Here is a 144179-nt window from a genome sequence, read left to right as displayed (position 1 = left end):
GGAGGTCCTGCTGTAACCTTAAGACCCAACTTTGCTTTTGTTGTTGCAGATTTTACTGCAGTTTTTTGAGCCAAATTCAGGAGTAGATTGAGCTGTAGGTAGAAGTAGAGGAGCTTCTTATGTATTCCCCATTCCTTTTGAGATCATTCTTGGCTTTGGGTCAAAAAAACAGAAAAATTTGCAACTAAAAAAAGTTGTATTTCTGCAATTTGGGCCTTAGTCTAAAAAGTGCTATTGACACACAAGGTACACTATTTACACAAATGGTTTACCAGCAACAGCACTAGGCCATTGTCCACTGTGGGTTTGAGACACAGAGTTGGATGGGGCCAATGCTGTTGCAGTATCTCATTGGACTCTGCTTTTTCTGTGCCACTGGTTGGACATATGTTATTTTGCATGTATTTACCCCTGTATGGTCTGTTTGCAGCTTCACATTTGTGTTATCCCCATCATATCACCCACACGGTACAGCCCTGGCCAATGAGCTGGGGTTGGAGACTCTAAGTCTCCAGAGGACCATTGGAGAGTCAGTGTTCCGGCATTGAGACTTGGACCTCTGAGTGTGTTCTCGACAGCCCCTGAGGTAGAGGTGGTTGCTAAAACCCATTATCTACCAAAGACCACCCTGAGACAGGGAAGATATTGCTGTCAACCCTATAGAGATCACTAGTGTGCCTGACAGGAGAAAAGGAGTCGTGTTATTAGCCAGTACCCAATGGCATCCAGATAACTGGAGTCCTGGGACTTACTCAGCCCCCATACCCTATACTGGGAGAGGCAGAGCATTATGCATTAACTGGAGTGGAGTAAAGGCACCCAGGTGGAAAATACTACCCTTATTGGAAGCTGCATGGGTTGCTCCACAATCCACTGTCTCCTGAGTCATTCCTGATCTCACCATCAGGGCCCTTCAAACACCACCACACAGTTCAGGGTGAGAGAGGATCCTAATCCAACTGGAAGCTCCCCCGTGGGGACAATTACCATCCAGTAGCATACAGGCCCCCCTCGTCAGTGTCCAGCCTGGGAGGTGGGCAGGGTCTCTACTATTCTCAGCCAAGTCAGTGTATTTGGCCGATTTACGGGTCTAAACAGAGAGGGACTATAGAGTGGAGAAGCGCAATAAATAACTCCAAGAAACTCACCGTGTACCAGTCACTGCAAGGGACTACACCATGGCCACCTACCTGGAAAGAATACCCCAAACACAGACAGACCCTGAGCCGGTACAGACTGAGCGCCCACAACCTGTAGATGGAGACGGGGCGACACAAGCCGAAGTACAAGCCACGGGAGAACAGACTGTGCCAGCACTGTGACCAGGGGGCCCTAGAAGACGAGGCCCATTTCCTGCTACACTGCACCAAATACTCAGCTGTGAGGGCCGTCTACTACCAAAGACTCTCTGCCCACATCCCAGACTTCATATCTGCAGACGAGAAGAGGAAACTCTACATCCTACTGGGAGAAGAAGAGGCCACTGTGGAGATTGCTGCCCAATACGTGTTCAGCTGTCACCAAACAAGAGGAAGATGAGACTCCACGGACTGTTATACCCCAAATCACCCGCCCCACCCCACCTCCCCATATAGCGGTCGCCAACTAAGAGGAAGATGAGACTCCATGGACTGTTATACCCCAAATCACCCGCCCCACCCCACCTCCCCATATAGCGATCACCAACTAAGAGGAAGATGAGACTCCACGGACTGTTATACCCCAAATCAGCCACCCCCCACCCCCGCATACTCTCCCCCTTGACTCCAACTCCCCCCCACCCACCCACTTTATTAGCTTTGGCAATGCCAAATATCCATTCGGACGTGCCAATAAAGCCTATTTGATTTGATTTGAGTGGGAACTATACTAGTAGTACAGTAATCTATGATGCCAAGAGTCCATATCTCTCAGTCACATAATGATTATAGTATGGGACAGTATGTCTCTGGGAGGCAGGGACTCCTAGCAGTATAGATAACTGTATTGGTAAGAGTCCCTCTCCTGGCATACTGTTCAGACTGGTAAATCTGACTAACTAACACGTGGACCAGGTTTGTTGGGTGAAACTTACAATCACTTTGTTACCAGTGAATTGCAACTACATGAGATACATTGGAATATTGTGATTGCTAAAGCACTTTTAACACTGCAGTGCCCTTCACGGTAGGCATGAAAAATGGATTAATGTGTTTTGCATCTGCTTTGCCCCCGTCCCATGTCCTTTTGTCCATTTATGACCGCTGAGTGTTGTCCATTTTGCATTTGGATAGCTTTAACTGGTCATTGACCGAACACACTCAACCATTTTTAACCAACGTAACTTGCACATTAATCCATTGTAACGTTAAAACCAGGCCTATTGATTTCTATTGGGTGCATGCCCAATTGAGGAGGGATGTTTGCACTGACTGTGTAGTATTACATGTTGCAAATGCTCCCATAAGGTATCAGTTATATGTAGTGCACCATGATGGCTTTATGTCTCATATGTACTGTTAGCACTGGTGTGTAGGGCAATGCATAAGCTTTTTAAACAAACCTTTCATGTGCTTCACTGATATGGACTATGAGGATAGGAGGTGGGAGGAAAGGGGACAGAGGCTGCAAGGATGTGATGGAGGGTGCCAGGGGACAGGGTGACAGGTCACACCACAGACGGCAGGTAAACTAATCAGGTCTTTCTTTGACTTTATTATCTGGTTATCAAGGAAGAACTCTACTATATGGGGACCATAAGGGACCATTATAAATGGGGGCATGAGGGCCATTATATAGAAGCAAAAGGGAGCTTTTGTACTGTATGGAGGCATAAAGGGGCAATTATAGGTGGGCATTATACTGTATGGGGACACAAAGATACATTATATGGGAAATAAGAGTGCTATTGTACTGTATGGCAGCACAAAGGGACATTATAGGGTGACATTGTACTGTATGGGAATATAAAGAGCCATTATATTGGGGGTCCTTTGTACTTTATGAGGGCATAATGGACTACTGTACTGTATGGGGGAAAAAAGAGGACATTATACTGTATGGAGGCATAAAGAGCCCATAATACTGTTTTGGAGGCATACGGATCCATTATACCGTATGAGAAGGGGCCATTATACTCTGCGGGGCATAAACAGAGGACCACTATATGTGTCAGGGCATGCCAATTACAGATATTGATCTCACCCATAGTTGTTAATCTTTGCAATTATGTAATTCCACCAGGTCTGCCACAGGAAAGCGGAGGCTTTTAGAGAAAAACACTGCCATCGCAAGAGTTGTGCTGCAAAGGGAACCTCTGAGGTTCTGTCACCCGGATTCTGTAGTTAGCCCTAACAGCTAAGACCTGCATATGGACAAGTCTGGTAATAGATTCCCTTTAAAAGGGGTTTCCACACAAACATAACCAGATAGGAATTCGAAGACAACTAAAGGATAAACATTTTTGCAAATTTATAAAATTTTGCAGAGTTCTAACGATTTTCTCTATCCAATCTTTTGCAAGGAGTTTGTATGTTCTCCCTGTGTTTGCCATTGTGCGGTAAGGCTTACTCAGTGTAACAATGGCCAAGTGATGGCTCTTTTTTAACATCTGTCAATGGGTCCGGGTTTATCGCTTGTAAAAACGTATTGATGTCTAAGGGGGCGTTCACACTACCGTCGGTGTCCGCTCAAAATCTGTCACGAACACTAGGAGCGGACACTAGATGTGTCCGTGACACCTGTCATTCACTTGAATGGGCATCGGGTGCGTTCTTTTGCACTCCGTGCCCGTCCTTCCCTGTCCGCAAGTGCATGCAGGGTTCCTCTGTCCGCTTGAGAAGTCGGACATCTTCTCTTGCGGACAGGGAAGGACGGGCACGGAGTGCAAAAGAACGCACCCGATGCCCATTCAAGTGAATGACAGGTGTCACGGACACATCTAGTGTCCGCTCCTAGTGTTCGTGACAGATTTTGAGCGGACACTAGGAGCGGACACTACATGTCGGACACCGACAGTAGTGTGAACGCTACCTAAGTTACTATCTATTAAAAACAGATCATTTGGTTGGGGACAAAAAAAGAGACCAATAGGATTCATCCATTATTTAATAGCTTCTTAATAATAGATGCAAAAAGGAGGACGCTCGGCCATGAAAAATGGACAAGCATACAGTGAATGGATGCAAAATGGGTGTTACAGCGGATTGTTTTGTCTGTTTTCCACGCGTGAGAAATAGGCATGTACATGGCCTAACTGTAACGTCTCAGCCTGTTCCGGTCTCTGCGCCGCCCTCCGCTCACACATTGCAGCGCAGGAGGTGTGTTCAGTTTGATTCCCTGCTTAGTTGCTCTGTGTGAACACTGCTCTATTACCTATCTCTGTAATTGAATTTCCACCACACCCATCTCCTGCACCTTGTTTCCCTCTGTTCATCAAATAGTTAATCTTAGCCTTGCCTGTGTGATTGACAGCCTGTCTACCAATCAAGTCTGGGGCAGGTCCTGGGCTTTCTATATACAGGTCATCAGCCCACACAGGTTTGCTGGCTATTATGACTCTGTCCTGTGACTTTGTCCTCACCAGCTTCCCACTTCTCTTACTATTGCATTACTGAACTCTGACCTTTGGCTTCCCTTGTGACTACTTTTGGATTACGATTTGGTACTGCTTTGTCTCTCTGGCTTTGACCCTTGGCTTGCTGACTCCTCTTCTGTGTTGTTTGTATTGTCTTGTTGTATGTACATTTATAAAGTGAAGGGACTGTCGCCCAGTTGTCATCTGTCGCCTAGGGCAGGTCTGACAAGTAGATAGAGACAGGGGCTAATTCAAGTTTAGGACTCACTCTCTCTGTCTTCCTTTCTTCCTGGTTCCAACAGCAGCTCTAGGGAATTGCACAACTAACAATTCCCTTACACTAACCTTAAAATACAGTGGGGGAGATGTACCAATCCCTCTACACCATTTTTCTGACCTAGAGGGATAATATTATGGTGCACATTTGGCAGAAAGCCCTTTCTTGCACCAAAACTCGCGTTTTTCAGGTGTGAATGTGACGTGAGTTAGGACGTGAGTTAGGTGACCATTCTGGTATAGAGACGTGCACCTGATTCTTATAAATCACTCATTCAGGGCCCTTATTAACACAGTTGTATGATACCCCAGTCTCAATAAATCTGCCCCAGCTTTGCTATCCTACAGTCTCGAACAGATAATGCTGTAAATCCGAACACGGATACAAATACCTTAATCTTATTCAGGTTGGGGGTCTAGCGCTATATTTAGGTATGGATATGTGTACTTATATTCGTCCTCCTTATATATGCATTGGGTTGTTAATAGACTGTCTGTGCTACCAGAAATACACGTGAGCCTATATGGAACGATTTCATTGTGCTTGTTTTCTAACTCTCGGCGCTCTTCAATGTAGTAATCAGTGTATTCTACAATGTCAATTTCTTTGCAAATGTGATTCTCTCCAGACATGAATATCTCAGCATAAAATCATCTTTGTCAGTGTAACTCAATCAAACGTAGGGTACAATCTGTTTCTCTATTTTTATAGGGTAAGAACATGACAGAGAGGACTCCATGAAATGCCATTTTCAAGATACGCTTAGGAAATTATATTTAATGTATTTCCTCAAGGGATTTTGCATGGTATGCGAGAGCTAACAGTGATAAGTACTTCTGGATAATCCCGTGTATAAATTTCAATCAACTTCACTCCTTTGATTCTCTTTCCTATTTACCATTTTACATTAACGTACATTCCGCTCTCGTGATTATAAAAAATACACATTTTTCTTTCTTTGAATGCGGTGTTCCGGTTTCCACCTACAGGGGATCATTCTTCTTCCCTCAAGCATGTCAGCTCTGATATTATGTCTGAATGCAAAACCCACTTCTCCTGGAACTTGTGCTGGCAAAGAGATTTTTAATTCTTCATTATGTTTTGTAGGAAGCTAGGATTCCCACAGGATGAAAAGAAATGAAACATAATGCATTGACTTACTGTTTATTTTATATACCTTATGTTAAAGTGTTGGTGGTTGAAACATTTTATATTATTAATGTACTGATACAGCAGAGATGAGGTTGATAGATGTTGCGGAACCACAGTTTTGATCTAGATTATAGAATGTCTATCACGTTACATTATGTTGCCAGTGACTATGTTTTACAAAATATAGGATCCATTTGGACTTTGTTCTTAAAGGGTTATTCCTAGAGATGAGCGAGTAGTATTCGATGGAGTAGGTATTTGATCGAATACTATGGTATTCGAAATATTCGTACTCGATCGAATACTACTAGCTATTCGCAGTAAATATTCGATTCAGAACCAGCGTTGATTGGCCAAATGCTATACAGTGTATAACGCTAGTTCTGCAGCAGGCTCGTCCTTGCTAGGAGCAGTCAGCTCCCTCGTAACAGCAAGCTGCTAGCTCTCCCAACTAGCAAAGACGAGCCTGTGGCAAATCAACGCTGGTTCTGCAGCAGGCTCGTCCTTGCTAGTCAGGAGAGCTGGCAGCTTGCTGTTACGAGGGAGCTTACTTTTTCTCATAGGAATGAATTGACCAGCGTTGATTGTCCAGTGTACAGCATTCGGCCAATCAACACTGGTTCTGCTGGAGGCTTGTCTATGAGGAGGTGGAGTCTAAGCTTGGACCACAATGGAGACTGTTGTGGTCCAATCTTAGACTCCGACTCCACACAGATGAGCCTCCGGCAGAATTGATTGGCCGAATGCTGAACACTGGCCAATCAACGCTGGTCAATGCATTCCTATGAGATAAAGTAAGCTCCCTCATAACAGCAAGCTGCCTGCTCTCCCGACTAGCAATGAGTAGCCTGCTGCAGAACCAGTGTTGATTTGCCGCAGGCTCGTCTTTGCTAGTCAGGAGAGCTAGCAGCTTGCTGTTACGAGGGACCTTACTTTTTATCAGCGCAACTGCAAGTGCTGTGCAGTTAAAGAGCACGGACCCCATAGACTATAATGGTATCCATGCGCTTTAACTGCACAGCGCTCCTCCTAAACACTCTCCTCCTGCTATTCGTGGACTTGGTGACTCTCCTTTAGTCGAATAGTGGTTTCCCCTGAAACAAGCATTTTTTCCCATAGCCTGTAATGGTGTTCGATATTCGAATGAGTAGTTGAATATTGAAGCTCTACTCGAAACGAATATTGAATCTTGAATATTTCACTGTTCGCTCATCTCTAGTTATTCCCATCTTGAAAAATTCTTTCTGAGGTGGGAATAATTGGCCGCAAAGCACAAACTTCCAACTGATGTGGTTGGAAAATCTACAGTAAGTGAATTTACGCATGCCTGGGATAAACACTCATCTATCTAGGTAATAATATAAGGGCAGATTAGGTGACCATCTGGTCTTTTTCTACTGTCAATTTCTTTTTTGTTAGGCTGGGTTCACATCTGCTTCCAATCTCCACTTTATGGGTTTCCATCTTCTGCCGACAGGAGACGGAAACCCAGCAGTCAGTGTCCACCCATGGGTGCCTGTGCGCGTCTTCTGCTCTCTGTGGCAAAACCGTTTTTTTTTTTTAACCGGACATAAAGTCTTGCATGTCCGACTTTGCGTCCGGTTAAAAAAAAAAAAACAGTTTTGCCGCAGAGAGCAGAAGACGCGCACAAGCGGACACTTTGCAAACCCATTCCAAGGAATAGGTTTGAAAACTGGAAGACTGTGGAGGAAGCGCATCATGTTTTTTTCACAGATGTAAATGAGAGAGCTATGGAAACAGCCTAGCGATGAGGCTTCAGTAATTGCATTATATACATTACTAGCAGGAGGACGCGGCTTCGCACGGGTATATTACATTTTATGTTTGTGTAGTGGCCCCATAAGAATTGTCCAATTTTGCACTGGTGTATTTTGTATGCGGTTTGTGTGTATGCCCATAAGCGTCATGTGATTATGTGTATCTCATTTTGGATATCAGTGAAAAACCTGTGATCAGTTGTTATGGATACCTGTAAAGCTGTATCTAATCCTTCCCCATGTAGTACTGTGTTTAGACGCAAGTATCTAATCCTTGTTGGTGTGGTACTGTGTGCAGATGCACATATCTAATCCTCCAAAGTGTGGTACTGTGTGCAGATGTGTGTATCTAATCCTCCCCCATGTTGTATTATGTGAAGAGGCACGTATCTAATTCTCTGGCTTGTGGTACTGTGTGCAGAGACATGTATCTAATCCTCCAAAGTGTGGTACTATGCAAGTGAAACTGTGTGCAGACATGTGTATCTAATCTTACGGCATGTGGTACTGTGTGCACATGTGTGTATCTAATCCTCTGGCGTGTGGTACTGTCTGCAGACACGCGTATCTAATCTTCCCCATGTGGTACTGTGTGCTGAGATGCGTATCTAATTCTCTGGCTTGTGGTACTGTGTGCAGAGACATGTATCTAATCCTCCAAAGTGTGGTACTGTGTGCAGACACACGTATCTAATCCTCCCCTGTGTGGTATTGTGTGAAGAGGCGCGTATATAATCCTACGGTGTGTGGAACTGTGTGTAGACGCGCGTATCTAATCCTACGGCATGTGGTACTGTGTGCACATGTGTGTATCTAATCCTATGGCTTGTACAACTGTGTGCAGACGCACGTATTTAATCCTCTGGAGTGTGGAACTGTGTGTAGACGCGTGTATCTAATCCTACAACATGTGGTGCTGTGTGCAGACGTGCTTATCTTATGCTCTGGTGTGTGGAACTGTGTGCAGATGTGTGTATCCAATCCTTTGGCATGTGGTACTGTGTGGAGATGCGTGTATCTAATCCTTCGGCATGTGGAACTGTGTGCAGACATACGTATCTAATCCTTCAGTGTTTGGAACTGTGTGCAGAAGCGTGTATCTAATCCTCTGGCGCGCGATACTGTGTGCTGATCTGTGTATCTAATCCCCTGATGCGTGTATCTCAGTTTGGATATCAGTGTTGTATTGTGCATGTGGAGTGACCGTGTGTATTGCAGTTGGAATATGAGTGAAAGACTTGCAGGTTTGTATTGGCTAGGGGGGGGGGGGGCATTGTGTTTGGAATGCTGTATCTCAGCAACGGTACGTCTGAGCGAGTTGGAGTCTTGTCTTAAACCTTCCCGGATACCTGAAGTATCTCTGTACCAAATTTGGTGAAGATCGGTAAAGTCGTTTGGTTTGCATTAGAGAACAGACAGACAGGAATTCATTTTTATAATATAGAGAGGAACAGATACTCGTTAAGGGGGAAACCCAAATCCGTGTCTGGAGGGTCACCAAGTCCACTATGACACCCCAGGAAATGATGCCAACACCTCTGGAATGACACTGGGACAGCAGGGGAAGCATGTCTGGGGGCATCTAACACACCAAAGACCCTCTATTACCCCAACATCACTGCCTAACAACTACACACTTTCCACTTTAAAAAAAACCTCTATCAAAGTGGGAAAACACCTGGAAACCTTCTTTACTCCCCAAATGGATGGACACAAACCCCAATTTAAGCTCAACAAACAGTAACAACCACCCTTTTAAATCACGTTCCCCATGACAACCACAAATGGAATAGGCAATGGGAATTCCAAAAGCCCTCACCCTTAACTGTCATTTTGAGTGTGTGTGTGTGTGTGTGAGAGAGAGATGTGGTAAGACCTTCCAAAATTCACTTTTCTAGCCCTTAACATGAGCCCTTCCAAATAAAGTTACAGGACCTTAAGCTGAGCTACCAGCAGAGATTGAGGCCCTTGGCATGAGTAGAGCCTTGCACCAGCAGTGTTTTTGGCACTTAGGGTGAGTTGAGCCTTGTACCAGCGTGTGTCCCTTAACATCAGGCGGGCCCTAAGTTCTGCGCTTTGCACAAAAGTTCCACATTAACTAGGCTGAATGGTACAAAGATTAGTAGGCCCGAGAACCAGGAACAGGTCTTGCAATGGCTGTCGGATAACGCTTAAAGCACATTGTCCACCAGCCAGTCAGCCTCTACCTCCTCTTACCCAACAGTCTTGTCCTCCTTCCACCCAAAATTCCCAATCTTCCCAGAACAATAACCCCAACTGTCCCTGCTCCCCAGAGCTGTTCTCCCTTCCTTTGACTGTACCGCAACCTGCCCCTCCATTTCGCGATTCCACGGACCTAACAGACGAGTATCTGTGTCCAGATGCTCAAACACTAGAGTCTCCTCCATCTCCGGTCGATTTGGTGGCGGATGACCAGCAACCCACCCTCATCGACGACGATGAGACGCAGTTGCTGTCAGGGCAGCCAGTTGACATGCGCATTGTGCAGGAGGAGGAGGCGAGACAGGAGTTGGAAGAGGAGGTGGTGGACGACGAGGACACCGACCCCACCTGGACAAGGCGGATGTCAAGCTGGGAAAGTAGTGTGGATGTTGAGGCAGGTGCAGCACCAAAAAGGGTAGCTAGAGGCAGAGATATGTCCAGAGGCAGAGGTCAGCTGCTTTGCCGAAGCCAGGCCAGACCCAGAATGTCCGAAGATGTTCCCTTTTGTACCCAGCCCAGAAAAACTCCCCCATCGAGGGCACGTTTCTTGAAGGTGTAGAGTTTTTTCAAGGAATGCGCCGAGGACAAATATAGTGTCGTCTACACAATTTGCCTCTCAAAATCGAGTAGGGGCCCTGAGAAGAGCAACCTGTCCACCACTTCAATGCACCGTCATTTGGAATCCAAGCAATGGAATCAGTGGCAGGCAGCAACGGCAGGACAAACGTCGCCCGCCGTTCATGCCACTGCCTCTGCTCACAGTGCTGGCGATGCACTCCAGAGGACGAGCCAGGACATCACTTCATCTGCCTCCGCCACTTTGTTGACTTCTCCCTCATCCTCCCCTGTTTCTGTCTTATCTCCTTCTCCTGCACCATCAAAGGCACCATCAGGCGCTTCTTTACAACAACCCACCATCTCTCAGACATTGGAGCGCCGGCAGAAATACACCGCTAACCACCCACCCACGCAAGCCTAGAACGCCAACATCGCTAAACTGCTGGCCCAGGAGAGGTTGGCGTTCCGGCTTGTTGAAACTCCCGCCTTCCCGGACTTGATGGCAACTGTGGCACCTCACTATGCCGTCCCTAGCCGTCTCAACTTCTCCCGGTGTGGCGTCCCCGCCTTGCACCAGCACGTGTCACTCAACATCAGGTGGGCCCTTAGTTCCGCGCTTTGCTGCAAGGTCCACTTGACCACCGACACTTGGACAAGTGCCTGTGGTCAGGGATGCTGCTTATCTTTAAGGACAGGCAGGGTGAATAAGGTGGAGTCTGGTCCCGGGGTGCAAACTGAGGTACCCTATCTCCTCTCCCAGGCCAAAATTCATGGCAGGAGTAGACTGAAACCCTACGACGCTGCAACCTCCACCACAGCTACTAGCGGCAAACACTAAAACACTGGTGTGGGGAGACGTCAGCAGGAAGTGCTGAAGCTCATCAGCTTGGGGGACAGACAGCACAGTGCCTCCGAGGTCAGGGTTGCCATCCTGGCTGAGATGGCATTTTTTTTTCCCTGCTACACCTGGGGCCTGGCATTTTTACGCCTGTGATAATGGCTGGAACCTGGTAGCGGCTCTGGAGCTTGCCAGCCTCCAACACGTTCCATGTTTGGCCCACGTCTAACCTAGTGGTGCAAAGTTTTTTTAAAACATACCCAAATGTACCGAAGCTACTGTTGAAAATGCGGCGCTTGTGCGCCCACTTTTGCAAGTGCACAGGAGTCGCTGCTAGCCTAAAAACACTCTAGCAAGGCCTACATCTGTCCAAACACAGGCTGTTGTCCGTCATTCACACACGCTGAAACCCTACAATACCATATCTTGAGCAGGGTGTGTGAGCTGCACAGACCTTTGATGGAGTTCCATCTACAAAACCCAAGGGTTCCTCAAAGTCAGCTCCCAAAGTTTCTGCACCATGAGTTTCCAGGGGTGGCAGAGTTATGGCTAGGGGCAGAGGCATGGATAGGGATGATGTCTAGGGGCAAAAGCAGTGTGGATGTGGAGGCAAGCAAAGCAGGGAAAATGGTGGCTAGAGGCAAAGGGATGTCCATAGGCAGCAAGGGCAAAGATGCAAAACTCTCCCCTGTTTCAAGAATTTTCCTGACTTGTCTCCCCACAAAACATTCCTGGGAGGAGGGCTGAAACACCACCCTCCTCCTCCTCCGCTGTTAGATTGACCCCAGCTACGAGCTGAAAACGCTGCAACACTGGTGTGGGGAGACGTCAGCAGGCTGGGCTGAAGCTCATCAGCTTGGGAGACGGACAGCACACTGCCTCTGAGGTCAGGGATGCCATCCTGGATGAGATGGCAATTTGTTTATCCCCGTTGCCCCTGGGGCCAGGCTTTTTTGTCTTGTTGGAGGGCTCTGGAGCTTGCCAGCCTCCAACACGTTCCATGCCTGGCCCACGTGTTCAATGTAGTGGTGCAATGATTTTTAAAAACATACCCCAAATTAGCTGAGCTAAGGGTGAAAGTGCGGCACTTGGACACCCACTTTCCCAAGTCTACAGTACCTGGAGCTAGCCGCAATACACTCCAGCAAGGCCTACATCTGCCTGAAGCACCTACTGTTGTGCGAGGTCACCACACGCTCTAACCCTAGATACCGTATGTTCAGCAGGGTGTGTGAGCAGCAGAGACCTTTGATGGAGTACCAGCTACAAAACCCAAGGGTTCCTCAGAGTCAGCTCCCTCACTTTCTGCATCATGAGTTTCCATGGGTGGCAGACTTATGGCTAGAGGCACAGGCATGGATAGGGGTGATGTGTAGGGGCAAAAGCAGTGTGGATGTGGAGGCAAGCTAAGCAGCAAAAACTGGGGGTACAAGCAGCCGGTGGCATCATCACTGACAAGCACAGCTGTCTGTCAGCTGACAGGCTGACTTTCACCAAAATGAACAGACAATGGATAGACTCATCATATACATGTCAGTTACATGACAAATTTAGTGCAATTTGCAAGTCCAAGATGGTTTGGAGATCTGCGGAGAGGAATCTCACCACCTCTTGCGGGTGCCATCATTTGGAAGGCAAGCCCTGGGCTCAGTGGGTGAGAGCAAGCGCAGGATAATCGTTGTTTGGCCTGGCGGCCACTGCCTCTCCCACTGTTGACAGGGCTGGCGCTGCAGTCCAGACCAGCAGCCAGGACACCTCCACATCTGCCTCTGACACTTTGGGGAATTCACCCTTATCCTCACCTTTTCCTGCCATTTCTCCTTTTGCCCGCGCCATCATGCGCCTCTTCCCAGCAACTCCCCATCTCCCAAGCCTTTCATTTCATGCTAAAGTACAGCGCAACCCACCCACATGCCCAAGGCTTCAACGGCCTCATCTCAAGAAATCTGGCCCAGGAGATGTTGGAATCCCGGCTGGGGGACACTCTGCCCTTTTTGGGCAGAGTGTCTACTGCGCCACCGCACTGTGCCGTCCACACCAGCACTTTCCCCCAAACATGAGGCGGTCCCTAAATTCAGCGCTTAGCCCTAAAGTTCCATGTGACCAGTTACGAATGGACAAGTGCATGCGGACAGGGACGCTACCTTTCAATTTGGGCACAGTGGTTGAATGTAGTTGAGGCGTGGACTGGGTCGCAAAATGTGGTGGCCTGACTTGTCTCCCCACACAACATTCCTGGGACGAGGGCTGAAACACCACCCTCCTCCGCTGTTAAATTGACCCCAGCTACGAGCTGGAAACGCTGCAACACTGGTGTGGGGAGACGTCAGCGGGCCGTGCTGAAGCTCATCAGCTTGGGGGCCAGACAGCACACTGCCTACAAAGTGAGTCATGCCATCCTCGATGAGACGGCAATGTGGTTTTTGCCACTGCACCTGGGCCCAGGTATGTTGTCATGTGTGATAATGGCCGTAACCTGGGATTGGCTCTGTAGCTTGGCAGCCTGCAACATATTCCATGCCTGGGCCACGTTTTTAACTCATTGCTGCTAATCTTTTGAAAAAGGTACCCCAATGTTCCTGAGCTACTGGTGAAAGTGTGGCGCTTGTGCGGATAGTTTTTAAAGTCTATAGTTGCCGCTGCTAGCCTCTATGCACTCCTACAACGCCTGTACCTGCTGGAACAACGGCTGTTGTGCGACGTCTCCACACTGCTGGCACTAAACATATCATGTGTTGAGCAGAGTGTGTGAGCAGCACAGACCTTTGATGTAGTTCCAACTCCAAAACCCTCGGGTTCGTCAAAGTCAACTCCCTCAGTTGCTCAACCATGAGTGGCCATGGGTGGCAGGCTTATGTGAAATCCCATCCCATCCATTGCACTGGACACGAAACATTAGCATGCACTCAGCACAACTTCGGATATGGCAGCTGCGTTAAGCAGGGTGCAGGGTACAACACAGACAAGGCCCGAGCACCAGGAACAGGTGTTAGAAATACTGCAGCATCCGCCATTTCCTTCCAATTTTGGGGTTTTGGACCCGCCACCGACTTGTCTGGACCTAAGTGGGGATCATGAGACACAGTTGCCATCAGGGCAAGCTGTGGTCATGTGCGGTTTGCAGTAAGGGGCCAGTGCGCAATTGGAAGAGGAGTTGGTGGATGACGAGGCCACCGACCCCACATGGACAGGGGTGATGTCTAGGGGCTAAAGCAGTGTAGATGTAGAGGGAAGCTAAATCAACAAAAAACCTGGGTAGAAGCAAAGGCATAAACTGGGGTGATGTTTAGGGGCTAAAGCAGTGTAGATGTGGAGGGAAGCTAATTCAACAAAAAAAACAGGGTAGAAGCAAAGGCATAAACTGGGGTGATGTTTAGGGGCTAAAGCAGTGTAGATGTGGAGGGAAGCTAATTCAACAAAAAAAACAGGGTAGAAACAAAGGCATAAACTGGGGTGATGTTTAGGGGTGAAAGCAGTGTAGATGTGGAGGGAAGCTAAGCAGCAAAAACAGTGGGTAGAAGCAAAGGCATGCAAAACTCTACCCAGTTGGAAGACTTATTCCTAGGTCTGGAACACGTTAATGGCCCCCCTGGACAAATTACTGCCACTCAGGGGCCTAGTGTCACCAGGAGGGACAAGTATAGGCGCATGTTGTGGGAATACCTGGCCGACACCAGCTCTGTCCTCTCCGATCCCTCTGTGCTCTACAGCCTACACTTATTTTCTCATCTTTTTTTCTGCACTGCACATCTCTTGCCTGCTTCCTTTGGGATCTTACAAGTGGTGGTCCACTTCCACAGATGGTAACTTCAATAGACAGTGTAACGGGAGTAGCTGAGGGATCGCTGTCTTAACCACTTTTTGGCACAAAATTAACTTCCAAAGCCAAATATGGTGCAAGTATATGATGCAAGGACACCTACACACCTATCTCTGACACATTGGGGAGTTCACCCTCATGCGCCCTTTTGGCCTGCACCATCATGCGCCTCTTCCCAGCCACTCCACATTTCCCAAGCTTTTCATTGCAGGCAGAAGTACAACACAACCCACCCCCATGCCCAAGCCTGTAACAGCCTCATCGATAAACTGCTGGCCCTGGAGATGTTGGTGTTTGTTTATGCTTCTGGAGACCCAGGCCTTCCGTCAGCAGATGGCAGCTGGGGCACCTCCCTATGCTGGGCCTAGCCGTTACTACTTCTCTTGGTGTGCTGTCCCTGCCTTGCGCGTGCATGTGTCCCATAACATCAGTCGGGCCCAGAGCTCTGCGCTTTGCTGCAAGGTCCACTTGACCACCGACACATGGACAAGCGCCTGTGGTCAGGGATGCTGCAGTGCTTATCTTTAATGACAGGCAGGGTGAATGTGGTGGAGTCTGTTGCCCGGGTGCAAACTGGGGTGGCCTATCTCCTCTCCCAGGCCAAAATTCATGGCAGGAGTAGACTGAAACCCTACGATGCTGCAACCCCCACCCCAGCTACTAGCGGAAAACACTGTAACACTGGCATGGGGAGATGTCAGCAGGCCGTGCTGAAACTGATCAGCTTGGGGGACAGACAGCACAGTGCCTCCGAGGTCAGGGATGCCATCCTGGCTGAGATGGCATTTTTTTTTCCCTGCTACACCTGGGGCCTGGCATTTTTGCGCCTGTGATAATGGCTGGAACCTGGTAGCAGATCTGGAGCTTGCCAGACTCAAACACGGTCCACGTTTTCCAACTTGTTGGTGCCATGTTTCTTTGAAACCTACACCATTGTGCCTGATATACAGGTCAAAGTGGGGCCATTTTCGTAAGTGAGAACTAGCCTCTGCTAGGCAGAAAACATTCAGAGCACACTCCTCTCATCTTCGCACCATTGGCTGGCGGAGGAAGACGAGGGGGTTGGAGTGGCATCTGATGTCCCTGTCCCACACGAGGCTAGAGGGTGCACTTCAGTGCATCCCATTGCTTCACCACAAATGGTGTGAAGGGGAGTGGAAAATGGAGGAAATGGAGAGTGACCCTTACAGTTGGGGCCAGCAAAGGCATGCCAAGTAACACACTGGCACACATGGCTGACTTCATCTTGGGTTGCTTTTCAACACATATTTCACATCATGAAGAACAAATAATACTGGATTTTTACAAGCCTCGAACCCCGGTCTAGGTCTAATGTCTGTTCCTTTCTTATATTAGGGGAGAGGGGAAAACAATTACTTCAGTGATACGTTTAGCGTACATAGACTGACTATTAATGTGTATCCCACTTAGTGTTGTTAGGGTTACACACCGTCACAACCTGGCTAAAGCTTCTATAGCTGTTAATAAAGTCAACATAACTTTACGGTATCCAAAAAGACAGCTGGTACCGACAGAGAGCAAGACAAATGTCAACCAAAGCTGTGAGCTCTGAACACCCACAGTGACTTTGGCGTCATCATCATTATAAGGGAGCGGGTGGTAATAAATAACTTGGCAGTGCCTAAAACCCAAAAAGCTTATACAACTATATTTACATTAAGATACACAAATGACACTTTTCAGTAGCATGTCATGAGACAAGCTGATAAGCTCTTCCTTTGTGCAGTGCTATTTGAAAGTTAAACGCTGCCTTTATTTTAATTCTGGAGAAGGTGCAGACATTAGATTTAGAACATGTTGTCTTCATTGTCCAAATCCTCTATATAGGTAACGTGTTTTTCGGGCCGAGCTGTCTGGGAACGAGCTGGTGCAGCACTGACAACCTGGGTGAATATGGCAAGAGCCTGAGATGTAGGGTGAATGAATCCTCAAATTATTTGTGGAATGCCCAGTGAGACAATGGCACTATCTACCAGTAGCAAAAATTGTGGGTGCACGTAACCCCAATATATTCTTTGAATTCCCATTGAGACAATGGCACTGTATAGCAGTAGCAAAAATTGTGGGTGCACGTAACCCCCATATATTCTTTGAATTCCCAGTGAGACAATGGCACTATATACCAGTAGCAAAAATTGTGGGTGCACGTAACCCCAATATATTCTTTGAATTCCCAGTGAGACAATGGCACTGTATAGCAGTAGCAAAAATTGTGGGTGCACGTAACCCCCATATATTCTTTGAATTCCCAGTGAGACAATGGCACTATATAGCAGTAGCAAAAATTGTGGGTGCACGTAACCCCCATATATTCTTTGAATTCCCAGTCAGACAATGGCACTATATACCAGTAGCAAAAATTGTGGGTGCACATAACCCCAATATATTCTTTGAATTCCCAGTCAGACAATGGCACTATATACCAGTAGCAAGAAATGAGGGTATTTGTAACCCCAATATATTCTTTGAATTCCCAGTCAGACAATGGCACTGTATAGCAGTAGCAAAAATTGTGGGTGCACGTAACCCCCATATATTCTTTGAATTCCTAGTGAGACAATGGCACTATATACCATAGCAAAAATTGTGGGTGCACGTAACCCCAATATATTCTTTGAATTCCCAGTCAGACAATGGCACTATATACCAGTAGCAAAAATTGTGGGTGCACGTAACCCCAATATATTCTTTGAATTCCCAGTCAGACAATGGCACTATATACCAGTAGCAAAAATAGTGGGTGTATATAGCCCCAATTCTATTGCTAGGGGACTTGCAGGGTATTTCTGAGGTGAAGGTGGGGGGGCACACCGTTGGAACGGGGATTTGGGGTGTATATATGGGGTATACGGGAATACACTGTCAGTGTGTTCCATTCAGGATCCTGGGAAAGCTGGGTTGCGGCGATTGAGCCCGTCAGTGCCACGTTACACGGACAAGCTTCTCCCTGGAATTGAAGTGATATGTAAGCCCAATATATTCTTTGAATTCCCAGTGAGACAATGGCACTATATGGCAGTAGCAAAAATAGTGGGTGTATATAGCCCCAATCCTATTGCTAGGGGACTTGTAGGGTATTTCTGGGGTGAAGGTGGGGGGGCACACCGTTGGAACGGGTATCGGGGGTATATATCGGGTATACGGGAATACACTGTCAGTGTATTCCATTCAGGATCCGCGGAAAGCTGGGTTGCGGCGATTGAGCCCGTCAGTGCCACGTTACACTGACAAGCTTCTCCCTGGAATTTAGCTCTTATAAGAGCTGTTGGTTGTCTTCTCCTTCCTATCCTAGCCTGTCCCTGCCTACCCAGAATCTAAGCCCTAGCTAACCGGACGGAAACCTCCGTCCCCGGTGAATTGCAAGCTCAGAATGACGCGAAGCTGGGCGTCGCTGTTCTTTTAAATTAGAGGTCACATGTTTTCGGCAGCCAATGGGTTTTGCCTACTTTTTTCAACGTCACCGGTGTCGTAGTTCCTGTCCCACCTACCCTGCGCTGTTATTGGAGCAAAAAATGCGCCAGGGAAGGTGGGAGGGGAATCGAGTAATGGCGCACTTTACCACGCGGTGTTCGATTCGATTCGAACATGCCGAACAGCCTAATATCCGATCGAACATGAGTTCGATAGAACACTGTTCGCTCATCTCTATTTATATTATGTTTGATCAGATCTGCAGAGACCCCCAGAGTATAATAGTGGTTTGTGGGTGGCAAACCTCAAAAATTTGGGTTTTGGCTGAACCATAGATTTTTGCAAAATTTGTATCGAACCTGGATCATGGATGAACCAGTTCGCTCATCTATAATAGTGATCCTAATGTTATACAGTGAAACAGCAAGATTTCACAACGTGTTCTAGACCTGTAGAATAACTTATACTGTATTAAATTCGTTATTAAATAATGTATAGACAGTACAATCCTTTGGCAAATCCAATTTTACACAAAATTTCTATGGCATACTTTATAAATCTGTTTCAAGTGACATTTTCTCGGTTTAACAATATGTACCCCAATGTGTTATTACAGACTGTGATTGAGTTACATTAGTGATGCCCACTCCCAAACATCTAGAATGGAGGCAGCGAATTGTAGGCAACAAGAACAGGGCTCGATCCTACTACCTATGTAAAGTGCTAAATATATGTATAATTGAGCATAATTATAACTAGCTGTTTATCCAGAGATGTGACTGTCACATATGCAGAAAATAAAGACATTACATCGAAATGTAATTAATGCATGTCAAGGTCTACAGCGTGCCAGTCACGTACCTAAACACAGAACATAAAGGACACCTCTGCATGACTGAATACATTATAATAAAATATATTCCATACTATTAAGATGACATACTGAGTCTTCTGACATATTCAAAAACCTATCCAGGGGCGGCGGCACGATGACTCACTTCTTCTCTTGCAGCTTTGGGGTCCTATTTTAAATCCAACTAAAGACATACAAAAAAATTTTTTTCAAGCCCTGTATGTCCATCTCTTAACATATAAAAAACTAGCTGTTACCCGCGACTTCATCTGCGGTGCTTGTAGCAGTGGGTATATACAGGCGCGGGTAAGGTTTTCGTACTGTGTATAAGGTATGGGATATGAATAGAGATGAGCGAACAGTGTTCTATCGAACACATGTTCGATCGGATATCAGGGTGTTCGCTATGTTCGAATCGAATCGAACACCGCGTGGTAAAGTGCGCCAAAATTCGATTCCCCTCCCACCTTCCCTGGCGCCTTTTTTGCACCAATAACAGCGCAGGGGAGGTGGGACAGGAACTACGACACCGGGGGCATTGAAAAAAATTGGAAAAAGTCATTGGCTGCCGAAATCAGGGGACCTCCATTTTAGACGAATAGTGGATTTCAAATCCGGGTCATATGAGAATGTGAACTTTGTGACTATGAGACAGGGATAGCTGTACAGGCAGGGATAGCTAGGGATAACCTTTATTTAGGGGGGAATGTTATTAAAAATAACTTTTTGGGGCTCTATCGGGTGTGTAATTGTGATTTTTGTGAGATAAACTTTTTCCCATAGGGATGCATTGGCCAGCGCTGATTGGCCGAATTCCGTACTCTGGCCAATCAGTGCTGGCCAATGCATTCTATTAGCTTGATGAAGCAGAGTGTGCACAAGGGTTCAAGCGCACCCTCGGCTCTGATGTAGCAGAGCCGAGGCTGCACAAGGGTTCAAGCGCACCCTCGGCTCTGATGTAGGAGAGCCGAGGGTGCAGTTGAACCCTTGTGCACCCTCAGCTCTGCTACATCAGAGCCGAGGGTGCGCTTGAACCCTTGTGCACACTCTGCTTCATCAAGCTAATAGAATGCATTGGCCAGCGCTGATTGGCCAATGTATTCTATTAGCCTGATGAAGTAGAGCTGAATGTGTGTGCTAAGCACACACATTCAGCTCTACTTCATCGGGCTAATAGAATGCATTGGCCAGTGCTGATTGGCCAGAGTACGGAACTCGACCAATCAGCGCTGGCTCTGCTGGAGGAGGCGGAGTCTAAGATCGCTCCACACCAGTCTCCATTCAGGTCCGACCTTAGACTCCGCCTCCTCCGGCAGAGCCAGCGCTGATTGGCCGAAGGCTGGCCAATGCATTCCTATGCGAATGCAGAGACTTAGCAGTGCTGAGTCAGTTTTGCTCAACTACACATCTGATGCACACTCGGCACTGCTACATCAGATGTAGCAATCTGATGTAGCAGAGCCGAGGGTGCACTAGAACCCCTGTGCAAACTCAGTTCACGCTAATAGAATGCATTGGCCAGCGCTGATTGGCCAATGCATTCTATTAGCCCGATGAAGTAGAGCTGAATGTGTGTGCTAAGCACACTCATTCAGCACTGCTTCATCACGCCAATACAATGCATTAGCCAGTGCTGATTGGCCAGAGTACGGAATTCGGCCAATCAGCGCTGGCCAATGCATTCTATTAGCCCGATGAAGTAGAGCTGAATGTGTGTGCTAAGCACACACATTCAGCACTGCTTCATCACGCCAATACAATGCATTAGCCAGTGCTGATTGGCCAGAGTACGGAATTCGGCCAATCAGCACTGGCTCTGCTGGAGGAGGCGGAGTCTAAGGTCGGACCTGAATGGAGACTGGTGTGGAGCGATCTTAGACTCCGCCTCCTCCAGCAGAGCCAGCGCTGATTGGCCGAATTCCGTACTCTGGCCAATCAGCACTGGCTAATGCATTGTATTGGCGTGATGAAGCAGTGCTGAATATGTGTGCTTAGCACACACATTCAGCTCTGCTTCATCGGGCTAATAGAATGCATTGGCCAGCGCTGATTGGCCGAATTCCGTACTCTGGCCAATCAGCACTGGCTAATGCATTGTATTGGCGTGATGAAGCAGTGCTGAATGTGTGTGCTTAGCACACACATTCAGCTCTACTTCATCGGGCTAATAGAATGCATTGGCCAGCGCTGATTGGCCGAATTCCGTACTCTGGCCAATCAGCACTGGCTAATGCATTGTATTGGCGTGATGAAGCAGTGCTGAATGTGTGTGCTTAGCACACACATTCAGCTCTACTTCATCGGGCTAATAGCGCTGGCCAATGCATTCTATTAGCGTGAACTGAGTTTGCACAGGGGTTCTAGTGCACCCTCGGCTCTGCTACATCAGATTGCTACATCTGATGTAGCAGTGCCGAGTGTGCATCAGATGTGTAGTTGAGCAAAACTGACTCAGCACTGCTAAGTCTCTGCATTCGCATAGGAATGCATTGGCCAGCCTTCGGCCAATCAGCGCTGGCTCTGCCGGAGGAGGCGGAGTCTAAGGTCGGACCTGAATGGAGACTGGTGTGGAGCGATCTTAGACTCCGCCTCCTCCAGCAGAGCCAGCGCTGATTGGTCGAGTTCCGTACTCTGGCCAATCAGCACTGGCCAATGCATTTCTATGGGGAAAAGTTAGCTTGCGAAAATCGCAAACTGACAGGGATTTCCATGAAATAAAGTGACTTTTATGCCCCCAGACATGCTTCCCCTGCTGTCCCAGTGTCATTCCAGGGTGTTGGTATCATTTCCTGGGGTGTCATAGTGGACTTGGTGACCCTCCAGACACGAATTTGGGTTTCCCCCTTAACGAGTTTATGTTCCCCATAGACTATAATGGGGTTCGAAACCCATTCGAACACTCGAACAGTGAGCGGCTGTTCGAATCGAATTTCGAACCTCAAACATTTTAGTGTTCGCTCATCTCTAGATATGAAATGTAAGTAACTTTGTATCTTGTTGCTGTAATTCAGAGAATACGTGAGACTTTTGTGTTGAAGGTAATTTGTGTCTGAGCCGCTATACGGTGTTGGTATAAACTTTACATAGTGTCTTTGGGACAGAAGTATTTGAAGTTAACCCTTTCCCGCCGATGGCATTTTTTGATTTTTGTTTTTGACTCCCCTCCTTCTAAACCCCATAACTTTTTTATTTCTCCGCTCCCAGAGCCATATGAGGTCTTAATTTTTCCTGAGACAAATTTTTCTTCATGATGCCACCATTATTTATTCTATATAATGTACTGAGAAGCAGAGAAAAAATTCAGAATGGGGTGGATTTGAAGAAAAAATGCAGTTCTGCGACTTTTTTACGGGCTTTGGTTTTACGGCGTTCACTGTGCAACCAAAATGACATGTCCCCTGTATTCTGTGTTTCGTTACGACTCCGGGGATCCCAAATTTATAAGGTTTTATTTACATTTTGACCCCTTAAAAAAATCCCAAACCTGCGTTAAAAAATTATTTTTTGAAAAGTCGCCATATTCTGACAGCCGTAACTTTTTTATACGTGTGTGTACGGGGATGTATGGGGCGTCTTTTTTTGCGGGGTTGGGTGTACTTTTTAGTTCTACCATTTTCGGGAAATGTTATTGCTTTGATCACTTTTTATTCATTTTTTTATCAGAATCAAAACAGTGAAAAAATGGCGGTTTGGCACTTTTGACCATTTTTACCGCTACGGCGTTTACCGAACAGGAAAAATATTTGTATAGCTTTGTAGAACAGGCGATTTCGAACGTGGGGATACCTAACATGTATGTGTTTCACAGTATTTAACTACTTTTATATGTGTTCTAGGGAAAGGGGGGTAATTTGAATTTTTAATCCTTTTTATTTATTTTTTTTATATTTTTTTTACTTTTTGTAAACTTTTTTTTTGCATTTATTAGACCGCCTAGGGGTATTGACATGGGTGGGCGGTGTCGCGGATTGTCAGAGCGGTGGGGGTCGGCAAACATGGCTGCTCCGGAGCGTTAAAGAGGTAGCCTCCTGGAGTATCGGTAAGGTGAGGGGCAAAGTGGTAAAGTCTATGTATATGTGATTGTGTGGGGTTAGGGGCGAGGCTGTAGAGGGCAATATGAATTTTGTGGCTTGCTGTGGTCCAAAGTGTGTGAGATTGCAGAGATGGTGGTGTGAATTTGGGTTTTGTGGGGGTCCTGGCACAAACGTATGTGCGCTGTTGTGATGAAAAGTAGCCTATTGCGCAATCGGGTGTATTAACTATGTTTGTGGAAAATTTCAGCCAAATCGGTGGAGCGGTTTTTCCGTGATTGAGGAACAAACATCCGAACATCCAAACTCACAAACCCACAAACTTTCACATTTATAATATTAATAGGATTGCAACTTAGGTTTTGTGGCTTTTGCCCAAAAATTTGGAACCTTTTACATTTTTCCATCATTCAAGCCACTTTTGAAAAACCCAAGCTCAACGGATTTGTTATAATTTACATAAGAAATTTGTCAAAAATTATAATCGAAATCCAAAAACCCAACTAGATTTGTAAGGAATTTTCCAAAATTTTCAGGTTTAACCCATTGGGGGAAATTTATCAAGCAAAATGCGCAATAATTCTGGGATAATTTGTGGCAAAAAAAAATGTAGTATGCTACGCACTACATTTATCAAGTGGCTGAGGCCCAATGTTAAAGAAGCACAGCTGTTTTTGTTGCAGATTTTTCAAGGCAAGGTCAAGGAATGTGAAATGTTTAAGAAGCTCTGATACATCCACCTTCTGCTCAACACACTCCTGGCTTTGGCTCCAAAAATGCAGCAAAATCTGCAACAAAAAAAAGCTGTGTTCCGGAACGTGGGGCCTTAGTCTAAGACAATTTATAGATGTTCACACAGAGTTTTTTGGTCGGGTTTTTTGAGGCCGGGAGCCGCTCATTCTTCAGGCCGAGTCGCCACGTGATTCGGCCTGAAGACACACCCTCCTTCGGACTAGGCCCATTAATTGGGCCTAATTCAGAGCAGAGTGCACGGCTGGTGCTGGTACAGTGCACTGGCTTTCAGCTATGGCTACCCGGCTTTTGGATCAGAACCTGATGCGGCCTCCGCCTCAGGTTCCAATCCAAAAAACCCGGTGTGAACTTACCCTTACAACTTTGCGGAAAGGGGTGTGGCATCATGATATAGGGCATAGTCTAACTCACAAGGCTATGGTGCAATAATGCATCAAAATTTTGGTACATTTCTCTGGTGTAAGCTAAGGGTGTATTCACGCGGCGGAAAATGGATTCCACGTGTGAACATAATACGCAGCTAGCCACAACGGAATGCCGATGCAATGCACTGGCATCCTGTCCGCTCCGGATTAGGCCTGAATGAATGGGCCTTATCAGGAGAGAGTTTTGCGCCGCGGACGCCGCAGCTGTGTGAACTGTGGGGCCCATGGCAAGAAGGCTCATCTTGCTTCTTTTTTCCACTGCTAGCTAGAAGAAAAAAGAACGAGCCGCTCCCACTGAAGTCAATGGGATCCGTTTTTGACAGTGGATTTTGAGGCGGATTCCGCGTCCAAATCTGCTGCCAAAAAACTCCACATGAACAGACCCTATGACAACTAATAGGAGGTATAAAGTTGCACTGTCTAAGAATACAACAGCATCGAACACTTTGATAAATCTGGTCCAATTTAAGTCTGTCTTGTCTAAGTTTGTATCTAACTTTCAGACAGTACTGATTAATCTGCCCCATTATAGCCATTCACCCTGAATATGGCAAATGTTCTTCATCTACTTGAAAAAAAAAGGTAATTTTAGGAGACACGCTTTTTTTTGCTTTAAATCATGGCGATCCAGATGAAAAGTGACAGTAAAGTCTCTGCTGAAATTAACTTATGAAGGAATCATGAGACTTCAGAAAAATATCTGCGATGACTTCTGGATTCGCTACACGGGGACTTGTCTGCAAAACACCTGATAGAGTTCCTTTTAGGATTTCTCAATATACGGTAGGATTCATTATTACCGCAGAGGGATGTCAGAAGATGCTGAATGCTATTACCTTGTAATCTCTACATTTCACCATTAATCCACGTTACTTATCGGAGGGTCTGTGTCAGATAGGCTGAAAACATAATTCCCTTTCTCTATGAGATTTATAAAATGGGTTTGACAGGAATTGAAAATAATTAAGCTAATGGCAGGAAATGGGATAAATCCCCAGCTGTTCCTGTTCCGACCTTCCAATGGTCTCTGAAGGTCTTGTTTGACTCGTCTTGTAGTAATGATGTGCTGTGCATGTGTACGTGAAAAGAGATAGACAAAGATTTGTTTTGTTTTAGGTCTGGGTGGCTTGGACTAACGTTGGACTAGTTTTGGGTCATACAAGGTCTGTACGAAGCAGTGTATGGCACTGCAAGGGCTTCTTGGACTCTACCTTGCCAACTTCTAGCTCTCTAAGGCAAACGCAACCGAAATTGTGTCAAAGTGAAGGTGATGTTCATGGATAAACAGAGCGGTGGTTACAAAGTCAAAGTTTAACCCTACACTGCCTGACATTTGCTTTTACACATTTATCAATTTAAATGCTCCAAAAATTACCCTTTTTTATGTTTTTTATGTCAAATAGAAAATGGAGCACTTGCTTTTGATCATGAAGTGATAATAAGAAGACGTCTGTCCCCTAGCATGAGTGTCACAGAGGGCTTATCGTTCTGTCTGTCACATCAACACTGTAGGGTAATTCACACTTTTTTTGGAGTGCATTTTAACGTGGAATGCGCCTCAAAAAACGTTTCCCATTGACTTCAATGGAAGCCACTCGCTTCTTTTTTCCACTAGCTAGTAGCGGAAAAAAGAAGCGAGCTGCCCTGTGTTGCCACGGATTCCACGGCTGATTCAGCCGCAGCGTCTGCGGCACAAGGCTCCCTCCCAATTCTTGGGCCTAATCCGGAACCGAATGCTCCAGCGGGATGCGGGTGCGTCTAGCCATGTGGAAGTAGTCTAGCGTCTAGCTGCGTGGAAGTAGTCTAGCGTCTAGCCATGTGGAAGTAGTCTAGCGTCTAGCTGCGTGGAAGTAGTCTAGCGTCTAGCCGTGTGGAAGTAGTCTAGCATCTAGCTGTGTGGAAGTAGTCTATGTCTCTCATTATTGGCTGAGATACTGTCAGGTCATGTCAAGTAATACCAGAACGTCACACACACGTTTCCTCTGTATTTTCAGAGCACAGTACATATTGTAGCAGCCATTTTAGTTCACTGAGACAAGTTGCAGGGTTGGTTTCATTAAAAAACTGAACACTTTGGAATACTGGGATTGAATCTGGCTCAGAATGAATTGGTTTGCCCATCTCTACATATGACTCGCTGATCTAAACACGGATGGCTGTGGGTATGGCACAAGTCTGCTGAGGCCAGTGATTGACTGCCGGGATCACGTAAACATGTACATCATGTGGGTGACATCACTGGATATTTACCAGGTGGTTATTTCATTACATTATCTTCCATTATCCTATTTTTTTTTAATTATTGGATAATCCTTTTATTCTGTCACTTCATAAGATTACTTCCATTTTTTTAGTATATGAAGTGTATGTGTGACAAATGTGATGCATTCATAACATAAAAAGCGCAACATTATACTAAATAATATTGTATTGTAAATGTCTTTAAATTCTTTGGAGATGTAGAACACCATGTAAGAATCAAAGTAACAAAATGTCATATCTCCATGACATATAAACTACACAGTGCCCTTAGCTCTTTATTTGCAATATTTTTGTGGTATCTCCCCTTCATATCTCTTATAGACCTCTTTTTCTAGTTTAGTCATCAATAGTATGGATGTGTGAACTGTTTTTTAACATGCCAGGGTCGATATGAATTTTCCAAAAGTTTGGGGTTTGACCAAACCCAATATTTTATGGGTTCGCCAACCTCCAAACCAGTGCTCTAATTCTGTAAAGAGAATCTAAGAAATGGCTCAGTGGAGGTGTATAAACATAACAAATTCATATTCAGTTATACTCACCTCTCCTGAGTTCTGTTGCAATCCCCTGCCTTCTTTTGGCATCTTTCAGCCTCCTAAATGACGTCAGCAACCTCGAGGGATCACTAAGGACTATGGTAACATCTAAGCGTCATGATGTTGCTGTGCCCCATGTGGCTACTGACATTCAGGTGGCCAGAAAAGGTCTGTAGAGGATAGGGATCTGCATTGGATGCCCCGATGAAACCAAGAAGAGGTAAGAATGATTATTTGTTATGTTTATACACCTCTCCTTAACACCAGAGTATAATAATAGCAGTTCCGGTTCAGGTTAAGCAAGTTCACTGTGAAACAAATGCTATGTTAAGTTGAGTCAACTTTTTTTTATACAGAAATGTACAGGTGGGGCTTAAATTTTAAGACATAATTTTAGTTTAGAGGGTAGGACATTTCTAGTATTTAGGTATAAGATACATGTACACTTGACAATAGTGTGATATCTTATCACAGAGTAGAACATAAGCCAACATTTTGTGCCACAGTGTAGTTAATGTGTTATGTGTAAGGTTGAGTGATCGTGTTTGGAAAATATTGGATTCCGATCGGCGATCGAGAAAATTTCATGATCACGATCAGAATTCCGAACACGATCTTTTTAGGTGGGATCGAGATTGGTGATTATTTCCCACAATGCTTTGCTACTGACCAAGCATTATGGGAAAAGCTAACAATGTTAGCCTTCACACTGAGTATACGCTCCTCTCATTCTGAGCGGAGTGTATACTCAGTGTGAAGGCTCCGCTGCGGTTCCATAGGAATAAATGGAAGCAGCTGGCACACAGCCTTAACCCCCTGCGCGCCGGCTGCGTCCATTCAGTCTAATGGGAGACTAGCTAACATCTCTAGTAGCTACTTACCTGCAGAGATGACTGGTCCAGTGCCCGCTGTTCTCGTTCTTCTTCGCCTCGCTGCTCCCGCCTCCCAGGTTAGTGTTAAAGAGCTAGGAAGAAGGCAGGGCTTGTGGCTTAGGAGAGTGTGGGCGGGTACTGGGAGGGGACGTGATGTCTCCCCTCCCAGTACCTGCCCACACTCTCCTAACCTGGGAGGCAGGGGGTAGTGAGGCGAAGAAGAACGAAAACACTGGACCAGCCATCTCTGGCTACTTAGTAATTTAAAAAAAAAAAAATCACTACACAGTGTGGATTCTAACAAAGCATTCAATTGTTAGATTCCATGCTGTGTAGTGAATAGGATAGTTTTTCAAATCCGATCTCCGATTAGTAAAAAAAATCCCATTGACTTGCATTGGGATCGGAATTGGGATTGAGATCGGGTTCGAATGAAAAATGATTGGAAATCAGATTTCAAAATCGATCCTGAAAAGTCAAAATTGGCTCAACCCCAGTGATGTGCCAAGTTAAAGTTTGCTAAATTTGTCATTCATTAAATAAGTTATTTTCTGTGAATTTTTAGTAACAATGCCACTCATGTCCATGGGCCATATCTCATACTGCAGATCAGTCCTAATCACATAAAGCCTATGAGCAGAATTTTAGTTCCCTATGTGACATACTATCAATATCAACTAAATGTTAAAAGGAAATATATTTCTTAGAATTCTTGGTAAGCTTCCATTCCACAACACACGCTGTGTTATGTAGGTTTATAGCTTTATGAAAATACTAAGTACTGTGTTCTAATATATATATTTACTAGTAGAATACCCGCGGCTTCACTTGCGAAAAATATGTTAAATTATTGGTTATGCTTAGAGATGAGCGAGTAGTATTTGTTCGAGTAGGTATTCGATGGAATACTACGGTATTTGAAATACTCGTCCTCGATCGAATACCACGCGGTAAATGCAGTAAAATATCACACTCTGAATATACACTATATACATTTTTTTTCAATGCCTACGTTATCCTAGTTCCTGTCCCACCTTCTCCACACAGTTATTGGTGTAAAAAAAAGTGCCAGGGAAGGTGGAAGGGGAATCGATTTTTTTACGCGTGATATTCGACCGAGTACGAATATTTCGAATACCGAAGTATTCGATCAAATACCTACCCGATCGAATACTACTCGCTCATCTCTAGTTATGCTAGCTAAAGTAAAATTTTCAGTGTCACACTGAAATTGACATTTTGAGAGCTACAGTAAATCTTTTTTTCCACTTAAAATTTTTGTTATTTTGGCATTTTACTCATTTGTCGTAACATTGATTTGAATAACTTTTTTTTATTTTCAACATTTTTATTGATTTTATATATTCAATACATATTTTGTAGTATAAACTATTACAACTATTTTTTTTACTATGTTTTTTTATCAAAAATTAAAATGTATGCAACTTACACAAACATATAAAACATTTACACCAGGGGTGTAACTACTGGGGTAGCAGCGGTAGCGGCTGCCACAGGGCCCGGGACATTAGGGGGCCCAGTGATAGCCACTACCGCTGCGTTTTTTTAATAGGCCGTTACAGGCCCTATTTACTTACCGATCTTGGCAGCAGCCGGGATCGGCAAGTGACACAGCGGGCCCCACAAACAGTATTATTATACTCGAGGGTCAGAAAAGACCCCCGAGTATAATGACTGGACGTCCAGGAGAGGTAAGGGAACATAAAAAACTGTGTTACTTACCACTCCAGGTAGGCTTCGGGCCTACTTGTGTGACATCCCTGACTTCACATAACCGGGGCCTGCGTCCTTTGCGTTGCGACGTCACGTGACGTCCTGGACGTCATTGAAGATGGCTGTCATCAGCGGAAAGTACAGCGAAGCCAGGGATAGGTAAGTACAGTGTTTATTTTTTTTTATAAATGTAGATTGTAAGCCCCATATAGGGAACACAATGTACTTTTTTTTTCTATCAGTATGTTTTTGTAGAATGGGCGGAAATCCACACAAACACGGGGATTACATACAAACTCCTTGCAGATGTTGTTCCTGACAGGATTCAACCCCAGGGCTCCAGCGCTGCAAGGCTGCAGTGCTAACCACTGAGCCACCGTGTTGCCCCCTTTGTTTTTTTTATGTTTGTATCCCTCCTGGGTCTCCAATTATTATGCTATGGATTCTGAAAATCCCCCAGAGTATAATAATTGTCGACAGTGGGGCATAATGCTGGATGAAGGGGTCACAATGAGGTATAATGCTGAGTGCAGAGGCCACTATGGGGTATAATACTGTGTGCAGGGCCACTATGGGGTATAATACTGTGTGCAGGGCCACTATGGGGGATGATACTGTGTGCAGGGCCACTATGGGGTATAATACTGTGTGCAGGGGCCACTATGGGGTATAATACTGTGTGCAGGGCCACTATGGGGTATAATACTGTGTGCAGGGGCCACTATGGGGTATAATACTGTGTGCAGGGGCCACTATGGGGTATAATACTGTGTGCAGGGGCCACTATGGGACATAATACTGTGTGCAGGGCCACTATGGGGTATAATACTGTGTGCAGGGGCCACTATGGGACATAATACTGTGTGCAGGGCCACTATGGGGTATAATACTGTGTGCAGGGGCCACTATGGGGGATAATACTGTGAGCAGGGGCCACTATGGGGGATAATACTGTGTGCAGGGGCCACTATGGGGTATAATACTGTGTGCAGGGGCCACTATGGGGGATAATACTGTGTGCAGGGGCCACTATGGGGTATAATACTGTGTGCAGGGGCCACTATTAGGCATAATAGTGTGCGCAGGAATGCAGGCGGGCGGCAGGCAGGTCGGTCGGGGTCTTCAGCGTCGGGGGGGGGGGGGGGCATGTCAAAAGTTCGCCACATGGGTCCCATCATTCCTAGTTATGCCACTGATTTACACCAAATTAACAACATAGTGCAACCCTTCCCCCCTCCCTCCAGTGTAATATATAAGTAGTTCATGGACAAAAGAGTAAAATTGGTTTCCAGTTACACAACTATCTATTGTAGGGCGTCAGTGATGAAAGCTCCCTGTATAGTAAGCAATAATGACAATCTTACTATCAGGCAGTTTTTGCCTGACCAATATTGCTGCTCAGTAAGGCTGCTTGCACACTACAGTAACACTACAGCCTCCAGGCCATGGGTTCTACATCTCCATAGCCTTCTATGGAGCCTGCAAAATTCACAGCTTTGTGCTCAAAGAAGTCTATGGAACCGCCAAATCCATGGCCAGGAAGTCCGTGAAAAATACTGCAGTGTGCAAGCAGCCAATAAGGAGACCAGACGTGTTTTGTCAGGACATGCGTGCGTGTACATGTGTGTGATCCATGTGTATGTATGCGTGTGTGTATGCACGTGTGTGTGCTCCGTGTATATGTATGCGTGTGTGTGCACGTGTGTGTATACATGTGTGATCCACGTGTATGTATGCGTGTGTACATGCATGTGTGTGGTCCGTGTATATGTATGCATGTACTGTATGTGCGCGTGTGATCCATGTGTTTCTGTGTGCACAGAGCAAGTGTCCATGCGTGTGGTAGTTGTGTCCCTGTGTGTCTTTGCGTGCGTGTGTGGTCCGTGCGTGTGTGGTATTTGTGGGGTGGTGTTTGTGTTGTGTGTGTCTACAGTGTTCTGTTGTGACATTTGTGTGGTGTTGTGCTTGTGGGTTGGTGTATGTGTGCTGTCTGTGTGATGTTTATATGATGTTTGTGAAATGTTTGTGTGTTATGTGTGGTGGTGTGGCCCCTTTAGCAGCGACTCTTTGGCACCGTCGCTGTAATCCGTCCCTGTCAGTCACAACTGTTGTTTTCCCCTCAGCACTTTCCCTTTTCCCCATTATATGTATAGGGCCTAAATTTAGGGGCCCCAATCTCATGACAAGAATAAAAAACAAAAGAGACACCGAGCACACTATATAGTGTAGAATGTCTGATAAATTTTAGTGGAAATAACCAGAAGATTTAAAAGGACCAAATGGCCTCTCACCTGATGAGGTTGTGACAATCGCTCACAACTACGTTTGGGGTTTACCGTCAGGTGGAGGAGGCAGCACATCTGATGGACACCGGCCAAGGCCAGGGAAGATAGAGTTTTCAATGAAATGGAAAGACGGCGCTCTCAGGTCGCAACAGGATTTTATTCAAAAAGACAATGATGCACAACGCTAAAAAATCGCCGCGTTTCGAGCACACCTGCCCTTTCTCAAGTGCGTAACTAATTAGAAAATAGATAAAACAAGTATTCACTTCAATGTTTTTTTGGCCAGAGAAGCACTTAGGCCTAAGTTAAAATATACAATGAATTCAAAAAATAATAATACATGATTTATAAAACAATAGTAAAACAAATCTCATATACCAACCTTATCATTTAAAATATAAAAAAATCTATATATACATAATAACAAGTAATAACAAGTTTATAAATCATGTATTATTATTTTTGAATTCATTGTATATTTTAACTTAGGCCTAAGTGCTTCTCTGGCCAAAAAAACATTGAAGTGAATACTTGTTTTATCTATTTTCTAATTAGTTACGCACTTGAGAAAGGGCAGGTGTGCCCGAAACGCGGCGATTTTTTAGCGTTGTGCATCATTGTCTTTTTGAATAAAATCCTGTTGTGACCTGAGAGCGCCGTCTTTCCATTTCATTGAAATCTCATGACAAGGGGATGCTAGCAAAATGTAACGTGTGCAGTATTCTACTCCTGTGGGTGGAGAGGGGCCGTGCCAAATTTCACCCAAATTGGGCAAGAACTGTGGATTTGTATAGAGCAGACTACTACAGAATTTGACTTTTATATATATAGATTATATAAGTAACCAGTAAAAGATATATCATAGTTACTATATGTGGTGTGAATGAGTGTGCCATATTTTAGTGTAACATGTCCATGAGGCTGTCTGTTACAGTATATAGGGAGACTGGAGACATATATCATGAAACAGTTCACACTCCTAATGTACTTGCAATCCTCAATGAAGACAAGAACAGCAGGTTCCAAACAGGATGATATATAGGCAAATACCTGTAATTATAAATAATGTGTCCGAACAGGAGATCTATATTTTCCTCTGCAGAGATGGCATGAAATAAGCCGTATAATCTGTACAGCAGGCTTTTTGACATGATCTGCACTGATTTTTTTTTCTGCTGCATGTGGATGGGATTACTTAGACTCCAAACCCATATTATTATTATTACATTGTACTGATATATAATACAACAGAACCCATTGAAAAAACAAAAACAAATGAAAAGGAGCCTGCCAGCAATAAATTGGTTATAACTAGAGATGAGCGAGTACTGTTCGGATCAGCCGCTCTGAACAGCACGCTCCATAGAAATGAATGGACGTAGCCGGCACGCGGGGGGTTAAGCGGCCGGCCGACATCAAAGCGGAAGTACCAGGTGCTTACATTCATTTCTATGGTGCGTGCTGTTTGGATCGGCTGATCCGAACAGTACTCGCTCATCTCTAGTTATAACCTAATTCCAGTACCATGTAGAGGTGATTCCACAGCAGGGGTCAGCAACCTTCACCACTCCCAACATGCTCCATTAATTTCTATGGGAGTTCCAAGAGCAACAGAGCAAGTATGCATGCTGGGAGTTGTAGTTTTACAACACTTGGGGTGCCGAAGGTTGCCTACCCCCGTTCTATTGTTTACAAATATGCCTCTGTTTATTCAGCTTTGGAGCCTCATTTTCATGTAAACCCCCCTCATTTCCATAGGAATGAAACACAATTTATATGAACATTGGGGACCAAAGCTGAATAGCAGACACATATATTGAAACTGTAGCGTCATCTCTATCACCAATGCACTGCTGATAGACTCCCTTTAAAGAGTACTTCAGTCTTTAACTTGTTAATTGTAATGTTTAACTTCTCTATTTTGTGGGCTCCGGTGCAATGTTTTGTCCAGGGCCCCTACCTCTTGATAATTCTTGATAGTGATGGTTACAGGGGCTAAGGAGTTTAATCCACCTTAGTGTGGTTAGGGTAATCTGTGGGTCTCCTTGGCTTATGGGCCAGATGGAAGCTGCAATCTCTATACTGATACCAGTGCTTATGGGCCCCCTAAGCCTCCTGGGTCCTGGTGCGACTGCACCCTCTGCACCCCCTCAAGTTATGCCCCTGCCTATACATGTCACTATAGTGTACATATAACAAGAACAAGTGTAGATATAACAAGAACGGCACAGGTTTTTAGCCCTTTCCATAACTAAAACAAACAAAAAAATCTATATTCTATTAAAACAATATTGTAACACTTTGCATTATTTAAAAACTGAACCTCATTCTCCTTTTTTAGATATAAAAAATGTAAAAACAAAGGTGACATAAAAACAAAGATGGGAATAACCTGGTCAAAAAAATGTTACAATCTTTACAATCATACCTGAAAATGTGTCCGAGCACGAGCAATGACCTGGTCATGAATTGAGTAAACACTATGTACTATGCAGGCATAATTCTAATTCCCTTGCTGTACTGTTTGTTCCTTCCAGTCCCAAATAAAGCAGGACATGAACATACAGAATATACTATAAATGAAAAAAGCAATATCAAAAAACACGTAATACTAAAAGCAATATAGGTATGAGCATTATGCTATAGGTATGTCCTTGTATATATAGAACACGTAAGGAAGAGCTGGTGTAAAATGAACATGCTCCTTTAAAAAGACAGATGTGGGAAAAGTTTCCTGAAGCCCAGCCTGCAGTCGGAGTGACGTCAGCTCAGTTCCCTAGAAGCTCTCGGTGCAGTGTATTATGTGCTTCTGTCCGTGCTGCTGATGGTTGCTCTGCTGCAAGGCTGTATACGCTGTATACTCTGTATGTGCTGCTGATCTCTGCTCTGGATCTCCATTGACTATTATGCGCTGCTGTCCGTGGTGCTGATCACTGCTCTTCTGTTGGGCTACATAGACTATTATGTGCCACTGTCCATGGTGCTGAAAGCCGCCGACTAGAAGTCTCTAAGCCTTAGCTGAGTGTTCTGGGTGTGGATTTAAGTCACAGCTATTGACTGGACACTGTCTACTGAAGTTCATCACTTTCTGCATGTTGATGTGGAGATATGGCTCTGAAAGATACAATCCTCCCTATCAGCGAAATGTCTTATCCTTTTCCGGATGTGGTAGAGCTGAATGTAGGTGGCCAAGTTTATGTTACAAAGTACTCGACACTTACCAGCGTGCCGGACAGCACTCTGTACAGTATGTTCTCTAGGAACAACGTCAAGGAGCTTCCCAGAGATAACAGGTCTCGCTTCTTCATAGACAGGGACGGCTTCCTCTTCAGGTATGTACTTGACTATCTAAGGGACAAGCAGCTCTCACTCCCAGATCACTTCCCGGAGAAAGAAAGACTTTTACGAGAGGCTGAATATTTCCAGCTCAGCGACCTGGTGAAGCTACTGACGCCTAAAGTAACGAAGCAGAGCTCGCTGAATGATGAAGGCTGTCAAAGTGACCTAGAAGAGAACTCACAGAGCAGCGACCTGATCAGAACTGCAGCCCTAGACAAAAAATCGGGTTTTATCACTATAGGCTACAGAGGTTCCTACACCATGGTGAGAGATAACCAGGCTGATGCCAAGTTCAGAAGAGTGGCCAGGATTATGGTATGTGGTAGAATAGCTCTGGCTAAAGAAGTTTTTGGAGAAACTTTGAATGAGAGTAGAGACCCCGATCGCCCCCCAGAAAAGTACACGTCTAGGTTCTACCTAAAATTCACTTACTTGGAGCAAGCTTTTGACAGGCTTTCTGAAGCTGGCTTTCACATGGTAGCCTGCAATTCAACTGGAACAGCAGCCTTCGTAAACCAGTATAGGGACGACAAAATCTGGAGCAGTTATACCGAGTACATCTTTTACAGTAAGTCACTTTACGTCTTAGACATTTACATTGATTTTATATATACTGTCTATTGAGCTGTGCTATAGTTACCGTTGTATAAAGCTTTCACGTACCCTTGTAAGCGTAGACATACAGAAATGCAATAGTCAATAGAATAGGCTCAGAACACTTAGCACCAAATCAATGATGAAGAGGTTGTGTCACCATAAGTCATGTGGAGGATGTTAGATAATATATCCCGATCTCATAAAGGTTCAACCACTTGACACTAAAATGAGGTGGCCACATCCACTTTGAGACTGAATGGAGAGGTGATGTATCTGTGGGTTATTCTAAAAATGGCAACATATATTTTTACGGCATAGGAGAATGTAGCAGACCACGTGGTGCATATTATTTGTATTACGGCCACTGGATGGGAAATGTATACCTGCAATCCGCACATGTGAACGTAACACCTTGTTACTGGGTGTAAAAAATATTCATGCAGAATAGAGTGTATTGTTTTTGTAAATAGTGGAGGATTCCATCTTAAAATAATCGCCAAATACACTCGGAAGCAGAGACCAAAAGAGCCTGCTGAAAAAGTAAGAATCCTGCTTGATCCCGTTACGGATTCTTTGACTGATACACTATGGAAGTTTGGTCTGAAACAAAATTCCCATTGAAACTTATGGATCAGAACCCTGTTCGTAAGACACTCTGATGATCACGCCCATTCATCAGCAAGAGAAAGTGGAGAGGAATTGGAGGCAGAAGTCCACTTTAAATTCCTCTTGACTTTCCACACCCTTAGGGTAAGTTCACACGGAGGAAAGTGGAGCGCAATCTGGCATGTATACACGCAGATGACGCGCTCAAAATGCTTCCATTCATTTCAAGGGGAGTTAGGAGCCTATACGCTGCAAGATCACGGCCGCAAAATAACACGGCGTATACGATCCAGGCTTCCATTGAAATGAATGGGAGCATGTTGAGCGCGTCATCTGCCGGCACGTGTATACGTGCCAGATTGCGCTCCGCTTTCCTCCGTGTGAACTCCCCCTTACATTTTTTATGGTATTAACTCTAGACATTGCTTTAGCAGCAAATCAATGGTAAGGGAGGATGGGTTTCTTCTGTACACCATGAGTTAAGTCACCTGCAGTCCCATGGAGAATCTTACATAACATACCCTGATATAACAAAACTTGAGCCACGTGACGAACTCATCTCTGTAACATCTGTACGTTAGTCTTCATCAAACAGAACCGCATCTGATAGGGACAAAGATGGAATTTTGCCCTAAAAGGGATGTTTGGACACCTGTAATAAGAAAAAAGCTGCTCAGCATTATCCAATGGTTCATGTTGTGTTTTCATTCCTGTGGTTGGGCTTTGATTTATTGCCCACATTTGTTTTGGCACAAAGGATTAGACCATGTCTGCAATTCCTCTCATTCTCATTAACTAGAAAGTCAACACTTTCCATCTGGAGGAAGCAGAAGATGGGTAAAAAGCAGATCAATGGTGTGGGAGAGACAGAAAGCAGGAGGCAAATAATCTTGTTACTAGCATAAGGCTATATACAGTATATATAACACTCCTATTGAAATGGACTTCCTAAATATTTGATGTCAGTGAGGTGAATGTGATCTATGTCATGCTACATTCCTAGTATCCTTTTACTTCTCCCACCTGACATACCAGCATCTTCCTACATTTGCGTCTAACCCAAACCTTTTAACTGTATCCTAAGTGTATACTAAAGGACACAAGTCCCGAGTAATGAGGTTTAATGGTAAGTCATCTACAAGACAAACAGGAAAATACTTCAGAGAATTTTTCCGTCAAGAGTCAGGAGCCGCCGACAAACAGTATAATGGGATTCTTAGCTTGCTTTAAAGGCTTAGAGTGAAATAATCGCATTGGTGGGTACTTGGCTATTCTCTGATATTGCTGTGTTAACAGTTTATGGAAGGGATGGGAATTGCACAAACCATCAAATTTAGTTCAGTACCTAAAGTAGCAATTGGCAAATATAATGTCTTAAGACATAAAAAGGCAATGCATTGGCAATAAAGTGGTTAAAACTGAGAGAACTGGCATGGGTGTGAATGGGTACGTAGCTGACCAGGGGCCAACTACAGGCAGAAGATGGAACTACAGATGGGGGAAGGTAGGATCTCGAAGGTGTGGGATAGCCTTAAGGTAATATCCAGACATAAACAAAAGGCTGGCCCGCAGATAGAAGGTGACAGGAAGTGGCTTAACAAGCTTAGTTTATTCTTCAATAGACTTGACTCCAAGCCAACACTCCCTTCACCAGCATGTCAGTCAACCCCCTCCCCTCACACACCAAGACCCAACCCCCACCGATTTGCAATAAACTGCAATCTGACTATCTGATCCTCAAGAAGTCCCAAGTGTGTAGGGAAATCAAGAGGATTAGAGCAGACAAGGACGGAGGACCCGATGGGATAAGCGCAAGAGTTCTTAAAATGTGCAGTGACTAGCTGTGTGGTATTATTACGCACATGTACAATATGAGTCTAAAGCTGGGAGTGGTACCTCAACTGTGGAAAACATCTTGCGTGGTACCAGTACCAAAGAAACCCAACCCAATGGGCTACAATGACTACCGACCTGTAGCACTGACATCTCACCTGATGAAGGTCCTAGAGAGACTGGTCCTGACACACCTACGCCCCCTAGTGAGCTCCGCTCTGGACCCCCTCCAGTTTGCCTATTGGCCGGGCATTGGGGTAGATGACGCCATCATCCACCTTCTTCACAGAGCTCTCTCTCACCTGGAGAAACTCGGGAACACTGTGAGAATAATGTTCTTTGATTTCTCCAGTGCGTTCAACACCATTCAGCCAGGGTTACTGAGGGAAAAGCTGAACCTTGGCGGAGTGGACCATCACCTGTCCTACTGGATCCTAGACTACCTGACAAACCGCCCTCAGTATGTGAGAGCGCGGGACGGTGTCTGACACTGTGATCTGTAGTACGGGGGCACCACAAGGTACAGCTCTTGCCCCATTTCTCTTCATTCTGTACACTGCTGACTTTAGGCACAACTCATCCAGCTGTTACTTACAGAAGTCCTCCGATGACTCTGCTATAGTAGGCCTTATCACTGATGGCGACGATAGGGAATACAGAGACTTAAATCGGGATTTTGTTGAATGGTGCCAGCAGAACCAGCTCAGGATTAATGCTGGGAAGACCAAGGAGATGGTGGTGGACTTTAGTAAACGGAGAAGTGCTCCGACCCCGGTGGAGATCCAAGGGACATGCATTGAGATAGTCAGGACCTATAAGTATCTGGGTGTGCTCCTCAATAATAAACTAGAGTGGGCTGATCACCTGGAGGCGCTGCACAGAAAGTGCCACAGCAGACTCTACCTGCTCAGGAGGCTGAGGGCCTTCGGAGTCCAGGGGCCACGTCTTAGGGCCTTTTTCAACTCTGTGGTTGCTTCAGCCATCTTTTTCGGTGTGACCTGCTGGGGGAGCAGTATATCAACCAGGGACAGAAATAGACTTGACAGGATGATCAGGTGACAGAAGGATACTGTCTGTAGTGACCCATGTATGCCCACCCTATGTGTGGGACCTTGATGACACTTGGCAGCACTATAAGTGACCGTCTGCTTCACCCCAAGTGTGAGAAGGAGCTATCGCAAGTCCTTCCTTCCAACCGCGATCAGGCTGTATAATCTACATCAGACCAAGCAAAGATCACTCCACACAGAGAACTAATGATTATGATTATGAAGTCTTCCTTCTTTCTTCTCCTGTTCCTTAGCTGCTATGGACTCCTAGTATATCTTCTCTTCTCAGCATATGTGTGTGTACATCTGTAATATATTACTGTGTATTATCCTGTATCTGTATTACTATGCTGCTGTAACATACTGAAATTTCCCCACTGTGGGACTATTAAAGGATTATCTTATCTTATCTTAAACCTTATTAAACTTGTCCACTGGCTGCGGCTCATATCACAGCTGCAATACCAGACGCTACCTATAGCCAACAGTGGCGCTGTTCCTTGACAAAATTATAATTCATAAATCGTAATCGCTTATAATCTCTTCAAACAACATGATGCAAATATTTATACAGATGCAACACAGTCATTGTAGTATACCTATGTGTTATGTGTTGCTCATTGCAGGTACACCCACTATATTATTTAAAGGGAACCTGTCGCATTGTGCATGCAATCCTATCATTGGGCAGCATGTTGTAGAGCAGGAGGAGCTCAATAAATTTCTATGTATAGTTTTGTGGGAAAAAATTCCATATAATTTGTAGCTTATTATATAAAAATCACAGTTTTTTCTATTTCTAGGAGTCCACTGGGTGGTTCTACTTATTAAGGTATGAGAGCACCGCCCACTGGAATCATAAACATAAAAAGAGCAGCTACTCAAATTCATATAATATAAGTTATACTGAATCTGTTCGCACACAGCTATATTTCAGTCTTTTTTTACTGATGAATACTGCTAATCCATCAGCAATAGGAAATCGGAAATTCTTTTTGATCCTGAATATGTTTTTTTCTGAATTTCCTGGTTATGTTATCTGTTTTTATGTCTGATCGGTAGGATTTCCCATGTGACCCCTCACCTACAGTACTGTATCAGCAGTGACTGACCACCATACTATAGAACGTGGTGGCCACATTCAGATTGAGACTGAATACAGTGGAGGTATATCAGTGCATTGTTCTAAAAATGCCTAAAATAGGGGGAGTATAGTAATTGGCTAGACCATGTTTCATTGTGCAAAGACATGTGAACGACATTGTTATTGGTTGTACATACCTTATTTCCCCTCTTACATTGTTCGGGTCTGTGTTTATCCTATTAAAACCAAATATTCAAAATCTACATAGAGATGCAAATCCACCTTAAAAACAAACAAATGGTTACACAACATATAACATGCTCCAGGGCCACACGGTGGCTCAGTGGTTAGCACTGCAGCCTTGCAGCGCTGGAGTCCTGGTGTTCAAATCCCACCAAGGGCAAAAAAACATCTGCAAGGAGTTTGTATATCCTCCCCGTGTTTGCATGGATTTCCATCCCATATTCCAAAAAGACATACTGATAGGGGAAAAATGTACATTGTGAGCTCTATGTGGGGCTCACAATCTGCATTTAAACAAAAAAAAAAAAAAAAAGTATACCATGCTCCATCGTCTCCCCCCCCCCCCCCCTCACCCTGAGCATGCACAAAGAAGAATGAAGAGAAAACAACAGATTGCTAAATGGACACAAATGGATTACTATCCGTAGATGGAAGCCTTCCATAGATCTCAATGTTTTTTTTTTAAAAAAAAACATCTATTGCCGTCTATCGTGTATCTTTTCTTTTTGGATGGAGCAAAAGTGGTTTAAGTCTGACTGTTGTCTCTGTCCAAAAGGGAAGATACATGGTGATAACTTTCCAGATGTTGCTTGCAGATAGTTTTAAAAACCCATTGAAATCAGTTTTTATGATCTTTTGACGGATCACAGAAACTGACTACTTGCGGAGACACCAACACAGATGTGAGGCAGCCGTACTGGCTATTTGCTATTGTATAAAAACCAAAAACAAGAACCCAAGAATGCAAAACAACCTGGTCTCAAAACAAATACAAATATACCTTTCAAACAACTAGAGACACAGAATATAAAAATTACATAACTTTATTAATAAATATCACATAAAACAGTACATCAACAAACAAGGGAGACACACATAGGGAAAAAGATAAATTTCCCCATAGAGTAGCGGAAGAATACCAAAAACCCTCCCACCAGTCAAAGGCTGAGTCCGACCCCAAACATGATATATAAAAGTGCAAGAACAAGAATCACAAAAAGAGGAATATAATCCCCAATTAGATACTTAATATTACACACCGATCATAGACTAGGGGACTAAAATACACATGTCCTCACAAGAAAAGAGGTACCCCAAATAGGGTCACCTTAGTACATACCCATAGGCTTCGTCGAAGTGAGTGAAGGCAAAACGCGCGTCAGGCGTTTCCCATGGTCCTACCAGTCTCTGACTGAGTCCCCTGTGTTATTTTCTCCATTTATATAGTGGTACCTACAGAGAATATGTCTACACCTATGGGTATGTACTAAGGTGACCCTATTTGGGGTACCTCTTTTCTTGTGAGGACATGTGTATTTTAGTCCCCTAGTCTATGATCGGTGTGTAATATTAAGTATCTAATTGGGGATTATATTCCTCTTTTTGTGATTCTTGTTCTTGCACTTTTATATATCATGTTTGGGGTCGGACTCAGCCTTTGACTGGTGGGAGGGTTTTTGGTATTCTTCTGCTACTCTATGGGGAAATTTATCTTTTTCCCTATGTGTGTCTCCCTTGTTTGTTGATGTACTGTTTTATGTGATATTTATTAATAAAGTTATGTAATTTTTATATTCTGTGTCTCTAGTTGTTTGAAAGGTATATTTGCTATTGTATGCAAGTTCTCTCATGTTCTTGTGGCTGTTAGTAATGGATGGGAGGTTTATTTTACCATGTGACTTATGTTTTGCTCTCATATCTTATCTCACTCAGGATTTCTGCTGACACGGCTATACATATAGTTTAGTATATGATATATGTGACTATATACTGTATGTATGGTTGTGTACAGATGTGTCCACCCTTAACTTAGCTCAGTTTTATTTAGAGGGAGTCTATCATCTCCCCCAAGCATATTCATCTGTCACCACCATACTTCATTGAGCACATTATAGTGATAAACAGCATACTTCTGTTTCATGTCCCTCTTGTAGATTAGGAGAAAAATAACTTTTTTGGTGCACTGGGGGCGGGCCTTTACCCGTGGGAGGACTGGTATTGCTGCTTATGTAGGATGGGTGATGTCATAACAAAGATGAACTTTCAGAGCACCTAGTGGCCCAGGCAGGAGATGGTGGGAGTCTGAGTGGCATTGCTCCAGAGAACTAAAGGCCCGCCCCCAGTGCACTAATTGCCTCATTTGCATAAGACTTCCAAGTTGTTGTTACTCAAATCCCCAAAGTGAAATACATAGGTAATACAAAGGTATGTTGTTTATCACGGCAATGTGCTCTGTAACGTGGTGACGGTTGGATAGGTTTGGGGGAGGCAGTAGACTCCCAACTAAACCAACTGAACTGACTAAGCCATTGAACATCTGCAATCCACAAACCATCATAGACAAACATAGGAAATCACATTGTGACACAATACTGCAAAACAAACCCTGATAAACTAATCTTTATGAGCCGCACATATCTGGACAGTAGGGAAGATTAGGAAGGACAGGTTGGTATATATAAAAATGTGACAAACATGGCTGCGTTTATACATAAACAGTGCTAAACCTATCCACAGGTTGTGAAAGGTATTGCAACTCTGCTCCATTCAGTTTAAAGGGAGTCTGTCACCAAGGTTAAGCATATTATACCAACGACACAGTTATATAGGCCAAGCTCACTTGAATGTAACACCATTATCCCCATGAAAATTCAAGGCTATCTTGCAGAGAGATTAATTTACTTCTCAATATGCAAATACGCAGTCTGGAGCACTGAGGGCGGCTCCATTACTCTAAATGTGCCAGCATGAAGGTGAGAGCACAGAGCAAGGGGAGATTTCAGCAAAGCTTCCTGGCCTTGTGACTGCAAGAAAGGAGAAGGGGAAGCAGGTTGTATTAGAACAGCGCTGGTTGTAGCAATTGGGAGCAACAGAGCCACCAATTAGAGCTTCAGACTGCTCATTTGCATATTGAGAAATAAATGAATTGATCTCTGCGTCAGAGGCACAAGTTTTCATAGGGGAAAAAATGTTAGATGAGGCTCAACTGAATGTAGTAACTGTGTTACAGGTTTAATACACTTCACTTTGGTGACAGACTCCCTTTAATAAACAATGCAGATACAACCTATGGACAGATGGGGCGCTGTTTCTGAAAAATCAGCCATGTTCATTTCAGTCGTGTACAATCCTTTACAGCACAATCTGCCTGATAATGTGGAGACAGTACAAGGACATTAGCACCATAACAGTGACTAGCAAAGAACATTGTGTAGTGTAGAATAGCATAGTATAGTATACAGTGGTGTAACTAGGAATGACGGGGCCCAATGGCAAACTTTTGGCATGGGGCCCCCCAGCCTTCCTGACCGACACCGAAGACCCTGACCGACCAACCCACCCCCACCCCCCGCCGCATTCCTGCACGCTCTATTATGCCCCATAGTGGCCCCAGTACACAGTATTATGCCCCATTGTGGCCCCTGCACACAGTATAATAATTGGAGACCCAGAGTGATACAAACATAAAAAAAAAAAGTTACTTAATTACTTCGGTGGTGTCGGCCATCTTTAATGATGTATGGACGTGCCATGATGTTTCATGCATACCTCCCAACTTTTGAACAACAGAAAGAGGGACAAAATGTGTGGTGTGTAAAATTTAGCTCCGCCTACTTTATGTTGACTCCGCCCATTCTCATTCGTTTTCCATGTGCCCCCACACAGTATAATGCTCCTACAGTCACCCATACATTATATGTCTCCAAATTATAATGTTCCCTTCCAACTGCCCCACAGTATTGTCCCTCTCCTGGTGCCCCAGTTTAAACATGGAACTGTTGCAGCTGGAGTGGGACATTAGCAGTGCGGGTAGTTGAAGGGGGACAATAAATTAATGGCAGATGTAGTGGGACATTATACAGGGGGCAACTAGAGGGGGACATTAAACTCAGGCAGCTAGAAGCAGACATTAAGCCATAGGTATAGCTGGAGGGGGACATTAAACTGGCGGCAACTAGAGGTGGACAGGTCCCCCTCCAGCTACTCCCACGGTTTTATGCTCCCCTCCAGTTGTCCCCAGTTTAATGTCCCCCAGTTAAAGTGCCCCCCTTCATTTACCCCATTTCATGTCCCCTCCTCCATCTCTGCCCCCAGTTTCATCTCCCCCTCTCCATTTCTCCATCAGTTTCTTATCCCCTTTCATTTGCCCCCAACTTCATGTCCCACTCATCTCTGCCCACAGTTTCATGTCTCCCCTCCATCTCAGCCCCCAGTATAATAACAAACACACACAGAAACATACACAAACAGACACACACAGACAAAAACACACACACTCACACTCTCTCAACACTGCATCTCACAGCTCCCCTCCCTTCTCAGTACCTTACACGCATCTCTTCACTGCACAGGACACTGACACGCCCACCTAGTCACGTGACCGTGTGATGTCACACAAAGTCCTTGAACCATAGTGAAACGGCCGGTTAAAAAAAAACAAAAAAAAAAACAACCTGCAGGGGTAGCGGCTGTCGTCGAGCCCCTGACGTCCCCGGACCTGTGGCAGCCGCTACCCCTGCTACCCCGGTAGTTACGCCACTGATAGTATAGTATATTCTAGTATAGCATAGCATAGTATAGTGTAGTATAGTATAGCATAGCATAGCATAGAATATTCTACTAGCTTAGAGATATTGGCATATAATATAACTACTTGTTAGGATTTCTGCAGGAGCTACAAATGTCACGGTCACCGCATGTTAGTTTGTAAGACTTTCTCCTAGCAGCACATACAGGACATGTACAGAGGTAGTAAAGTTCACTGATAACCTGCTGCGTTGTAATATCTATTCATGGAGGATAAGAAAAACCATTAAAATGTACTGAAATAGCCAAGTTCACCCCGCACATTTAATGTTCTATTTCTAAAGTTAAAGGAGACCTGTCAGGGCGATCTGGAACACTTAAAAAACCTACAGATCTCTGTTGGCCAGGGGTTTAGTGTCCCAAACTACTCTGTTGTAAAGTCCTCCGTGTCCACACTCTACTCCTTGTGCCAGCGCAGTTCTTCAGTGCACGTGTCAGACCTCGGTACCCGCACAAGGCACATGCTACCCAGAACTGATGCCATATACTCTGTGCAAGCTGTTGCATGATGCTGAGACCTGTAGTGAATTATGAATGACAGCAAGCAGAGATCTAGAAAACTGTAAGTGATACAGAATGTATATCGAGAAATCATATATCTTTTCACTATACAAACAGTAATCTATTTCTGAAACTGGACAACCCCTTTAAGAGACCTGCCCCCACTTCTGATTACTATTTTAGTACTTGTATTTCCTATGAAATGACGACTTTTCACATGAAGAGATTCAAGGAGCAAGGGTCTGCAAATACTCCGGAGCCTTTAAAAGTTCACTGCTTTATTCCATTCCAATTAAAAAAACGATAGTAAACAAAAGTGAAGTCAGTCCGAAAAAACACATAGTGATTTAAAATGTTTTTCACATACCTCTGCTTTATGTTTTGCCTCTGTTATTCCTCATGAATATTTTTGTATAAATTACTACTGTAGGTGTTACAACTTGGGGGGGAGGTGTCCAAACCCAGACCCATACCTCGTGTCACTCGTGTGCGGCCCATGCTTTCAAATCATGGCAGACCGGTTGTAGCACAGTCATCTGCAGTCTGCCTAATTCATATATTTTTCAGAGGAATAACACAAAGCAGAATTATTTTTGAAGAATATAGACATTTACTAAAAATATACCATATATACTCGAGTATAAGCCGACCCAAATATAAGCCGAGGCTCCTAATTTTACTACAAAAAACTGGGAAAACTTATTGACTCGAGTATAAGCCGAGGGGGGGAAATGCAGCAGCTACTGGGAAATTTCAAAAATTAAAATGGTCACAGTTTTTGGGTGCAGTAGTTACTGGTGTTGGGGAAGGGGAGGGGGTGTTTTGGTTGTCTGTCTGCCCCTTCCCTGAGCTTGAGGACTGGGTTTTTTTCCCCCCACTTGGAATTCAGTCTGGCTGAATATAGGGGATCTGCAGTGCTCCTATTAACCCCTTCCCGACGGAACAAGAGCGCTATAGATCCCCTATATTCAGTAGACACAGGGATACCTAATGTGTTTGTGTTTCATAGTAATTTTCTACTTTTGTATGTATTCTAGGGAAAGGAGGGATTGACAACTTTTTTAAAAAAAAATTTTTTAAAGCTTCTTCTGTTCCCCCAATATTTTATGGGAGATTCTATACATTGATATTGCGGCTTCCTCCTAAAAAAAATATATATATATTTTTTTTGCTGACTCGAGTATAAGCAGAGGGGGGGCTTTTTCAGCACAAAAACTGTGCTCAAGAATCTGGCCTATACTCGTGTATATACGGTACATCAGGATAGCTTACATGTCCTTGATAAACTGAGAATAAATCTAACTCTACGTTTCTGCTATACAATGTTTTTTTTTATTTATTTTAGTTTTTTTTTATTGTACTTCTTATTGCACAGATTTGTCACTTTCTTTAGGTTAGATCTATGGATTTTCCAATGCTTCCCGTTATGTGATGCTGATTGTACAGTATATGTATATGTGTCAGATGCCAGCACTTTTGTAGTCACCCTTACGGTTTGCTTTACTGTAGGTCAGCAGATACATGACATAATGAAAACTGGAAAAACACGATCAGCATTTACCTATAAGTATAAATACACCGCTATCATCTGAGAAGGTTATTTTACACTAGAAAGCCAAAAAGCTTCCAATAAATGCAATCCGATATGTTTAGCGCACTATATAGTAACCCAGGCGTGATGCACAAAAACAATGGGGCCAATTTATCATGAGACGTTTTATGCCAATTTTCTGACTTCAAGTAGAAATGTGCTTGCTCAAAAATTTTGTGACTTTTTAAAAAGTGACGCCATTTTTAAAAGTCAAGTCAAGTAAACCATGGTCACATTACAAGTCACTTTTAGGCCGGGGTCCCACAGGACAGAAACGCTGTGATCTGCCCGTGGTGGAAACATCGCAGCATTTTACAGTAAGTTTCTAGTAAATCCCATGCCCACTTTGCGGTAAAAACTGCAGTGCGGACACACCATGATTTCCAAAACCAGCGCGTTTTTGGAAATCGCTGCATGTAAATTATATCTAACGCCGGTAGTTTCCCGATAGATATAATTGCAAGAGAAAGTCCTCAGAGGAATACCCTGCAAACTTTCTGTTTAAAGCTCTGCGGGAAGAACCACAATGTGTTGCCGCCGCATTTTTTCCTGCAAAGCTTTATTGCTGCGGGACGTCCCGTGGGGCCTTAGCCTAAACCGGCCCCAATGTCTTTTGGTAGTAGTTACATTACTATGGCAGGGCTGGGAGTCTTCAAAAGGCTCCCGGCTGCTATGGTAACGAGATGCCTCCCGCGACTGCGCCGCTTGGGGGCCTTCCTGATTAACCGATAATAAAATAGAAAGTGAAAGTAACCACTCAAATGCCGTGGTCACATTTGACCACGGCATCTGAATGGTTAAATACCCATGATCAGTGTCATCTCTGATCACGGATAGAGATGAGCAAGTAGTGTTCGATCGAGTAGGTGTTCGATCGAATACTACGGTATTCGAAATACTCGTACTCGATCGAACACTACTAGCTGTTCGAAGTTTAAGGTTCGATGCAGAACCAGCGTTGATTGGCAGAATGCTATACATTCTGCCAATCAACGCTGGTTTTTCTCTTACCTTTAGAAGTCTTCTCCTGGCGCAGGGTCCCCGCGTCTTCTTCCGGGTGGAATTCACTCTGCCTAGGCATCCGGCCTGGGCAGAGCCGACTGCGCATGCGCGTGTATGCGCGTGCATGCCAGAGCATGCACAGTCAGCTCTGCCTAGGCCGGATGCCTAGGCAGAGTGAATTCCACCCGTAAGAAGACGCGGGGACCCTGCGCCGGGAGAAGACTTCAAGCAGAATCCAGCCCGATCGTCACTTGTGGACTTGGTAAGTATGATTTTATCGAATTTTGCGTATCCCTGAAACGAGCATTTCCCCCCATAGACTATAATGGGGTTTGAAAACCGTTCAAACAGTCGAACAGTGTGCGGCTGTTCGAATCGGATTTCGAACCTCAGACATTTTAGTGTTCGCTCATCTCTGATCACGGACAATTCGGCTGGGTCCCTGCCATATGAAACAGCTTAGTCCTGGCAGCTAGTCCTGTTTCAGACAGGCCGCCATGTTTATTCACACACCTGAACATAACTGTAGGTCCTGATGCGCCTAAGGGTTAATAAAGAGAATGCTAACACCAAGATGTCAATTTATTCCTACATGTCCAGGAGGAATAACAGAGGAACTGCACAATGCAGAGGTGAAAAGAAAAGCGGCTCATGAATTGTTATTTCATTTGGAAGTTAAGTATTTACTCCAGACACGTCTGGAGAGATGACAGCTCCTCTTTAAAGTTAATGCATATTATAGTTCTTTATTTGTCAAGTGTATATTTTGCGATTTTAATTATTTATTCCAGTTGGTTTCTTGGCAAACTATATCACTGTAATTGTGTTTCTAGTATGCAATTTTCTCTGTGTGAATAGGGTGCACCTGCACCTGTCAGCCTCTCCGGGTAATGCCGAGCGGCGCAGATGCAGAGCCCATGATCAGAGCTACTAAATAAATAATGCAGACGCCGCCAGACACTTTATACACATTTCTATGGAATGACTTTCAACATTCGTTTCTTCTCAAAATATTCATTATGGGAATAATCAGAGTGGTGAACAGTAAGAAGTATTGTAGTCAGGACCGGACATCTAGGTAAAAATATTAGATACAAGAATAAGCCATCTGTATGAAACTAGTCGGTCACTCACATACAGCAATACACCAACATACTCCTAAATATTGATGTGTGACTATACTATATACTTTAAAGCGAAAGCCTTTCAAACTTTAATATTAGTCCACTTGGGCACTCCCTGAATGGAATACCGAACGCAGATGTGAACCCGGCCTTACTTTTTGCATGTTAGTCAGTGGTGTAACTACCGGGGTAGCAGTGGTAACGGCTGCCACAGGGCCCGGGACATTAGGGGGCCCAGCGACAGCCGCTACCGCTGCGTTTTTTTCTTAATAGGCCATTACTGGCTGGAGTTACTATTTACTTACCGATCCTGGCTGGGCCGGGATCGGTAAGTGACCCCGCCAGCCCCACAAAGACTATGATTATACTCGGGGGTCTTTGCAAATCCCCGAGTATAATGATCGGACGCCGGAGAGAGGTAAGAAACATAAAAAACACTGTTAGGGGGCATTCATACTACGTATACGGCAGCTTATTATGCGGAGGAGGGTGACGGTCAAGGTCTTTGGTGTCGGTGGGGGGGGGGGGGCATGTCAAATGTTCGCCACGGAGCCCTGTCATTCCTAGTTACGCCCAACCAAAGACATCAAGGCAATATTATGCTGTGGATAATAACTTATTTTTATCCAAATCATGTGGCCATTGACCACTGCAGGTGGGTGAGGTCTCCTATGCATGCGGTAGTCACACTGCCACAAAGTATGCCATCATCCTAAGAGTTCTGTAGATGCCATATGGCAGCACCCATAGTTGTAGCATTTCTAAAATAAACCACAGTGAATACGTCATTGTTGTATTCTGCCTATACTGTATTCATAGTGTGACAACTCATTCACATTACATTAGAGCATCAATGTTACTTAATGTGCGTAGGAAGAACACTTATTTGGGTCAGCCAATGTTTGCTTGGCCGCCTACTACATCTATGCATGTTTTATAAGGCCATCATCAGACTAAAGTACTCTGCCTCCAGATGGCTATGTTGTTACAACTGCCCCCGGATATATCAGTAATAGGGATTAATGGGTTATTTATGCAGTAAGCCACAACATAACACTATTAGTAAATCACATTGTCATTTCAGTCCCTGACCCATAAGAGCATCTTGTAATGGGCCAGACCAACCCTCTACGTGACTGTGGTTGGTTCTACTGGGACTGAGTGATGGACAAATATCCATCCAGTGGTTAGTGCAGGCTTAAAAGGAACGTATTTCCAATCTCTACACATCTTTATTACCTAGTAGAATTTTTGGTTCTATTTTAGGGGTTAATAGGAGCACTGCAGATCCCCTATAGTCAGCCAGACTAAATACCAAGTGGGGGGAAAAATCCCAGTCCTCAAGCTCAGGGAAGGGGCAGACAGACAACCAAAACACCCCCTCCCCTTCCCCAGCATCTACTGCACCCAAAAACTCCAACCATTTTAATTTTTGAAATTTTCCAGTAGCTGCTGCATTTCCCCCCCTCGGCTTATACTCGAGTCAATACGTTCCCAGTTTTTTGTGGTAAAATTAGGGGCCTCGGCTTATATTCGGGTCGGCTTATACTCAAGTATATACGGTAATTATATGGCTGCCATCTTGCCTCCCGGTCACTTCTGCTACGATAACAGCATTTTGTGATATGTTTTAGAGCATTGCAATCATGACTATAGGCAGCAATAGCCTGGAGCTGACTCACTGAGGTCTATGGGAAATATTTTTAGACATGCTCCGTGCTGGGAGTAGACAAGCGATGACATCATCTGTTGTCAGTAGTGAATACAATGATGGGTCAGTGGTGTTGTCCATGGAAGTGTTATCTTCTATTGTAATCCTGTGTGTGATGTAAATGAGGTGACTGCTGCAAAGAAAACCCTACACAATTGGAAAGTGTTAGTCTGAGTGAAAATTGCAGGATTTAGTACTTTTTTAAAAAATATAATGGACCTGGAAAATTAAAAATTAAATTTAAAAAAAACTGTAAAAAAAAAATGTGTTTAGCATAAAAATTTAGGTTGCAAAATGGGCTGTTATTTATGACACATTCCCTTTAAACATTTTAAGCATGTCTGCTGGGAGGTGCGGAGGTAGAGGCTGTACCCAGACACTGGTGCTTGATGGACCCCAAATACATTTTTTTTTTTTTTTAAGTTCTCTTCAAGCAAAGCCCCCCATAGAGCTCACAATGTACATTTTTCCCTATCAGTATGTATCTTTTTGGAATATGGGATGGAAATCCATCCCAACACGGGGAAAACATACAAACTCTTGCAGATGGTTTTTTGCCCTTGGTGGGATTTGAGTACCAGGACCCAGTGCTGCAAGGCTGCAGTGCTAACCACTGAGCCACCGTGTGCCCCCCTCCCCCCCCCCCAATACAATTCTGCCACATTGGACACCGGTTATACATATACAGGTAAGATGAACCAGATAAACCCAAACACCCAATGACTTGCATGGATCAATCAGACAGGAAGACATCCTTACTTACTAGCCTTGTATTGGCAGTCGGGCAGATACCAGATAAATATCGTTTATACCAGTAACCTTGTATATTGTGTTTCTCAAGTAAAATGTCTGGGACTTTCTTAAATCTCTGAACGTTTTCTCCTGAGTTTGGACATATTTGATCATTTTACAATTTGGATCAATAATTCATGTTTTTATATCGTGAGATTATCTCTAACCAAATCGTTTTTCCCATAACTTCAGCAGGCCCAGAAATGAATTGGAAGATGGCAAAATAAAACTAATACATAGTTTTCTAATACATCATAAATCTCATTGGCCTTAGATGCAGCCGTGGACAGAACTACAAGGGTGGCAGGAGAGCAGCTTCTATGGGGCACAATTATTACCCCTGAGACTGACTTAGGGTGTAATTAGTGATAACTATGGATGATGGAAGGGGATGTGGAGAATGAACAGCCATTACTTTACTGGCAGCATATGACATCATTATAATTACTTTATTCATAGCCTGTGATGTCACAATGCACACAATGATCTGTTTGTGTGTGCAATATCCCTGTGCTATGTTGTCATAGTGTACATTATCTCTGTGCTGTGACATCACCGTGTTTATTAATTTTTTTACTATATCATCACTTTATGCATTACCTTGGTACTGTGACATCACTGTGTGTATTATCTCTGTACTGTGACATCACTGTGTGTATTATCCTGTACTGTGACATCACTGTGTGTATTATCTCTGTACTGTGACATCACTGTGTGTATTATCCTGTACTGTGACATCACTGTGTGTATTATCCTGTACTGTGACATCACTGTGTGTATTATCTTGTACTGTGACATCACTGTGTACATTATCTCTGTACTGTGACATCACTGTGTACATTATCTCTGTACTGTGACATCACTGTGTGTATTATCCCTGTACTGTGACATCACTGTGTGTATTATCTCTGTACTGTGACATCACTGTGTGTATTATCCCTGTACTGTGACATCACTGTGTGTATTATCTCTGTACTGTGACATCACTGTGTGTATTATCCCTGTACTGTGACATCACTGTGTGTATTATCCCTGTACTGTGACATCACTGTGTGTATTATCTCTGTACTGTGACATCACTGTGTGTATTATCTTGTACTGTGACATCACTGTGTGTATTATCTCTGTACTGTGACATCACTGTGTGTATTATCCCTGTACTGTGACATCACTGTGTGTATTATCCCTGTACTGTGACATCACTGTTTGTATTATCCCTGTACTGTGACATCACTGTGTGTATTACCTCTGTACTGTGACATCACTGTGTGTATTATTCCTGTACTGTGACATCACTGTGTGTATTATCCCTGTACTGTGACATCACTGTGTGTATTATCTCTGTACTGTGACATCACTGTGTGTATTATCTCTGTACTGTGACATCACGGTGTGTATTATCCCTGTACTGTGACATCACCGTGTGTATTATCCCTGTACTGTGACATCACTGTGTGTATTATCCCTGTACTGTGACATCACTGTGTGTATTATCTCTGTACTGTGACATCACTGTGTGTATTATCTCTGTACTGTGACATCACGGTGTGTATTATCCCTGTACTGTGACATCACTGTGTGTATTATCTCTGTACTGTGACATCACTGTGTGTATTATCCCTGTACTGTGACATCACTGTGTGTATTATCTCTGTACTGTGACATCACTGTGTGTATTATCCTGTACTGTGACATCACTGTGTGCATTACCTCTGTACTGTGACATCACTGTGTGTATTATCTCTGTACTGTGACATCACTGTGTGTATTATCCTTGTACTGTGACATCACTGTGTGTATTATCCCTGTACTGTGACATCACTGTGTACATTTTCTGTAGTCTAAAATCACTATGTGTGTTGTTCCTGTAAGTAAACAAGATCAAGTTCTGAACTTGCTGCTTAAGGTGAACACAGTAATGGACCCAGTAGCATGGGGGCCCCATTACAAATTTTCCTATATGGCCCTATGGTTACTTGGCATTGTGGTAAAACTGAGCTTCCGCCTAATCTTTCTCCTCTGTAAACTCGGCAGCGATGCATTGAGCGTATATATGTCATGTATATAGCGGCTTCATTCTTTGATTAATATGTACTTATTATGTAACGCATGATCATTATGTCACTGAATATTTCCCCTATTATGTCTTTTCCAGAGGATATTGAATGATGTATTAAAATTAGTTTGGATGTAAGCATTTATGACGCCTTCAATCAAAGCAAATCACCAGTTCCAGATGTTGTTCTAAATCTCCTCACCAAGCTTGGCTGATGGTTGGAGTTATCATTTGTAGGGCCTTATACTGTTACTGCAGAATATATACTGTATACTGCCATCTTTTGTTCTTGAAAATCTCGAAGTTAGGCTTTATTCACGCATCTGTGGCCCCTTTGCAGATGCAAACACAGGCAATTTTGCATCTGCAAACATCATGTTTTCTATAGCCATGATTCATGGATGTGTGACTTTGCCCATTGAATCATAGTCTGGCATATCCAATTCCAGTCGTCTTAGTTTTTTTGGGGAAAAACAATAATAACATAAAGGGAAAGCAATGTATTGTTAGCAAATTGGTTGGGGCTGGTGCCAGCATGCAGCAAATACCAGAAAAATGTCCGACTCGGCTTCTGCAATTGCATTGCATCGGTAAGGGGAGTGAGCTGTGAGTACAGAATAAGGAATCACTCACCGCTCTTAGGGTAAGTTCACACGGCAGAAATCTTTTTCCTGCTAGCTGCAATAGGATGCGACATCCTGCTCCTGATTAGGTCCGGATGAATGAGCCTATCAGGAGTGAGTCAAAAGCCACGGACGCCGCGCCACGGAATCCACAGGAAGATAAGGCATGTTGTTTTTTCCCGCTAGCTGAAAAAAATCACTGCTGGAGACTCCCACTGAAATGAATGGGAGGAGGTTTTGCAGGTGGATTTTGAGGTGGATTCCGCGTCAAAATCTGCCTTCAAAAAACTCCATGTGAACATACCCTTACCTCCCTGAATACTATGCCCCTTGCTTGTTCTGGCATGGACAGGGTTATATGTGCCAGAAGAGAAAAGGGGCGTATCATCTGGGGAGATGAGAGTGGTGAGTAATGATGTAATCTATACTCACTGCTTGCTCCCTGGTACCATGCAAAACATTATCATTTCGTGGGGCTGGTGGCAGGTATAAGGGACCACTGTATGGGGCCATTATACTATGTTGGGGCATAATTAGAGGGCCATATACTGTGTGGTGGCATAAGAGAGACAGTAAACTGTGTGGGGGCATAATACAGGGACTTTTTAAGGGCAGGTCAATTATTGCTGTGGGTCTCGCCCACAGTTTGCAACCTCTGCAATGCCATGCAAAGGTTGAAAATTAAGCAAGGCCTACAGGGATTCCACCAGCTGTGAGCAAAAACTATCCCCTTACTATGGCTGCCACAGGAGTTGTACTGCCCACACAAACTTGCAGCTGACCCTGAAAAACAAGACCCCAACCCTTGGATCCAGGTTAGGGATCTGTGGAGTACGATGGCTTCCCACTGTTAGTGGGGTCCTTACCTGTCTCCCATGGGTCATAAATTAAGCTACCAATCTATATTGTGGAGATACAGATGGGTGTGTGATTGGCGATTTGTGGCTGACATACAATAACGGATATTGGAGAGAAGGGTATTTTTTAGATTCCTTGACCTTGTAGATGACCCTCCACCATCTCATCATGGACAGAAGTTATTGGAGATGTATGGCCTTACAGAAACAGGGTTCAGATCTCTGAGAGTCATTGCTATGGGAGCTTGTTATCTAGGATACACTCAGTCTGTTACAATATATTTCAACAAAGCCGTGTTCAGCCAGTTTCTCATGTGTGAAATATGTCTCTGGCCCATGAGAAGTCTCCAATGGGAATTCTGTCATTGCTATTTCCTAATATCATATCATATCTCATATCTACTATTGCTCCTTCTTGCACGTCTAAGAAATCCTGGGCTAAAACAATGATAGCAGAGCTTGTATGGATTTCATTGCTTTCTCAGCAGGACAAACTATTCAATATACATAATTCCCCAAACATTACATTAGGAACATAAAATGCTAATGATTTCTTTAGTGGGTTATAGCAAAATCATTACCCTAATTATCTATTTACATACACAACGACTTTAGGGCTGTGGCTTTTAATTGTCAATTTGGGTGATTTCCGCCTGTTTCCTGCCACATACTGTGTGATTAATGAGACTGTCTCTTTCTGCATTGTGGATAATAGACATCTTCATTTGTTTCTGTGCGTCATAAACTATTTTCTGGCTGCTCAAAATGTGATAGTATGCCATATTAGATAAATGCATTGGGGCAGGGGGGTTGTATACTAGCCAAAATAAATGCTCCAACTGGTGCAGGGTATGATTAATATATGAAGTCAGGTGTCCCATGACATTTGAGTGGTGAGTTAGGTCCAGAACGGGGGTTGTAGTATACATTTGGCACAAGAATGGGCCTTGCACCAAATGTGTGCCACAATATCACCCCTATGTGCTAGAATCGATAAATTCCCCCCTAGACCGGGCAAAAAAAAAAAGAACAATCTCTCCTGTCCCCGGCACATTGGTGTCCCTCACATACATCGCTCACATACGTCACTGGCATCCCTTGTAACCACTGAGGCCACTGGTTGGCCTCAGCGGCCACATACATTGAGGACTTCTGGTCCGGTGAAGCCCCAAGTTATTGCCAGACCAGACAGCGACGGGGGATAATGGAGAACCGGGGACAGCTGAGTATGTTTTGGGGGGGTTTGGGGCTTTTTTCACCTTCCTCAGCCTCCTGGCAGAGATATATAATTTATGGACAACTCCTTTAAGTGCCATTGACCATTTAGTATGGCTTCATGCATCCCATTTTGCCTTTGGCCATGATGATCTTTTGCAAAAAGCTGTCATTTAACTATCACATTCACATTCACATGCTATGCCAGGGCCCCGGGAGGGCTTACCTAAGCCAGTCCAGGACAAGATGTCCTGGACTGGCTTAGCGTCACCGAGCGGTGGATTGGGGAGGCCCTGTGGACGCAGCGCTGCTCCAGCGGCCTCCCCTCACGCTCAGGCAGAGAGCACGTCCTCTCTCTGCCTGCTAACGCCGCTTGCCCCCTTCGCTCCGCCCTGCCCCCTCCTCCCGGGGGGGGGGGGGAGCAGCTTTCTGTCGTCCGCCTTGGGCGGCAAACTAGGTAGGTTCACCCCTGCTACTAACTTATTCTGTGCAAATCACATTGTATTTGAGAAATGAATCAGGAGTAACTCCATGCCTGCCACAGCAACACCATGTAAATGGAACCTGTACAACAGTACACAGAGGTCTTACAATCTTCAAGTGCTGCCATATAGGCTCAGAAGTTTGATGTGACATATGCACACTAGAGATGAGCGAACACCAAAATGTTCGAGGTTCGAAATCCGATTCGAACAGCCGCTCACTGTTCGAGTGTTCGAAAGGGTTTCAAACCCCATTGGGGAACATATACTCATTAAGGGGGAATCCCAAATCCGTCTCAGGAGGGTCACCAAGTCCATTATGACACCCCAGGAAATGATGCCAACCAGGGTCGGACTGGGGTGTCTAGGGCCCACCAGTGGAATTGTTTCTAGGGGCCCACCCCCAGGACCCTGCAGATCAGCGGTACCAAAACACGACGTCTAAAGGTAATAACATGTCGGGAGCCATGCTGCTCACCCACTATACCATGTGCACTACCTAAATGTATTGCTACACCTTGTATGGCAAGTGAACAGCGCGGCTCCTAGAAATGCTACTATTCCCTGTAGCTGCTTGGTCCTGGAAAAGGCTGATCTGCAGAGGTCCTGGCTGTTGTATCATCGTAGATGTAATATTGATGGCTTATCCTGAGGACAGACCATCAATATTAGAAAGATGAATAAATCCTTTAGAGCTAGTTCACACAGAGATACATGAACTCTGCGTGTGAACATTCTGTCGCAGATGCCAGGCATCCCGTCGTGGCATTCCGCTCCGGATTAGACCCAAATGAATGGGCAGGAGCCTCGTGCCGCAGATGCTGAGATTGATTCAGCCGCGGAATCTGCGGCAAGATAGGGCAGCTCGCTTCTTTTTTCCGCTACTAGCTAGCGGAAAAAAGAAGCGAGCAGCTCCCATTGAAGTCATTGGGAGTCATTTTTGGCAGCAGATTTTGAGGCGGATTCCAGCTCAAAATCCGCTGCCAACTTTCCCGTGTGAACTAGCCCTTAAAGTGGTTGTCCAGGAATTGGAGCAACTCATGTCCCGGGTGGGAAGTGTAAAATAAAAAACAAATAAATAAAAAAGCATACTCATCTGTCCCCGTTACTCCGTTGTGCGCTGCCAGTGTCCATTCAGTCTCGTACTGGCGCCTCCTTGCTGGGAGTCCTGCACCTCATGTGATCGCTGAGACTAGTCAGGTAAAGAATTTCCAGAAATGAGGCCGTGAGACCGAACAGACACAGGCGGGGACAACGGGGTGCTGTGGACAGGTGAGTATACTTTTTTTTTTTTTTTTTTTTTTTACACCTCTACTGCATGTATTTTTCTGCAATGTGTGGATGGGATTGCACACACTATATACCTACACACTCAGGCCTGGTTCACATCTGCGTTCAGTAATCCATTTGGGGAGTCCGCATGGTGGCCCCCGAACAGACTACTGAACGCATTAGCAAGCGGTGTGCAGTGAAAGCATCTGGACCCCATAGATTATAATGGAGTCCGTGTGCTTTCCGTGCGGTGTCCACACGGAACATGCGGACAGAAAAGTACTTCATGATCTACTTTCCTGTCCACATGTTCCGTACAGAGACCGCGCGGAAATCTAATCTATGGGGGCACACAGTATTTTCCCCTATAATGGCCCCTGCACACAGTATTATGACCCTTAGTGGCCCCTGCACACAGTATTATGACCCTTAGTGGCCCCTGCACACAGTATTATGACCCTTAGTGGCCCCTGCACACAGTATTATACCCCATAGTGGCCCCTGCACACAGTATTATCCCCCATAGTGGCCCCTGCACACAGTATTATGTCCCTTACTGGCCCCTGCACACAGTATTATGTCCCATAGTGGCCCCTGCACACAGTATTATCCCCCATAGTGGCCCCTGCACACAGTATTATGTCCCTTACTGGCCCCTGCACACAGTATCATCCCCCATAGTGGCCCCTGCACACAGTATTATGTCCCATAGTGGCCCCTGCACACAGTATTATGTCCCTCACTGGCCCCTGCACACAGTATTATGTCCCTTACTGGCCCCAGCACACAGTATTATGCCTCATAGTGGCCCCTGCACACAGTATTATGCCTCATAGTGGCCCCTGCACACAGTATTATCCCCCATAGTGGCCCCTGTACAAAGTATCATCCCCCATAGTGGCCCCTGCACACAGTATTATGCCCCATAGTGGCCCCTGCACACAGTATTATGCCCCATAGTGGCCCCTGCACACAGTATTATGTCCCATAGTGGCCCCTGCACACAGTATTATGTCCCATAGTGGCCCCTGCACACAGTATTATGTCCCTTACTGGCCCCTGCACACAGTATTATGTCCCTTACTGGCCCCAGCACACAGTATCATCCCCCATAGTGGCCCCTGTACACAGTATTATGTCCCATAGTGGCCCCTGCACACAGTATTATGTCCCTTACTGGCCCCTGCACACAGTATTATGTCCCTTACTGGCCCCTGCACACAGTATTATGTCCCTTACTGGCCCCTGCACACAGTATTATGTCCCTTACTGGCCCCTGCACACAGTATTATGTCCCTTACTGGCCCCTGCACACAGTATTATGTCCCATAGTGGCCCCTGCACACAGTATTATGTCCCATAGTGGCCCCTGTACACAGTATTATGTCCCACTGTGGACACCCATAAACAGTTATTATACTCTGGGGTCTTTTCAGACCCCAGAGTATAATAATCGGAGACCCGGGGGAATAAAAACATAAAAAATTACTGTTTCTCACCTGTCCCCGACTCCAACGCTGTCTTCTCCGCTGCCGTCCTTCTGAAATGACGTCAGACGTCACATGACCCGGGACGCAGGCCGGGTTCATGTGACGTCAGAGACGTCAGGAAGGAGGCCTGGCAGGATCGTGGAGAGGTAAGTAACACTGTTTGTTATGTTCCCTTACCTCTCCCGATCCGCCGATCATTATACTCAGGGGTCTGCAAAGACCCCCGAGTATAATGATGGTATTTGTGGGACCCGCGGTGTCACTTACCGATCCCAGCCCAGCCAGGATCGGCAAGTGAATAGGGCCCGTAACAGCCTATTAAAAAAAAAAAACGCAGCGGTATCGGCTATCACCAGGCCCCCTAATGGCCCGGGCCCTGTGGCAGCCGCCTCCGCTGCCTCTATGGTAGTTACGCCCCTGATACCATATATGTCATATATATACTTATATGAATGTATGAATACTATATATACTCACATATATACATACATACACTCACCCATAAACATTATTGTAGTATACTGTATACATACCTGTATACTGTATACATACCTGTATACAAAGACACAGTACTCACACAATATACAACACACATACAGTACACAAATGTACACATATATACATATTACATAGATAGATTTTACCAAAAGGATATACTTACATTTTCCAGAAGAGCACAGCATTGCATGAGACAGCTCCTGTCTTCCCCACACGCTCCGATGTGAGAGACAACTCACTGTGAGGGGACGGGGAGGGAAGCAGGAAGTGCGGGCAGCACAGCAGGTCCTCACAGGAGAGCAGCAGGTCAGTGACAGGAGTACGAGCTGCCATTATAGCTGAGGCTGAAGCTGCACACGTGTCCTCCGGTATATACTTTCCCTATATATCGGGAGGACACTATGTGCAGCATCAGCTAATGGAGGCCCCTGTGTGCTGAGGCAAATGCAGATGCATTGGTCAGGTGCTCGATTGGGGGCCCCGACCAATGTATCTGCATTAGTACAATGAGGATTTAACAGTCAGGGCCTGGGGCCCACCGGGGGATTCACCGGTACACCGGTGGGCCAGTCCGACCCTGATGCCAACACCCTGGAATGACACTGGGACAGCAGGGGAAGCATGTCTGGGGGCATATAAATCACTTTATTACATGGAAATCCCTGTCAGCTTGCGATTGTTGCAAGCTAACTTTTTTGCATAGGAATGCATTGGCCAGCGCTGATTGGCCGAATTCCGTACTTTGGTCAATCAGCGCTGGCTCTGCTGGAGGAGGCGGAGTCTAAGATCGCTCCACAGCAGTCTCCATTCTGATCCGACCTTAGACTCCGCCTCCTCCAGCAGAGCCAGCACTGATTGGCCGAATTCCGTACTCTGGCCAATCAGCGCTGGCCAATGCATTCTATTGGCGTGATGAAGCCGAGTGTGCACAAGGGTTCAAGCGCACACTCGACTCTGATGTAGCAGAGCCGAGAGTGCACAAGGGTTCAAAGGGTGCAGCCAATATTTACTCACCAATTTCAATTTCTGTCTAGGCCCAACACATGTTGACTGCACATTATGTCCCACCACTGAACAACATCCTGATATTACAACTAGATGTTGTTCAGTATCCAGAATTAGTATTCAGCCGCAAACTGGAGGCCATAGGAGAGGTGGACCTGAACAGGAGCAGGCATCAATGAGCAATAGATAGCAGCCAAATGTGTCACTGTGGGGCCAATAGAGGGGACAGTATACTGTGGGGACCAATAAAGAGGGAAATATACTGAGTAGGCACCAGGAAACAAGGCTTCTGATGGGTGCAGTATCCAGGATAGAATGGCCACATAGAATGAAAAAATCAAGTCCTGTCGGAGGGATTCTCCCCTAGAAGTGTTGCGTGTAGGGATAGAGTTACAACAAATGTGGCATACGTAATAACATGCCATATTATAAAGGCATCCTTCCATAGATTCATTGCTTCTAGGGATACATAACTGTAGTATGGCACCTTAGGGAGCTACCATATGGTGACACAAGGCTCCATAGCTCCATTTGTATCCATTCCAGGCTGCATGTACATGGCTTTGCTATAAGGTCTAATCTTTATTGTGCACATATAGATGACTATTCTTATTATACTAGATGCTTATTCCATCTCCTTTACAATCACAAGCCGCATTGAACAACATGGCCAGATTTTTCTTTCCTTCCTCCTTAGCCTAGTAACCGATGCAGAGCACTTTAGCCTTGTGGCACGGGGTAAATGTCCACTTTATTGCGGTCTAATAACGCTTTCACTGTCAGATGTGCTTATTGTGATAAGAAAGATTAACTAATACGAAATACGGTTTGAGGAACAATTGGATGGGTAAGTCTGTGCCTGCACGTTATAAGCTGAGGCAGAACGCAGATGATCTCTCGGTGGAGATAAAATGTCAGAAGCGGTTAATTCTAACAGAAGATACAAAACAAAGAAACCATTTCCTTCCCATTGGGACCTTCCAGTAAAAGCATCATTTCTACAGCGATTCAGATAAGATTTATTGTTGATATGGTATGAGGTCATATTTGTACTTCTGCTTAAAAGTTCTACTTTTCCTGTAGATAGCTACATTTTTTTAAAGATTTTAATTTTTAATGGTTGTTCTCTATCTGCTGTGACATCTTTGTTTACCGCATAGCCATAGAATGACATTCCAAATAAATAGTCACTAACCTTTCAGCAGACTCGGCATGAATAAGTAGTGCAGGCAAATATAAGACATTTTGTAGACTTATTTCTTTCCCAACTATTGGGCTCTTTACCCCCTCCTCCTTTCTCCTATACTGATATTTACTTTGAAATCTCAGAAGAATCCACCTTGGTCTCCCAAGGCAGACTGTCTGCTTACTAAAGGTTCAAATTACAGCTGCCCATAGAATTCTATGGAAAGAGGAGGGATGAGGAGTTAAAGGGATTATGGCAGCACACAGAGCTTGTGACTGCCATTATATGACCCCCTATTGCCCATTGGGTCAAACACTGACTCATAAGGAACTTCAATAGGTGGCATTGGAAAGACAGTTTTCTCAGTTTCCTCTTTCTGGGATATAAATTCGAGTATAAGCCGAATTTTTCAGCACAGTTTTTGTGCTGAAAAAGCCCCCCTCGGCTTATACTCGAGTCAAACAAGCAAAAAAAAAAGATTTTTATGACCAGCCGCAATAGTAAGGTATCGAATCTCCTATAAAATAGTGGGGGGAAAACGAAGCTTTAAAAAAAATATAATAAAAAAAATAAAGTAAATGAAAGTTGTAAATCCCTCCTTTCCCTAGAATACATATAAGAGTAGGAAATGACTGTGAGACACAAACACATTAGGTATCCTGTGTGTACTGAATATAGGGGATCTGCAGTGCTCCTGTTCCGTCGGCAAGGGGTTAATAGGAGCACTGCAGATCCCCTATATTCAGCCAGACTGAATTCAAAGTGGGGAAAAAAAACTCAGTCCTCAAGCTCAGGGAAGGAGCAGACAGACAACCAAAACATCCCCTTCCCCAGCACCAGCAACTACTGCACCCAAAAACTCTGACCATTTTCATTTTTGAAATTTTCCAGTAGCTGCTGCATTTCCCTCCCTTGGCTTATACTCGAGTCAATAAGTTTTCTCAGTTTTTTGTGGTAAAATTAGGGGCCTCGGCTTATATTCGGGTCGGCCTATACTCGAGTATATACAGTAGCTTCTTTTATATAACAGAATTTATGTGCTATGTGCATAATAAGGAAAGGAACAGTGTTGTACAATCTGCACAATGTCTTCTTAGAAGTTTTGGTTAACTGTGCTATATCTGTATAACAAAAGTCGAGTAGTTGTCCATGGGACAATGGTAATAATTTTCATAGAAGTTTTGGAGGTTAGCTAAGGACATAAAATTGAGATGTTTTAAATAAAAATAATAAAAAAAGCTTACAGCCGCATTCAGATGACCGATTTTTCATGCTGTAAAATATGATGCCGATTTGTGAATTACATGAGATAAATCTGAGTCTGACTCTTGGATTTCTGTAGCGGATTTGCAGTTTGCTATGATCTACATCTGGATTAGCCCCATTTTAAGTTCATCTGCTTGTGGCACAGTTTCTGTATAGGTTCTGTCCCGAGAATTAACATGACATTACAGCAGATATCTGTCATGACCTGGTTGTTTGTGTATGGGGATTTGATCCGGGCTCCTATGTTCTGCTGGTGGTTGCTTTACCACTGAACCATTTGGTTTGGTATTGGTGCCAGTCCTCTTAGCAGACTTGAGGTTCCAGGAATCGAACCTCAGGTGGTTAATTTGCCATCACCCTATGGGAGGATTCTGGGGCCTTTTTAAGGAAGAGGGCTAGCTCCACATGTTGCCAGTTTTCGTGGTTTACACCCTAGGATTCTTGGCTTTTGGAAGAGGATTGTATTTGTGAAGGTTCCAGCAGATTAGGAAGTGGTGTGCAAGTTGCCTGTTGTGTGAATCTAGTTGGTTCCCTCACACTTCATCTCCACCCTGTCCTTCTGCTCTGTGTGTCTGGCACTTTCTTGTGGTTTGAGAGGTTTTGGGTTCCAGTGTTTTCCCCCTGTCCTGTGTTTACCCTTTCCTCACCTCTCCACTGTCCCTCTCCTTATTTTCTTGTTTTGTTTTGTGTTGTGCTGCGTGTCTGTTGTCCAGCACCTCCCAGCCCGTTTGTCTGTCTGCAGCTGCACCAGTTGTCAGGGCCAAGGCTAGCTTGGGGACAGCTGACCACCACCCGTAGGCAGGGCCTAGCTAGCCACCGTAGTGCCAGGGATAGTCTCCCTTCCCTGTTTCCTTAGCGGTGCAACCAGCAATCCGGAATCTGGGTCTGGACTCAGACACGAATGTAACAATATCCCCATGTCACATGGGTTTTAGTAGGAAATGTGCACCACTCTCACCATTGTGCTGTGTGCCTTAAAAGTACCATTTGTTCCACCAAGGATGTTTTGACATTAGATATTTTAATTGGCATAAGCCTCATGGGGTTTTTGGCCCTCCTCTGGATCAACACTGTAGGAGACTGTAGGGCTATACAGTAGGTTGGACTTGATGGACTGATGTCTTCATCCAACCCCATCTACTATTCTTTTGTTATACTCTGTTATAGCTGCTGAACAACAGAAATAACTAAAGATCTGGGAGTTTAAAACTTCGGACACCAACAGAGCTCAAAAGATCCCATTATATATATATTGGGGTCTGCTAGGCTTGTATTCTAGTGTTCAAAATTTTTAAAATTTGGGGGTAATATCAATCCTTAAGGAGAGATCACCTTCTCAGGCATATGGAGTCTTACAATAGCCTTTTTCGCTCCACTGAGGGGATTATGGGAAAAATATATAAATCTGTTTTACAAGATGTAAATAGGAGAACAGTACCTCTGCTTGCTGCCCTCTAGGAGCAGCTCCCTTAATACATCATGCCCGACTTTTTCAACAAGCCTTTACTGCTACGATGCGGGGATTAGCCAAATCAATATCCCATCTGTGGACAGCGCTGTTTCAATCTGGTTGGATCTCCTCAGCACAGCGTAGGGAAAATTGATTTGTCAGAGATGAGAGACTTCTAGTCCAGGTTCTGGGGATAATATCACTCCTTAAGGAGAGATCACCTTCTCAGGCGTATGGAGTCTTACAGCTTCTCCTTGTGCAAAGTGTGCTGTATTGTTGACCGATGAACAGTGACACCATCTGCAGCAAGATGATGCTGCAGCTCTTTGGAGGTGGTCTGTGGATTGTCCTTGACTGTTCTCACCATTCTTCTTCTCTGCCTTTCTGATATTTTTCTTGGCCTGCCACTTCTGGGCTTAACAAGAACTGTCCCTGTGGTCTTCCATTTCCTTACTATGTTCCTCACAGTGGAAACTGACAGGTTAAATCTCTGAGACAACGTTTTGTATCCTTCCCCTGAACAACTATGTTGAACAATCTTTGTTTTCAGATCATTTGAGAGTGGGCTGTCCATGCTCGGCAACCATCAAACTTAACTGAACTTGAATTGTTTTGTAAAGAGGAATGGTCCAAAATCCCTTCATCCAGGATCCAGGAACTGATTAAAAGCTACAGGAAGCGACTAGAGGCAAAAGGAGGATCTACTAAATGTTAATGGCACTTTTGCACCAGTCAAATTTTGGTTTAATGCATATTGCACATTTTCTGTTAGTACAATAAACCTCATTTCAATCCAGAAATATTACTGTGTCCATCAGTTATTAGATATATCAGACTGAAATGGCTGCTGCAAACACCAAAATATTTAGAACTAAAAATGATTAAGATTAATAGGGGGCACAAACTTTTTCATAGGACTGTACTATGGTGTTTTATGTCATTTTAATACTATTGTTGTATCTGGTTATTTCACCAATAATAATAATTTATTTATAGGCAGCGATAATATAGCTTCATCTGAAGGTGGAAGATGATCATTACTCACTAATAAAAATAATTATCCGCCTGGTTAAATGCCCATAAATTATATGAAATTAATAAGCGGCGACCAATCGCTCTCTATAAACGCTGGGTGTTTTTTTTTTTCCCACTGCCAAAATTAATTTAATATAATTTAATGAGTGTTTAATGAACTATGAGTGACCTTTATTTTACCTTCCGCACACATCAGATTAAAGTAATCAGTTATATCTTAAAAGTGTCATTTCACTAATTTGCTGCTGTTAATGAGTGCAATATCATTTCCTGGTGTAGGCGAAAACATTAGCTATCAGCTGGCAAAACATATCAAATCTTACAGTATATAGAATAGTGCTAGACTTCATATGGAAAGCAATGCCTACCGTCATCTATCAAATTCCCAAAATAGTAAGCCTATCACACGATGTCCCACTTGCCCGACCTCCAATGGGGAAACCATCAGCAAGTGTTCTTTTATCCTGTAGCAAATTTATATTGCAAACTTCCCAATAAAATCAATAGACTACCATCAGCGCCGCACCTCCCATGAGGCGACCAGAAGCGACCGCTTCAGGCGGCGCTATGCCAGGGCCCTGGGGAGGGCGGCATTTCTGCTTACCTATGCCAGTCCAGGACAAGCTGTCCTGGACTGGCTCAGTGTCACCGAGCGGTGGATTGGAGAGGTCAGGCAGAGAGCAGGTCCTCTCCGTGCCTGCTCTCTGCCTGCTAACGCCGCTCTGTCACGCCCCCTTCACTCTGCCCACCCCCCTTCGCTCCACCCCACCCCCTCTGCTCCACCCCCTCCTCCCGGGGGGGGGGGTGCTTTCTGTCAGGCAGGTTCACCCCTGACTACCATTTAATTAATGACTGTAACAAGCCGTTTGTAGCTGTCATTCACTATAAGTAGGAAATGAGGATTGTCAATATTAGACTCCCCTCTCATAAAGGGGCGCTCCATGATTTTAGGAAATTACCCTAAGAGCGGAAAGTGGTATAAAATGAAAACCTAATATTGAGCCTTTAAACCTTCCCATCTATCCCATACTCCCCACCAGTCCTGCAGGTTAGGTATCATCTAAATCAGGCATGTCAAACATGCGGCCCGCGGGCCGCATGCGGCCCTTTACAGGCATATCTGCGGTCCGCACAAAAGTCTCAAACTTTGTCTCTAAACTTTAGAGACAAAGTTTGAGACTTTTGTGCAGGCCGCAGATGTACAGGGAAAGTGAGCGGTGGATTGGGGCGGCCCTGCTGGACGCAGCGCTGCTCCAGCGGCCGCCCCTCACCCTTTGCAGAGAGCAGGTCTCCCTGCCTGCTCCGCTCCGCCCCCTCCTCCCTCCACTCTGCCCCCTCCTCCCTCCACTCCGCCCCCTCCTCCCCACACGCCGCCCCCTCCTCCCCACACGCCGGGTGACGTGGCCATGTAATCAGGCCCACACCCGACGTGTGCCTGTGTCCTACGCGGTCTCACAAGACCGCTGCACAGGCTGAAGAGCAGAAGCAGGTAAGCTTCTGCAGAAGAAATTGTGATTTTTCAAGTATTTAACCCCTATCCTACGGATAGGGGATAAATACTAGATTTGTGATGATGGAGGGGTTGGAGTGCTGGGGAAAGGTTGGGGTGCTGGGGGAGGGGGGCTTTTTGATGTCTGTCAGGCCCTTCCTTGGCCTTGTAATAATGGTGTCTGCCAGCTTTAACTGAGGTGCCATTTTACCGGCAATCGCAGGCACCCGGAGCAAGATTCGGGGCCTGCGTGCATTTTTATGGCAGCCGGGAGCCTTGTGAGGCTCCAGTCTGTCATTCTATACTTTCTATTGTAGGCTACTCTATGTAGCCTGCAATAGAAATGCCGGATTTTTGCGATGCATGGTATTAGTGATCACACCCCTAGGCCCTAGCCATTAGCTGCTGTGTGCAGCCCTCACAACAACCTCTTGTTACTCATGTGGCCCTCGGGGTACCCTGAGTTTGACATGCCTGATCTAAATCAATTTTCTCCTTCTTAATCGCTGCCTTTGTTGCTGAGACATTGCATTATAACCTATATGCAAATCAGCTCTTTGGAGCAACAAAGGCGTTGCAATTGCTCCTTAGAAATAAGCAGATCCTTGTTGCTCCAAACAACTCATTTTCATAATGACATAAACAGTGATATCTTGGGGACAGAGGCAGCAATTCATAAGGGAAAAGCACCATTTGTTACAGGTGATTCTAAACTAGGGTCCTGGTCCTGTTGATAGACTCCCTTTAAGAATGTCACTTTGTCCGTATTGCAACACGCTATCGATACCTTTGAAAGGTTGCATTTCACATAGTGGCAGCACATACACACATAGAAGAGAGAGCATATTACTATGTGATAAAAGACCACTTGTGGTATCAAGACATGAAACACGTCTTATGTCTTCACACACAATTCTGGACATGACGTAAGGAAGCTGCACTTTTCTTACAATTTTCTTAAAATCCCAGACAGCTAGGTTAGACCAGACAAGATGGTCAACAATTTGTCAAAACAGGCTTCTTTCAGTCCAGTGATGCATCTCCTCTCAAACCCTGTCAACTGGCCAAAATGTCTTTGAGTGTGTCGTAGAGACATGTCTATCTCCGAGAGATACCCAAAAGTAACATATGAAAGTCTCTTTATAGTACAGGAGCACATTTACACTCTCTTACACCCACTTTACCATAACTACATGCTGAATTTTGCAGCAATTTTTGAGTCAATGACAAGAAATGGGACGTCTGGCCCTCACTGATCACGTGTAAAAAAAAATCTCCTGCTGTATATGTTAAATGGACTCTAGGAGGCCAAAAAATATGGTGGTTTCTATAATTTATTGTTTAAAGTAACCTAGTAGACAGTGCTATTCCATACGTTTACCATGCAGTATATTTTTTTTTTTTTGTTGTTTTAGTGTGAGCACCTCAGGGTGATGGATGCCACTTAGTGGTTTCCATTAAGTGCATATAACCAATGTTTCTGTTGGGATTTCTTAGCAATAGAAACCATAGATTGTTACTGCTAACACAGTGTGAAAAGAGCCTTAGTGCATTTTCTGCCTTGCTGAATGATATGCCTATACAGGATTAATGGAAGATCTTAGTAGAGTTGCGCTTGTTGTGTATATTGGTGTAATTTCAGGTTAACTAGAACAGTGCTCTCTTATGAGCCAGGCACTATTACCTGGATCCATTAGTGGTTGTAAGTTAAAGGGAAAGTTCAGATATTGCCACAGAAGTGATTTAGAATTGGCTTCTTGCAAAGTGAAGGAAAAAAACTAAAATTGGGTGGCTGAACGTTCATTTTACAACAAAAGGATTAGGAAAAATTCTCCCATATTATTAATGTGATTGGTAAAGTAGAAATAAGACACATAATAAATGGACAAAGTACATGGTGGCTTCCTTGACTTTCTCATGGAATATGTGTGCAGATATGGGAGATTCTGCTGCCTGGACTGTATCTGCGTATGGATGTGTTTGGCTGCTGTTCAGTGCCTGAGATCGGGTGCAGCAAGGGAAAGCAGAGAGCATTCACATGGTAAATTACATAACAGCCGTCAACTTACATACTGTACTATTACTCTCCAATGTTCATTTCTTTCTCTTACTTTTCTATTGACAACATCTTCTGCAGCACTTTTTGTTGTTCGCTGTCCCATATAGGGCTCACTATCTAAATTCCCTAGTATGTCCTTGTAGTGTAGGAGGAAACCTGGGAACCAGTGGCATAACTAGGAATTGCGGGGCCCTGTGGCGAACCTTTGACATGGGACCCCCCCTCGACCGATGCCGAAGACCCCGACCAACCCCCCCCCCCCCCGCATTCTTGCACGCACTATTAGGCCCCATAGTTGCCCCTGCACACAGCATTATACCCCATAGTGGCCCCTTCACCCAGTATTATGCCCCGTAGTTGTCCCTGCACACAGTATTATGCCCCATAGTGGCCCCTTCACTCAGTATTATGCTCCATTGTGAACACCCATTAACAATTATTATACTCTGGGGTATTTTCAGACCCCAGAGTATAATAATCGGAGACAGAGAGGGGGATACAAACATAAACACTGTTACTTACCTATCCCTGCGCTCCCCGCTGTCGGCTATCTTCAATGACGTCAGGGACGTCATGTAACTGGGGGCTTGAGTCACGACGTATAAGGATGCAAGCCCCGGTCATGTGATGTCTGAGACGTCACACAAGTAGGCCCTGAAGCCTATGCGGAGCATGGAAAGGTAAGTAACACTGTTTGTTATATTCGCTTACCTCTGCCGGGCCTCTGATCATTATACTCGGGGGTCTGAAAAGACCTCTGAGTATAATAATGATGTTTGCGGGGCCCGCAGTGTCACTTACCGATCCCGGCCCCTGCCAGGATCGGTAAGTTAGTAGGGCCCGTTACCGGCTGGAGTAACTTCAGCCAGTAACGGCCTATTAAAAAAAAAAAAAAAACGTAGCAGTAGCGGCTGTCGCTGGGCCCCCTAATGTCCCGGGCCCTGTGACAGCTGCCTCCGCTGCTTCCCCGGTAGTTACACCACTGCTGGGTACTATAAAGTGGTCAAGCCCTTTTCACCCTCAGCTATTTGGTCATCCCAAGATATGTTCTTTACAGTATGTATACTATGTTCTGTACAGGAACTAAATAACATTATTTAAGAATCTAGCAAAGCAGATGTGTTTTACTAAGCCAACATCTGTAATATGTGGGGCAACTGAGCAACAAGGGTTCATTGTCCCCGGAATGAAATCTATGTCATAACAACCTTTTCAAGTAAATCTAATTCATTGACTTTGGTTCATCGTCACAAAACTCTTATCGGTTTGTCTTGAAGTTACATATCGAGAGTTCAATGAGTGGAAGCCTTGTTCTTCCCTGTGCTTATGATGGGCTAACAAGGTGGTAGAGCAGGATCAAGAACCAGAATACCAATATTTTAATTTACTGACACAATATGTGAAGATTAGGGTTGAGCGATCTGGATCGGAAATGTTCGGATTCCGATCGGCGATCGAGTAAATTTCACAATCGCGATCGGAATTCCATTCCTGATCTTTTCTGGCAGGATCAAGGTCGGAGGTTATTACCCACAATGCTTGGCTACTGGCCAATCATTGTGGGAAAAGCTATAGTATCAGATGAGTGAGCACGCACCCATAGGAATGAATGGAAGCGGTCGGCAGGGAGACTTTGCTGGCATCCGGCCGCTTAATCCCCTGCGTCCATTCATTCCTATTAGAGATGAGCAAGTACTATTTGAAACAGCCATTTCGAATAGCACGCACCCATAGTAATGAATGGCACGCAGGGGGTTAAGCGGCCGGCCGCCAGCAAAGTCTCCCTGCCGACCGCTTCCATTCATTCCTATGGGTGCATGCTATTCGAAATGGCCGTTTCGAATAGTACTCGCTCACCTCTAATTCCTATGGATTCACCACAGCCTGCCACTCTTCTGCTTCGTCCCTGTTTAACCATATACTCAACTCTGCTACATCTGAGAGTAAATTAGGGACGAAGCAGAAGAGTAGATAGTATCTATCTACTCGCGAACTTCACTCAACTTACCTGTGCAGAAGCGCGGTCACTGCCGGTTCCGTTCTTCTCACTCCTCTTCTGTTAGAGATGCTGGAAGAAGGCGGGGCTTGTGGCTTAGGAGAGTGTGGGCGGGTACTGGGAGGGGAGTCATGAGTGATGTACTCACGTCTCCCCGCCCATACTCTCCTAAGCCACAACAAGCCCCGCCTACTCCCATAATCTCTAACACTAGCCTAGGGAGGTGGGGGCGCGCACCGCGCTCTGAAGGCATGTCAATTACAGAGGACCGGACTGGGAAGAACGGGAAGCGGCAGCGATCTGTGCAGGTAAGTGGACACCAGGGGAGCTAAGTAGCCAGGGGATTTTTTTTCAATCACTATATTGAAAAAAGCGAATATTGAAAAAATATGCTGTGTAGTGAATAGGATCGTTTTTAAAATCCGGTTTTTGATTATTAAAAAAAATCCCATTGCCTTGCATTGGGATCGGAATTGGGATCGGGTTCGAATGGAAAATGATCGGAAATCGGATATTAAAAACGATCCTGAAATTTCAAGATCAGCTCAACCCTAGTGAAGATATATCACAAGGATTCCATTAAGAATTATAACCAGAAGATACAACCACTAATAATGTTAACTTAAAAAGTAAATGCAAAGAACAACTTTCTTCACCTCTCCTTGTCTCCGTAAAGAGCAAAAAAGTCATAAGTAGCCAAGTAGACATTAATATAATATATGACTTCTGCTAGGAAACAAAGTCATCTGGTAAATGGTTGTGATGTAGACATGACAGATGACTTATATGTGAAACATTAGTGATAATATTACTATCAGTCATAGGAGCTTCCTAGGACATTGTTTCGGAGACAAGTCTAATTTGTCATCTCACACTCTCTGTAGAGGGGCGGTATATTAAGAAATGCTGGACAGATTCTGCAGATTTATTATTATTCTAGATCAGATCTTTATAAAGCCAAGAGCAAATTGATATTTTAATACATTATGTATTCAAATTTTTTTATTATTTTAATATCAGAAATGTAGGAGGTGGAAATTGCCTGAATAATAGATTTATATTAAAACTTTTACTGTTCGGTTCAGGGTGTAACAATAAGGGACAAGGGGACCAACAACAAAAGGGGGCTCAATTCGACTAAAAAATAAAGTGGAGTTAGAACTGTGTACAATGGACACATAGATAGATATGTTATATAGTATTCTATTGTATTATATGTGTTATATGGGGTATTCTATTATAGAATATCCCAGGCCATGCCTTCATGTAAGGCCATTATATATTTATCTCCGTGCTCTGATGTCACAGTGCACATGCTGTTCATGATATGTTTGATATGCCGTATGAAGGTTATCCTGATGCTGATGAAACCAATAGAAACTTTGTCACACCTTTAGAGCCAGCCAACAGCAGGGTGCTGACCATGATTCTTCCCAAATTCCATTACATCAGAACTGTAACTTGTAAGGTTTTTAATTTTTTCCCCTTTTTATTTTATAACTGTTCGCTTGTCTGTACCACCTTCTGGTTTTCTGTTTTTGTGAGAAGTGAACCTTTTTGTATTAAAGTCAGATCCATTGCCTCTTAAAGTGTGCTTAGAGTTTGACTGTTAGAAAGAAGTGTGCATATGTGAGAGGCGCTCCTACTATCCAAATTATTGGGGGAGGGGGGGATCGTGTATCTGTGATATATGGACTTTGCTGGGGTGTGATTTATGCTCAATTTGAAGTCTGAGTAAAGGATGATTGCAACATTGAGTGAGTGGGTGAATTGAGTGAATTAACCCTTCCCAGAATAAAGATCATACAGATGTGTCAACCACAGGGGTGCCCAATACGTCGATTGCTATCTACCGGTCGATCGCAATGGACGTATGGGTCGATCGCGGGATGCAGCCAGGGATCCCCGGTGTCTGCTTGTTCACAGTGCAGGCTGAGAGTCGACTCTCAGCCTGTGCTGTGAACAAGCACTCCGGACACTTGCAGGCTGCTCTTAGGGATGGAGGGGGCCGGGGTGCTACTTGTTCACAGTGCAGGCTGAGAGTCATTTACGGACACTGGCAGGTGGGGCTGCCGCAGCTCCAGCCTGCCAGTGTCCAGAGATAACTCTCAGCCTGCGCTGTGAACAAGCAGACACCGGGGATCCCTGGGCGGCCACAGACCGCTGCTGTCTCCTGCTCTCACACTCCGCCTGGCCCTGCCCACATGCCCAGCCCCACCCACAGAATGCCCCGCCCACATACCTGCCCCGGCCCCACCCACAAGAAGTGGGTAGTAGATCTTTCGACTTGGGCATGTTATAAAGTAGCTCACATGCTGACAAAGTGTGAGCACCCCTGGTCTACCACAAACTTAGCCAGCTGAAATATAGTTAGAAAGGATCTTTACCACCTCCACCACATCCAATTCTGGAATAGTAGGAATTTTTGCTTTAATTCCCTATCATCCCCAAGCAATAAGTGCAGTTAGTTTAAGCTCAAATATGCTAATTAGGTTCTCTACTGTCAAGTAGGTGGTCCCACTCTGTCTACTATGGTGCAGGACTGCCTACCTGAGAGTTGAAAGCCTAATTAGTATATCAGGAGCTGAAACTGACAGCAATGACTGCTCAGGAACGGTGGGGGCTGGAGACAATAAATGCATCTGTGTTGGATCAGTGGAGCAGTGCCAACTGAATCTTGATGAGAACTGGAGGTATGAAAATTCCCTTTTAAATACTTCGATTTCTTATGAAACCAACTCAATAGAATATACAATACGACATGCTATCAAAACCCTTGAAATGCACAAAATACATAATGGGCAGTTACATTTCAAGACATGTAGGATATTAATTTGTGATACAATATCACAAAACAGCATTGTATTTACAAATTGACAGTATTATGTCTATGTTTGACTACCCAGCCTTTTAAGGACAGCATTTTGCATTATAGTATCAAACCGAGTACTTAAAGGTCTTTTCTGTCCCCATAGTGGTCATAATAGTTTTCAGTATGTAGTTTGTGGGGTCTGACCACACATATGTCAGCTGTTGGGTGCCAGAGAAGCTGCTACTGGATGTACAGTGAGTGCAGCAGCCTCATCTATTATATAGTGGTGGTTTTAGGGAAATGCTGCACCGATCCTATTACTTGAATAGGACCAGCACTGCACATATACTCCACAATAAGCTCCTGGCTGATCTGTGTGGGGTCCCGGTTATCGAAACTCCACAGATCACATAATGAGGACTTATCCTGTGCAATTTGGGGTCAGAAAACCCCTTTAATCATATTTGAGCTAAGTTAAGGTGTAGAGATGAGAGAACAGTAAAATGTTCGAGATTCGATATTCGTTTCGAGTAGCCCCTCAATATTCGACTACTCGAATTGAATATCGAACCCTATTGTAGTCTATGGGGGGAAAATGCTCATTTCAGGGGTAGGCAACATTCAATCAAATTATACTTACCAAGTCCACGAGTGAGGGTCGGGCTGGATTCTCCGAGAAGTCTTCTCCGTGCAGCGTCCCCGCGGCGTCTTCCGGCTCTGAATTCTCTTCCAGGCATCGGGCCTGGGCAGAGCCGACTGCGCATGCCTGCACTACAAGCAGACATGCACAGTCGGCTCTGCCCAGGCCCGATGCCTGGCAGAGTGAATTCAGAGCCGGAAGAGGCCGCGGGGAAGCTGCACGGAGAAGACTTCTAAAGGTAGGAGAAGAACCAGCGTTGATTGGCTGACTGTATAGCATTCGGCCAATCAATACTGGTTCTGTATCGAACTTTTCCATTCGAATAGCGAGTGGTACTCGATCAAGTATGAGTATTTTGAATACCGTAGTATTCGATTGAATACCTACTCGATCGAGTACTACTCGCTCATCTCTATTAAGGTGGACACATCTTAAAAGCAATGTAAAAATGTTGGAAATTTTTACAATTTGTTTGGAAATTGTAACAATCTTGGCTTTGATGGTGGTTTATGGCTTTGTAGACTCCATCTGAATGTTAATATAAAACCACCGGATTATTTGTTATACCCTCTTCTTATGGTTCGCACATACTGTATTTGATAACAAATGTTCAGAAAGCTGTAGGTGGTGTATAAAAGCAAGTTTGCTAATATATACCCTTCAGCTTAACTCTATAAATATGTATCATGCTAATTCCACGATTAGAACACATCCTGCCTTGATTTATAAAGTGAAGCTCGTAGCAAAATACTTCTAAATAGACGCCGCAGCTGGTGGAGTTTAGTAAAATGTAATCAGGCTCCAGACTATGAAATATGCAGATAAGTGCTACTTTTACTTGATATGAGCGAATCAGTTACTCTTAGGATAAGACTCGCATCAGCAAATTCTTCATGTCAAAAAATGCCAGTTTTGCATACATTTTAGTGGCGTTATAATGCTGCAAGTCAAGAGATAAGAGGCTTTTTTTTTTTGCTCATGGATTAAAGAGAGACGTTAAGATAGTCATGAGAGCATATCCAGATCAAAGTCAGATTGGATGGTATTATACAGTAAAAAGAGATGTTACACAGGGAATAAATAACAAAATAGTAACAATGATAATAACAAGAAACAAGGCTTTATTCATTCAAAGCAGATACTCAAATTTCCTGAACCCACTAGAGGAAATAATCCTAAAGGTCCACCCTCCGTATATACAGAACGTGTGTACATCTGAAATGGGTGAACCTCGCCAGATTTGTTTCCTTTCGGGACCGTGTGGCTCCCTGATTAGTCTTGGGTCAAACAAGTTCAGTATATATAGTTACATAGTAGATGAGGTTGGATAAAGACATCAGTCCATCAAGTCCAACCTATAGCCCTACAGTCCCTTACAGTGTTGATCCAGAGGAAGGCAAAAAAAACAAAACATGAGGCTTATGCCAATTGCCCCATTTCAGGGGGAAAAAAGTAATATATTGTGCTTGTGTTGATTATTCTTATCTGCTGCTGATCATACATTGCAACAACTCATTCATTTATTATTGTGTAGACACGGGGAACCAAAGGTCTGCGTTCACTCACTCATCTTCTCTCTGGTTTTCTGGTGTATTGCTAGTTCTGCTGCCACTCCCACCTGGATTTTTACTTAAAGGGGTTGTCCCATCACAAGGACCCTATCTATACTGCTGGTTAATGTGGATGTAAGACTTTTCCTAAATACACTGCTTCAGCAAAACTGCTTTGTTTGTCCACTATCTTACTTTATTCAATTCATTGTTGACACAGCCCTGACTTATCTGCTCAAAAGTCAAGTGATGTATCTGCTGCTCTCAGGGGGGAGGGAGGAGGGGCTAAGTGCAGGGAGTGAGCCTGTGTATCTAGCTATTCCTGTGTCTACACCACACATGTGACCTAGCTTCCTGCTCTCAGATAGAGGAGAGGAGCTGCTTGCATTTCTTCTGTTCTCCCAGTTATCAGGTTAGCTAATTCAATTGTGTTCATTATGGCAGAGACAGGCAGACTCTGTATGTAACACAGAATGGAGTTGCTGCTGCCTGTACTTCATATTCCAATATGGGTGGGCAGAGCTACACATGAATTTGGGGGCAGAGCTAAACAGCAGGTTACATGTGAAACCCCGCCCACCAAATGATGCAAGAAACCAGGAAGAAAGAAGATTTTACAGCAGTGAAGACTGGTGAGTATGCGACGTGGGAATACCCCTTTAAAAGTGAATATAGGGGTTGTGACTTCCACAACCTCTTCAGGTGAGAGGCCAACTGGATTATCTATTTAATATTGTATCTCATCTAAATAACATTACGTATTTACTGCACTTAGAGCGCTCAGTGTCTCTCCTTTGTTCTTCACTATTCATTTATTATTGAGATGGTTGACCAGGATCCGAAAAAACATGGCAACTTGCTTCCCAAAGCAGTGACACAAATCAACGTCATTGAAGTCAATGGGGATCAGCTACAATACAAAGTAAACTATGAAACTGCATATGGAGGAAAGCAGCTCTGTCTTTCTGATCCTGGCCAACCCCTTTAAGTATAGGGGAGGCAGTTAACTTTTCACATGAAATATTAGACAAGATTGTTGATAAATCAGTGATACATTGCGCCGTGCTGCTCTTTTGCTGGGCTTTTCAATGTATAAATAAGATGTATAATTCCGGCTTTGACTTGAGTAGTGTAAATAATTGCTATGTTTCTTCATAGCTTATTACTATAGGAAATATAGCACAAATGTGTCATGTTAGATAAAATACCCCCCATACACAATGTGCTATAATTATAGTGCGCTCCAGCAATTATTCCAACAAATTCTTTCCAGAAATAATATGTCACTACACTGTAGATGTGCCAGTGCAATAGCATATTGTCCTTACTGTAGAAGCCACAAAGCAAGCCCACGTAGCACACTGTTACCATATAGCAGTGCCAGATGGCATATTGTTCCCAATGTCATTTCGTAGGATCCAGACAGATATAGCAGATGGCAGCTAATAAGTTGATACCTATATTGGCGTTTTGTCTATGGCATTGTCCCTGCGTATAGGATGTTATTAGATTTCACTATAATTCTTCATGATAAGCCACATTATTACACAATAGCTTTACGTCTGTTAGTGGGCAGAAGAGATTTTATAACGTTACCTTATGTATTAGGAGAACAGTGCACTCTGTATGCCGCCCTCTAGACCCTGACCCTGGTCTATAGTCTCTCACTCTGCCAAATCAGTATCCCTGCGCTATGCTGAGGAGGCCCAATAGGTCGAAACAGCGCTGTCCATAGCTGGGAATCTGTTCCTTTTGGAATAGAAATACTAATTTGGCAATTAAATCCACATCAGTAGACTTTTTAACTGAGTCATGCATGATGTTAAGGATGCTGCCCTCTAGAGGACGGCATACAGAGTGCACTGATCTCCTAATTACATCCTGGAGAATAGATTTGCATATTTTTTACCCAGAATCCCTAGTGGAGCAGGAATGACTTGTAAGTCTCCGTACTGCCTATGTAGGCACACACTCTCCCTGATGTGTATGATTGTCCCCATTGGTTGGTCCATCCAAGAACAATGGGGAGTGTCTCAGACTACCAAAGCATAGCGTGCACAGAGTAGTCTAAGAAGCTGGTGACCATTTTACATAAATGGATGGATCAGAGTATTGGAAGAACCACAACAAAAAAATTAAAAAGAAGGGCAGTGGGTAGTTTAACAAATTATTATACATTTATTGTGAACTTTTTAAAGGGATTCTATCATTAGGATCCCTTCTTTAACTAATACCACGTAGGCATTGCCTTAAGAGAGCCTATTCTTCCCCTACCTTTAGAATTCTTCTCCACGCTGCCATTCCATAGATATCCGGGTTTTCTTGGTATTCTAATGAGTTTCCAGATATCACAGGGGGCATTCCCATGTGCTCAAACAGCACTGGGGGTGTTCCCTGTGCTGCGTGAAAACTCTCCAGCGCTACCTACATCTTCTACAGCCGCACTTCTCCAGCACATCCTCTGCATTGTCTTCTTCCGGCGACCCTATCTTTAGCATCTAAATACCGCGCATGCGCAGTCGGCTCTGCCATAGACCAACTGCGCATGTCTGTTTGGCCATTTTCTTGTGTTGGCTTAGACGAGCAGTATGCCACAAGAAAATAGCTGAACAGACATGCGCAGTCGGCTCTGCCATCGGGCTTCGGGCAGAGCCGACTGCGCATGTCTGTTCGGCTATTTTCTTGTGGCATACTGCTCGACTGCACATGCGTGGTATTTTGATACAGAAGACAGGATCGCCGGAAGAAGACAACACAGAGGAGGCGTCAGAGAGGCGTGGCTGTAGAAGATGGAGGCAGCACTGGAGAGTTTTCACGCAGCACAGTGGACGCTCCCAGTGCTGTTTGAGCAGGGCGTAATGCCCCTGTGCTGTCTGGAAATTCATTAGCATACCAAGAAAAAAACAAGATATCTACGGAATGGCAGCGCAGAGAAGAATTCTAAAAGTAGGGGAAGAATAGCCTTTCTTATGGCTATTCCTATGTGGTATTAGTTAAAAAAACGATCCTAATGATAGAATCCCTTTAAAGTCAGCGGAAGGGTTGGAATACATACACTTAAAGGAAAGTAAACCTATTTTTAAATCCCATTTTATGTTCACAATTTTTAAGAATTTTTGGTGAGTTTTATTTTTTTTAAAAGTGTTCCTTGTTCTCTTTTTTTTAATTCCTACAATCCTGCATTTCTGATGCTGACCACTAAGTCAAATAACATGCTGAGACTTCCTGATTTCTGTACAAGATTACTTTGCCGCAGTCATCTTATCACGGCTATCGTGTATATGTAACTAAGACACAGAATACACCAGTCACAGCAGGTGACTTCACATCCTATCACATGCCTAGAAAACTCTACAGACCAAGCATGTTAAACACGCGGCCTGCGGGCCGCATGCGGCCCTTTAGAGGCATATCTGCGGCCTGCACAAAAGTCTCAAACTTTGTCTCAAAGAGACAAAGTTTGAGACTTGTGCGGGCCGCAGAGGTGCAATACTCTCATACTCTCGCGGCTACTCGCTGCTACACGCTGCTGTGTAGACGTGATGTGACGTGATGACGTCACATCGCGTCTAAATCTTCAGGCGGAAGCCCCGCGGGTTGAGCCGCGCGGCTTCTGCCCCCGGCAGCACTCTCCTATGTCGGCTCATTCATTTGAGCCGACAGCAGAGGGGAAAGCCGCGACCGCGATGGTCGCGGCAGGCGGGTTTTGACCAGAGAGAGACGCGGCTCGACGTGTCTCTCTCGGTGTCAAAACCCGCGCGGGCAGTTCACGTGTGAACTAGCCCTCCGAGAGAGAGAGAGTGCGGCGGGGGAGCGAGGACTCGGAGTCGTCGGAGAAGGTAAGTGTAATTTGTGTACGCATAGAGGTGGAACGTGAAACTCAGGGCAGATGAAGGAGGGGGCGGCATGACACTGGGGGCAGAGATGGGGAACATGAATCTGGGGGCAGAGATGGGGGGACATGAATCTGGGGGCAGTGATGGAGAGGACATGAATCTGGGGGCAGAGATGGGGGACATGAATCTGGGGGCAGAGATGGGGGACATGAATCTGGGGGCAGAGATGTGGGGACATGAATCGGGGGGCAGAGATGGGGGACATGAATCTGGGGGCAGAGATGGGGGGAATCTGGGGGCAGAGATGGAGAGGACATGAATCTGGGGGCAGAGATGGGGGACATGAATCTGGGGGCAGAGATGGAGAGGACATGAATCTGGGGGCAGAGATGGGGGACATGAATCTGGGGGCAGAGATGGAGAGGACATGAATCTGGGGGCAGAGATGGGGGGGACATGAATCTGGGGGCAGAGATGGGGGACATGAATCTGGGGGCAGAGATGGAGAGGACATGAATCTGGGGGTAGAGATGGAGAGGGACATGAATCTGGGGGCAGAGATGGAGGGACATGAATCTGGGGCAGAGATGGAGAGGACATGAACCTGGGGGTAGAGATGGAGAGGGACATGAATGTGGGGGCAGAGATGGAGGGACATGAATCTGGGGGCAGAGATAGGGGACATGAATCTGGGGGCAGAGATGGAGGGGACATGAATCTGGGGCAGAGATGGGGGACATGACACTGGGGGCAGAGATGGGGGCATGAATCTGGGGCAGAGATGGAGGAGACATGAATCTGGGGGCAGAGATGGAGGGGACATGAATCTGGGGGCAGAGATGGAGGGACATGAATCTGGGGGCAGAGAGAGGGGACATGACACTGGGGGCAGAGATGGAGGGGACATGAATCTGGGGGCAGAGATGGGGGACATGAATCTGGGGGCAGAGATGGGGGCATGAATCTGGGGCAGAGATGGAGGGGACATGAATCTGGGGGCAGAGATGGGGGACATGAAACTGGGGGCAGAGATGGGGGGATATGAATCTGGGGGGCAGAGATGGGGGTATGAATCTGGGGGCAGAGATGGGGGTATGAATCTGGGGGGCAGAGATGGGGGGATATGAATCTGGGGGGCAGAGATGGGGGACATGAATCTGGGGGCAGAGATGGAGGGACATGAATCTGGGGGCAGAGATGGGGGGACATGAATCTGGGGGCAGAGATGGAGAGGACATGAATCTGAGGGCAGAGATGGGGGACATGAATCTGGGGGCAGAGATGGAGAGGACATGAATCTGGGGGCAGAGATGGAGGGGACATGAATCTGGGGGCAGAGATGGAGAGGACATGAATCTGGGGGCAGAGATGGGGGGTATGAATCTGGGGGGCAGAGATGGGGGGGTATGAATCTGGGGGCAGAGATGGAGGGGACATGAAACTGGGGGCAGAGATGGAGAGGACATGAATCTGGGGGCAGAGATGGAGGGGACATGAAACTGGGGGCAGATGAAGGGTGTATATGTAAACAGATAATTTTCTTTTATGAAACTAACAAAATCTTCTCAGAGAACAAGGCTGACTGATCACCACTTATAATCTAAAAAAGATTGAAAAAAATTATAGCAAATAAATGTTTAGTTTTTAATTGCTGTATTTTTGTTAAATATATTAGTTGCTGTTACATATTACTACTTCATATCTTGTTTTCATGACTGCTGTTAAAATACGTGTGTGACATTAGCTGCTGTGTGCGGCCCTCGCAACAACCTCTTGTTACTCACGTGGCCCTCGGGGTACATAGTTCTATAGGGAACAGGAAATGACAGACTAGTTTATGATTTTTTTTTAATATAGATAATAACATGGAAAATGAAAATCAACATCACCAAATTTTTTTTAGAAATGTTTATGATAAATCCATAACTTGAACGCTAGGTCATTTTCTCGTGATATATTCCCTTTAAATACCACCATGTAACATACCTTGCCCAGTGTCAGCGCTAGAATCCTGAGCTTTACTTACATATGACACAATAAAACTATCCACTTCTTTTTCATGAACAATTGGCAGTGAGTAAGTGCAACACATAGAATACATTACTGCAAATTACTAAGTAAGAATATCACTTTGGCATAATAGCTTATGAGAACTCTTTATTCCTTGAAAGAGATGTTAATGTGCAATTATGTAACTTGAGGAAAATGTAATCAGGAATTAATTATCTCCCATCTCTAGTCAAGTGCTGCGTCCTCCTCAATGTAGGATTTACTGTATGTCTTAGATCAGCAAAACCAAAATATACTAACACTCCGAATAGAAAAACCTGCTATGGGATAATGTGAACAGATGAGTGAATAAATGGGTCAGAACAACCTTAAACTGTTCTTTCTGTTCGTTCAGTAAAGCCATTTTTTCTAGACAGATAATAGTTATAGAGAAGATCTATCAATACTGTCATATAGGATTATGGTCATAAATGTTCTAAAATAATCACACGCTTATAGTTATAGCAGTGACCCCCTTTTCAACTCTATAGTCACAGCGGCGTTCTCCACCTTGTACAGTAGTCTCAGCAAAGCTGTGTATGACCCGTGCAGTTCCACACGACACCAGGCTGTAAAGGGGGCGCCTGCAAGCTCATCCTCCCCCTCTTAGTTAAATTGTATAAAGAAATTTAACCATTTTGAATATTCGGGTCAAACCTGACTTGGTACGAGTCAGTTTGCCAATCTCTAATTAATTTCTGTTTGGCTCCCATTACTTGAATAGTTAATATGCTATGTATGTATGGTTAACCACTTCAGTACCGGGCCAATTTGTGGTCCAGGACCAGACACATTTTAGGTTTATTTTGTATGTGCGGTTTTGAGGGCTGTAACATTTTTCCCGTATGTCTCAGTCAACTAATTTTTGCGTTTTTTTTTTTTTCGGGGACACATAGGGCTTTATTTTTATGTTGTTTTTATTTTCAAATGTGTTTTAATTTTTTTTTATATCCGGAAAAATATAAACATAATAAGAGGGAAATTGTGTCTGGTTTTCAATTTATTTATTTATTTTTTATTTAATAACACAAAGTGTCACTTAAAAACTTTATAAAATAGTTTTCCCTCTCCGTTACGTAAATTTTTATTGTGCATGGTGTCATCAGGGGTGGGGCTATAACCTTTAAGAACAGCGTTTTATTAGCGTATTAATTTTTTTTATTATTATTTTATTTACTTTTTTAAAAAACTTTTTTATTATTATTTTTTTTTTCAGATTGTGTCCCCATAAGGTGATAAAAGATCTTTGGGGACATCTGATCACTTTTTTCTTTGTTAGGGAGGCTGATTTCTCCTATAACTGGGGCTGGTACCTTTAACCCCAGATGCAGGAGGAATACAGACTCCTGCACGTTGTATATACAGCTTACTCAGCTGATCTGGGTCCTGTAGGACCCAGCAGCTCTTGGAAGACGCTGCTCCTAGCAGATCACGTGACCGCCGGGTCAGAGGGCAGCTGAATTATGGCAGCGTCCATAGCTGTGTATACAGCACTCATTGGGCGCTGTATACACAGCGATCGATCAAGATGGCAGGGGAGGTAATAAATCTTCCCTGCCATCTCTCTGGGAGCTGAAGTTACAGCCAGATCCCAGCTTAAGTAGCTGCACGATCTCTGTGCAGCTACTGTGTTCTGACTGGACGTACCGGTACGTCCTGTCAGAACTAGGCAACCACTTCCTGGATGTATATAGTCTATGGGCGGTCCGGAAGTGGTTAATAATATACCTTTCCATTGTCTGAACCCAGCTCATAGATACATTATTTTATTGTATCTTACCACATTGAGATTACTATCAATATATGGCTCATTTTAGACCCCTTAGTCTTATCTTTTTGTATTTTTAAATATATTGATAGAAAAAAAAAAGTTTTAATGATTATTTTGCTTTTTGGTTTTGTTGGGTCTGGATATTACCGTATATACTCGAGTATAAACCGAATTTTTCAGCACAGTTTTTGTGCTGAAAAAGCCCCCCTCGGCTTATACTCGAGTCAATAAGTTTTCCCAGTTTTTTGTGGTAAAAATAGGGGCCTCGGCTTATATTCGGGTCGGCTTATACTCGAGTATATACGGTATACTATTGTTCCTGTTTTAAAATTTAATAAAAATTCAATGTTTAGGAAAAAAAAAACTAAAGCGGCAAATTGATAGATTTTTTATTGCTAACAGCTTGTATTCTCCCCAGTCCTCATCTTAATAAATCTCCTCTACTATCCTACACTGCACATGTAAAGACTTTCATTGGCTGGTACTTTAATTGGGAGAGTTTCCACTATGTATATCTTCTCGAAACCACAAACAGATGCTTGTAAGATAATCTGGCAGTGATATAAGACATAGTACAAGGGATTTGCCAAGTTAGAGATTTGCAGTAATTCAGGATGATTTGCACATTGAAAAACCAATGGAGAAGAGAATTTTGTAAAATTCTGAGGGTTTTCTGAGTTAGTTTATTTTTATGACTCATGTGGAGACTGATTGAAAATACTAAACCAGATTAGATTTACCTCTTGGCTGCTGTTTCCAGGACTGGCCTCCGATCCTCAGCATCAGGATCTGTTTACACGACTGTATATCACCACTACCGTATACACAGCCAATCACTGGCCTCAGCAGGGAGGTGCCATCTACCACTGAGGCCAGTGATTGGCCTCAGCAAGGAGGCGCCATCTACCACTGAGGCCAGTGATTGGCCTCAGCAGGGAGGCGCCATCTACCACTGAGGCCAGTGATTGGCTGCAGCAGTGACCACTAGTGTTCGCATGGGCACCCAAAAGACAGAGACCCTGTCCATTCAAAAAGTGGTTACACACAGAAACCCACTGACCCCATAGACTACATTGGTCTACGCCAGGTTTCTGACGTTTTTATACTGAAACCAGAGGAGAGAAAAGTCATCCTTGTGAGACTTTTCTCTCCTCTGATTTTAAGCAAATTCTGTGGCACAGTCTCCTACGGAGACTCAAACTCGGGTATGAATCTAGCCTTAGACTAACCTAGTCTTGGTGGAAATGGGGAGGGAGGCGGGACAGTTTGAGTGAATCATGGACAGTTTACAGAAAAGGAGAGGGAGAGACGCCGAGCGGCAAAATAGCGTAATACAGCTTGGGCACGGAAAGCAGTGATGTAAGAATGCCTAAATGGCCTCTTACCTTTGGGTGTTGGGAAATGTCACAATAATCAAGTAGCCTTAAATCAAGAAACCCAGTTTGGGTGGCAGCGGTTTTATCCCCACGTCAAATGGAGATGAGATTAGACAATATGGTACATCAGGGTCAAAGACCCATATGGAAGGATGGGCTAATACGTACACTTAAATTTAATACGCCAGGATCTGTACAGTAGAAGCAGAGATAACTTTTATTCAGATAACAGGCACTACGCGTTTCGGGATTAGACGCTTTCTCAAGTACATAGGATAAACAGGCTGCTGCTGTTAGGTCTGGGAGCCGAATGAACTCCCTGACGTATTACATTTAAGTGCACGTATTATCCCATCCTTTCCTATAGGTCTTTGACCCTGATGTACCATCGTGCACAGTTTAGGGATAGATTATCCAGTTCTGATCTTTAAGAGCCATCAACTTCTCCACTTTGGCTGGCCATAGACATGGATATCTTGCACCAACCCTGCGACTGGGTCAATCAAACACAGAGGACTTACAAATGTCTGCACCCTTATTTTAGCTTGAATTTGGTTAAAGGGATTTTACCATTAAAACCTCTTTTTTTGTGGATAAGACGTCAGAGTAGCCTTTAGAAAGGCTATTCGTCTCTTACCTTTAGATGTGATCTCCACTGCGCCGTTCCTTAGAAATACCCGTTTTTACCGGTATGCAAATTAGTTCTCTCACAGCGATGGGGGCGGACCCCACTGCTAAAAATGCGATGGGGGCGTCCCCACTGCTGCTCGAGAACACAATCCTGCAACACCTCTATCTTCGGCTGGATCCTCCCCTTCTCTGTCATCTTCACCTCTGATGCACATCTAAAGGTAAGAGACGAGTAGCCTTTCTAAAGGCTATTCCGACGTCTTACCCACAAAAAAAAAGAGGTTTTGATGGTAGAATCCCTTTAAGGACTTCATTTTCTCATGATACCAATTCAGTACTATATTGCAACATAGTAGCAAAAGCCTTGACAATTTGCAACTGACAACACAACCACTGGTTAGTTGCACATTGACTTCTAAAAGATAAATATCTTATAACAAAATTTTGCAAAATCATGTTGTTTTCAAAAGCTGGTCATCTCCAAATTAAGGTAAGGCAGCAGATAAGAAAACTGTTACATTTATCTTTAAAATGTCTACCAAATAAAATAGCTTTCAGTATGTTGAAGTGTATATGTACAGTATTGTGTTTCCTTTGCCTAATAGATTACCTCTATTCCTATTCTGACACAATTACTGGGAAATTTCATTCGTTTTTCGTTTATAATAACTAAAGTATAACTATAATTAATTATTTTACAGGACACTACTGTGCATGGAATATAAAAACACCCTGGGAATGAATGAGATATGATTAATTATTTTGCCTGATACTAAATCTTCAGTACAATAAACCTCCTACCGTTTCTTGGGAAAATCCTTAAGATTTTATGGGGCCCCAGTCCCAGTAATTTTATCATTTATACTTTCTAATATTACTAGACTGGTAGCAATGGGAAGACCACATGAATATAGTTTGTTTAATATGAACAATTTGCATAAAAAATTGCTGTTTAAGTGCTGTCAGATATGTGAATATATTATCTCACCACCACAGAGGTAAACGTATGGTGACATCATCTGACATCCCGTATCCTTTTTAACCCTTTAGTGCAAAACGACGTAATGATACGCCATTGGAAGGAATACCTTTGCACAAAATGACGCACCATCATGTCCTTTTGACATCGCGATGACATCGCGAGCAGGTGTCAGCTGTAAGCAACAGCTGGCACCCAACATGTAACACCCACAGCTGAGCTCCGATAGCGGGTGTTAACCCCTTAGATGCCGGGGTCAAACATGACCGCAGCATCCAAGGGGTTGCGCCATTATAAAGACACTTCCCCCGGCACCCTCCACGGCCACATTGGGGGGTGCCAGTATGCATTTTCAGCAGCCTGGGGTGTGGCCAGTGACAACAGTCTGCCTGGAGCACCCAGTACCTGGTTGATCCCGCCGGGACCAGGTAAAGTCAGCATAGCCTGACTTCCTGTATACACTACAAGACACAAGCTGTGTCTTGCAATGTATAATACAGAATCAGCAATCAAAGTATTGCTGAATCAAGCGTCCTAAACGGACATATGGAAAAGTAGCAAAAAAAAGTGAAACAAAAAAGTGTCTGAAAATTTTTTATAAAGATATAAAGCCCCCAAATTCCCTTTTTTCTATAGAAAATGAATTATATATATATACAGTGGGGCAAAAAAGTATTTAGTCAGTCACCAATAGTGCAAGTTCCACCACTTAAAAAGATGAGAGGCGTCTGTAATTTACATCATAGGTAGACCTCAACTATGAGAGACAAAATGAGAAAACAAATCCAGAAAATCACATTGTCTGATTTTGTAAGAATTTATTTGCAAATTATGGTGGAAAATAAGTATTTGGTCACCTACAAACAATCAAGATTTCTGGCTCTCACAGACCTGTAACTTCTTCTTTAAGAGTCTCCTCTTTCCTCCACTCATTACCTGTAGTAATGGCACCTGTTTAAACTTGTTATCAGTATAAAAAGACACCTGTGCACACCCTCAAACAGTCAGACTCCAAACTCCACTATGGTGAAGACCAAAGAGCTGTCAAAGGACACCCCAGATTTACAGCTTACGAGGGAAAATATACCAGAACTGACCAACAGAGTGACCCCCCAATCTTAGGAGCTACTGGGGATATAGTGGGGAATTTGGTGTTTGCAATGTCCTCCGCACAGCTTATATATTCCCTCTTCACCATCCGCTGTGCATTCCCACCTGGTATACTAAGGCTCACTACACCCCCTGATAAATTCTTTGAGGGGTGCAGTATTCACAATGGGGTCTCTCCTTAGGGGATTCCACATTCATGGTACTTTAGAGGCTCTGCAAATCAGACATTGCACCAGAAAACTATTCCAGAAAAATCTCTCCTCCATAAGCCAAATAGCGCTCTTCCTATTCTGAGCCCCCCATGTTCCCATACAACATATTCTGATCACATATGGGGTACTCCTGTGTTCAGGAGAAATTGTGGAACTACCTGTGGGGGGCTTTTTCTCCTTTAACCCCTTGGGAACATGAAAACTTTAGGAATAAAGTGACATTTAGTAATTTTTCATTTAAACATCCCAATGTTAATAAAATCTGTAAAACAGCTGTAGGTTCAAAATGCTCACTATACCTCTTGATAAATTCTGTGAGGGGTGTAGTTTCCAAAATGGGGTCACTTTTGGACGGTTTTCATTGTATTGGTACTCTTCAGGCTCTGCAAATGAGACGTGGTGCCTGAAAACTATTCCAGCAATATCTGCTTTTCAGATGCCCAGTATCGCTCTGTCCCTTCCGTGCGCTGCCATTCGCCCAAACATCAGTTTACACCCACATGTGGGGTATTTCTGTGCTTGGGAAACATTGCATAAAAAACTGTCAGATGCATTTTCTCCTTTAACCCCTTGATAATGTTAATTTTAGGGCTAAATGAATGTATTTTTGAAAAAAAAATTAAATGTCTACATTTCCCCTTCATATTGTTTTAATTCCCATGAAATGCTTAAAGGGTTAAAAAAAAAAACTTCCCAATGAAAAATTTTGAAGGGCTGCAGTTTGGAAAATGGGGTGATTTATGGGAGTTTCTAATAGAAAGACCCTTCAAAGCCCCTTTGTAACCTGAATTATTCTTATTCTTATAGTAGAGTTGGAAGGGACCTCAAGGGCCATCGGGTCCAACCCCCTGCGAGTGCAGGTTTTCCTAAATCATCCCAGCTATATGTTTATCCAGATTCCGCTTGAAGATTTCCATTGATGGAGCGCCCACCACCTCCCGTGGCAGCCTATTCCACTCTCTCACTCCCCTCACTGTCAGAAAGTTTTTCCTAATGTCTAATCTGTATCTCTTTCCCTTTAGTTTCATCCCATTGCTTCTTGTACTTCCTTGTGCTAATGAGAATAGGGGAGATCCCTCTGCACTGTGACTACCTTTCAGATATTTGTAGACTGCTATTAAATCTCCCCTCAGCCTTCTCTTCTGCAAACTAAACAATCCCAGTTCTTTTAGCCGCTCCTCATAGGACATGGTTTGCAGACCTTCCACCATTTTGGTTGCTCTTCTCTGGACTTGCTCCAATATATCGATGTCTTTCTTGAATTGAGGCGCCCAGAACTGTACACAGTATTCCAGGTGTGGTCTGACCAGGGAAGAGTACAGCGGAATAATGACCTCTCTTGATCTAGATTCAATGCTTGTCTTAATACATCCCAGAATTTTATTAGCCTTTTTTGCAGCAGCACCGCACTGTTGGCTCATGTTGAATTTGTGATCTACTATTATGCCCAAGTCCTTTTCCCCTATGCTATCACTTAGTTCTATTCCTCCCATACTATATATGTTTTTTACATTTCTGTTACCCAGATGTAGAATTAGTTTCTTAAAAACATTTTGGGGGAAATTCTCTTGAAAATTCCTGTTAGACTTTGAGACCTTCTTCACATCTCTGTTGGTATTTCATTCAGGGGAGTCTGCATGGGAACCCCCCCCAAATGGACTACTGAATGCATTTGCAAGCGGTGTGCAGTGAAAGCACATGGACCCCATAGACTATAATGGGGTCCGTGTGCTTGCAGCCAGATCTCTGCATGGAACATGCGGACAGGAAAGTAGTTCACAATCTACTTTCCTGTCTGCATAATTTGGGCAGACAGCACACGGCAAGCACACAGACCCCATTATAGTCTATGGGGTTCGTGTGCTTTCACTGCACACCGCTTGCAAATTCGTCCAATAGTCCATTCGGGGGGGTCCCCATGCAGATTACCAAACGCAGATGTGAACCAAACATAAGCCTTATAAGGGTGTGTTCACACGGAGTAATGCAGTGCTGATTCTCCCACGATAATCAGCATCAGAATCAGCGCTGATTAAAAGCCTCCCATTGATTTCAATGTGTTACGCGCGTTAAACGGAACCCATTGAAGTCAATGGGAGTCTTTTTATTAGCGCTGACTCTGCCGCGAGTCATTGTGGCAGAATTAGCGCCGCGTTACTCCATGTGAATGCACCCTAACATCCCCAAAAAAATAAAATTATCAACAATGATATCAACATAAAGCAGAGATATGGTAAATTATGTTTATTAACTAATTTGAGTGGTATAACTCTATATATGAAAAGAGGACGATTTCATACTTTGAAAATTTTCACCAAATTTCCAATTTTGTCATAAATAAACACAAAACATATTGGCCCGAATTTGCAACAAACACAAAGTAAAGTGTGTCATGAAAAAAAACACTCTCCAAATCGCCTGGAAAAGTTAAACCGTTCCAAACTTATCACCACATAAAGTGTCACATGTCATATTTGAAAAAAGGGGCTGTGTCATAAAGTCCAAAACTGGCTGCGACGCCAAAGGGTTAAGGCCTGTAAGAAAATGTCCGTCATGCTTTTTACATTACAGCCAATGGGAATAGACACAGATGGAGGGCGGCGATGTCTGCATCTGTCGCTCTGCTACCACTAATATCCATTGCTTTCATTTCATTTGGATGAGAACAACGGACAGTAGTGTAATTGCAGCCTTATTGTGTAAAATCTGAATGGAATTAGTGAGAATAAAATATATCGATCCTAAAAACTTAAACCTATAACATAGGGGTAGAGATGAGCGAGTAGGTATTCGATCGAATACTAGGGTATTCGAAATACTTGTACTCGATCGAGAACCACTCGCTATTTTAGGCGCCGCCCCCTGAGAGGCTGGCTGCCTTGATGCAGTGTTCCAAGCTGGGAGCAAACTTTTCTTTCCTTTTTCACTCTTTTTCTCTGTATCTTCAAGAATCCGGTAACCAAGCAATCTAGCACTATGAATTTAGCAACTATAAATCGAATGGAAGACCCTGTGGAATTTTTTTTTTGTTCCTTTTGTTTCCATTGTAAAGCATGGACTCAAGACCTGGTTCAACTGGTTTCCACATGTGCCTGTTACCATCCCCCCAGCTAGGACAGCATGGCTCAACATGCGGCATGGAAGAGAAACCTACATGGAAATGCGGACTTCTTCGTTCAAGGAGATGATTTCTGGCGTCAATTGCTGATGTGTGAAGATGCTACAGCTGACTGGTATTTCTTTCTATTACTGTGCACACGTGGGACACTGTTACAACCTGGGAACCATCACCCACCTACCCCCAGGAGTTATGGAAGCTTGGCAAGAGAGCAGCACCATGTATACCTGGATGGTCTCTGACTTCCTTGGGGCAGTAGAACACTGTGGTAAGGAGGAGGAGGACGGCTTGTGATGAATGACATTTGGGGCATTTTTTGTGGTTAAAAGGACAATAGTGCTGATGCAAGATACCGAACTATCAGCTGTGAGCAGGAGATCTCACCACCTACCAAAGGAACTACCACATGTTATCATGATATGTCCCCCACCTCTGCAAAATTTCTGCTTGTTATATCCACATGCTGTGACCCCCCTCCTCGTGTCCTACAACCAAGTCGGCTGTATTATTATTATTATAATTATTATTATTAACATCAATCTGCACAGAGAACTAAATGATCCTGCAGTGTGTCTGTGTTTCTTTCTTTTTTAGTTGCTCTGATTCCTAGGATTTCTCTATCTGCCATGAGCTTCTATGTGTCTCTCTCTTGTTATATACTACTGTACCATCTATGAAACTGTATCACTGAAATTTCCCCATTGTGGGACTATTAAAGGAATATCTTATCTTATTCGAATGGAAAAGTTCGATGCAGAACCAGCGTTGATTGGTCGAATGCTATACAGTCAGACAATCAACGCTGGTTCTTCTCCTACCTTTAGAAGACTTCTCCTCGCTACATCCCCGCGGCGTCTTCCGGCTCTGAATTCACTCTACTAGGCATCGGGCCTGGGCAGAGCCGACTGCGCACGCTACAAGAAAATGGCCGCTTTGACTGTAAGTGGCCATTTTCTTGTAGTGCGGGCATGCGCAGTCGTCTCTGCCCAGGCCCGATGCCTAGCAGAGTGAATTCATTGCCGGATGACAACGCGGGGATGCTACGCGGAGAAGACTTCTCGGAGAATCCAGCCCGACCCTCACTCGTTGACTTGGTAAGTTCAGTTTGATCGAATGTTGCCTACCCCTGAAATGAGCATTTTTCCCCCATAGACTATAATAGGATTCAATATTTGATTCGAGTAGTCGAATATTGAGGGGCTACTCGAAATGAATATCGAGTATTTAACTACTTGCTCATCTCTACACAGGGGCATTTGAGCTTTATATGGGGCAGTTCATGCTGGATATAAAAATCACATTCCCGATTGTGTAGTTAACTAGTTAACTGTTACGTCTCTTATAGCTAGTACTTCAATCTGGGAGATGGTATAAATCTAGAGATACAGCCATTAGGTAAATGCTTCCGCTCTACATACTGCAATGAGTACAAGAGTCCAGACAGAGTCTCCCTGGCAATACTTAGTTAGAACATTGCTAATGGGAACTTTACGGCCTGTTTTCTATTAAAAGGAAGTTAGATAGGTTAATAAAGTATGTTACAAAAATGTTCCCCACTCACCCCCTGACATAATAGCAAAATATAGAATAAAATGAGAGTCACACTTTAAATTCCTCTGCTGATCCTCAGTGTTTTCATGCAGCAAAAACCTAGTGTTTCATTATTTATATTCTGCTGAAAATAGATCTTACGAAGTCAAGCAAGACTGACGTTGTGTATTTAAAATTAATATATACAGTCTATTTATGCAGCAACCCGCAAATACAAAGCTGCAAATTAAAACCTTGGTAACTGTTCAATTGTTCACTGCGATGGTTGTCTGTTCTGTAGGCATATTTATGGGACGGGTACATTCTTACTTGCTCGGACATGGGATAAATCTGTGATTAGTTGGCTGCTTTGCTGCATGCTGGGTTGTTTCACAAGATGGTCATGAACCTGTCGGAAATGAAATGTTGCCTACAATCTTGTACCCATCCAGAGTGATCTGTTACCTAAGTATTTCATTTCCTTCAGCAGTGATGCTCATCGGTTAAAGGGGTTGTCCATGATTTCTTTAAATTTATCACCAATCCTTAATATACCATAAATATTTGATAAGTGGGGGCTTCAGAAAGCACTAAACTGCGGTATATGGCATCTAGTCACTATACAAGTCACGTAATCAACTGCTCCTGGCTCTGTGCACTGTATAGTGCTGTATAGTACACAAGCCTCAGAAACAGCTGATCCATCACGGGACTGGCTGTCAACCTCCCACTGATCAGATATTTATGGTCTATATTAAGGAAGAATAAAAGGATAAAAATAAATCATGGACAACCCCTTTAGAGAATGGTCTATATTGAGACACTGGTCATTTAAGACCACATGACAGGTTCAGATGTCACTGTACACCATTGTGCTACTTTAAAGGGGTTTCCTTTTAATTAATTAATTAATTAATATTAATATTAATTAATTTAATTAATATTAATGAATATAATCTTAATCTTAATATTAATAATATCAATATTCACTTTAATATTAACCACTTCAGTACCGGGCCAATTTGTGGTCCAGGACCAGACACATTTTCGGTTTATTTTGTATGTGCGGCTTTTAGGGCTGTAACATTTTTCCCGTATGTCTCATTCAACTAATTTTTGCGTCTTTTTTCGGGGACACATAGGGCTTTAGTTTTATGTTGTTTTTATTTTCGAATGTGTTTTCATTTTTTTTTTATATCCGGGAAAATATAAACATAATAGGAGGGAAATTGTGTCTGGTTTTCACTTTATAATTTTTTTTATTTAATAACACAAAGTGCTACTGAAAAACTTTATAAAATAGTTTTTCCTCTCCGTTTGCGGTAATTTTTATTTTGTATGGTGTTGTCGGGGGTGGGGCTATAACCTTTAATAACAGCGTTTTATTAGCGTATTATTTTATTTATTTATTTTTTAATTATTTTATTTTCATTTTTTATTTTTTTTCAGATTGTGTCCCCATAAGGTCATAAGAGACTTTTGGGGACATATGATCACTTTTTTTTGTTAGGGAGGCTGATTTCCCCTATAACTGAGGCTAGTACATTTAGCCTCAGTTGTAGGAGTAGTCCAGCCCCCTGCATGTTGTATATACAGTATACAGAGCTGATCTGGATCCAGTAGGACCCAGCAGCTCTTGTAAGACACTGCTCCCACTGGTCAGAGGGCGGCCGCATCATGGCGGTTCCCATAGCTGTGTATACAGCACTCACTGAGTGCTGTATACACAGTGATCGAGAAAGCAGGGAAGGGAATAAACCTGCCCTGTCTTCTCTCTGGGAGCTCCGGCTGAAGTTACAGCTGGCTCCCAGCTTCAGTAGCTGCATGATCTCCGTGCAGCTGCTGTGTTCTGACTGGACGTACCGGTACATCCTGTCAGAACTAGGCAACCACTATCTAGACATTTATAGTCTAGGGGCAGTCCGGAAGTGGTTAATATCATAATCTAAGGATACAGATGTCTTCTTCCTCCCCTTTAATCTTGGCTCTCAAGATTTGTGTCGCAAGATGACCAACTTATTAAATAAGACATGATTTACAATACCCTGATGTTTATCTTATGTGTATCCACACAAAGCCACCCAGTGGTTGTGAATTGTGGCCTATCAAGCATGTTGTGATATTTTATTGGAGTCCTTGACCAAATTCAAGCAATGGTAAGAATGGACACATCTGTAGGTCATCCGTTATGGATTGGTGAAGGTCTGCATCCTGGTGTTTCCATTGATCAATGGATTGAAGGGACCATGATGTTCCAAGCCCAGCTCCATACGTTGTGTAGAAGTAGAAGTCATGAATGGTACTGGAGCTTTTAGCAGTTTTAAGAAAAACATGCTTCTATGTTTCTATGATAAAAATTCTTCAACAAGTCTACCCAGTGTGATTCGAGCCTTAATGTACCCTAGCATAAGAAAAGTCTGTAATGGGGAGCAGATGTCCGGACCCGGTGTGCCACCTACTAGAAGGGTTCTGGAATAAGTGGCTGCTGACCAGGATCCAGACAGACCCTGGTATGAGGCACCAGAGGGTACAAGCAAAGGGATAGTCTGGAACAGGCTGAAGATCAGTGGTAGGTGGCAGATAGATAAAGTCGTAGACAAGTCAATGGGTCAAGTTGGACAGCTCAGATTCAGTAGTCCGGGCCAGGCCGAGGTCATACACAGGTATGTAGCATCACAGAATCAGAATCAGGTCAACAAAAAAGCAGGAGTTCAATAAACACTAGTCCAAATGCAGTGTAATACAAACCCTTGTAGAATCAGAAGCAGCACATTCAAAATTGATTTGGCCTGGTTCAGAGGGCTGAGCAGACAAAGGTCAGGGCCCCACATTGCAAAAATGCAGTCTTTTGGCCCTGGTGGAAACGCCACAGCAAAGAAACAAACATTTCATTTTATATTACCTGCAAAGTGGATGGGATTCTAGCTAATTCCCATCTACACATGGCAGAAACAAATCTGCAGCGGAAATGCTGCGATTTTAAAACATTTGCGTTTTTGTAAATTGCAGCATGTCAATTGTACTTATGGAAATGCTGCTGTTTTCCAAAAAGGTATAAAAGCGTCTGAAAGTCCGCAAAAGAAAACTCTGCTGACTTTTTGCAAAAAACGCAACGCGTTTCCGCCACATTCTATTCTGTGCTTATCAAGACGTTGTATACTGCGGTATTCATGCAGCATGCTCCATATCATGGGAGCTCCTGCTACAGATGAGAAGAGGGGATACTGTCTGGTCTGAAGCCATAAAGACATTTTCCAGGATTTAAATACAGGTGACCTATTCTTAGGATGGGTGATCAATATCTGATCAGTGGGGTTCCAACAGCTTCCCAGGCCAAGGATGTCATGTTCATTTGTCAAGTGGCCTGTGTGCAGCTCTGTCCCATTTAAAGGAGTACGGCTGAGCTATAATACCAAGTTCAACTTCTATACTTTGTAAAACATTGTGCATGGTGAGCAGTGAAGGGGCAGCGGATTGGAGGGGTCGGGGTGTCGCATGTTGGATGACCAGGATCAGCTGACCTGGGTACTAAAAGTACGGCAAGTGAGCAGCACAGCGCCTGGGGCTGGAAGCTGTGTGGTCTGGGAAACAGCTGATCTGCGGGGGTTCTCTGAGAATTGGACCCCATCCAATCTAAGAGATGGATTATATTACAGATAAGCCATCAATTTATTAAAGCTACAGATTTCCTAGCTCCTATAGCAGAACGTCTTGTTGCCTCTGGAGACTGAACCTTTTCACTAGATGAAGAATAATGTATTCATCCAATTCCGTTTCACAATTTTTGATTTATTTCTTGTGCCTACAAAGACTAAAGGGATTTTTTTCCTGATTTTGTATTGAGCACCCATGGCGAGCCATCAGACATTTATAGCATAACTTGTGATCGCCCCTTTAATTACATATATATTTACTGTACGTATTTATAGTGATCTATGACATCATTTCCTTTAAAGGTGACCTCGCGTACTGTTCTATTGCACGTTCGTTTCCTAATTTCTCCTTACTTTACGCTTTCATCTGCTATGATGGATGAGATTCGCCATGTTGGCATACTAATATAATTTTCATCTTTTTAATGTGACAACAACTTTGCTTTTCATGAAAATCAATGAGGAGATGGCACAAACCTGTCCTTGTTAGAGGCATCACTGAATAGTAATGTGCACTTGTTTTCGGTCATGACCTGCAGTAAGTTCTAGATATATGGATGGAGCAAGCCTCCCACTGCCATCTATTACTGGGTATTATTAATATTTATTTTTGCATTTTGACACATAGGAGACACCTGATAATGTCTTATTTGTGTGCTGCAGAGCTGGAAAATATAGAACGGCACTTAATATTAGCTGACACATATTCCAATACAGTACATGTGCTGAATGAAAGTGAGTGCCTGGACTAAGCCGGTACACCGTGTGTGTGCCAAGTGCAGAGTCCAGGGTGCGATGGTGTTCTTTAACTCTGTATCATGGATCAAAGCCTCACACCCTTTACTAGACACAACAGTGTCGTGGACATATCTACTATGGGGCTGACAGGTTCAGTGGCCCACGAAAATGCAGGAAAAGGGGTCATATAGGAAAAGCCATCATACACTCACAAAGGTAAAGGGGTTGGCCGGTGGGTAAAAAAATAATCACAAAATGGGTTAAAAAATAAAAAAGCAATACTTAGCTCACTAATCCCTACATTGCAGTCCCTATAATTCCTACACAGCCAGTGACCGGCCACAGTGATAACCTTACCGTGTTTCCCCGAAAGTAGGACAACCCCCGAAAGTAAGGCATGTAGGGGGTTTCTGTTGAAATGCCTAATATAAGGCACCCCCCGAAAATAAGGCATGTCCAAAAATCTTTGCAGCTGACTGAACACTGTGCGATGTGCTCGGTGTGCAGAGGAAATTCGGCTGCTGCCTCTGCTGTTGTGTCCATTGCCCCTGCTGCTGTAGGATGAACTCTCTCAACTCATCCCAGAGGCAGCAGCCAGCTTTGCTGTGCACACGGAGCACAGAGTACAGCATCCAACCGCTGCTGTACACAACTGCTGTGTCAGTGAAGTGAGGATAGCTAAGCCCTGCCCACAAAAGGCCCCGCCTCCCCCCAGGCTCTCTAAGTCCTGCCCACCACTGCCGGGACGAACAGCAGCACCAGCGCTACTATGAAGATGGGAAAGGTAAGTATGATACCTTCCCCCCTCCCCTACACTACCTACAACCGGCAGTCATGCTGACGCTCCACTAAGGAAGTGCCGGCATGACTGTTGGTTGTCATAAGACGTCCCCCGAAAATAAGACCGGTCCTATATTTAGGATCACAATTTAATATAAGACACTGTCTTATTTTCGGGGAAACACGGCAAGGCAGAAATCCATGGATGTGTCAGGCATCCACATGTCAATTAGAAATACTACATTCAATAGGGGTAACACATGGCTTTTTCATGTAGAATAAAAAAGAAAAATGAACCTTCCCATTATTCTTGCGAACAAAATCCTGTACAGACCTGCAGAATCCCCATTTAATTACATGGGTAATGGACTGATCATAGATTTGCTGACAATTTTGGCATGGATTCCACAAGAGATTCTACATCAAATCTTTGATGTGTGAATTTAGCCAAAAACAATCTCCTCCTAACTAGTGGTTCTGAAACTTTTTAAGCAACGTACCCCCTAGTGAGAAACCTTTTCAACCAAGTATCGCCAAAGTAGTGATCACTTATAAAGGTTAACAAAATGAAGCTTCATTTGGAACATCCATCAGTAGTTATGTAATGGATCCTCAGTGACCCATAGATAGTATAATGGCCTAGTATAATGGCCCCTCTGTGCCCCACATGTAGTATGATGACTGCCTCAGTGCCCCCATATATAGTATAATGGCCCCTCTGTGCCCCACATGTAGTATAATGACTTCCTTAGTGCTGCCACATCTAGTATAATGGCCCCTCTGTGCCCCACATGTAGTATAATGACTGCCTCAGTGCCCCCATATATAGTATAATGGCCCATCTGTGCCCCCCATGTAATATAATGACTCCCTTAGTGCTCCCACATCTAGTATAATGGCCCCCTCAATGTTCCCACATGCAGTATAATGGTCCATTCATGTAAATATTGTTGATGCTGCTGTAAATGTTGTGGAAATTCCACAATGTATACGTCCCATACAATGGCATACTTACCATGGAGTCCATGTAGGCATTTGCTATGGGGCCCATGGAGGGAGGGGGCCTCTATCACATCATTTTGGTACCTTTTGATAACTCACAGTCCAAGTATCATAAATTCTTCCCCTTGATCTATTTAGTGAGATTTATGAGTCAGTCTTTTTAAAGATTTTCTCTAACCATCTTAGCAGTGATAGCCTTTTGTCTTGATCAGTTGTCAATCGACCCGATCATGAATTTGGGAAATTTCTATGATCTTGTACAGTCATGGCCAAAAGTTTTGAGAATGACACAAATATTATATTTTCACATGATCTGCTGCCCTCTGGTTTTTCTGTGTGTTTGTCAGATGTTTTTATCACATACAGAAATATAATTGCAATCATATTATGAGTAACCAAAGCTTATATTGACAGTTAGAGTGAGTTAATGCAGCAAGTCAGTATTTGCAGTGTTGACCCTTCTTCTTCAGGACCTCTGCAGTTCTCCCTGGCATGCTCTCAATCAACTTCTGGACCAAATCCTGACTGATAGCAGACCATTCTTGCACAATCAATGCTTGCATTTTGTCAGAATTTGTAGGTTTTTGTCCACCCGTCTCTTGATGATTAACCACAAGTTCTCAATGGGATTAAGATCTGGGGAGTTTCCAGGCCATGGACCCAAAATCTCTGTTTTCTTCCCTGAGCCATTTAGTTATCACCTTTGCTTTATGGCGAGGTGCTCCATCATGCTGGAAAAGGCATTGTTGATCGGCAAACTGCTCTTGGGCGGTTGGGAGAAGTTGATCTTGGAGGACATTCTGGTACCATTCTTTATTCATGGCTGTGTTTTTAGGCAAGACTGTGAGAGAGCCGATTCCCTTGGCTGAGAAGCAACCCCACACATGAATGGTTTCAGGATGCTTTACAGTTGGCATGAGACAAGACTGGTGGTAGCGCTCACCTCGTCTTCTCCGAATAAGCTGTTTTCCAGATGTCCCAAACAATCGAAAAGGGGATTCATCAGAGAAAATGACTTTACCCCAGTCCTCAGCAGTCCACTCCCTGTACCTTTTGCAGAATATCAGTCTGTCCCTGATGTTTTTTCTGGAGAGAAGTGGCTTCTTTGCTGCCCTCCTTGAGACGAGGCCTTGCTCCAAGAGACTCCGCCTCACAGTGCGTGCAGATGCACTCACACTTGCCTGCTGCCATTCCTGAGCAAGCTCTGCACTGGTGGTAGCCCGATCCCGCAGCTGAAACACTTTTAAGAGACGGTTCTGGTGCTTGCTGGTCTTTCTTGGGTGCCCTGGAGCCTTTTTGCCAACAATGGAACCTCTCTCTTTGAAGTTCTTGATGATGCGATAGATTGTTGACTGAGGTGCAATCTTTCTAGCTGCGATACTCTTCCCTGTTAGGCCATTTTTATGCAGTGCAATGATGACTGTACGTGTTTATTTAGAGATAACCATGGTTAACAGAAGAGAAACAATGATGCCAAGAACCAGCCTCCTTTTAAAGTGTTCAGTGGTGTCATTCTTACTTAATCATGATAGATTGATCTGCAGCCCTGTCCTCATCAACACCCATACCTGTGTTAATGGAGAAATCACTGAAACGATGTTAGCTGGTCCTTTTAAGGCAGGGCTGCAATGATGTTGAAATGTGTTTGGGGGGATAAAGTTCATTTTCTAGGCAAATATTGACTTTGCAAGTAATTGCTGTTAAGCTGATCACTCTTTATAACATTCTGGAGTATATGCAAATTGCCATTAGAAAAACTGAAGCAGTAGACTTTGTAAAAATTAATATTTGTATCATTCTCAAAACTTTTGGCCATGACTGTACATGTTGGAAACCCAGCTATGATTTCGAGATGGGATACAACATGTACAAGTAGATACCGTATATACTCGAGTATAAGCCGAATTTTTCAGCACAATTTTTGTGCTGAAAAAGCCCCTCTCGGCTTATACTCGAGTCAAACATAATTTTTTTTTTTTTTTTTGAGGGGGGGTCTATGACCAGCCGCAATAGTAATGTATAGAATCTCCCATAAAATAGTGGGGAAAAAAAGAAGCTTTAAGAAATAATAAAAAAATAAAGTAAATAAAAGTTGTAAATCCCTCCTTTCCCTAGAATACATAGAAAAGTATAAAATGACTGTGAAACACAAACACATTAGGTATCCCTGTGTCTGACAGTGCCTGGTCTACTGAATATAGGGTATCTGCAGTGCTCCTGTTCCGTCGGGAAGGGGTTAATAGGAGCACTGCAGATCCCCTATATTCAGCCAGGCTGAATTCCATGTGGGGAAAAAAAAAAATCAGTCCTCAAACTCAGGCAAGGGCCAGACAGACAATCAAAACACCCCCTCCCCTTCCCCATCACCCAGCAACAACTGCACCCAAAAACTCCGACCATTTTAATTTTTGAAGTTTTCCAGTAGCTGCTGCATTTCCCCCCTCGGCTTATACTCGAGTCAGTAAGTTTTCCTAGTTCTTTGAGTTAAAATTAGGGGCCTCGGCTTATATTCGGGTCGGCTTATACTCGAGTATATACAATACTCTGGCCACAATAAACAAATTGTGGCCAGAGAGAGTAATTTGTTTTTTGTGGCCAGAGTGTTGTATATACTCGAATATAAGCCGATCCGAATATAAGCCGAGGCCCCTAATTTCCAGACCATAGAAAGTTCCTGTATTCATGGTCATATCTAGACAACAGACAGTCACCACTAAAATGGTTAGAAAAAATCTTTTAAACTGTAAAATCTTTATATTTGCAAAAACGATTAACTTTTACTAGTCTACAACTTGACATATGGTTATGCTTATAGGAAAACCCCTATATAGGGTGAAGCACGCTACGTGCAGCGATGTTTGCAGCTCAGCCCTCGGAATGGTTATGAATCCGCTTGCTTCGAGAGTAAACCGAACAAGGCAGAAGTGTTTGTGTATTGCAGTGGACATCGTATCCAAATCCAATAGCAGCAGATTGCTTGTACGTTTATTAATGAGATTAATTATCCCTTACAGTGGCAAGTAGACATTTTTACTGCCAACTTTGAGATTTTATGTACCCAGGGGTTTTTACAGGAAGGCAGGTTTAAACCATTTCTGTAATGGCATTCAGCTGCTGGAAATTGATAAGGGAATCCATTTAAAAGTTTGTTCCTGCAAATTATAAAGTGACAGTGAAACAAGAAAATGCATAAAACATTTTCTTTTAAGGCTATTGTGTTCTTCAAATAAGCCAGGAGTGAATTGTTCAACATGTATCTGTGATTTGTGTTTTCCATTTTATGTGTCTCAGGAGATTTTAATATAATTCTATGTTAGCGCAAATCCCTCTCTGATCACGTAACTCCATTACAAATGTGTTACCTTATTTTTTGTTTAATGAATAACAGCCATCACATTGTAACCCGTAATACAAACGTACTGTCTTCTCCAGTCGAAGATTCCTTTCTAGTGTTAGGATTAGAGATTGTACTATAAGAGACAACGATCCAGAGGACACTGAATTATCACATTTTCTGGATTATTACTGATATCACAGCCTGAAGTTTTGATACTGGTACTGTTTTTCTAGAATACTTGGCCCTCCAGGTTATGGGATCAAAACATAGAGGTATTTTATTATATAGTATTTCAGCTTTGTTTTATTTTCCTTAAGGTAAATGGATACAACCGAGTAGATGGCTGGGTCTGTGGTTGCAATGCATGGACGATGATATCCATGTGCTGCCCATGTCACCACAGACCCATTAGTTTACTTCATTGACTTGGCCAAAAGAAGACAGGAATAGATCCCTATAAATAGTAGAAATTTGCATATAAACTATATGTAAAGAATAAGTGCACAACTGAGGTTAAAATAGTGCGTCTCATCAAAGACAACCTGTTTCAGACTGACTGCATTTGCTACTGCATGGGAAATCTAATGATGTGTCCTTTCTTACCTTTCTATATACCTGTGTCTTTTCAAGACAAATTTATTTCGCAATATTGTGTCACAAAGTGATAAGCTATATGTGTCTGTGAATGACCACCTAGTGGTTTTGTTATGAATTGCAGCCTGTTAAAGGTTTTAATTATCATGTCGTGATATAGAATTGAATTGAAGTCCTTGAGGTACTTGCTGGGGGAACACATCTGTAGTATTCGATGGGATTCATTCATTCTAAACAATGGCCACCAATGTTAAAACAGTTCACAGCTAATGCCACCCAAATGAGGAGAAGGAGGACATATGTTAGTTGTGTGCTTGCTCTGTTTAGCATTGTGTTATGCATTAAAGTGATTGTCTAACAGGAAAACATTTTCAACAAAGGGCTCAGAATTTATAAAAATAGAAAGAAGCAAAGTACTCACCTGACCAATCCTCTGCCATACCCATTCCAACCCCCTGATCCTCCTAGTCCCTCTCAACACAGGGGAAAGGCCACTCAGCCGAGCCCTGCCTGCGGTAGGTCATTGCTACAACTAATGACCGTTTGAGCAACATTTCCTGTGTGTCAACAGGGCCCAGGAAGTTGAGAACATCAGCAGACATAGGGAGCATTGGAACAAAAATAACGGGGATCGGTGAGGTGAGTATTGCTTTTTTATTTATTTTTTTCCCAGCCATTCTGAGCCCGTTATCAAAATATTTCCCTTCTGGAAAACTCATTTATTCCCACTTAAAAACTGACTTAAAGGGGTATTCCCACGTCGCATACTCACCAGTCTTTACTGCTGTAAAATCTTCTTTCTTCCTGGTTTCTTGCATCATTTGGTGGGCAGGATTTCACATGCAACTTGCCATTTAGCTCCGCCCCCAAATTGGTGTGTAGCTCCACCCACTGCATAGCATGATCCTATGGGGCGGCTGAAGGGCCTGTGATGTCATCAAAGGTCCTTAAACACTATATGCACAATATTGGACTATGAAGTACAGGCAGCAGCAACTCCAGTCTGTGCTACATACAGAGACTGCCTGTCTCTGCCATAATGAACACAATTGAATTAGCTAGCCTGATAACTGGGAGAACAGAAGACAAGTTCAGAAATGAAAGCAGCTCCTCTCCCCTATCTGAGAGCAGGGAGCCAGGTCACGTGGTGCAGACACAGGAATAGCTAGAAACACAGGCTCGCTCCCGTGCACTTAGCCCCTCCTCCCTCCCCCCTAACAGCAAGAAGATACATCACTTGACTTTTGAGCAGATAAGTCAAGGGCTGTGTCAACAATGAATTGAATAAAGTAAGATAGTGGACAAACAAAGCAGTTTTGCTGAAGCTGTGTATTTAGGAAAAGTCTTACATCCACATTCACAAGCAGTATAGATAGGATCCTTGTGATGGGACAACCCCTTTAACAATATGTCTAACAATTTGTCCATGGCTCTAAGCACTGTCCTACAATATTTACAAGGCAGAAAGTCATAGAATACATGAATATAGGAAAACCCAAAGCTGTTTAGCAGATTTTATAACTTTATCAGGCTGCGCTTGCATTTCTGATTTATTTATTTTTTTCATCATAAAAAAAGAAAAAAACAAAACAGCTGCAAAATCAGATCCATTGCCTAAAAACCATCAGCAGCCAACAGATTCAGTTGACTACAAAGAGATCATTGGGCTTCTGCCATGGGGTTGTCATATCAATTTACACACCTGTGACAAGGCCCCATATACAGTCCTATTAAAAGGAAGAAAAAAAATATAATATAAAGTATATACTCATAGAATATGTACACATTATACATACAGTACACAAATGAAATACAATGAACATTACTCTCTCATGAATTTTTTAATATCCAAATACACAGTGTATGATCAATAAAGCCTAGTGGTTCAGGAACAAGGGTTAAAAGAGGTTTCGAAAAGTAGACGTTAATAACTTTAGATAAACTTCTTCAGACATGCAAGTCAGCACAAATAGTGCAAACAAAGCAAATGGCAGTACTCTACAAGAACAGAGCAATTCTAGTAAAAAGCATGCTTTCACAGAGTACACACAATGTATTTACAATGACAATGGCGGAAGAAATAGGAAATGTTCTGAATCTAAAAATTGATAAAATAATCTGCTCATTAATATTCTTAAAAAATAGAATAATTGGGATAGTTTTACCAATAGTTTCAAAAAATGCATGCATATAGTTTCAGCAAAAATATTTCAATTTGCAACATACCGGTATGTATTCATTTGCTATTTGTCATCAATAGGGGGCATATTGCATTCATATATATATTTTAATGTTGGCATCAAATTATACTGGGCATGTCGTGCTCTCATTGTGGCACAGTTTGCAGGTAATTTTCCACCACTATTTCTGTTTTCATTACTCCCCGAACAAGGCCCGAACCCTTTATAGGTTCATCTTTGTTGTACACTGAAATATATCATGTGATGTCCTATCATCTAAAAGGAAAGTATGGAGTTCATAAAGGGGTTTCCCATGAGCATAGCCATATTTAAATTGGTAGACAATTAGCTTTGCAAATATAAATAACAAAAAAACTTGGCAATTTTAAAGATTTTCTCTGGTAGTGACAGTATTTTGTTTTGCTGGGTTGCCAATGAATATAACTATGAAGGCAATGAAAACTCAGTACAGAAATACAGCACCAGAACCAAGCTGACAACATAAATACAGCACGTTGATCCAGGGTTTTTATACTGACTTCCAGATTTGGAGTCGGGAAGGAATTTTTCCCCCTGAAATAGGGCAATTGGCATGAGCCTCATGGGGATTTTGCCTTCCCCTGGATCAACACTGTAGGGATTGTAGGGTTGTAGGTTGGACTTGATGGACTCATGTCTTTATCCAACCCCATCTACTATATAACTATGTAACCAGAACCAAGCTGACAACATAAATACAGCACCAGAACCAAGCTGACAATATAAATACAGCACACAGGACAAAGCTGAGAACATAAATACATCACCAGAACCAAGTTGACAACATAAATACAGCACCAGAACCAAGCTGACAATATAAATACAGCACACAGGACAAAGCTGAGAACATAAATACAGCACCAGGACCAAGTTTATAACCTAAATACAGCACAAGAGCCAAGCTCATACATAAATAAAGCACCAGGACCAAGCTGACAACATAAATACAGCACCAGAACCAAGCTGACAACATAAATAAAGCACCAGGACCAAGCTGACAACATAAATACAGCACCAGAACGCACCAGGACCAAGCTGACAACATAAATACAGCACCAGGACCAAGCTGACAACATAAATACAGCACCAGAACCAAGCTGACAACATAAATACAGCACCAGGACCAATCTGACAACATAAATACAGCACCAGAACCAAGCTGACAACATAAATACAGCACCAGGACCAAGCTGACAACATAAATACAGCACCAGAACCAAGCTGACAACATAAATACAGCACCAGGACCAAGCTGACAACATAAATACAGCACCAGAACCAAGCTGACAACATAAATACAGCACCAGAACCAAGCTGACAACATAAATACAGCACCAGAACCAAGCTGACAACATAAATACAGCACCAGAACCAAGTTTATAACCTAAATACAGCACAAGAGCCAAGCTCATACATAAGTACAGCACCAGGAGCAAGCTCATATGATAAAAAAGAGCACAAGAACAAAGCTTATAACATAAATATAGCATAAGAACCAAGCTCTACACAAGCTACTCTGTAACCTCATTGTTAATAAATATCTGCTGACTGGAGACCCCTCCCCAGACACTCCTACAATCACTGGAACTGTACATAAGTGTAAATCTGGATTGTGGGAACCCCTTTTAATATCTGGTTTAGAAACCATAGTAGAGGAGAGAGCCTTATTCAGTATCAGCAGAACCGCCGATAAGCCAGTACTACTGCTACTGGCGTCAGGGGCCCGGCCAAATTGAAAAATGGGGGGGGGCGCGGTTTTGGCCCACCACCGTGTGCTGGCCCCCTGGCGCCCGCAGCAGTCATTGTACGTCCTATTTCAACTCAGATCTGCGTCCAGAGGACGCAGATCTGAGTTGAACACATACGCGGCTGAATCAAGGAGCTGTCACAGCTCAGCTCTTTGCTTCACCGCCGCCGCTGCTACTGGCTGTGTAGACGCGATGTGATGACGTCACATCACGTCTACAACTGTAGAGAGAGAGAGAGAGAGAGAGGCACGGAGAGAGCGGCGAGGGAGTGGAGGAGAAGGTAAGTGTAATGTCGTGTACACTAAGGTGGAACGCGAAACTGGAGGCAGATGAAGGAGAGGACGGCATAACACTGGGGGCAGAGATGTGGGGACATGAATCTGGGGGCAGAGATGTGGAGACATGAATCTGGGGGCAGAGATGGAGAGGACGGCATGACACTGGGGGCAGAGGTGGAGGGACATGAATCTGAGGGCAGAGATGGAGGGACATGAATCTGGGGGCAGAGATGGAGGGACATGAATCTGGGGGCAGAGATGGAGAGGACATGAATCTGGGGGCAGAGATGGAAGGGACATGAATCTGGGGGCAGAGATGGAAGGGACATTAATCTGGGGGCAGAGATGGAGGGACATGAATCTGGGGGCAGAGATGGGGGACATGAAACTGTGGGCAGAAATGGGGGACATGAATCTGGGGACAGAGATGGAGGGGACATGAAACTGGGGGCAGAGATGGAGGGGGGACATGAAGATGTTAGAAGATGGACGGGGGATTGTTGGGGCATTGGGTGTGCGGCACTGCGGAGAGGGAACTGGGGCAATAATATATAATATATAAGTTTTTAGCTGGAGAACTACAAAGCACACAATACCTCCAAAGGTATGTGTGCTTTGTATTAATAATGATGTAGGTGGCTATGTTACTAGCATCGCAGCCTGTTTGGGGGTGGGACTTTCACTTTAAAGGAGTGTTCACATTGCGTTTTTGGCCTCCCTTGCCGGGATACGTTGGTAAGCAGTCACAATCAGCTACTCACTTATCCCTGCACGGAGAACTGCAGGCCCCCCTTTTTTTTAATGGCCAGTTCTTCGTGCAGGGATAAGTTGACAGCTGATTCTGACTGGTTACCAACGTATCCCAGCAAGGGAGGCCAAAAACGCAATGTGAAAAAGCCCTGAGGATTTATTAAGAGGGCTCTTATAGATGGTGCTGGCTCTCTATAGGCGCTTTCACACGTAGCAGATTTTACCTGCAAATAGAATCTGATTAAGCCTTGTAATGCTGCTAAATAAAGGTAAATTTAATACATAATTGGTATGTCGCAAAATAAGGTAGTTTTAAAATGGCGTGGGGGGGGGGGTGGCCCGAACACTTAGGCTGTATGGGGCCCCGAAATTCCTGATGGCGGCCCTGAGTATCAGGCCCATTTGCATTCGTTATGCCATTCGGGGACCCCTTGAACGGAATGCCGAACAAATTGACAAGTGGTGAGCACTGAAAGCACACGGACCCCACAGATTATAATGGGGTCCGTGTGCTTTCCGTGCTCACCGCTTGTCAATGTGTTCGGTATTCGGTTCGGGGGGTCCCCATGCGGACTTCCCGAACGGAGTACCGAACGCAGATGTGAACAAGGCTTTAGATGGAAGAACATTTCTTACCTTGGAGGATCCAGTACATCTGTACATTAAAAGAACAGCCCATTGAGTAATGTTGGGTAATGTTCTGGTGTCTCTTGCCGTGAGTTTTGCTAGGTTTCCAAACCAATTGCAGCTGATTCTGTGGGCACCCTGCAGCAGACCACCCTGTCTCTCCCTTTGCACAGCACTTTTATGTTTATTGTTGTTGGTGATACACATCTCTGGTGGTTGTTGTACGTCACACTTTCCCGCTGCACATATCTGTACTTTGACTTATTGCAATATCTTCTCAGAACTGTAGACCATTTTAATTGCAAAACTCTTGGGAAAACCAGGGCAGTTTCAACATGGAGTTCAATCCGTTTCACCTTTCTTATGATCTCAGGTCTATGTGGACCTCACCTAAGGTGATTCTTCTAGTTTTTAAGTAAAATTGGTCCATGTGTTCTGTAAAATCTTAACTGTTCAGCCTTACAAAATCATGTTATTGCTGTAGAATATTTTACAAATTTATGTACCTGATATTTACAGAGCCCTACGCTTTACTTTTTAGGACCAAATTTCCAACCCAATGTATTTTTGGCTTTCTGAGAGCTTAGCATCTCATCGTATGTGAAAGAACAAAATTGAGCAGCAATAATAAGATGTAAGTAATAAGTTGCTTTTTTTTTAGTTATTTTTATGGCAAGTTTATAGTAGTGTTCAGACTTTGTTTTGTATTGAGACACTGATGAACATTTTAAAAAATAGAATAAAACCTAAAACATAATATAAAATATTGTATTTTCACCAAAATTATATTAAAATTGTCCATATGACTTCTCAAATAAACCTCATTTTATCTCTGTAAAATTCAAAAAAAAAAAAAAAAATTCTATATATTTTCTTCATATTCATACTTTTTTTTTTTTTTTTTTTTTTTTAATAAAGGGTACCTAAAGCAGTTTTACAGAGTAACAAAAACATGGCTGCACTGCTTTGGATGTTGTATTGCAGTTTAGCCTCATTCACTTCAATAGATTAGAGCTGGACAGAACCTGCGGACAGTTTTAGCATGTCTGCAAGAAAGCAGCCATGTTTTTTTTTTCATATTCTGGAAATCCCTTAAATTTACAATAATGTAACCATTAAATATGTTAATAAATAGAGATGAGCGAACAGTAAAATGTTCGAGGTTCGATATTCGTTTCGAGTAGCCACTCAATATTCGACTACTCGAATCGAATATCAAACCCTATTGCAGTCTATGGGGGGAAAATGCTCATTTCAGGGGTAGGCAACGTTCGATCAAACTACACTTACCAAGTCCATGAGTGAGGGTTGGGCTGGATCCTCCGAGAAGTCTTCTCCTTGCAGCGTCCCTGCGGCGTCTTCCGGCTCTGAATTCACTCTGCCAGGCATCGGGCCTGGGTAAAGCCAACTGCGCATGTCCGCACTACAAGAGGACATGCACAGTCAGCTCTGCCCAGGCTCGATGGCTGGCAGAGTGAATTCAGAGCCGGAAGCCGCCGCGGGGAAGCTGCACGGAGAAGACTTCTAAAGGTAGGAGAAGAACCAGCGTTGATTGGCCGACTGTATAGCATTCAGCCAATCAATGCTGGTTCTGCATCGAACTTTTCCATTTGAATAGCGAGTGGTGCTCGATCGAGTACGAGTATTTCGAATACCGTAGTATTCGATCGAATACCTACTCGATCGAGTACTACTCGCTCATCTCTATTAATAAACACTACTTATATCAGTGTAACAAGTTAAGATATATCTAAAATATATATATATATATATATATATATATATATACACACACACTATATACATACACACACACTGGATGTATATATCAAAATTAAAGCATGACAGTATGGAATACGATATACATTATCCCTATAGCTGTACTGTAGGCACTCTATGCGCCACTATATGGCTTCTCCATGAGACCCTTATTAAGGTGATATTCTTCCCAAGGAGCAATGCTTTCTGGAGAGAGGGGGGAATCAGTTTTTTTCTGTTGCAATCTTTATTGGACAGAAAAAGTTTCTTTGGAGCCAATGGTGGCTCAGTGGTTAGCCTTGTAGCGCTGGAGTCCTGGTGTTCAAATCCCGCCAAGGGCAAAAAAACCATCTGCAAGGAGTTTGTATGTTCTCCCTGTGTTTGCATGGATTTCCATCCCATATTCCAAAAAGACATACTGATAGGGGAAAAATATGCATTGTGAGCTCTATGTGGGGCTCACAATCTACATAAAGAAAAAGTTTCTTTATGCATACAGAGGAATGACCCCAAAGACTGCTCGGAAGTTGTACCGAGTGGTAATATGCCAAGAGCCCTTATAATACAAGGACTAAGGAGTCATGGAGAGGGAGAACATCTGGCAACCTTCAAGTATGAGATTTATTGTGTTTTTCATATATTCAGTAGACATGTGGCTGGCTGACTTGATTGACATTTGCACAGGAGGTTGAGTAGTAAATCAAAGAAATATTTAATGTTAAGATTGACATCAATTATCCACGCATCCCTAAAGTTCCCCTGGGGAGATTTCTGGTCTGTTATCCTATGGCTTTCAAGCCCAAGGCAGTTAATCTTGCAGAATTATTCCACTGAGCATAGTTATTAGTTACTGTTAATTGAATGTATAAAAATCTATAATATTTCTTTTATTAAAACACCTAAATAATGATATAGTTATCCTTAAAAAGATAAGATAAAAAACTGTATTCTTTTTATGTGTTCTTGCCTTGTGTAACATATTTTCAGCTTTATAATTTTATGTCTATTTCTAAGGAGTTACAGTTTGCAAGTCCTAGGTGGGAGATATTCTCTCTCTGAAATGTCTTAGGTCAGGATTCTGCTAGTAAACTGCTACCAGTTGCCAAACACTACTTTTGACTGTGGATTCTAAGACTCCCCCAATATTTTCACCGGAGCCCACAGTAAGGCAGGATGGATTTGACCACGAAACCAAGGAGTATCCTACAACAAGTATGCTAGGAAAGTTAAGAACAAAACCAGTTACCTAATAGGGGGACTCAGAGAGTAACAATCTAGTCAAGGTCATTCCCGGAGAATCGATAGTAGCCAAAAACGAGTGTCAGAGAGGGATCGTAGTTGAAGCCAAAAGTCAATACCAGTAAGTCAAATCCAATTCCAAATTAGAAGCCAAGGGGGATAAACCTGGAGAAAAGTCAACAGTCAGAACCAGAAGATCATCATGAAAAGTTCTCTCAGCTGAGTAGAAGCCCGACATGCTGTAGACCAGGGGTGCTCACACTTTTATAGCATGTGAGCTACTTTATAAACTGACCAAGGGATAAGATCTACTACCCACTTCTTGTGGGCGGGCTGGGGCCTGTGGGCGGGGAGCATGAGAGCAGGAGACAGCTCTCCGGTGTGTGCTTGTTCACAGCGCAGGCTGAGAATCATCTCTGGACACTGGCAGGCCAGGGCCTTGCACTCATTCGCAGTCAGGGCTGTGGTAGCTCCGCCTGCCAGTGTCCAGAGATGACTCTCAGCCTGCGCTGTGAACAAGCAGCACCGCGGCTCCCTTCATCTCTAAGAGCGGGGAGCGCGTCATCCCCCGGAGCTGCTGCTGCCCGAGTATAATGATTGGCGGAACGGGAGAGGTAAGAAACATAAAAAACACTATTACTTACCTCTGCACGCTCCGGGCAGGCTTCGGCCTAGTCGTCTGACATCTCATGACCCCGGCCTGCGTCCCGGGTCATGTGACGTCTGACGTCATTAAAGATAAACTACTTCAGAGGCCGACAGCGTAGGAGCCAGGAAATAGGTGAGTAAGAGGGGTTTTTTATGTTTTTCTCCCCTTGGTCTCCGATTATTATATTCTGGGATTTGAAAAGACCCGAGAGTATAATAATTGTTTATGGGTGTCCACAGTGGGGCATAATACTGTGTGCAGGGGCCACTATGGGGTACAATACTGTGTGCAGGGGCCACTATGGGGTACAATACTGTGTGCAGGGGCCACTATGGGGGATAATACTGTGTGGAGGGGCCACTATGGGATATAATACTGTGTGCAGGGGCCACTATGGGATACATTACTGTGTGCAGGGGCCACTATGGGGTACAATACTGTGTGCAGGGGCCACTAAGGGGTACAATACTGTGTGCAGGGGCCACTATGGGGGATAATACTGTGTGCAGGGGCCACTATGGGGTACAATACTGTGTGCAGGGGCCATTATGGGGTACAATACTGTGTGCAGGGGCCACTATGGGGGATAATACTGTGTGGAGGGGCCACTATGGGATATAATACTGTGTGCAGGGGCCACTATGGGATGCATTACTGTGTGCAGGGGCCACTATGGTGTACAATACTGTGTGCAGGGGCCACTAAGGGGTACAATACTGTGTGCAGGGGCCACTATGGGGGATAATACTGTGTGCAGGGGCCACTATGGGGGATAATACTGTGTGCAGGGGCCACTATGGGGAATAATACTGTGTGCAGGGGCCACTATGGGGAATAATACTGTATGGAGGGGCCACTGAGGGACATAATAGTGTGTGCAGGGGGCCACTATGGGGTATAATACTGTGTGCAGGGGCCACTATGGGGCATAATACTGTGTGCAGGGGCCACTAAGGGACATAATACTGTGTGCAGGGGCCACTAAGGGGTATAATACTGTGTGCAGGAGCCACTATGGGGCATAATAGAGCGCGCAGGAATGCGTAGGAGGGGGGTCGGTTGAGGTCTTCGGCGTCGGTGTTGGTGGGGGGGCCCCATGTCAAAAGTTCGCCACGGGGCCCCACCATTCCTAGTTACGCCACTGATATCTCTATATATATTGTTAATATATACACTCATGGTTAAAGACAGCAGAAGAACGGAGCCGAGTTTGGGAGAGTTTTCTATACATGTTCTGTGCAGGGAGGCGAAGTAGATAAACTGTAAAAACATCAACTAGTAGTAGTGGATGCAATGATGGGTGAGTGGTATTATCTATAGATATGTTAACTTCTATTGTAATCCTGTTTGTGATGTACAAGAGGTAACTGTTGCAATGAAAACCCCCATCAGAGTGAAAATTTCAGGATTTAGTATTTTATATGGAAAATATACAAAAAACATCAAAAATTGTTTAAAAATATGCTTAGTATAAGTAAGAAAAGTATTTTCTGGAGAGACATTCCCTTTAAACGGTTACTGACTTTTCAGACAACGTAGTCTCATTTAATAAAGCATGTGATTCTGGAACAATATGTAATGCGCTTTAATTAAAAATGTTACTGCTTTCTGCCTGAAAACCTCTCTAAGGTTTCTGCCACTAAGTGTCTCCCTTATAGCTAATTTGCAGTTCACACCCTGTTGCTAGGACAGGATATCATTAAACAGCAAGACCTCATGACAGTGAGTGGTGAGTGAGGATCTAGTCTCTTCACACAGTGAATGCAGATTACAGGGACAGTTTTTTTCATCACATTTAACTGCAAACTGCTTGCTCTGTGCAAAGGACTAAACATTCTGCAAATCTTACAACTCACAGACAGCAAGCAGTTCGGTGTTCTTGGATCTTCCTGGGCTTTTCTCAGATATTTATTTGCTATTCTTTATTTACTCCTGGCAGAAGTAATATCAATAGAGATGAGCGAGTAGTACTCGATCGAGTAGGTATTCGATCCAATACTATGGTATTCGAAATACTCGTACTCGATCGAGTACCACTCGCTATTCGAATGGAAAAGTTTGATGCAGAACCAGCATTGATTGGCCGAATGCTATACAGTCGGCCAATCAACGCTGGTTCTTCTCCTACCTTTAGAAGTCTTCTCCATGCAGCTTCCCCGCGGCGTCTTCCGGCTCTCAATTCACTCTGCCAGGCATCAGGCCTGGGCAGAGCCGACTGCGCATGCCCGCTTGTAGTACGGGCATGCTCAGTCGGCTCTGCCCAGGCCCGATGCCTGGCAGAGTGAATTCAGAGCCGGAAGATGCCACGGGGACGCTGTGTGGAGAAGACTTCTAAAGGTAGGAGAAGAACCAGCGTTGATTGGCCAACTGTATAGCATTCGGCCAATCAACGCTGGTTCTGCATTGAATTCTTCCATTCGAATAGCGAGTAGTATTCGATCGAGTACGAGTATTTCGAATACCGGAGTATTCGATCGAATAACTACTCGATCGAATACTACTCGCTCATCTCTAATCATGTGGTGGGTGACATATACTAAATACTAAAAAGAAATATCTATTCAAATATCATAGTTGAGAGATTCTCAAAAAGATACCATATAACAGCACACCTAATGCCTATGGCTCTGTAGCATGGATTTGTAGCCAGCCTGTGTTTTGCCATTACATAGTAACTAATGTAACACCCAGGAATAGGGACACTCCTCATATACAAAGAGAAGGAGGATAGGTATGCTTTCAAAAAATTCTATAATATAGCAAACATATACAAAACTTTAAGGTCAGGTTCACACAGAGTTTTTTGTCCCAGATTTAGACGCGGAATCCACATCAAAATACGGGTCACAAAACCGCCTCCCATTGAATTCAATGGAAGACTGCCCTATCTTGACACGGACTCCGTGGCGGAAACTGCTGCGGCTTCCACATCAAGACAATCCCTCCGGACTAGGCCCAGTCGGAAGCCGCGACAGTCGGATTTTTGTCCAGATTCTGACACAGCTACCTGCGTCAAAATCCGGGCCCAAAAACTAACTAACAGCCTAACTTCTCAAGTAATGATCATTGAAGGAATACTACCATAGAACCTTCAAGATTGTCCTACAATATAATATACTTAAAGGTCTCTATTAGAGATGAGCGAGTAGTACTCGATCAAGTAGGTATTCGATCGAATACTACGGTATTCGAAATACTCGTACTCGATTGAGTACCACTCACTGTTCGAATGTAAAAGTTCGATGCAGAACCAGCATTGATTGGCCGAATGCTATACAGTCGGCCAATCAATGCTGGTTCTTCTCCTACCTTTAGAAGTCTTCTCCGTGCAGCTTCCGGTTCTGAATTCACTCTGCCAGGCATCGGGCCTGGGCAGAGCCGACTGCCCATGTCTGCTTGTAGTGCAGGCATGCGCAGTTGGCTTTACCCAGGCCCGATGCTTGGCAGAGTGAATTCAGAGTCGGAAGATGCCGCGGGGACGCTGCATGGAGAAGACGTCTTGGAGGATCCAGCTTGACCCTCACTCGTGGACTTGGTAAGTATAATTTGATCGAACGTTGCCTACCCCTGAAACAAGCATTTTCCCCCCATAGACTATAATAGGATTCAATATTCGATTTGAGTAGTCGAATATTGAGGGGCTGCTCGAAATGAATATCGAATCTCGAACATTTTACTGTTCGCTCATCTCTAAATATCAACAATAGATAGGTGAGGGGGCAGACTGTCACTTATTGTACATGGCCCCTGCCATAGGTAGAATTGCAAAAACTGATAGGATTTCAAGCTGCTCTTCTTATCATGCGTGTTTATGATACATTAGAAAATCAACCATGAAAATCAATATATCACCACTAAATATAAGTCCTCCTCCTCTTAGGGGGCATTCACACGAAGTAACGCCGGGCGTGTATCACAGCCATACACGCCGGCGTTACGGCAGACTGCCAAACACTTCCCATTCACTTCAATGGGAGCGCTCGTAAACACGGTGTTTACGAGCGCTGCCATTGAAGTGAATGGGAAGTGTTCGGCAGTCTGCCGTAACGCCGGCATGTACGGCTGTGATACACGCCCGGCGTTACTCCGTGTGAATGCTCCCTTACAAGTGTTAAAAACACTTGTACTCACCTTTTGGTAACATCTGTACCACGGTTATACATGGCTTTGTTTTCATAACAAAAACCACAAAGTAGTGTCATATCTGTCTCAGTACACATACCACCAGTCCCAATGGACCTCATTGACATTACAGTATCTATAGGGCTCTTAACACAGTTATTTCCGATAGTCCTTGATGGCCTGCAGGTCAATGACCTCCAATTACTGATTTTGTTTGTTTTTTTCATTGTGGGGCTGGGAAATGGGAAGTAATAAACTGAAACGTTATGTAAATAGTACGGTATATGGTAATGTGAGGTGCACATGCCTATCACTATCACATTAACTTGGTTTTGCAGTGCTTTAATGTGAAATGTTGTGACATTTGCAGAAAAACAATGTGTGCTATGAGAGATAACAGACACCGTGAAGTAAAGTGCGATGCTCAATGATTCTTACTTATTGCATAATGTGCTGGATGTTTATAACCAAAAGCTGCTTATCATGTTATGTGCAGTTAAGATGAAGCCATAAAATCAGCTTTATAAACCATGCACTTCTAAAAACCAAGAAGATGGAATATTTTCCTGGTTTTTTTTCGTTTCAAAAATCTAAAAATGTATATTTTGCATAGAAACTCATGTGTCAGTTTACGTTATAAGCTTGGCACATATTGTTTCCTGTTGCATGAACCTAAAGTATCGATAGGATTCCATTTACATTATAGATATCAGAGATCTGTCCTATTGACATCTGTCAGGTCAGCATGCACTGGTTTTCAACTGGATAGAAAAGCATTGACATTTATCCATAGAAAGGCAATAAAAACACACAGTATACCAAGCTTATGTGTATTTTAACATGGGAGCTGACGCTTCATGAATTGCTGTTGGAATACAGTGCTGCGGTCCATTTGAAGTACATCAAGAAATCTAAAATATGATGAAAACGAAGCCTTATTTTTATGTAGTTGGTCTTTCTATGATATATATATATTGGGGAAGTTAGCTCGGTAGAAGCAGTGGTGCAGACCCAAACAGTCAAGACAGGGACACAAAATGCAGCACACTGGTTTATTTAGAAAAACAAAATTGGAAAATAAATAAATCTTGACTTCAGGCATAAAAATAAGAAAAAAAACAAAATACAGCCTTAACTTCAAGCAAAAACAAAATAAATACTTGCTCATCTGAGCAACTAACTAAACAGAACTGATAACCTAACTATATGTGTGGATTACTACCAGACACATGAACAAAACAGGAGCAATATTGTCTCACCGGACTCAGGGTTACAGGACAGAACCATACACCTCCTTTCACCTCATGGAACTGCCATGAACTGCAGGCTCTGCAGCCTTTTATGGCCCAGTAATGAGCCAAGGATCTACACCTGGGCTGAGGCCTACTCCAGATCCACCCTGGACCACACATATGTCAGAAACCTGGGGCTGATATACCGTGACTCCAGCACTTTGCCCATCAGGAGATTGCATAACAAATCCTAGCTCTCGGTTCTTTGTGGCCAAATAATAAGATGAGTAGAGATGAGCGAACAGTAAAATGTTCGAGGTTCGATATTCGTTTTGAGTAGCCCCTCAATGTTCGACTACTCAAATCGAATATCGAACCCTATTATAGTCTATGGGGGGAAAATGCTCGTTTCAGGGGTAGGCAACATTCGATCAAATTATACTTACCAAGTCCACGAGTGAGGGTCGGGCTGGATCCTCCGAGAAGTCTTCTCCGTGCAGCGTCCCCGCGACGTCTTCCGGCTCTTCATTCACTCTGCCAGGCATCGGGCCTGGGCAGAGCCGACTGCGCATGCCCGCACTACAAGCACTACAAGCAGACATGCACAGTCGGCTCTGCCCAGGCCCGATGCCTGGCAGAGTGAATTCAGAGCCAGAAAACGCCGCGGGGAAGCTACACGGAGAAGACTTCTAAAGGTAGGAGAAGAACCAGTGTTGATTGGCCGGCTGTATAGCATTCGGCCAATCAATGCTGGTTCTGCATCGAACTTTTCCATTCGAATAGCGAGTGGTACTCGATCGAGTACGAGTATTTCGAATTTCGAATTTCATCTCTACAGATGAGCTTTTTTTTTTAAAAAAAAAAAAAAAAGTCAAAACAAAAAAACATCCAAATGTTCTGATCTCAGAAAAGGTCTTTAAGTTGTGTTTTATAGCCAGTGGTTGATGGTAGATTATTGCTGATGACTGATCTACCCTACATGATCTACATATCGTATAATACTTTATTTTATTTTTTTTTGTCATTACAGGATCCCCACAAAAGTTAGTATCTCCAAAACAAGACTGTGAAGAAGTAAAGTGTGAAAAAGTGTTAGACAAAGGTAGTGAAAGTGGAACATCGTGTAATGAACTGTCTACATCTAGTTGTGATAGCCAATCAGAAGCTAGCACCCCTCAAGAAAACACATCTGCGCTCCAACAATCAAGTTCTCACCAACCTAGTACCCTAACATTGGATCGTCCATCCAAAAAGAACCAAGTCCAGTGGGTCCCGGCACCCGATAAACGTAGGAACAGTGAACTCTTCCAATCGCTGATGAGTAAATCTAGAGATAACAACCTTTCGAAAAGGAAAGTCTGTGAGAAACCGAGCATCGAAGAGGAAATGAAAAAATGTATACAAGAATTTAAAAAAATCAAAATTCCAGATTACTTTCCGGAGAAAAAACGTCCATGGCAGATGGAATTACTAGAAAAATATGATTTATAGGAATTTATTATTTACCGATCGATAATACGTGGTTTGTGTGTTCCTCTACCGAACTCCCTCGTTTTCACAACCTACTCGATGTATAGAATTCTGTGCGGCCGGCATATGAATTTATAAATTGTAATATTGTGACAATGAAAATGCCATCCGTTCCGAAACAGAAACTGACGATTTCCACAAGGATTTTCTGATGATAACAAAATACCATGCATGTCTCCAAGGGACCACTTTACTGTCAGAATTTTGTCAGATAACTTTTCACTTCTGTATTTATTAATATTGAATTTTGTGAAATCATTTACTACAATAAAACAATATTAACAGTATGAACATCGGTGGCATGCCTCCCAACAAAGCCTTTTACAGTATGTTGTGACTGTCCCATAGAACAGGGGGCAAAAAGGTCAAAGTTACTGAAATTTTTTTTTTTGCCCTAGGTGTAAAGGGCCTTGAGCTTAATGTGTCGAATGAAATGTTGGGAGGTGTGCTGCAGATTTTAACGAAATGAACTTCTGTAAATGCAGTAAAATATTTAGTTTGCATGACCACCATCTTAGAAATAAAACACAAATACAACTTTATCTTGGACTATTTCTTCTCTATCGATTATTATTCCTTCTAGCCTATGATACAGAATATGTGATATTATTAGATCTGATTGTATATTATACATATGTTGTGCCAAGACGTACCATATGTGTTTACTGTAATCCTTTGTGTTGCATGAAGTGCCAATTGTTGCTTACATTACACACAGATGTGCCCACTAGAGATGAGCGAACACTGTTCGGATCAGCCGATCCGAACAGCACACTCCCATAGAAATGAATGGAAGCACCTGTGACGCTAACTTTGCCGGCGTCACAGCTCCTTCCATTCATTTCTATGGGAGCGTGCTGTTTGGATCGGCTGATCCGAACAGTGTTCGCTCATTCTCTAGTGCCCACCCTTAACTCCATATTGCCCTTGGCATATTCCGATTTTGTTTTTGGCTCTCAGCCTTCCAAACCTCATAACTTTTTTAGATTTCCATTCACAGAACCACATGATAGATTATTGTTTACAGGAGAAATTGTTCTTCATAATGACACCATTTATTATTCTGTGAACTAGGAAGCTGGAAAAAAAATTCAGGATGGGGGTGGGATTGGAGGAAAACTGCTATTGTTCGACTTTCTTACAGGCTTTATTTTTACAGCATTCCACAGTTCAGGCACAATGACACGTCACCTGTATTCTGTACTTACCGTATATACTCGAATATAAGCCGACCCAAATATAAGCTGAGGCCCCTAATTTTACCACAAAATACTGGGAAAACTTATGGACTCGAGTATAAACCGAGGGGGGGGGGGGGATGCAGCAGCTACTGGAAAATTTCAAAAATTAAAATGGTCAGAGTTTTTGGGTGCAGTAGTTGTTGGGTGCTGGGAAAGGGGAGGGGGTGTTTTGGTTGTCTGTCTGCCCCTTCCCTGAGCTTGAGGACTGCTTTTTTTTTCCCCCACTTGGAATTCAGCCTGGCTGAATATAGGGAATCTGCAGTGCTCCTATTAACCCCTTCCCGACCGAACAGGAGCACTGCGGATACCCTATATTCAGTAGACACAGGGATACCTAATGTGTTTGTGGTTCACAGATTTTTTTCTAATTTTATATCTATTCTAGGGAAAGGAGCGATTTAGAACTTTTATTTTTGTAATTTTTTTTATTATATTTTTTTAAAGCTTTTTTTCACTATTTTATGGGAGAATCTATGGTCATAGGCTTGACTCGAGTTTAAGCCAAGGGGGGCTTTTTCAGCACAAAAACTGTGTTGAAAAACTTGGCTTATACTCAAGTATATACGGTAGGTATGATTCTAGGGATACCAAATTTATACCCCTTAACAAAAATCCAAAGCATTGCAAAAAAGTATTTTTTCTTAAAGTCACCATATACTGACACCTGTAACTTTTTTTTTTATATTTCTGTGTACAGAGATGCATAGGGCGTCTTTTTTCGAGGGGCGGGTGTATTTTTAGGCACACCATTATTGTGAAATGTCTATTGTTTTGATCACTTTTTATTTAAATTTTTATCACAGTCGAAACTGTGAAAAAATGGTGGTTTGGCACTTTAATTTATTTTTTTCCCATTACAGCGTTGACCGTAAAGGAACAAATATTTTTACAAGTTTGTACACCAGGCCTTTTTGGACACAGGGATACCTAATGTGTATGTGTTTTACAGTAATTTCTGACTTTTATATGCATTCTAAGGAAAGGGAGTGATTTGAACTTTAATTCTTTTAAAAATATATATATTTTTTAGTTTTTTTATATTTTAATTATTAGATCATTTATTATTTACTATTATAGACTATTTTTTAGGCACTGATTGCGGGCATTAGCGCTACGTCTCTGCTATATATTACAGCAGCTCCTGCGCGGCCACCATATTTAAATACCGGGTATCCGACGAACTATTACAGCAGATGTCAGAAAAGGGTTAAAGGGGTTGTACACTTTTAGACCAGACTTTCCATATCAATTCCTTACAGTTTTGTTATGTCAATTATACTCATGGAAATACCGTCAGTTTCCCTATAAATATAATGGAAGCAGAGAGTCAAGTTTTTTGCTGCAGGACATTACATGGGACCTTAACCTGAAAGGGGGGGATTGGTGGGGTCTGTCAACAAGAGAAATTATTACATTATGTATCATCCAGGACAGTGCTTCCAAAAATTTTCATACTCAGGACACCCCTGGAAAAAAGTAGGCATCCATACCAAGTAATTTATACCTCCAGACTAAAAAACAACTGTTTTGATATGTTTTTAGCACAGTTTCTGAATTTACAGCTGGAACATAAAATTGTTCCACTTATAAATTTAGAAAACCTCACAAAACACCACATCAAAACGGCATCTCATTTCCGTTTTGATGCAATTGCAACTGTATAACATGTATTCACCCTCAAAGCTAAAGTATCCTATACTTTCCGCCCAACTCATACTCCTTTTACTATCACCAAGCTCACTAAGTTGCCCAATTTGCAGTAGATGCTCCCCAGTGGCCCTCAGACACATAATAATGCTCTGCAGTGGCCCCCAGGCACTTAATAAAGCTCCCATGTAAGTAGTGTATACAGGGGTGAACCTGGGCTTTCTGGCGCCTGAAGCAGACGTCAGAAAGCCGCCCCCCCCTTCCCGGAGGAGGGGGCGTGGTCTCGAGAAAAGGGGTGGGGCCGATCGGGAAGGAGGCGGGTCGAGTGAAAAGGGGCGGGGCTTATCAGAGCGAGCAACGTTCGCAGGCAGAGAGCAGGCAGGCTGCTCTCTGCCTGCGTGTGATACACCACCCAATACACCACTCGTTTCCCGTGTCGGGCTGCAGACACGGTGACACTAAGCCAGTCCAGGACAGCTTGTCCTGGACTGGCTTAGGTCGGCAAAAATACCGCCCTCCCGAGGCACTGGCATAGCGCCGCCTGAAGCGCTCGCTTCAGGTCGCCTCATGGGAGGTGCGGCACTGAGTGTATATCTCCAGTTGATCCTAGGGATCTAATAATGTCCCGAGTAAGTAATAATGCCCGCTTGTAGCTCCCAGGCAACTAATAATGTCAACCAGTGGCCAAAAGACAACTAATAATGTCCCCTAGTGGGTCACAGGCAACTAATAATGTGCCATAGAGGCCCTCACACAAGTAATGTCCCCAATAGCACCAAGGCAACTAATACTGTCCCCAAGTAGCCCCAGGCAACAAATGCTGTTCCCCAGTGACTCCCAGACAATTAATACTGGCCTCTAGACAAGTAACAATGTCTACCAATGGCCTTCAGGCAAACAATGTCCTCCAGTGGCCCCCAGGCAAGCAGTATTTATCTCCAATAGATCCTAGGAATCTAATAATGTCCCCCAGGGAAATAATTATTCCCCCTTGTGCCTCTCAGGCAACTAATAATGTGAAGCAATGTCCCACAGACAAGTAATAATGTCCTCCAGTAGCCCCAGTCACCTAATAAATGTCCCCAGTGGCCACCAGCCAAATGATGTCCCTCAGTGAGCCCCAGGCAACTAATAAAGCCTCAAGGCAACTAATAATGTTCCTAGTGGCCCCCAGGCAACTAATAATGACCCTCAGTGGCCCCCAGGAACTGATAATGTTCCCCAGTGGCCACAAGACAACTAAAAATGCCCCCCCACTGGCTCACAGGCAGCTAATAATGACCCATAGGAGCCCTGACACAACTAATGTCCCCCAATAGCACCAAGGTAGCTAACAATGTATCATAGTAGCCCCGAGCAACAAATGCTGTCCCCCAGTGACTCCCAGACAAATAATACACCCCCCCATCCAGTGGCCCCTAGACAAGTAAGAATGACCCCTGGCAACTAATAATTTCCCTCAGTAGCCCTCAAGCAACTGATATTGTCCCCAGTGGCCCCTAGCCTACTAATATAGTCCCCCAGTGGCCCCCAGACAGGTAATAATGTCCACCCAGTGGCCCCCAAACAACTAATAATGTCCTCCAGTAGACCCCAGCCAACTAATAAAGTTTCAAGGCAACTAAAATTGCCCTCCAGTGAGCTCCCAGACAACTAATAATGTCACATAACTAATGTGTCCTAATAGCCCCAAGGCAACTAATACTGTCCCCCAGTAGCCCCAGGCAAAGAATGTTGTCTCCTAGTGACTCCCAGACAGGTAATAAAAAATATCCACCAACAGCCCTCAGGCAACTAATAATGGCCCCCAATGACCCCCAGACAACTAATATTGTCTCTAGTGGCCCCTATGCAAATAATATTGTCCCCTAATGACCCCCAGACAGGTAATAATGTCCCCCCCCAGTGATCCAAAACATCTAATAATGTACCCCAGACAATAATGTCCCCCGGTATTCCACAGTCACCTAATAATGTTCTCCAATAGACCCCAGTCATCTAATAATGTTCCCCAGCGGCTCCACACTGTAGTTGTATTATAGAAATATATAAACTCCACTTATCCATCCCCAGTCCCCATAGCTCTGAGGGTCTCCTGCTCCTTATCTGCAGATGGATACAGCAGGTCTTCCACAGATATCACTAGCTGATGCCTGACTGATCAAACATGAAGCTAAATCCTTCCTGCTGCATCCTAAGGATACCAATGTAGTTAAAAAGGGACCTGCGACATTTTCCCCACTGGTTGGGAATCATTGCTCTGGAGTCTCATTGTAGGAGGGAAAGGAGGGTGATAGAAGAGCCCCCTCCATTTAGATGGCTTCATCACTATTGATCACAGCATCTAAGAGGTTAATGTGCCAGTATCAGAAGTAACTATGATTTTGGCAGTGAGAGCGAGTCCTGGTTGTGTAATGCCATCACTGCTCCAACAAAGTGCCATAATATTTTGGACCTGAGCATTAACCGTAGTCTTGATGCCATGTCATAGTAATAGTATAGGAAAGGGTAGGAAGGTGTTAAAAATTATAGGCAGTTACAAATACATAAAAAGTAAGAGCATTTAGTTAAGATTTAGGCAGGCAGCCTCATAGTGTAGCTCCACCCCTTTGCTAGTAGGCAGTCTCATAGTGTATCTCCACCCTTTTGCTAGCAGGCAGCCTCATAGTGTAACTCCACCCCTTTTCTAGCAGGCAGCCTCATAGTGTAGCTTCACCCCTTTGCTAGCAGGCAGCCTCATAGTGTAGCTCCACCCCTTTGCTAGCAGGCAGCTTCATAGTGTAACTCCACCCCTTTTCTAGCAGGCAGCCTCATAGTGTAGCTTCACCCCTTTGCTAGCAGGCAGCCTCATAGTGTAGCTCCACCCCTTTGCTAGTAGGCAGTCTCATAGTGTATCTCCACCCTTTTGCTAGCAGGCAGCCTCATAGTGTAACTCCACCCCTTTTCTAGCAGGCAGCCTCATAGTGTAGCTTCACCCCTTTGCTAGCAGGCAGCCTCATAGTGTAGCTCCACCCCTTTGCTAGCAGGCAGCTTTGCTGACAAGCACCTTGTATTGTAACTCCTCCCCTTGTACTCACCCTAGTGGGGCTCAATGAGGCACTTGAGGATATAATACAAGTGTTAGTGGTTTGCCTTATCCACATATTGCTCTGTCAAGTGCTGGTTCCTACCACTGTATATGGAATTAGGATGATATAATAAACCAGTACTGGACCATTCAGTTGTGTAAATCACAGACTATGAAGCTATTACAATAGCCAATGACATCATGCATCATCTCCCAAGACAATAGGCAGAGAGTACAAGAAAGAAACTCAAAATAGAGAAATTTGTGACAGGTCTCAGCCTGCCTTCCACCAGCCATAGGAAAGTTCCTTCCGCTTTGATTGTGGACATGTTTAGGTACCACCATGTACTGAAGAGGGCTTCTATGGCAAAGTGATGCTGGGAAAGGATGGCATACAAAAAGAGTAGGTGTTCATAAAGATCTCATCTATAGTCAATGCCACTATGGTACCTCTTTACTGAAAGGCAGATCCTAGAGTTGTCCAATAGGTGCCCCTCCCTCATTCACAGGTACGGAGTCTTCCACACAACCAGCCATGCATTCTACATGATGGAGCTGGCCGGAGACAGAATCCTTCAAACTATATTAGAAAGACCACCAGGAACAATATCCTGGCCATGAATTTCCTGGCTGCCCGAATAATTTGTAGACTCCAGTTCTTGCACTCGAAGAGGATTGTCCACCATGACATTAAACCTGGTAACATCCTCCTGACCCAGACAGGATATCAAGATTTCTTATTTTGGTCTTGCCCTTTATAACATGTGTGGAGGAATGACGGCAAGCAAAAGATGTGGCACAACAGAATAGATGGCCCCAGAGATTATACAGTGCACACCGTACAACGCTGCCGTGGACTGGATTGCACTTGGTGTTACATTATTTGCAATGCTGATGAAAAATCGCCCTTCTAACCGGGGAGACAACAAAAAAACCTGCAGAGCCGTCCTTGAAGAAATACCATCATACAAAGGTCTAGACCAATACAGCACGGACATTTTAAAGAAGCTTTTGTGCACAGAGCCTTGAGACTTGGTGTGAATGACAACATACTTCAGCACCCATGTTTTTTCATTTATTGAGTGGGCAGACCTTGAGGGTGGAAGAACAAAGTCCGCAGTGAAACTGGCTGCAAGTGACCTAAGAGACCTAAACAAGATAGACTGTCTGCGGTATAGGAACATCAGCTTTGTGAGTCCAGCCTGGGCCAAAGACTATAGAAATACTCTGGTCTATCCATATGTTATACCGCCATCCAGCAGTCTGTCCAACCTTGCTTAGAGCCACTCGTTGTCATCATCTCTTCTCCTGCACAAGTGGTCTCAGTAGAACTTCTCACCCTCTTGGCTACATCAATAGATGCATCTTGTCTACCTTCAGGTAGTATAATACTCTATGTTTATCTCTAGTGATGGTCTGTCTGAATTCTTTATGTTAATTCTATATTTAGCACATATACGGGCCTTATACTGTTTTCTTTGCATCCGACCACAATGGTGGTGACTTCGGGAGCCTCACAAAACAAAGTCCTTCCTATGTGTCCACTATCCTCAAGACACTTCAGAACACAAATGTGCCAGACATCTGAGAGGGAGCTTTTCTGTAGGTTCAGTGGAGAATATCCCATCATCCAGGGGTGGTAGTTGATAAATTACATTAAACACCATGACGGGATATCCTCTTACACTTCTAACATGAAATATGGCTGCAAACACTGTAAGAGTTACTTACTGTCATTTCTTCTATGTTTCACAGTATGCTATAAATTGTCATTATGGAACATCCAAACGTCTATGTGACAACCCAGAGAAGTACATAAGCAGTTGTCAGATCTATCCAGTTTATTCCAGAGTCTGCTTTGGAACAGAGCCACATTCCGAAGACACCTTTACATCCAGATGTTTCCATCTTTTGTATCTTCAGCATAGGAAAACAAATTCCTCAAGCAGGGCCTAGATTGAGCATTGCAGGGTCCCACACTTACCGCTCTTCATCAGATGCCTGAAGACGGTCAGGATTTCTATTTTTATTGTGAATAAAATAGTTCAGTTTTTCATCTGTTTGGTTCCTCTCTATTTATTCAGTACATCCAATGGATCCCAATATAGTCAATTGGGTCTGTCAAACTCCCTTGGTGTATGGGAGTATGATAGTGGCTACAAGCAGATCCCCTCCACACGTACAGACCACACCCCTATAGTGCCAATAGCAGCCCACATCAAGTCAATAGAGTTCTCCCTTGACATTTTTTTACACGTGTAAAAATACACATCAAAATACACGTGTAAAATGTCACTGAAGTCAATGGGAGTCTTATTTTTACATGTGTATTTTGCCAAAATACACGCGCGTTTACTCCATGTGAACTACCCCTAAGGGTGAATTCACACTGAGTAAACGCTAGCTTATTCTGAACGTGAAACACGTTCAGAATAAGCGGCGTCTAAAGCAGCTCCATTCATTTCTATGGGAGCGGGGATACGAGCGCTCCCCATAGAAATGAATGGGCTGCTTCTTTCACTCCGTGCAGTCCCATTGAAGTGAATGGGGAGTGCCGGCGTATACGGCAAGCTCTGCTCATGCCGGAGCGTACACGCCGGCACTCCCCATTCACTTCAATGGGACTGCACAGAGTGAAAGAAGCAGCCCATTCATTTCTATGGGGAGCGCTCGTATCCCCGCTCCCATAGAAATGAATGGAGCTGCTTTAGACGCCGCTTATTCTGAATGTGTTTTACGTTCAGAATAAGCTAGCGTTTACTCAGTGTGAATGCACCCTAAGGCTGTATTCACACAGAGTAACGCCAGGCGTTTTTTGTGTGTTTTTTGCACATAGTGCCGCGTTTACGCCGTGTAGCGCCGCGTTAACGCCGCGTTAACGCCGCGCTATTTAGCGGTGGCGTTGCCCGGCGTTAACGCGGCGTATACGCGGCGTTAACGTGGCGCTACGCGGCGTAAACGCGGCGCTATGTGCAAAAAACACACAAAAAACGCCTGCCGTTACTCTGTGTGAATACAGCCTAAAGCTGTTAATGGGAGCAATATAAATACATTCTGCCCCTATTGGTAGGTACCAGCATCCTTTTGTCAAAAACTTGTTCTACAGGAGACTGAGGGGCTCTCAGCAGAAAGAAGGCAAAGAAGAGTTAGCCCCTTGAAAACTATGACCAATGATATTTGACCCTTAAAATTTTACCTGATTATGGAAAAGTCTTGGTCATGAAGATGTTAATATAGTAAGATGACAAGACACTGGCTACCAAAGGAGCAAATGTCTTGTGGTCATGAAGGTGTTAGTAATGTAAAATTATGAATGGGGATCTGGGTAATAAACAAGCTGCAATGAAAACCATATGACATTTATCTGGAGGTATAATCAGCCCGAGGAACCTCCTGAAGACATTTATGCTACAACTTCTGATCTGGTTGGAGAAAAATTTGGTAATTACACATGCCCAGGTGAGTAATCATTACCACACATCATAATGGCCCCTAAATGTCCCCCTCAATAATAGAGTCCCCTGTGGCCCCTGCTGTATAATGTCACTTTGTAGCCTCTACACAGTATAGGGGCCGCAGAGTTGGCTTGTGGTCTCTTCCATTCTCTGCGGCCTGAAGCGATAGGCACAATATAATGATCCAAGCCACCAGAAGCAATGGTGGAGGCAGAGAGGCGATGTCTTCCTTCTTTAACATTGTATTCAACTCTATCTGAATCCTGAGGACACAGATAAGGTTGAATGTCAAGACATACCACCACTGCCCAGGACCACATCTAAAATCTAGGACTGTCCCAGTGAATCTAGGATGGTTGGAAGGTATGAGAATGAGTGCGGGACATATACAGAAATTAGACGGCCCAAGACTAAGTCTCAAATTGTCCCCACTCTCCAATGTTCTGATATGCTTTAGATATTCACTATGAAATAATTTCCTCATCTGTCTGTATAGGGGGCTCTGTTATTTTTCTGAGCATCCCCCCACCCTCAACGCAGTTACAGTTGTTATCTACCTTTCCAATACTGATGTCCCATCATCTCTTCCAGGTACTTACAGACATATTCTGAAGGAACTTGGGGGGCAGGTTGTTGAAAAAATCTTGGAGAACTAAGGACTTCTATTTCTGAAAGCATTTTACCTTAATGTACCTTTTCAGGATGTCCAAAATAAACTGTTAACACAAACCTGGTACCATAATATTGTGTTTTAATCGTTCAGTAAGTTTTAATAAAGAGACTAGTGGAATGGTACACTGTAGTCCATAGTCCAGAGACACAACGTACCAAAAGTGGTACAAATCTGAATAGAATGTGTCGTTGTAAGAAAAAGTACACATACCATATATACTGGAGTATAAGCCGAATTTTTCAGCACAGTTTTTGTGCTGAAAAAGCCCCCCTCGGCTTATACTCGAGTCCAGCAGAAAAAAAAATATATTTTATTTTATTTTTTTTTATTTTTTTGGGGGGGAGGTCTATGAGCAGCCGCAATAGTAATGTATAGAATCTCCCATAAAATAGTTAATAAAAAAAAAAAGGAGCTTTAATAAATATATAATAAAAAATAAAGTAAATAAAAGTTCTAAATCCCTCCTTTCCCTAGAATTCCTATAAAAGTAGAAAATGACTGTGAAACACAAACACATTAGGTATCCCTGTGTCTGACAGTGCCCGGTCTACTGAATATAGGGGATCTGCAGTGCTCCTGTTTCCGTCGGGAAGGGGTTAATAGGAGCACTGCAGATCCCCTATATTCAGCCAGGCTGAATTACAAGTAGGGGAAAAAAAACAGTCCTCAAGCTCAGGGAAGGGGCAGACAGACAACCAAAACACCCCCTCCCCTTCCCCAGCACCTACTGCACCCAAAAACTCCGACCATTTTAATTTTGGAAATTTTCCAGTAGCTGCTGCATTTCCCCCCTCGGCTTATACTCGAGTCAATAAGTTTTCCCAGTTTTTTGTGGTAAAATTATGGGACCTCGGCTTATATTCGGGTCAGCTTATACTCGAGTATATACGGTATATATAAAAAACATACAAAACAGAAGAAAAGAATTGGGTAAGAAATGGAATAGTGGAGAACACAAGGAGGGAGAGGAAAAAAATTCAGGGGCTTGAGCGGCCTACTACCCAGGGTGTCCAATGGTAAGGTGGTGCAACTAACAATTTAGTAGTCCTGACCCAACCCAGTTTGCGAAAATGTAGTCTTGAAACATTATACACATGCTCCAAGTCTGAACATATGCAGCCCTGTTGTGATTTCAATGCCTTTGTGTTTAATGGACGGGGTCTGTGTTTAATGCCGCTTGTCTGTTATTTTACTCTGATAGAAAGGTGGACCACTAAAATTGCAGTAACACACGGAGTCCAACAGACTCCGTTGACTATGATGGTCTGTTGTTTTAAAAATGAAAGTGGCAGAGGATAAAGTCCTCCATACAGCGTTTTCTCTTCCCCCAATTTTCAGGAGGACATTGCAACAGAGTCGCCATTACAGTGCAAATAAGAACATAGCCTTAGTAGTTGGTTACCGAAAAGATTCATTTCTGCCCCCAATTCCATGTGATATTGCATTTCTATCCTCAAAAACAGGTGCAAATTCATCAAACATCCTCATACCAGCATGAATGAATTTCACCGTGTACTAAAATTACATGTAAAACTAAAATCCATTACGAAAAAACAGAGAGAAGAAAAATAGGCTAATTATGTTATATCTTGTATTTTATCTCTTTCTATATTATGTTTGCTGGGGATATGCATATTTTATTATGCATTGCTTGTAGATGGTTGTAAGTCACTTTTCCGAGCAGTCACAGCTAAGGTAATTACTCTGCTTGAGTTAAAAGGTTGTACGCCGCAATCAGGGCACAAAGCTCCGAATGCTACATTGTTGGACGAATCCAATCACATTGAAAATAGCTCCAATTACAGGCTTGATTGAATAAAGCTATTAAATATCCTGGTGGATCTGCCGTGCTAAATCATGCGCCTGGTAAAAACTGCTGCGATAAAGTAAGGAACAAAAACACAATGATCTACGAGAATGTCCTAATGTACTGTGGAGGCAACAAGTTCAGGTATTGGAGTATTGGATTTTCATTTCTATGAATAACTTGCAAAAACCAAACTCTGTTGCATATTGCTGGAAGAGAACATATTACATTGGTGAATCCTACATTAAGCATACATGCAGGCCAATTTAATAGACATTTAAAAGGGATTTCCCATGAATATAACAATATTTAAATTTATAGACAATTAAATTACATTATTAATTAAATTAGATTATTAAATTATTAATTTAATTAAATTATAGACAATTAAAACTGAAACATTTTGCAAATTAAGTAATTAAAAATGTATTTAAAATTTTACATTTATTTTTCATTTTAATTATTTAACATTTTGCAGCAATCTAAAGATTTTCCCTAAACATCTTAGTAGGAACAGGCTTTTATCTTGATCAGTTGCCAACAGACATGACCATGAATGCAGAACTTTCTATGGTCTGAGGCTGGTCAGAAACCCAGCCATGATTCCTTATTGTGGCCGTCATACGGGGACACTACATTTATGAGAAGATAACCTGCCACAATATAACTATGGAGTCACAGGCCATGTGATGTAATGGTTATATTTAGAGATGAGCGAATAGTATTCGAAACTCTACCTCGCTCCATAGGAATGAATGGAAGCGGCCGGCGCGTGGCCGGCGCTTAACCCCTTGGTGTTCAGCCGCTTCAATTCATTCCTATGGGAGCAAGGTATTCAAAACTAGAGTTTCAAATACTATTCGCTCATCTCTAGTTATATTATATCAGTCACATGGAGGGACAAAAGTTTCTCTCATATCCCAGTGCCAGTGGGATAGTTTTTTAGATATATTTCTTTAACCCCTTCCCGACATGCGCCGTAATAGTACGGCGCGTGTCGGGTCTGTAACTATGGCGACCGCCCGGGAGCCGGGCGGCCGTCATAGCCGCCGGGTGTCTACTGCTTCAAGCAGTAGACAACCGGCTCTAATGCCTCCGATCGGTCCCCGGACCGATCGGAGGCATTAACCCCTCCGGCGCTGCTGTCAAAGGCGCCAGAGGCGCCATCTTCCCGGCGGCGCATGGGCGCCGCCATTTTGGCAGGTATCGCCGGCTCCTGGAGCATGCTCCAGGGCCGACCCCCCGTTGCCATGACAGCCGGGAGCCTTGTTAAGGGCTCCCAGCCAGTCTGCAAATTCTCTCTTTTGCAGGCTAGTGTATACAGCCTGCAAAAGAGATGATGCTTTTTTGCAATGCATTGCAATGCATTAGCATTGTAATGCATTGCATTAGTGATCAGACCCCCTGGGGTTCAACACCCCTAGGGGGTCTAATAAATGCAAAAAAAAAATAAAAAAAAAAGTAAAAAAAAATATAAAAAAATATAAAAAGTATTAAAAGTTGAAATCACCCCCCTTTCCCTAGAACAGATATAAAAGTAGTTAAAAACTGTGAAACATATACATGTTAGGTATCCCCGCGTCCGAAATCGCCCGCTCTACAAATCTATACAAATATTTTTCCTGTTCGGTAAACGCCGTAGCAGGAAAAATAGTCAAAAGTGCCAAACCGCCGTTTTTTCACTGTTTTAATTCTGCTAAAAATTTGAATAAAAAGTGATCAAAGCAATAATATTTCCCGAAAATGGTAGAACTAAAAAGTACACCCGGCCCCGCAAAAAAAGACGCCCTATGCATCCCCGTACACCTATGTATAAAAAAGTTACGGCCGTCGGAATATGGCGACTTTTAGAAAAAAAAATTTTTAACACCGTTTTGGAATTTTTTTTAGGGGTCAAAATGTAAATAAAACCATATAAATTTGGTATCCCTGGAACCGTACCGAAACACAGAATACAGGGGACATGTCATTTTGGCTGCACAGTGAACGCCGTAAAACCAAAGCCCGTAAGAAAGTCGCAGAAATGCATTTTTTCTTCAAATCCACCCCATTCTGAATTTTTTTCCTGCTTCCCAGTACATTATATAGAATAAATAATGGTGGCATCATGAAGAAAAAATTGTCCCGCAAAAATTAAGACCTCATATGACTCTGGGAGTGGAGAAATAAAAAAGTTATGGGGTTTAGAAGGAGGGGAGTCAAAAACGAAAAACGAAAATCAAAAAATGCCATCGGCGGGAAGGGGTTAAGGAATGGAAAATCAGGCAAATCATTACTACATCTTATTATATATGTACTCCTCCAGGCGTGAACTCTGTAGCTACATCATATTATAAGTCATCATAAGTATCATAAGTCACATTTACCATCCTAGGGCCCTAGTGAGGATGCCAGGGTGGGCCAAAAACTGTTCCTTCTGTTAAAAGGGAATCTGTCACCAGTAAACTCGATATCAAACCAGCTAAAGTGTATGATATGTGAAGTTATGCTAAGCACCAGCATCATTTTAGATCAATTCATCTATGCCGCACATTAGTGTGAGGATGCAGAGTATTTCATGACGGAGTATCTGTCTGGTGGTAGCCTGGAGAAAGTGCCGCAGTTTTAACACCGACAATGTAAGGCAAGTAAATGATGTATCAGAAGACGGGGGAAAAAAAGCCTGGAAGTGGACTGAAGGGAGGAAAGTATATGGTGACACAACTGGTCAGATATAGAAGAATGCAGTGACTGGAGGGAATACAAGCGGCCATATACAGCGCCTCCTCTATCCTGCTGGTGACTGACACTGTAATATTAATGTGATATTAAAGAATTACTAGAGAAGATTTCATGTCACTGACTCTATACTCTGTCCTCAGATTCTACACAGCAGAGATAGCATGTGGACTCCACTTCCTCCATAGACGCAACATCGTCCACAGGCAAGCAGAAACTTCTATTGTAATGGTGGAAATAATATACTCGGCTTTTCCAGAGTCCTGATTGATACCTAGTTTTCTCTGTCTTCTTTCATTGCAGACATATAAAGCCAGCAAATATCATGTTGGATGGAAATGGACACATCCGCCTCATTGACCTGGGGATTGCCTACAAAGACATAACCTCCTGCACAAAAATCCATGGAACCGCGGGCACAAGTTATCAGGCCCCCAAGGTGCTTCTCAGGCAGATATTTGATGCACCAATTGACTGGTGGAAACTGGGGATTGTTGTTTCCAGGATGTCCATAGGATTCTCCCTATTTTAGTATCATCACCAGAGACGAGCCAAAGTTACCGTCTTGGCTGGAGGCCGACCTAGAAGATCTGTTCTTGAACCTACTGCAGATAAATCCTGAGAAGCGGCTAGATGTGTACAGCAAGATCAGAGACCATCCATTTTATAACATCATTTTCTGGAAGTATCTGGAGAAGAAGAGAGCACAGCCACCTTTCATACCATTCAAGGCCGTTCTGGAGAATGAAGACCTGCTGTGACCGGAGAACCAAACCATTTACCATGAGGACAAATTCAACTATATGTCACCAAGTTGGACCCGGTAAGATCCTCCTCTAGAGATGATATCCATTAGTGCTTACATGTAATGGGGATCATTTCTGTTCCTCGGTCTTCTCCTTCCTGTACTTCATTCTCATTGCTCCTGCCAGTTACTATGTCTCTGCTTCTTCTTAGTGTGATGGAAAGATCTCCACTGTCCTCAAGTCTTTGACCATTGGTGAATATTCACTACCTACACTTATACATACATATCTATACACCTATACATACACACCTATATACCCAGGACTTCTGCTGTTTTATCTATACATTGTAAATGAATTTCCCATAACTGGGAAAGTTTATAAAAAAAAGAGCACTTTCTCCAAATTAACCAATGTCTTTCATTTATATCTCCTATATGTTAATTATTTCTTTATTTTACTTAACCCTTCTGTACTGTAATTAGAATCCCTAAAACAATCCCTCCTCTGTCCCCGCTGGTAAAAACTACTGTGATAAAGTAAGGAACAAAAACACAATGATCTACGAGAATGTCCTAATGTACTGTGGGGGCAACAAGTTCATGTATTGGAGTATTGGATTTTCATTTATAAATATAACTTGAAAAAACCAAACTGTGTTGCATATTATTGGAAGAGAACATATTACATTGGTGAATCCTACATTAAGCATACATGCAGGCCGATTTAATAGACATTTTAAAGGGATTTCCCATGAATATAACAATATTTTAATTTATAGACAATTAAATTAAATTATTAATTAAATTAAATTATTAATTAAATTAATTAAATTATAGACAATTATAACTGAAACGTTTTGCAAATGTAAATAATTAAAGATGTATTTAAAATTTTACATTTATTTTTCATTTTAATTATTTAAGATTTTGCAGCGTTCTAAAGATTTTCCCTAAACATCTTAGTAGGAACAGGCTTTTATCTTGATCAGTTGCCAACAGACATGACCATGAATGCGGAGCTTTCTATGGTCTGAGACTGGTCAGAAACCCAGCCATGATTCCTTATTGTGGCCGTCATACGGGGACACTACATTTATGAGAAGATAACCCGCCACAATATAACTACGGATTCACAGGCCATGTGATGTAATGGTTATATAGAGAGATGAGGAAATAGTATTCAAAACTCTACCTCGCTCCATAGGAATGAATGGAAGCAGCCGGCGCGTGGCTGGTGCTTAACCCGTTGGTGTTCAGCCGCTTCAATTCATTCCTATGGGAGCAAGGTATTCGAAACTAGAGTTTCGAATACTATTTGCTCATCTCTAGTTATATTATAAGATAAGATAAGATATTCCTTTAATAGTCCCACAATGGGGAAATTTCAGTGATACAGTTTCATAGATGGTACAGTAGTATATAACAAGAGAGAAACACGTACAAGCTCATGGCAGATAGAGAAATCCTAAACTAAAAAAGAAAGGAACACAGACACACTGCAGGATCATTTAGTTCTCTGTGCGGATTGATGTTAATAATAATACAGCCGACTGTGGTTGTAGGACACGAGGAGGGGTCACAGCATGCATATATAACAAGCAGAAATTTTTGCAGAGGTGGGGGACATAGTCAGCTATCATGATGGTAGTTCTTGGAAGGTAGTGAGATCTCCTGCTCACCGCTGATAGTTCGGTATCTTACATCAGCACTATTATTCATTAACCACAAAAAATGCCCCAAATGTCCTTCATCACAAGCCCTCCTCCTTACTTCTTATCACTGTGTTCTACTGCCCCAAAGAAGTCAGAAACCATCCAGGTAGACAAGGTGCTGCTCTCTTGCCATGCTTCCATAACTCCTGGGGTAGGTGGGTGATGGTTCCCAGGCTGTAGCAGAGTCCCACGTGTCCACAGTAGAAGAAAGAAATACCAGTCAGCTGTAGGCATCTTCACGCATCAGCAATAGATGCCAAAAAAATCATCTCCTTGAAGAAGAAGTCCACACTACCATGTAGGTTTTCCTCCATGCCGCATGGTGTCCATGCTGTCCGGGGGGGGGGGGGGGGGGGATGGTAACAGGCACATGTGTGCACACAGGAAACCAGCTGAACCAGGTCTTGTCATTGTCCATGCTTTACAATAGAAACAAAAGGAACAAAGGGGTCTTCCATTCGAATTATAGTTGCTAATTCATAGTGCTAGATTGCTTGGTTACAGGATTCTTGAAGATACAGAGAAAAAGACATATCAGTCACATGGAGGGACAAAAGTTTCTCTCATATCCCAGGGCCAGTGGGATAGTTTTTGAGATATATTTCTTTAAGGAATGGAAGCTCAGACAAATCATTACTACATCTTATTGTATATGTACTCCTCCAGGCGTGAACTATGTAGCTACGGCATATCATAAGCATCATAAGTCACATTTACCATCCTAGGGCCCTAGTGAAGATACCAGGGTGGGCCAAAATCTGTTCCTTCTGTTTAAAGGGAATCTGTCACCAGTAAACTCGATATCAAACCAGCTAAAGTGTACAGTCCTATGAAAAAGTTTGGGCAGCCCTATTAATCTTAATCATTTTTAGTTCTAAATATTTTGGTGTTTGCAACAGCCATTTCAGTTTGATATATCTAATAACTGATGGACACAGTAATATTTCAGGATTGAAATGAGGTTTATTGTACTAACAGAAAATGCGCAATATGCATTAAACCAAAATTTGACCGGTGCAAAAATATGGGCACCTCAACAGAAAAGTGACATTAATATTTAGTACATCCTCCTTTTGCAAAGATAACAGCCTCTAGTTGCTTCCTGTAGCTTTTAATCAGTTCCTGGATCCTGGATGAAGGTATTTTGGACCATTTCTTTCTACAAAACAATTCAAGTTCAGTTAAGTTTGATGGTCGCCGAACATGGACAGCCTGCTCTCAAATGATCTGAAAACAAAGATTGTTCAACATAGTTGTTCAGGGGAAGGATACAAAACGTTGTCTCAGAGATTTAACCTGTCAGTTTCCACTGTGAGGAACATAGTAAGGAAATGGAAGACCACAGGGACAGTTCTTGTCAAGCCCAGAAGTGGCAGGCCAAGAAAAATATCAGAAAGGCAGAGAAGAAGAATGGTGAGAACAGTCAAGGACAATCCACAGACCACCTCCAAAGAGCTGCAGCATCATCTTGCTGCAGATGGTGTCACTGTGCATCAGTCAACTATACAGCGCACTTTGCACAAATAGAAGCTGTATGGGAGAGTGATGAGAAAGAAGCCGTTTCTGCACGTACGCCACAAATAGAGTTGCCTGAGGTATGAAAAAGCACATTTGGAGAAGCCAACTTCATTTTGGAAACAAAGATTGAGTTGTTTGGTCATACAAAAAGGCGTTATGCATGGCGTCCAAAAAGAAACAGCATTCCCAGAAAAACACTTGCTACCCACTGTAAAATTTGGTGGAGGTTCCATCATGCTTTGGGGCTGTGTGGCCAATGCCGGCATCGGGAATCTTGGTAAAGTTGAGGGTCGCATGGATTCCACTCAGTATCAGCGGATTCTTGAGAATAATGTTCAAGAATCAGTGACGAAGTTGAAGTTACGCCGGGGATGGATATTTCAGCAAGACAATGATCCAAAACACTGCTCCAAATCAACTCAGGCATTCATGCAGAGGAACAATTACAATGTTCTGGAATGGCCATCCCAGTCCCCAGACCTGAATATCATTGAACATCTGTGGGATGATTTGAAGCGGGCTGTCCATGCTCGGCGACCATCAAACTGAACTGAACGCGAATTGTTTGTCCAAAATACCTTTATCCAGGATCCAGGAACTGATTAAAAGCTACAGGAAGCGACTAGAGGCTGTTATCTTTGCAAAAGGAGGATCTACTAAATATTAATGTCACTTTTCTGTTGAGGTGCCCATACTTTTGCACTGGTCAAATTTTGGTTTAATGCATATTGCACATTTTCTGTTAGTACAATAAACCTCATTTCAATCCTGAAATATTACTGTGTCCATCAGTTATTAGATATATCAAACTGAAATGGCTGTAGCAAATACCAAAATATTTAGAACTAAAAATGATTAAGATTAATAGGGGTGCCCAAACTTTTTCATAGGACTGTATTATATGTGAAGTTATGCTAAGCACCAGCATCATTTTAGCTCAATTCATCTATGCCGCACATTAGTGTGAGGATGCAGAGTATTTCATGACGGAGTATCTGTCTGGTGGTAGCCTGGAGAAAGTGCCGCAATTTTAACACTGACAATGTAAGGCAAGGAAATGATGTATCAGAAGACGGGGGAAAAAAAAGCCTGGAAGTGGACTGAAGGGAGGAAAGTATATGGTGACACAACTGGTCAGATATAGAAGAATGCAGTGACTGGAGGGAATACAAGCGGCCATATACAGCGCCTCCTCTATCCTGCTGGTGACTGACACTGTAATATTAATGTGATATTAAAGAATTACTACAGAAGATTTCATGTCACTGACTCTATACTCTGTCTTCAGATTCTACACAGCAGAGATAGCATGTGAACTCCACTTCCTCCATAGATGCAACATCGTCCACAGGTAAGCAGAAACTTCCATTGTAATGGTGGAAATAATGTACTCAGCTTTGCCAGAGTCCTGATTGATACCTAGTTTTGTTATAGTACATGCCGCCACCGCCCATGTCACCACCTCCATGGATAGATTTGCTATTCTCTGTCTTCTTTCATTGCAGAGATATAAAGCCAGCAAATATCATGTTGGATGGAAATGGACACATCCACCTCATTGACCTGGGGATTGCCTGCAAAGACATAACCTCCTGCACAAAAATCCATGGAAGCGCGGGCACACCAAGTTATCAGGCCCCCGAGGTGCTTCTCAGGCAGAAATTTGATACAGCAGTTGACTGGTGGAGACTGGGGATTGTTGTTTCCAGGATGTCCATAGGATTCTCCCTATTTTACTATCATCACCAGAGACGAGCCAAAGTTTCCATCTTGGCTGGATGCCGACCTAGAAGATCTGCTCCTGAACCTGCTGCAGATAAATCCTGAGAAGCGGTTGGATGTGTACAGCAAGATCAGAGACCATCCATTTTATAACATAATTTTCTGGAAGTATCTGAAGAAGAAGAGAGCACAGCCACCTTTCATACCATTCAAGGCCGTTCTGGAGAATGAAGACCTGCCGTGGCAGGAGAACCAAATTCTTCACCCCGAGGATGAGTTCAACTATATGTCACCAAGTTGGACCCGGTAAGATCCTCCTCTAGGAATGATATCCATTAGTGCTTACATGTAATGGGGATCATGATTCCTGTTCCTTGGTCTTCTCCTTCCTGTACTACATTCTCATTGCTCCTGCCAGTTACTATGTCTCTGCTTCTTCTTAGTGTGATGGAAAGATCTCCACTGTCCTCAAGTCTTCGACCTTTGGTGAGTATTCACTACCTACACTTATACATACCTATATACACCTATACATACACACCTATATACCCAGGACTTCTGCTGTTTTATCTATACATTGTAAATTAATTTCCCATAACTGGAAAAGTTTATAAAAAAAAGAGCCTTTCTCCAAATTAACCAATGTCTTTGAGATATGCTCATTTCATTTATATCTCCTATAGGTTAATTATTTCTTAATTTTACTTAACCCTTCTGTACTGTAATTAGAATCCCTAAAACAATCCCTCCTCTGTCCCCGCTCCCACATTACCCCACATGATATGATGCCGTTTCAGACTAACTTTATATGTTCAAGCACCATCTGCACGTGAAAGAACACAACTAGTGATGGCTCATACAGCTTTATGTTTGTGTAATGACAGTCACCTCTATTACAAAATGGTCTGACCACTGTATAAGCAATGCCGCCCCTGCTACCTCTTGTGTCACCCCCTCTACCTCATAGATTGTAAGCTCTTGCGAGCAGGGCCCTCAGTCTCATTGTGTGAAATAACTTTCTTTGTTATGTATTTTTTTGTCTGTACTTCAACTCTACAAATTGTACAGCGCTGCAGAATATGTTGGCGCTATATAAATAAAATGTATTCTTATTACTTACTAATAGTGCTGACCGAACCCGTTGAAGTTCAGGTTTAGCGAGTTCGGCCAAACTTTGCCCAAAGGTTTGGTTCAGGTACCTGAACTTGACTCGAATCCCATTGAAATCAATGGGGACCCAAACTTGGTGACCCAAAAATAGCTGTAAAATGGGAATAGTAAGGGGTAAAGGGCTGCAAAATGGGCAAGTGCCCTGCAAAAAAATAAAATAAAGAAATGAATTAAAAAAATGAATAAAAACAAATATAATAATAATTTTGAAACAGGTGGTAGAGGTACAGGGGGAGGAGGCGGAGGTGGAAGTGGCAGTGCAAGTGGAAGAAGAGGAGGAGGAGGTAGCCAACACTTTAACCACTCAGGCGCTGACATAGACAAGTCCTTTGGGATCCATGGATCATCTTAATGAACGCAAGTATGAGTATATTCGACGAGTAAAAGCCAAATTTTTCAGCACAGTTTTTGTACTGAAAAAGCCCCCCTTCGCTTATACTTGAGTCAGCAAAAAAAAAAAATATTTATTTTTTTTTAGGAGGGGGAGGGGGGGGCAGGGGTGAACCTTCCCCTTTCACCGCCCGAGCTAACTGTAGAAAGCCGCCCCCCCCCCCCGCCGGGAGGAGGGGGCGGATTGGGGGCATGGCCGGATGGATCGGGGGCGTGGCCGGGCGGATCAGGGCGTGGCCGGGGTGGATCGGGGCGTGGCCGAGTGAAGGGGCGGGGCTTAGCCCCATTCACCGGCAGAGAGTAGGCCCGGAGACTGGCTGCTCTCTGCCTGAGCGTGAGGGGAGGCTGCCGGAGCAGCGCTGCTCCAGTGGCCTCCCCAAACCACCGCTCGGTGATAAGCCAGTCCAGGACAGCTTGTCCTGGACTGGCTTAGGTTAGCAAAAATGCCGCCCTCCCTGAGGCCCTGACATAGTGCCGCCTGAAGCGCTCGCTTCAGGTCGCCTCATGGGAGGTGCGGCACTGGGGGGCGGTCTATGACCATTTGCAATATCAATGTATAGAATCTCCCACAAAATAGTGGAAGAAAAAAAGAAGCTTTAAAAAAATAAATAAATAAAAGTTGTAAATCCCTCCTTTCCCTAGAATACATATAAAAGTAGAAAATGACTGTGAGACACAAACACATTAGGTATCCCTGTGTCTACTGAATATAGGGGATCTGCAGTGCTCCTGTTCCATCGGGAAGGGGTTAATAGGAGCACTGCAGATCCCCTATAGTCAGCCAGACTGAAATCCACGTGGGGGAAAAAAAACCCCCAGTCCTCAAGCTCAGGGAAGGGGCAGACAGACAACCAAAGCACCCCCTCCCCTTCCCCAGCACCTACTGCACCCAAAAACTCCGACCATTTTAATTTTTGAAATTTCCCAGTAGCTGCTGCATTTCCCCCCCTCGGCTTATACTCGAGTCAATAAGTTTTCCCAGTTTTTTGTGGCAAAATTAGGGGCCTCGGCTTATATATATGGTATTATAATATCCAATTTAGGGCTAGTTCACACGGGGGTAAACAGGCTGATTTTGACAGCGGATTTCAAAATCAGCCCCTTTACAATGGAGCCCTATGTGAACAGCTAGCTTTTTTTTTCTGCTAGCTTTTTTTTCTGCTAGTAGAAAAAGAAGCCACATGACCTTTCTTCGGGCGTTTTCTGCCTGAAGAAAGCAATATAAGTGAATGGGAGGCGAAAACCGCATGTTTTTTTGGAAAAAATAAGCGCTTTTTTTTGCAAAAAAATGCACGGAAAAAAACGCTAGCTGTTTTTTCAGCCCATTCACTTTGCAGGAGGGGAAAACAGCCTGACTTTTTTTTAAAGCTGTTTTTACAAAAAAAAAAAAAGCTCCAAAAAAAGCTTGGCAAGGAATTTAATTAGGAAGCTTTTTTTTCCGGTGCCAAAATAAGTCACACGTTATTTATGTGTGAACTAACCCTAACACTACAAAAAACAAAAAAATGGCAAAGATAAAACTAAATTTGATTGATATTTGCTAAAATATGAAATCCTGGGTGAAAGTTATTTAAAAACACCCAAATATAATGGCTATGAGGAGAAGCACTTTTCAGGAATATTTTTTTCTCTCTCCCCAAAACCTCCTCAAACCCAGTAAAAAAATGTCCGTGTTGAGGACTCAATATTCCAACATTACAGGGGCTCCTCTCACAGTATCCGGCTCCTCTCACTACCTCACTGCACTGCCATGATAAGGACAATGGATGATTATACTTGGCTCAGGCCCTGACTGTCCCATCTCCAGCTGCAACCTCTCACTACCTAACCTAACTAGCTGGAATACCAACAGGACCTGTGACTCCGCCTCTTATACAGAGAGGTCACATGTCCCACCTGACCAATCACAGCCATGCACATACTGGGCATGTCTGTGGTTGATTTGCAGCTTTAGGGTTGAACCAAACCTGAACTTCAGTGCTGTGCAGTCCAGGTTTGCTCATCACTACTTACTAATATA

At 43.5% G+C, this 144179-nt stretch overlaps 1 protein-coding gene across 1 annotated transcript; it reads left to right on the top strand.

The window, feature by feature from the left end:
* The first annotated feature begins 35188 nt into the window (after window positions 1-35188).
* On the top strand, window positions 35189-120756 carry KCTD8 (potassium channel tetramerization domain containing 8). Its single transcript, XM_075261407.1, has 2 exons — window positions 35189-36291; window positions 119792-120756. The coding sequence occupies exons 1-2, from the start codon at window positions 35493-35495 to the stop codon at window positions 120250-120252; spliced, it is 1260 nt and encodes a 419-aa protein (XP_075117508.1). The 5' UTR covers window positions 35189-35492; the 3' UTR covers window positions 120253-120756.
* The last annotated feature ends 23423 nt before the right edge of the window (window positions 120757-144179 follow it).

This window comes from Leptodactylus fuscus, chromosome 1, assembly GCF_031893055.1.
Source record: "Leptodactylus fuscus isolate aLepFus1 chromosome 1, aLepFus1.hap2, whole genome shotgun sequence".
Lineage (NCBI taxonomy): Eukaryota > Metazoa > Chordata > Amphibia > Anura > Leptodactylidae > Leptodactylus > Leptodactylus fuscus.
This window is presented reverse-complemented; position numbering and strand designations above follow the sequence as displayed.

Coding starts and splice junctions, on each gene's coding strand:
- KCTD8 (XM_075261407.1), top strand. CDS start 35,493: ATGGCTCTGAAAGATACAATCCTCCCTATCAGCGAAATGTCTTATCCT. Junction 36,292..119,791: donor TACCGAGTACATCTTTTACA/GTAAGTCACTTT, acceptor TTGTCATTACAG/GATCCCCACAAAAGTTAGTA.